At 33.3% G+C, this 142,727-nt stretch overlaps 10 protein-coding genes across 14 annotated transcripts; 7 read left to right on the top strand and 3 right to left on the bottom strand.

Moving 5' to 3' along the window:
* The first annotated feature begins 783 nt into the window (after positions 1–783).
* LOC107946241 (uncharacterized) lies at positions 784–4,617 on the top strand. Its single transcript, XM_016880479.2, has 8 exons — positions 784–1,126; positions 1,293–1,373; positions 1,838–1,888; positions 2,000–2,085; positions 2,883–3,000; positions 3,106–3,148; positions 3,461–3,514; positions 4,223–4,617. The coding sequence occupies exons 1-8, from the start codon at positions 1,097–1,099 to the stop codon at positions 4,393–4,395; spliced, it is 636 nt and encodes a 211-aa protein (XP_016735968.2). The 5' UTR covers positions 784–1,096; the 3' UTR covers positions 4,396–4,617.
* A 24,357-nt stretch (positions 4,618–28,974) lies between these two features.
* LOC107946240 (copper methylamine oxidase) lies at positions 28,975–34,729 on the top strand. Its single transcript, XM_016880477.2, has 12 exons — positions 28,975–29,482; positions 29,955–30,064; positions 30,266–30,571; positions 31,010–31,122; positions 31,228–31,558; positions 31,641–31,856; positions 31,967–32,203; positions 32,512–32,697; positions 32,926–33,066; positions 33,242–33,510; positions 33,811–33,892; positions 34,374–34,729. Exons 1-12 carry the CDS (start codon positions 29,221–29,223, stop codon positions 34,494–34,496), a joined length of 2,376 nt encoding a protein of 791 aa, XP_016735966.1. The 5' UTR covers positions 28,975–29,220; the 3' UTR covers positions 34,497–34,729.
* Positions 34,730–36,850: 2,121 nt separating this feature from the next.
* Positions 36,851–37,729, bottom strand: LOC107946239 (cyclin-dependent protein kinase inhibitor SMR6). The gene has a single exon (XM_016880476.2). It carries the CDS (start codon positions 37,388–37,390, stop codon positions 37,055–37,057), a length of 336 nt encoding a protein of 111 aa, XP_016735965.1. The 5' UTR covers positions 37,391–37,729; the 3' UTR covers positions 36,851–37,054.
* Positions 37,730–40,858: 3,129 nt separating this feature from the next.
* LOC107947572 (uncharacterized) lies at positions 40,859–41,434 on the top strand. Its single transcript, XM_016882187.2, has 2 exons — positions 40,859–41,010; positions 41,132–41,434. The coding sequence occupies exons 1-2, from the start codon at positions 40,914–40,916 to the stop codon at positions 41,380–41,382; spliced, it is 348 nt and encodes a 115-aa protein (XP_016737676.1). The 5' UTR covers positions 40,859–40,913; the 3' UTR covers positions 41,383–41,434.
* A 13,904-nt stretch (positions 41,435–55,338) lies between these two features.
* Positions 55,339–59,227, top strand: LOC107946238 (AP-1 complex subunit mu-2). The gene is made up of 11 exons (XM_016880475.2): positions 55,339–55,710; positions 55,927–56,073; positions 56,212–56,274; positions 56,399–56,575; positions 56,664–56,767; positions 57,730–57,837; positions 57,964–58,060; positions 58,179–58,276; positions 58,396–58,537; positions 58,618–58,740; positions 58,860–59,227. Exons 1-11 carry the CDS (start codon positions 55,582–55,584, stop codon positions 58,956–58,958), a joined length of 1,287 nt encoding a protein of 428 aa, XP_016735964.1. The 5' UTR covers positions 55,339–55,581; the 3' UTR covers positions 58,959–59,227.
* Positions 59,228–74,472: 15,245 nt separating this feature from the next.
* On the bottom strand, positions 74,473–87,778 carry LOC107946236 (alpha-glucan water dikinase, chloroplastic). The gene is made up of 33 exons (XM_041106925.1): positions 87,594–87,778; positions 86,997–87,305; positions 85,446–85,487; positions 85,195–85,304; positions 84,968–85,046; positions 84,792–84,883; positions 84,544–84,697; positions 83,797–84,018; positions 83,286–83,621; positions 83,084–83,191; positions 82,879–82,975; positions 82,640–82,782; positions 82,438–82,526; positions 81,200–81,334; positions 80,917–81,079; positions 80,750–80,839; positions 80,498–80,683; positions 80,154–80,216; positions 80,013–80,075; positions 79,863–79,922; positions 79,626–79,778; positions 79,382–79,465; positions 78,940–79,116; positions 78,711–78,817; positions 78,307–78,520; positions 78,129–78,232; positions 77,867–77,996; positions 77,561–77,686; positions 76,305–76,415; positions 75,730–76,002; positions 75,562–75,654; positions 75,239–75,354; positions 74,473–74,990 (listed from the first exon to the last, which is right to left on the bottom strand). The coding sequence occupies exons 2-33, from the start codon at positions 87,279–87,281 to the stop codon at positions 74,786–74,788; spliced, it is 4,410 nt and encodes a 1,469-aa protein (XP_040962859.1). The 5' UTR covers positions 87,282–87,305; positions 87,594–87,778; the 3' UTR covers positions 74,473–74,785.
* A 16,471-nt stretch (positions 87,779–104,249) lies between these two features.
* On the top strand, positions 104,250–106,280 carry LOC107946235 (high affinity nitrate transporter 2.5). Its single transcript, XM_016880473.2, has 2 exons — positions 104,250–105,608; positions 105,691–106,280. Exons 1-2 carry the CDS (start codon positions 104,464–104,466, stop codon positions 106,064–106,066), a joined length of 1,521 nt encoding a protein of 506 aa, XP_016735962.2. The 5' UTR covers positions 104,250–104,463; the 3' UTR covers positions 106,067–106,280.
* A 3,962-nt stretch (positions 106,281–110,242) lies between these two features.
* LOC107946234 (protein CHUP1, chloroplastic) lies at positions 110,243–112,585 on the bottom strand. The gene is made up of 2 exons (XM_016880472.2): positions 112,299–112,585; positions 110,243–110,846 (listed from the first exon to the last, which is right to left on the bottom strand). The coding sequence occupies exons 1-2, from the start codon at positions 112,437–112,439 to the stop codon at positions 110,628–110,630; spliced, it is 360 nt and encodes a 119-aa protein (XP_016735961.2). The 5' UTR covers positions 112,440–112,585; the 3' UTR covers positions 110,243–110,627.
* A 7,008-nt stretch (positions 112,586–119,593) lies between these two features.
* LOC107946233 (cysteine-rich receptor-like protein kinase 3) lies at positions 119,594–122,734 on the top strand. The gene is made up of 7 exons (XM_016880471.2): positions 119,594–120,538; positions 120,632–120,745; positions 120,848–120,987; positions 121,086–121,296; positions 121,388–121,622; positions 121,707–121,851; positions 121,964–122,734. The coding sequence occupies exons 1-7, from the start codon at positions 119,770–119,772 to the stop codon at positions 122,366–122,368; spliced, it is 2,019 nt and encodes a 672-aa protein (XP_016735960.2). The 5' UTR covers positions 119,594–119,769; the 3' UTR covers positions 122,369–122,734.
* Positions 122,735–125,939: 3,205 nt separating this feature from the next.
* LOC107946232 (cysteine-rich receptor-like protein kinase 2) lies at positions 125,940–130,406 on the top strand. Of its 5 annotated transcripts, none has more exons than XM_041106922.1 (9): positions 126,090–126,361; positions 126,460–126,548; positions 127,274–128,133; positions 128,239–128,352; positions 128,620–128,759; positions 128,850–129,060; positions 129,161–129,395; positions 129,478–129,628; positions 129,755–130,406. In XM_041106922.1, the coding sequence occupies exons 3-9, from the start codon at positions 127,371–127,373 to the stop codon at positions 130,094–130,096; spliced, it is 1,956 nt and encodes a 651-aa protein (XP_040962856.1). In that variant the 5' UTR covers positions 126,090–126,361; positions 126,460–126,548; positions 127,274–127,370; the 3' UTR covers positions 130,097–130,406. The 5 variants fall into 5 exon arrangements, with proteins under 5 accessions (XP_016735957.2, XP_040962856.1, XP_016735959.2 ...); XM_041106923.1 differs by lacking the exon at positions 126,460–126,548 and having other exon boundaries at positions 126,093–126,361; positions 127,274–127,357; positions 127,447–128,133; XM_016880470.2 differs by lacking the exon at positions 126,460–126,548.
* The last annotated feature ends 12,321 nt before the right edge of the window (positions 130,407–142,727 follow it).

The raw sequence follows: 142,727 nt of genomic DNA, 5'->3' as shown, positions 1-142,727 counted from the left end.
TAATCAAGATGATATAATTGTGTTGGATTAATTACATTTCTTTAAATTAGAATTATTAAACTTATGTTTATACTGCTACGAACAAATTCACGACAACTCAGTAATTTGCTAACTACTGCTCATACAAACTTATTAAATTAATCAATCTCTTGAACATTTTTCAATGTCAATCTAAGCGATTAATCAATCTTCACAAGCATATAAAAGATCAAGTGAGGTAACACACTACACCAAAACAGGCTTTTAGCGGCATTTTTAGTGGCGTTTGGATAAAAAACACCGCTAAAAATCAAGCATTAGCGGCGCTTTAAAAAAACGCCGCTAAAGATTGAGTATTAGCGGCGCTTTTTGGAAAACACTGCTAAAAATGAGCATTAGCGGCGTTTTTCAAAAGGCGCCGCAAAAAACCTAAGCCTTACGACACCTTTTTTGGTATTCGGGGATTTGTGGCGTTTTTTGTAAAGCGCCGCTAATGCTCAGGTATTTATCGGCGTTTTTTAAAATGCGCAGCTAATGCTCAGGGTTTTAGCGGCTTTTTAAAAAGCGCCACTAATGATTGGGTCTTTAGCGGCGTTTTTGAAAAAACGCCGCTAATGCTCAGAGTATTAGCGGCGTTTTTTAGAAAGCGCCGCTAATGCTCAGGGCAATTGTGGCATTTTTTGTTTCAAACGCCACAAATTTCTTCTGCAAAAAGGCGCCATTTTTTAATCATATTTTTTTATCCCACAATTTGAAATGAAAATCCCTCTTTTTTTTATCCCCCTTCTTTTTCCCAAAATCGATCCCCCTCACCCTAGAAATCTTTCTTCTTTTTTTCCCCATTTTATTTTTCCCAAACCATTTCTCCCCTCCCCCAATTCCCTTTATTTCGCCCCCCAATTTCCCCAAATCGGCAGCCCTCACCCTAGAAATCTCTTCTTCTTCTTCCTGATTTTTTATTTCCTCAAGTCACTGTATCGATGAAGTGCCCCAAAGGAAAATTTATTTGGGTTTTTATTTTTCGAGAACTTTCTTTGGTTTCTCCATTAAAAATTGTTCATCTTCTTTTCTTTTTTTTTACCCATTTCATTTGCATCGTCTCCGTTTGTCTGTCATCATGCACCTATTTTCCATCTTAGCTAATACGGTAAGCTTCTCTGAGAAAGCTTTCATTGGGTTCTGTAAACCAATATATTATGTTGATGCCTTCTGTAAGTTAACTTGAAGTTTGAAAGTTTTTATTCTTCATTGTGAAGGATGCCATTCTGTTACTTTTAGGGTAATACTTGATATTATACATTAATTTCTTTCAGGCTTTATATGCATCTGTGGATAAATACCTTCATGGTTTTTTTGGCCTTGCTAATGACCCTGCAGCAGAAGTGCGGAAATTGGTGAATAGTTTCTCCTTTTCTCTTGTATTCTTATTGTATTTATAATCCAACTTTTGCGTGGAATGATCTATTATAAATATTTCCTAATTTTCCTGTAATTTACTATTGAAGCCTATAAAAACTTGACATGAATTACTTGTCATTTCTGATTTTTTGATTTCAGTATTTATATTGAATACAGCCTTAGAATCAGACATGCTTTGTCATCTAGTCTTTGGTGTTAATGGTTCTTGTCTTTTTCTTCTATAATGAAACTGCTGAAATGTTGGACCGTGCAAATATATATATCATGTAACTGAATACTATGAAAAGGCTGTTTTCGACTCTTTTCATGATTTCATCTGTATAACATTTCCATATTTTTAATAAAGCTAGTGATGAATTGTAGAAAGCTCTCTCATTTTTTCCAAGTTTGTGCATTGTCAGATCAATGTTTCCTTTTCTTTTTCTTGCCACATGATCAGGTTTGTGCAGCATTTGTTCAGCTAATTGAAGTCCGTCCATCTGTTCTGGAGGTAGGTATTGCAGTATATTGTAACATCTTTAGTTCCATGTCATTCTCTTTTTAAGCCTGTTTACAAATCTGCATTTTGTTTTTTCTGATGTCACTTTCCATTATTTAACAGCCACATATGAAGAATGTAATTGAATATATGTTGCAAGTAAATAAGGACACTGATGATGAGGTGGCACTTGAAGCATGTGAATTTTGGTAACTTTCTTTGTTCAAGCCATTTTTAGTTTTTTCATGTCTCTGAAATTAGATCCTTCTTTTTCATTTTTATTTTCAGTTTTTTGCCTCTGCTTGTGTCACAATATATGGGTTGTTATCCGTACACCTTAATATGAATTTAAGCTAATATGGATAATAAAAATAAAAATAAAAAGAGAAAAAACAGAATTGAAAAGGACATGGTCGCTTGCTAGCTAGCTTGCTTTTCTAGTCCTTACTATATCTGTAGTGGCAGCTACAATTATGAACTCATCATGTGATACTTGGATAGGATGTGAAAGGTATCTTAATTTTTATGCCTTGGAGAAAACAACAAGGAGATTGATCATCTATTTTAAAATTACTGTTGATAATACAGCTATTTAAAATGCCCCCAAGAAGATTTCAACCTAACTCTTTTGATTTCACTTCTGTTATATGATTATTTACACTTATTTGTCAACCAATATCATAATTATATAGTGTTTTTTAGTCATATATAATTATAGAATATGAATTACACCTCCAACCATTTTAATATGAGTAAATTAGTTTTTATACATTAGATTAAAGAGTAAATCGAGGCTTTCTATTAAAAATTTCATCTAATTCTATTGTTAAAAATTGATGTGGATGACAAAATAATCAAATAGTTGCACGTAATGTGTCATATATATCTCATTTTAACATATATAAAATAATTTTTAACAAATAAAAATAAATAAAATTTTTAATAGAAAAAAGAACTTCTAATGCAGCTCTAATATATTAAGAAATTTGATTTTGGCTAAAAACAGGGATCAGTCATTCATGGAACAATTTGGATGTCGACTAAACAGACTCTCTTTTAAAGTTCCAAAGACAAAATGGCATTTTAGGGTTTCAACCTCTGACAATTCATATACATATATAAATGTATGTGTTATCTTCGAATGACTTGTTCCATCGCCTTATACTAAATGCTTTGATTAGACACATCAGTGCAAATATAAACATTTTTTTTGCTTCTCTTAATTCCAGGGTGCAGGGAATAGTTTTGGAACAAGACAACATAGACCCTATGGTATGTCCAGTAGTAATTTGTAGTTGTCCCCATCCCATTTATTTATTATTTTTCACATGCTTTATGCATTTGAAATTTTTATATTTAAAAAAATGGAATGAGAGAGTGCAAAAGGATAAGAAGCCGATAAATATGAAATGGATATTAATGTGCAATGAAAATCATGTCATTTTCTTTGTCCCCTCCACATGTTTGTTTAGTTTTTACTAAAAATATTAATATCCCGTTGCTTAAATTGTACAAACCAAAATGCTCTTTTAGAATGTCAGTACACTTCAAGTAAAGATAGCTTATTGGAAGAATTCTTTCCAGATATATGCCTAGCAATATGGACTACAACTCCGTGGACTGCTCCAGCCAATGCTGGTATGTCTTCTTTGACGTTTCCCTGCATTTGCCTATATCACTGTCATACTTGTCCTTTTCAGCTTGTTAGACATGCATCTTACAGAAGTGTCGCATCCTTTCTTTAAGTTGGAATGGTGGTCTGTATGAAAATTATGGCACTTTTGGCTTCTTTTTAAAACTTGAGTAGGCATCTTATTTTTTGGCCTTTTGGTAGTCTTTTGTCACCATTGAAAAGGTTTAAAGAGAGATTTTGGTACAAATATCCTATTAGGAAAATACGCTTGTAACCTATCTGATGTTTACAATAACTGATGTTTACAATAGTTTGGGACTTTTTTCACTTTTGATGTTGATGTGACTTCCTATTTGCATTTGGTACTAAGTAGAGCATGCTGGCATAATCTGTTCTATATGGATTGCAGCATCTTATGAAAGAAAAGCTATGCTGTTGTTGTCGTAATTGTAACATGTGTCATTGCTATTATTTTTTTGTATGGTAGAATTTGATTAGTGAATCTTTACTGCTATTACTCTTATTGATTATGTCCACTCTAAGGAGTATCTAAATAATTTTATGAAAAATTTGATGCCAATTTTTTTATCATTACAACAAGTGTTATGTTGAATTTGTTGTATTCTGCATGTAGTTAACTTTTCCTCTGTTGCATTTATTTTCTAAATATTGATTTCATTTCTTGAAAATACCTGTTTTAAACTTATGACCAGATGGACTTTGTAATGAATGTTATGAAGAGATGAGCAGCCATGTACCTACAAGGCGTTCCTATCTTCTTTTGCCCGCTACAATTGTACCACTGGAAACTGTTCTATCATTGAAGCTCAAGTTCATGCTGTTACTAGCTGGTGCAGTTCATGAAGGTTTCAGGAGGGCTCGATAGAGGATCAGATCCACCTGCATTCCTGCGTGCTGAGAAAGAGAGACTGGCAAAATTATCTATTCAGGAAAATGCTAAAGTATGTTCTGTAATCATACTTTCTAAAGGTTTAAGGACAGTGAAAGGTTGAAAATCCTAATTGTAATCACTTGATATATTTTACTTTGCGAGAGCCATGTGGGCACTCAAGTTATTCTCTCACAATATACTTCTCTCCCTTCCTAATATCCTAACCGATCTCTTATTTGTGTTATTAATTTATTATTTTAAATTCTAAAACTAAATTCATTAATTTTATATTTAGTTTTAAAGTTAAAATTTTCATAGAAAATTTAATTTAAATAATATTTTTATTTATCCTTCAAAGTATATTTAAAGTTCAAATTTAAAAAATAAAACATAATATAATATTTATATAAAAATAAATATTTAAATAAATTTTTTTAAATGTTATGTTTTTAGCGGCGTTTTTGCGAGAAGTGACGCTAAAGGCTTGTTTTATAGCGGCGTTTGTGGCAAAAAGCGTCGCTAAAGATCATGACCTTTAGCGGTGTTTGTGATAAAAAGCGCCGCTAAAGCTTGTGATCTTTAGCGGCGTTTTTGTAAAAGCGCCGCTAAAGGTCGTGATCTTTAGCGGCGCTTTTCACCTTTAGCGGCGCTTTTGCAAAAAACGCCGCTAAAGACCATGATCTTTAGCAGCGTTTTTTCACATAAACGCCGCTAAAGTTAGCGACGCTATCAAAAGCTGCGTTTTTTGCGACGCTAATGAAACTGCCGCAAATACTTTTAGCGGCGTTAAAAAACGCTGCTAAAGGCCTAAAAAACGCCGCTAAAAGCCTGTTTCGGTGTAGTGACAGAGTATTTCTACATTGAAACAGTTTAATCACAATAATCTTGCAAGTTATGCAAGGCATATGTATCGCCAAATACAATGCTAAATTAACTTCAGCTACCTTAGAAGAATAAACATGTACTGATTAAGTATTGTGTCGACTAATTAAAATTTCAATACGATTTATTAATTAATTCATTAGTTATCTAACAATTAATATTGCAAGAATAACTTAGGCATGTTTTTACTTAATCAAACATCTTACTGAGGCCTATAACAGCACAAAAACAATTTCAACAATTCAAGCAGGCAAAATATAATCAACCCAACACGGATTAAATTCAATCTAGATTGATTAAAATAACCATTTCAATAGCATAAATATTCAGAAAAATGTTTGTCAAAACAACAACGAAATTTGAAAAGATAGGGAACAAGAAGCAAATCTGGTGTTTCTCCATGGCTAGACTGATTTCTCCATTCTTCGTTCTTTGTTGTCCTCGGCTATCAAGGTGGCTTATGAACACTTTAATTGCTACTCAACAATGGTTGATGAGTACCTCTTCCCCAGGAGAAGAAATCGGCACTTGAACAAAAGGGAAAATGGGAAAGAAAAGTTGAGAGAAAGTGAGAGAGGAGAAGAGAGAATGAGAGTGTGAGGAATGAGTTGAATGATCAATAAGGGGTGGATTTTATAGCTGATTGTGGCTACTAAAAATAGCAAATTCCATCAGCCAAAGAGACCCCCCTTGGCTGGCCACACATATGGCAAACTTGAGAGATTCAACTTTGCTAAAAATAGCCTGGGGTAAATCCATAAAGCCATATTTTTTGGAGGGGTTTGAATTCAAGGTTGAAAGTTCTTCAAGGCCTTCTTTGCAAGCTTATTTAGTCAGCTAAAATACTGATTTGGGTCAGCATATAGACGGTTCTGGGCTGTAACATCCCGATTTTGGGCCTAGTCAGAACAGTGGTTTCGGGACCACAAATTCGATGAGGAAACATTTATTTTACTATATTTTTATGGCCTACAATTTCACAAATATGATTTCGTGAAAATTTCGTTCAAAAATTTCGACGTTTGGGCACTCAATTTAGTAAAAAGGACTAAATTGTAAAAATTGTAAAAGTTGAGTTCTACATGTTAGAGGTGTCCAATTGTTATGAAATTTTAAATTATAGGTCTTTATATGGTAATTATACCATTGGTTAAGTTATGGACAAAAATAGACATGAGATAAGTGAAATAGGATATTTTTAAGTTAGGGGCATTTTGGTAATTTGGTAATTAAAATGAATTAAAAGGGAAAAAGATGACAAATTGTGCTCATCTTCTTTATTTGGCCGAAATTAGCAAGGGGGAAGTCATATTTAGGGTTTTCAAGCTTCCAAGCTCCATAGTAAGTGATCCCAAGCCCCGTTTTTAATGTTCTTTACGTTTTTAAAGTCCCGGTAACTTGATTTAGCTTATTCTAGCAATAATTTAACCTAGGGTTTATATTTGTAAAAATACCCATAGGTGAAATGTGTTTATTTTTTATGTTTTATGGTAGAATATGAATCTTAAAATTATGTTAAACAACTTTTGCTAAGCGATTTTAAGTGAAAACGAGTAAAACAACATAATCGGTAAAAATACCTAATGTTCATAAGTGTTAGAGTGGGAATTTGATGTTGCCATAGAAGGAAGTGTTAGAGTGGGAATTTGATGTTGCCATAGAAGGGAAAACATTCAACATGTCATAAAATATAAGAATAAGGGATGAAGTTTAATTTCCGAGCTTTGGGAAAAAAGTGTAATTATGCAAAAGTATATGGGCAAAATTGTAATTTTTCCAAAGTTCGAGTCAAGGATTGTTTTGATGAATGTAAGTAAAATAAGATAAATTTGCTATTATAGATCAAGAAGAACGAAATCCGGAGTTAGACCGGGGAAAGAAAATGGTTGAAGTCTAAAGTGCTAGATTTTATCATATTTTGTACCGAGGTAAGTTTACGGGAAATAAATGCAATATTTCAATAATTATTATTAATGCTGTTATTTTTCAGTAATTATGTAATTACTTCATGAAATTATTTAATGTTGACTCAAGTATGAAATGATAGTGGATTAGTGATACAATCCCCGTTGAAACATTAGGAATGTATTGGATACAAATGTCATGGCATTTGGGTAAAGAGATCCCATGTAAGACCATATCTGGGATATGGTATTGGCAGTACAGAAAACATCCCATGTAAGACTATGTTTGGGACATAGCTTTGGCATGTATTATTAGACAAGAGACACGAGTATCCTTAGTATTCCAAGTGATTCAACGGGCTAATAAATAGACCATGTTACATGAAAGTTTAGATAAAAGCATAATAATAAATTCAGGCGAATTATAAGGATTGAGAATATCTAAGTTATCAGTTGAGAAAGAAATTTCAGCAAGGGAGGAGTAAGTTATAATCATGAGTTATTTAAGTAAGCAAGTAAGTAAACAAGTAAGAGAGTAAGTAAAGAAGCGAGTAAAGATTCTAATGTTTGATGAAATTTATGAGTATGATTATTTATGGTAAATGTTGTTATTTATTTACTTGTAAACTTACTAAGCTTTATGCTTACTTTCTTTATTTTCCTTATTTTTATAGTATCGCCAAGTCAGTTCGAGGATCACAAGGACGTCGGAGTTCGTCTCACACTATCTACAGACATCTCAGTATTATGTGATTTCGAAACGTGTAAAGCTATGGCATGTATAGAGACTTAGTCATTTTGAGTGTGTTTATATGATATGGCTAATGGTTAGCTATTGAAATGGCCAATTAAGAATATGTGTGGTGTTATGAATGCCTAGGTGATAGTTTATACCTAGAAAATATCAAAGAGGAAAAATTTGCAATGAAACAGTTTTGGGACAGCAGCAGTGACGTGACTTTAAAAAATCACCAAGGATAATGTAAAATGAATTAGAGAGTGAATGGTATATATAATTAAAGCTTATCAAGTCTATTTTCATAGAAAAATAACGGTGTGGGTAAAGGAATTTTATATTCTGAGATATTTGAATTTTGGTTAGACAGGGTCAGAATGGTTTTTGGAGTCCCTTGTTCTGATTTTAGAAAATCATTAAAAATTGTACAAAAAAAATTATGAGTTATAATTTATATTTATAGATTCCCTAGTGAGTCTATTTTCTACAGAAACAAGTGAGAACCCATATGAAAATCATACGATAAGAAAATAGATTTTTAGTGAATAAAGGTTAGAACCGTCGAGCAGTGAAACAGAGGAGGCTTTAATGAATAAACTATACTAATTTACCAATCCAAAAATTCTAAAAATTTTATGGTAAGATAATTTATGAGTCTAGTTTCAGGTAAAATTTACGTATCTAAATTTCAAGTTCCGTAACTCGAGTTATAATTAAATTAGTGACTGCTGCACAGGTGCACAACATTATGGTGAACAGTGAAATAAATTTTAAAAGAAAATTTTTATGCTCTGAACTGGTAAGTTAAATCAGGTAACGGCTCTTGCTCGACTCCGGCAATGGTCTCGGGTAAGGGGTGTTACATGGGCAGCCCAATTGGTGGCTGGTTCAGTTCACTAGATTCGATTCAACCAATGCGGTTCAACTGGACCCTTTTTTTTCATAATTAATTAATAATAATTTATTGAGCCCAAATTAAATTGGGAATAAATTAAAATTAATTATATAGTGAATTAACACACATTTTTGAACCATGTTAGGCTGGAAATAAAATTTTCTCGATGCTTCAAATTGCTTCTCGATTTTATTCTTCGAGCATTGTCTGCCGAGCCAATTTTTGCCCTTTGTGCGAATCTGTCGAAAATAGTCAAAATTAATCAAAATTAACTATAAAATTAATTAAAATTTATCATGTTCATATTTTTAACATAATTTAATTATTTTATAATATTTAATTATTTTTCAACAAAAATTTAACCGAAATAGCATGATTTTAAGTTAAAAAGGGAATGCAAAAACACATAAATTTTCGTGTTTCCAGTAAGTTGGGTTTCTATTTGTTCTTGGTTATCAAATCGTTTGTAAATCCATTAAATTTATGTTGATTACTTTGATTATAGGCTTTGGAGTGCTCGGGGACTGTTTTAGCATCAAACAAAACCAGATGTGTACCCGAAACGCAAAAAAATGGGTATTCAGCGAAAAGCCGAAATTGCTTGTTATTTGGGCAGTAGTAGTAGGCTAACTTTGAAAAATCGCCATAAATTATGGAAATCGAATTAGAGGATGAACAAAATATAGAATTAAAGCTTATTGAGTCTAGTTTCTCACAGAAGAATCGATGTAAGTAATGAAATTGTAAATCATGAGGTATAATAAATTTTATGAGACAAAGTCAGATTGAATTTGGGTTCCCCTGTTCTGAATTTGAAAATCATCAAAAATTGGATAAAAATAATTAGGGGTTAAAATTTACATGTTTAAATTATTAATGAGTATATTTTCAATAGAAACAAATGGAAACATCATCCAAATTTTGTATTAAGAGATAATTAATTTTTAGAAAAGAAGGGACGAAGCTGTTAGATAGCAGAACAGAGCTAAGTTTGAAAATTTTACTGTACTTATTGGCTGAACCAAAAATTTTGAAAATTTTATGGTAGAAAGGTATTTGAGTCTAGTTTCAAAGACATCAAGTAGATCTTAATTCAGAATTTTATAGCTCAAGATATAAATAATTTAGTAACAGTGACTCAAGTAGATAGCTTTGAAGGAACATATAAGTAAATAGTAAAAACATATATGAATAATTAACTAGCACGGGTTGCATTAAAAATGGATCACGTGGCCAAAGCCAATTTGGGCCGAGTGGGCCACATGGGCGTGTGAGCCCATTTTTCTAAAAAATTCTGTAAGGTTGTACGGGTCGCCCAAATCGACTCTGGACCTACTATAGGGTCGGTAAGCTTTACTTAGACCCTTATATGTGTGATCTATCTGTCTGATTTCTATACTGATCATGACTTATGATATCTGAATGTATGTACTATTAATTGCATAATGGCATGATATTGTGAATGTTGCATTGCATCGGGGTGGGTTGATGATATTTGGAGGAAGTGTTTGAAAGGCTATTAAGCTTGTTATCTGGCGGCTCAGCTGGAACCTTTTGATTATGTGCCGCATTTCAGTATAGCATGGTGTGTAGGGATGGGTGGGCTGATTTAATCCCCACATGGTGTGTAAGGTTGGACGAAGATGGTGTGTAGAGGCTGGTGGGTAGGATTCTGATTTACTGTATCTGCATTTTGTATCTGGTATGAGCCAAGGCTCTAATGTATTTTTGAGACTGTATCTGAATGGGCTAAGGCCCAAACTGAATCTGTGATGGGCATGGGCCCCAGACTGTATCTAACTGAATTCTGTTGATTATTTGTATGCATGTTTTCTGTGGAGATTACACACTGAGTTTGCGAAAACTCACACTTTATCTGTTTAATCTATACAAGTAATTCCCAAACTTGACGGGTCGGTGCAACAGAGGACTCGGCGGTGGCCACACGTAAATTTTAGACTATTTTCCATTATTGCCTAGAATTTATTACTTATTTGGGGTTTTTGATGTATCTTCTGGACTATGAACTAGTTGGCTTTAAATTTGGGACTTTATACTATTTTTTATGGATTTTTTTAAAAACTACAACTCCACAAAACACGATTTTTTCTAAAAAAAAACTAAGGTTTTTCGTAAATAGAAACGATCTTCCCTAAATTAATTGGTTACAAAAGCTTCCGCTAGGAGACAAATTTTAAAGCAAATCAACTAGATTTTTTTTCGAATTAAATAAAAGCTAACTTACTGTAATGGTTTTTAAACTCGACAATCTTTTCTTCAAATTCCTTTCCATGTGACACCGCCAGATTCGGCCATAACGTCTAAGCCGAGTTTGGGGTGTTACATTTGTTGTGCTGGAGGTCCTATGTTCAAATCCCTGTGGGAGCAAAGGTGGATTTTATTTTCCTATCTTCAAGTTTTTTTCTTGTTTTTGACATTTTTCCCCTTTTTGGTAAATCTTTGTTCCATTTTTCTTCTTCTTCAATTCTGTTCGTGAATCTATCATTTGATCGTGCCATTGGATTTGTCGGGTTCTCTAATCGGTTGGTAAGTAAAGTTTTGCTTCCCTTTAACTTTTGATTTGGGATTTTAGTGATCTCAATTTGTAGCCATTGATTAGTGGAACTTCGTGTTTAGGAGCAGATTGTGGAGTAGGGAATTGCACTTCAACGATTTAGTATGCGTTGAGGTGGTTTGTCGTCGACAGTAAGTCAGTTTCGTGTTGTTTCTTATCATCGAATTCGTTAATCAATCTACTAAATTGATGTTGGGTACTCTGATTTTAGGTTTCGAAAGGCTCGAGAGTGTTTTCGTATCAAAACCATACCAGGTGTGTTCCCTAAATGCAGAAAATCGAGTTTCAGTGAAAGCCCAAAGAGCATTCTGTCGACGCCACACCGGCGTGTACCTAGCCGTGTGGTTGGTCGTGTGCGAGACACGATCGCGTGTTTGACGAAGGTGTGACCATGCGCAAGACACGACCGTGTGATGGTGTGAATATGGCCGTGTAGATCACACAGGCTAGGCCATAGTGGGCGTGTGGGCCCACACTATCATGCCACACGGGCATGTGGGCCACACGAGCAAGGCCAATATGGGCATGTGGGCCTACACGGGCATATAGGCCTACACGGGCATGTGGGCCCATAACTCTAAAATTTTCCCTAGGGTCGCACAGTTCGTTCCGATTGATTGTGGGCCTACCATATGGACGGTAAGAGACAACCAAACCCTAAATTATGTGATATGATACTCTGATAGTCTGCCTTGTGTAGGATATCGATATGTACATCTGTTCTGTTAAGTATATATATGTTATCTATATGTGAGCATGTTATGCATGATGTTACTGTATTTGTTATTCTGTATCTATGACTGGGGTGGGTTTTGTATATGTGGAGGAAGTGATCTGTACAGCGAATTTTCGCCTATATTCTGGCAGCTTGACTGCATATTATTTGTTATGTGTCGTATTGACATTATATGGTGTATAGGGATGGGTGAGTGTTTTTAACCCCACATGGTGTGATGGGATGATCGGAGTTGGTATGTAGAGGATGGGGGTAAGATTCTATATATATGTTCGACATATTTGATTCTTTTATCTGTATTTGTAAAGGACTTAGGTCCGAATCTAAATTTGACTGTATTAGTGATTTTTATATGTATAGCATGTCTATTTTTGTTGGGTTACACACTGAGTTCACAAAAACTCACTTCTGTTTTTCTGTTCTGTACAGGTAATCCACAGACTTAGGCAGATCAGAGCAGCGGAGTCTCACGGTGACCACAATTTTTTGAACTATTTTTAATTAAAGGATTTTGTTTAATTAAGACTTATTTCTGGGAGTTTTGTAATTAAGGGACTTTTTGGACTGTTTGGATTTGGATTTTTTTATTTAACTCTTTAATTGCAGCGGTTGGCTAAAAATATGGTTTTTACTGAAAACAATGGTTTTCTGAAAATAAGAACGGGGTTTTCAAATATAACGATTTCTAAGACTTCCGCTATAAAATATGCTTTGGCAACTGAACTAATTAAGTAACGTTTTTAGTAATAGTTATAAACGAATTTGAGCTATGAAACTAGGATGATTTATTAAAATGACTGTTTTCAAAACCCTTCTTTGTAACATCTCCGAATTCAACCATAACGTCTATACCAGATTTGAAGTGTTACAGATGCACCAGCCACTATGACAAACCTTACGTTGAGTGCATGATATTGGGTGTCTATCATGCTCGAAACGAGCCTAGAGTGGGACAAATGAACTTGGCCTTAAGAGCAATTCGACGGGATAGAAGCAACCCTTAGCTGAATAGATGGATTTGAGAACTAATTTTTTGAATTTTAGATGAATTTGGACTTAAATCTTTTCGTTTTAAATTTTTACATGTTTTGTGAGGTATACAAGTTGCGCATGTAAAGTAGGGAGTTTAATTAATTTAGAAGAGATTAAAAATTAATGATTTTCAAGAGTAAAAAATGGAAAAGTTGAATAGATAGATAGGATGTTGAATATGGGGCTAGAGAGCAGCTTCACTTGTGAATATAATATGATATGTTAGTTTCTTTTTTGTCTTTCCCCAAATTATTAATGTGAGTTTCTTACTTTTCATTTTCTACATGCTAGATTTTTCAGTTGGCAATTTGCAATTCATGCCTGGTTATTGCTTTTAGACGTCACATCATTTTTAGAGCAAAAAAGCAGAATAACTTTAATATATTTATATGAAAGTTTTAGAAGATGAAAAACATTAACTTCAAATGTCAAAGAAAAATATAAACCTTAAGATATTAATTTCCAAAAATAAGAACAGTAACTATTTTAAATTTATAAAATACGAATAAGACATGATGAGTGAGTTCCAGCTATGTCGCATACTCACATGGCCACATCTTCCGCCGTGTAAAGCCATAATATATGACTAGATTACATCACACATTGCAGGAAAAAAATATTTAGGTTAATATATATTTTCCTCCCAAACTTTTCTAGGTTTCTCAATTTGTATTCTATCGTTTAGACGGGTAAATTGAACTAATATCATTAGTTTATGTTGATATAATTATAACAACTTATAAATATGTTATGCGATAAATATAAATAAAAAATATTTTCATTGCATATATATCATTTTCTATAAATTTATATGTTTATATTATATATATTAAAACAATAATAACCTAAAAAACTTATATTTTATAAAAAAGTAAAAATATATAAAATTGTTAAAGACACATCTAGTATGAATTTGTACAATCATTTGCCTAGATTCATTCTTGATGTAGAAAAATTTATATTTTTAAAGATTTTTTAATTTTTTTAATTTATGCTCGTCACGTGCCACCTCCAAATTGGCTATTAATGTTACATTAACACAAACTAATGTGTTAGTGCGGAGGTACCAACTTGAATGAAAAAATACTAGTTCATATACCAATTAGGTCCAAAAAATAAAATAGGTACTGAGTAGGTAAAAATGGATGAATTAAGTGGGCAAAATATATATTAACCTAAATATTTATGTAAAAATATATTAATTTTAAATTAATAATAACTTTCAAGAGGAAATTTATTTTTTTTCAAGAGAGTAACTTTTTTTTTAAAAATCATAGTTTGAGTTATTTATACTACTATATATAGAAGGTGTTGGAAAAAAATCTGGTTCGAAAACAGTTTTCTTGTATAGCGGAAAATCAAAATTTTGAAAATCGAGCCGATTTGTGATATTTATAGTAATAAACCTTAAATCAAATTTGCACCTGTGCTATTGGATAGACGGATCCTTTTCATTCTCAGCTTTCAACCGAACGACCTTCTCCGCTATTCTCGTACCACAAACTGCTTCGAGTGTGGGCTCAAATAATTCAAATCAAGCACAGAACTAGAAACAGTTTTCTTTGTTTAAGTGTGAAAACAAAAAAATCTCTCCTCAAGTAAAAACCGATAGAAATTGTTATTTCTAAAATTTGATTTAACAGTTGAGAATAAATTCTCTCTATTTTTGGACAGAATAACAATTCATTTTTGTTGTGTAAATAATCCTACCGGTGCCATCTATTTATAGGGAGAAGAGGTAGATTTTGAATTGTAGAAGTTTATTTCAACTAGAAAAACAAACTCCTGATCTATCTAATAGTATAGGGGGCGACCACCCTAGTTAAGAATACAAGATTTTGTCCTCCTCCTCACAAACATGAGGGACTTTTGGGTCTCGCCCATATCGGGTCCAATTAGAAGTACTTCTTAGGCTTTTAACCAAATAGTTTATAATTTGATCCAACCCGAAATTTGTTTTTCTATTTCTCAAAATAAACATCTCAATATATCCAATTAAATAGTCTTCTCAACCCAATTCTAATTTCATTAGAATCATGGTGACTTTACCGTAAAAGAATCTATGAGAAAATATACTTAATATTTATGCATTCAACGATTCATTATGACCAAATGATTTATTTTTATTTTCGAACTTCATTTAATTCGAAAAACATAAATTCATTTCCAAGTCATTTTCATTTTCATTTTTGAGAAAAACCACATTCATTTCCAAATGACTACATTTCTCCATTTTCATTTTGGAGAAAACCACAATCATTTCCAAATGTTTCTCATTTCTCCATTTTCACAATTTCTACTCATTTATGTTTATTTGATTCAACATGCAATTCATTTCTAGTTTCAACGAGCTAGTGGAGGGATCGATTGGAATATGTGATTAAGGCTCAAATGATTTATAATTAAGTTTCAGCTTTTCACCTATTAACTATAAACTCATTTAGTCAAAAGTCATTCCACTATTGTGTAACAACCCATTTTTCAATTGTGTGAAAAACGGCGATTTTGGAACCCCATTTCCAATGTTCAAGTTTGTAAATATTAAAATTTAATATCTACGAGGTTAGCATAAAGTTTAATTAAAGTTTGGTTCCTTAATTTTTTTCAAATTGATAGTTAATTATGGTATAAGGACTAAATTGTAAAAATTGTAAAATTTTATCGCTATGAATTTTTTTAAATAACTGGATGACTAATTGAGCAATTGGACCAATTTTTAATGTGCCAAATGGTGGTGGAAGCTATTTTTCATCCACTATGTTAATTGTAATTAAGGTTAGTTAATTAAAGTTAATTAGACTAATTTTGATTAATTAAAGTTTAATCTTAGTATATAAGAAAAAAAAGAAAAGAAAACTATGAAAATTTTACTTCATCTTCTTCAACCTTGCCGTGAGTAAGAAAAGAAAACCTAGGAAGAACTTTCTAAGCATTCGGTCTTCAAATCCAAGGTAATTTCAAGTCATTTTATTGTAATTTTTATGTTTTTGAGGTCATGGGAGCTTGAGTTAGCTAGCTTATGTACTAATTTGAAAAAATGTTAAAGTTTTTAAAAGTTTTCGTTGGTGATTTCTTGATGAAATTGGTGTTTTATAGTTTAAGCTTAGATGTGAAAAAGGACTAGATTGTAAAGTGTAATTGCTAGTTTTTGAACATAAGGACTAAAGTGTATAAATTTTGAAATTGATGTAAAATTTATAAAATTATAGATAATATAGGCTCCTAAAAGAATGTAACTGAGATCAATTTTGAAATCAAAGCTCAAATTTGAAAGATATTGTAAATTCGATTTTAGGGACTAATTTGAATAAAACACAAAACTTAGGGAGCATTCAAAAAATAAAATTGAACTAACTCATGCATACAATAAAATGATATAAGATTGTAACACCCCTAACCCGTATCTGTCACCGAAACAGGGTTATAGAGCACTACCGGGGTTTACGGATCATTCAGACAGAAATTTCAAACGTTTCGTTACATATCAATATTCATAATAAAACCAATCAAAATCATATATATTGTCCCTTAAACGAGTCCTCAATACCCGAAATACATACTAGAAACAAGTCGGGACTAAATCAGAAACTCAAAATTTTTTTTAGAAATATTTAAAACTTTCAACACTGCAGGGGTTACACGGTCGTGTGGCCAGGCCGTGTGACTCATACGGTCAGGAGACACGCCCATGTCTCAGGCCATGTGGACATTTGAAATAGGGACACATGGCCATGTCCCAGCCCGTGTTCATGCTCGTGTAACTCTCTGACTTGAGTCACACGGCCAAGTCACACGCTTGTGTGCCAGGCCGTGTGAATATACTGACTTGCACTCTTTAAAAGATACAAGGGTCACACGGCCGTATCACACACGGTTGAGACACACTCCCGTGTCTCTGCCCATGTGGATGGAAATAGGCCAATTTAAAAGCCATATATCTCACCCAATTTGGTGTCAACCTACAATCAACATTATGCATATCAACAAGCCATAGTTAGGCATCCAAAACAAGCCAAAATAAGTGGCTAATCTCAACAAATTACATATAGGCCAACATTAAACAAAATTCTTATACATGCCATTATAACCAAAATTAGAACATCTGAAAGTACCGATGGAACTAATGGATAGTGTAATATAACTCTTACAAGCTTCCAACTCAATCGAGCTTCCAATAATTTGAAAAGTAAAGGAAAACAACTACGTAAGCAATGAATGCTTAGTAAGCTCGTATAAACTTTAATCATATCAATTCATTTGAAATATGAAATTTATACATATCAAGAATAATCCAATATTGATGCCACAATACTCATGAAGTTATAATCAACAACTCACAAGGTGATTAAATCTACAGTATCACTTATACATATTATTCCTAGCATAGTAGGATTTTAAACAACTTTAACTCTTCCAAATTTCTTTATTTTCATTTGCATTCCTTTACTTTCCACACTCATTTCATATGCATAACACACCAGTCATAAGCATATCATTCAACCATAGCTACAAGCTAGTGCATTTAAACATAGCCTTTTTCGAATTAATCACATGATAAATCATTTCATAAGAAATTGCATAACTTAAACCTTATCACTCTTTCATGAGCACTAGTGTATTTTCATTTGAGTACTTACCCTTTTAATGCATCATATAAATAAACATATTACCATTTAACCAATAGCTTGGCACTTGCCTAAGCATCAAACAACAACACTTGTTAGCATACTTGAACATATTTCATATAAATTCAACATTGATAAACTTATTTTCTCAACATGTCACACTTGAGTTTATTACTCGTCTTAACTTACATAGTTTCCTTGTATCAACATATCAAAGATAATTTACATATGTACATATCATGATACATATCATTCTCTTACCGTTTCTTCATAAACATATATCATCCATTTCATTATATCAATATATCATGTACCATCATTTCCATGTATTTCATATATATATATTTGTGTTAGTTCGTATCGAACACACATCATCTCGTAATAGAACATTGCCCGTTAAACCATTTGGAATATCATTGGATAACTTTCAAATTCATTAAATAAATTACTTTACCAAGAATTTCCCAAATTGAAGAACGACTTACAGATAAGAGTACATCGTTAACAGAAGTTCATAAGAGCTGGTCCTCCTGAACACGCCAACAGAAGCTCGTGAGAGCTGAACAAAAACTCATAAGAATTGAATAGAAGCTCGTAAGAGCTTAACAGAAGCTCGAAAGAGCTAAACAGAAAGTAAAACACGAGAGTTCGCAACAAATGCTGAAACCCTGTTTACTTGGCTAATTTTCCGATATCTTCCTTCAATAGCGTCATATGCCAAATAATGAATGTACTCAAATCCCATGTTCAATCCAAATTGAGTATTAAATTCGATAATATTTTTCTAACAATAATTCAATTCCAACAATAAACATATATCTATTACTAATCACCAATTAAAATTCACTTTAATCAAAATTATATAGAATACAGTTCATACGAACTTACCTGGTTAAATTACAGAAATACTAAGATTCATGGGCATTTTGGTAATTTTTCATTTTCCTCGATTTTTCACCCAATCTTGATCTAAATTAATAATTTCATTCAATATATTAATTTAGAAAATAAAACAATTCATTTCTTGTAATTTGGCCATTTTTTACATTTTTACAAAATTTCCCCTAGAGTTTTACTTTTATTCAATTTAGTCCCTAAACCCAAAACATGCAAATTAACCATTTTTAATACAAATACAAGCTATATAAATATTCATGGGATTCAATACAGCCCATTTTTGTAATAATTTCACAACAAACCCTTGTATTTTTATTATTTCAATAATTTAATCCTAAAATCAATATTTAACAAAATCACTTTATAAAATCATCATACAACATAATAAAAGCTCTAAATCCATGTTATTCATCAAAAACATCTAATATTTATCAATAGTAACTTCCAAAATTTTTAATAAAATAAAAAACTAAGGTAAGGTTTAGTTGGACCTAATTGTAACAAACTCAAAAACATAAAAATTACAAGAAACAAGTAAGAATTGAACTCATATGAAGAAAATATGCAAAACCAGCTCAAGGAGCTCTCCTAGGGTCTGTTTGAACCGAAAATGGGAGAAGAAATGCCTAGAAACTTTCTAATTTCACATTTATTTTATTTTAATTTCAATTTAATTACAATTTTGCCATTGATGGCTTTATTTTATTATTTTTTCTTTCATATGCCACCTCCACTCTTCATTTAGGAATAATTGCTATTTAGGTCCTTCTTTATTTATTACTCATGCCATTTAATCACTTAATTATTATAATTAGCAAGTTTTGCACCTTTTTCAATTTAGTTCTTTTTAATTAATTAACTATCAAAACGTTAAATTTTTTTAACAAAACTTTAATACAACTTTAATGAAACTTCGTAAATATTTATAAAAATATTTAAGGCTCGGTTTATAGAAACAATGTCTCGATACTTCATTTTCTAAAACCACTTGACTTAATAAATTATTATAAAACACAAATTATAAATTCAAAATTTTTTTAAAATCCATATTTGACTCGTAAATATTAAATAATAAAATTTACGAGCTTACTTACAGAATTTGGTGGTCTCAAACCATTATTCTGACACCACTAAAAATCAGGCTATTTCAAATATATTTAGAATTGATAAATTAAATTAAATTATTGTATAGATTAACAATTGAATCAAACTGAGGATAATCGAGAAAAAGGCAAAATTGTGGATTAGTCCTTAAAGAATATGATTACTTGTTGTTTTGTCAAGTAAGATCTGGACTAAATTGTAAATAAATGTATATGAACTTATATATTGAAATTGCCCTGATGAAATTAGTAAAGGTATTGTACACATGGATACAAATTAATTACTAATGATTTGTGTGATCTAACATTTGTTGCAAACTCGAAGATACATGTGACACGAGTTTAGCTCGGATGAGTGGCCTGATGTCTTTTTAAAGGTTTAGCCCGGACGAGTAACCTGACACGATTATGTATTTAGCTCGATCAATACAGATGATATGAAATGAGGAATCAAGATGACACGAAATCTATTTAATGTTCAAATGAAGAATTATTAAATGACTTGAATAAAAAAGCTTTGGTATGCATATATGATCACTTTATTCATGATTGAAATAAGGTTGAGTTAGTTACTTAAAATGATATGAAATGGTTTGTTATGTATATTTGACATATTACATGGTTGATTATGTACTAAAACTTACCAAAATGTTGTGATTTGCTATGTTAGGCAAACATTTCCAAGTTAATTAGTTTGATATGTTTAATTATAATTTGAGGTAAGTTTCTTATTTTAATTACCTATGAACTTACTAAGCATTCAATATGCTTACTCCATTGCCTCCATTTTTCCTTGTAGATTGCTAACTTGCGAAATGTGTCTAGCGGATTGACAAGAAGCTCACACTATCCCGTTATTAATTCAATGGTCTTCCGTTCTAAAGTCCGGTTATGTGGCATGTATATAGGTGTTATGCTTTTGTTAACTTGAGAATGGTAGCTTTGATTTGAACCTTAGCTAATGTTTGATTTTGGAAAGGCTAATGTTGATGTATATATGTATGTTTCGGTAATGTGATAAGCTATATATATGAAACTTGAATGAAAAATTTGAATGTGAAATGGTATGGTAAAATGATGATATTGAATGGTTAAAGGTATGCTTGAATAGGTTGAATTTGTATAATTTAAATTGATGTGAATTGGTGCCAAGTTGAGGTATATTGGGTTGATTGAATTGAAATGGACAAATGGATTGTTTTAGAATGAATTTGTGATGTTTTGGTACAAGTAAAGTTGTGCCTTATGCACAAAATGAACAAAATGGGGTGAAAGCTTGGAATAGGTACCAAATGGCTCAAATTTTGCCAAAAATAGAGTCCTCATCCCGACGACCATATTTCTTCGTTGTAACGTCGGTCGATAGTCTATGAGATTGTGATGTCGAGTGGCTTGACGTCTCGACATCATGACGTGACAAACTGGTTGGCAACGTCATGATGTCGATCCTAAGGTTTTGAATATTTGCAATTTGGTCATTTTCGTGTTTGGGTCAACAAAAGAGTTTCATAAGTTCGGTTTAAACTCAGTATTGGTTATGAATCATAATATGAATGTGTTTATGACATGATTTTATGTTTGTATGGTTTATTTGTTGGGAAATGTGTCTATATTATAGTAAACATGTAACTATTTTCTATGTATTTGAACGATGAATAAATAAAGTTAAATTCACATTTTACTGTTATATCTTTTTGTGTTTTTGTCTTTCATGCTTTGCATACATAAAAAAAATTGTGACAAGCAAATATTAGTTCATTGATTGTCTAAGTTTAAATTGATGATAAGTGGCACTATAATAACGTTTACATTGCGAGAAAGACAACTTACTTCAGTAGATAGTCTAAATGAGTCTGTAATCCCGTAAAAGAATCAAAGTGAGCATTTGATTCAAATACTTAGAAGGATTATTATGTCGTCTAAAATTCCAATTGAGGAGATGGTTAGTCTTGGCTATCGAAATAGTTGACTCCAAGGGTAAAGATATAGGTGGACTCATTGGAAGAATGATACATTGGAGTGGACCCAAGATGAATTAATTCTGAATCCGTTTGTAAATTAATTCACTTATGACGTTCATGGTGCGGTTTACCTAAATCTTGAGTTAGTCATTGACCATGCGTATGTAACTCATGTGCTTTGATATAAGTGGAGGCTTATACTCTAAAAATGATTGAGCCCATAGCTAGTATAGTTGGGTACATGACTTGTGTATGGCATGATTTTACTAGCAACAATGGAATTTATAGCTCGGTTAAAGATTTAACGACATCTTCTCATTGACATTGTATAGATTGATAAATTTGGAACATGACCATGAGTTGCTTGTTCTCGAACAAGTAATTTATCACAATCATTTGTTGACAATGATCATATAAATCATTAAGAAGACACAATGGTGATAATACGATAAAATAGAATTCTATTGAGTGAACAGATTTAACTTAAAGGAATCAAGGATATCATCTGAGGGTAACACACGCATGACGAGGTCATTAGACAAAGTTGTTGGATGAATTGCTTTCGTAAAGAGTATACAATAAGGAGTTTTCAATCATGGTACTTCTTGTGTACTGACTCCATGATTAAGTAAATTGCGAATTATTAGAACAATACTTCTAAACATAATTGCAATTACTAGAGTCTAATTATATATGTTCGATTGGTCCCTCTGCTAGCTCAACAAAAACTCGATCGAATTACATTTGAATCAAAAAGAAATTCTACGACTTTGGAATAATTTAATTAAGTCGATTTATTCGATGTGGAATTAAATTAAGCGGTCGTGAGAATTGTTTAACTAGAGAATTTGATTAAAGAATTTTATTGAAAAATTAAAATGGAAAATCTTAGTAATTTTTAAGAAAATGAATTTTGATAAAGTAAAATTAAATTAATCAAATTAATTAGAATTAATATGATATTTTTGAAAATTAATTTTCAAGTCAAATAATTAGCCCAATGGGTAATTAAACTTAAAAATTAGACTTCAAATCGAAAATTGGGCCCGAGAACCTAAAATCAAGACCGAGACCCAAAAACTGGTCGAATCGGACCTGAAATGTGAAATCAAGTCGACGGTCCCATCGATGGTTGGATTGGATTGGTTGGCCGTCACTGGTCCGTATTGAATCGATAATAGCTGAACCAGCTCAAGGTGCTGTGAGGGTGTCGCACCTGCACCACCGGGCACTATGGTGTCAGCGGTTGCAATGACGCCATTCTGGTGGCCGGCGAGTGGTCCTTCGACGTTTGAGCAGTGGAGGAATTAGACTCATACTAGAACTCTACCGGATAATTTGATTTTAAATTAACTATTCTAAAAATAATATTATTTTAATAGATTTAATATTAAATTTAATTTAATACTTATCTTAATAATATTTTATTAATTTACTATTAAAGTGATTAGCTTAATATTAAATTAATTTTAATAATTATTTTGTAGATAAATATTCTATTAATTTAATATTAAAGTGATTAAGTTTAATCATAATGGAACTCTTTAAACTTTCCCTATATAAAGAGAGCCTTAGGTTATTATTTTTCACATGAATTCTAAAAGAAAGTTGTAGAGAGAAAATTCTTTGAAGAAATTATTTCAAAAGAATTTTAGAGATATTTTTCTTATATATAAATTGACCCAAAAGTTTAAAGAAATTGTGAAATTACCCCACTAGTAATTTTGTGAATTTTTTTATTCAAAACGAGCCCACACTCGGCAGACGTGAACTTGAGGATAGCGGAGAAGACTAATCGGTCGAAGCATTCATCCTACACGAATCGAAAAGGTACAATTTTGATTAAGTGTTTATTACTTTAAATATCACAACTAAGTTCTTGTTTTGGAATTTTTTTTTTTAAAATTTAGTTTTTCTCTTAAACTTATTTTTCGCTGCATTTTCCAAACATGTTTTTCCAACATTACTTACTGGATTATTAATAGTAGTTACTACAGAAATGGATGTGACAAGCCGAAGCTCAGTGTGGTTGAACCACCAATATCAATCTGGCAAATAAACTATCAATTTGGTTTGCAAATAATTCACCAATAACAATTTTGCAATCAAGCTACCAATGGTTTGTGGATAATTCGCCAATAAGTTGCAGATAAACTGTCAATAATCCACAGAACTCCTCTGTCACCCAATCAATCCCCAAACCCATGCAAATGCAATATGGCATATCAATCATGTAAAATATCATGCTATTCGGTAATAGTAAAAATATCAATGGCATGTTTATCATGCTTTCAGTTTAACAATTTCAGTGGCATGCTTATCATGGTTCTGGTTTAACAATCTCAATGGCATGCTTAATCATGCATTCATTAACAGTAACATGTCATACAAATCAGAAAACACATTAATAGTAATTATAGTTGGCACTCACTCTATCATTTAATATCAGTTAAGCATTTGGCCACTACCCCTTTTTAGTACTTACCTTAATCAGCAACTTTTAATCCACTCATGATCGTTCGGCCACGCACAAATCAGCATGTATATTGGTTTATCATGCACATAACATTATTAAATATAGTCAATTAAACACCCAAAGGTTAGACCCACACCTGATTGCACTAAATCGAACTCTATCACTTTTCCGCAACTTTTATGCTTGAGATCCAATTAGCTATAACTTAGATCTGTACCCAACAAGGTTTAATCATTAAAAATCATCCTCCTAACACTCATATAGGGTTCAACCAAAGCAGCAATTTTAACCAAAATTTCAGATATGAAGTCGTAACTTAACACTTACCCTATTTGGCTTCTAACGGAGTTGCGAATAGTTCATCAAAGTTATTGTTGATCTAAGGGGTTTGGATCTCGATTTAGAACCAATCAAATATAAATAGAATTAAATAGGTGAGACCTAACTATCACAAAATAAGAAAAATAAGAAAATATCTTAGATCTAATTACCTAAAAAGTTACTTACACTTTCCGTTATGGATCTGTAGTTAACATAGAAAAGATGAGTACTCACCAACGAGTGCTAAAAAGAGATTTGACCTAAGGCTTATAACGAGATTTCAACAACAATAAAATGTGACAAGGGAAAGGAAAAGAAGAAGGAACAATGGACGACAGCGACAAGAATGGTGGTTGCTCACCACGGCGATGATAGAGGAAGAAAAAGAAGAGAGTAGAGATGACAACAATGAGGTTCAAAAGTGGATAGTGGAAAAATTGGCAACCAAATGGCCAAGGAGATGGTGGCAATAATGGAGAGTAGAATATTGGGTGGCACAAAGGAGGAAGAAGAGAAAGGAGCTAGAGAGGGGGACGACAACAGGGGAAAAGAAGAGAGAAAATAAACTCAACATAAATTAGTTTAATCTTTTTCAAAAAAAAATATGATAGCCTTTAGATAATTCAAATTAAAATTTTTGAATATTCAAGCTAATCATATTTCCTAGTGTTTGAGTCAGATTGAAATCAGACAACTTACTAAGGGTGGACGGCACAGGCTTAAAAGAAAAAGAATTTGCAAGCGAGGGGAATTAAGCTTAAATGTCAATGTCAACTTCACTAACTCTTAACCATTAAACCAATTACTCATTCTTATTATAATTTTACAATTTTTATCAATTAGAAATTTGGGATGTGACAAAATGTGTTCAACATATGTTAATTTTATCTCTTTTATTTAAAAATTATATAAAAGTATGAAAAGACAAAAAAAATCATCAAAATAATAATAGTAATAATTTAATAGAAAGGATAAATTAGTCTTTTCTCAATTGAGTTCTTATTCAGTTAACTCGTGACACCAACTCAATCATGAGTATAAATAAAAGTATAGATAATCATATAAATTTTATTAATTTATTACTTTTTACCTTTTAAAAAAAACAGAAATATTGAGATAAATATAAAATTATTAATTATTTAAAATATTTAATAGACATATTTCAGTTTGAAATATGTTAATAATAATAACAGTAGTGGGTAAATTAGTATTATTAACCTATCTCTATTTGAAATATTAATGTTAACAGATTTCTAATAGAAAAAAATTTAATCATTTATAGATAATAACAAAAAATATGTTAATATTTCAAAGCATTTATTATTAAATATTTATATAATATTCCTCTCTCTCTATATTTATTATTGAAATATTAATATAAAAATTCTATAAAACATTATGTACAGCATTTAAAATTTAAATTTTGTTATGAAAATAATAATATTGTAATATTAAATAATAATTTTATTAGAAAAATAAATAGTATTCATTACATAAATGATTTATTATATATTATAAAATACAAATATTTCTTTAATAACAATAAAAAATAGTTTTTTTTAAGAGGTTTGATTTTTATTAGTATGTATATTTGACATATTTTTATCACTAATTCTAGCAAAATAGGAACATGATTACAGTGAATGATGTGGATTTTTGGCGGGTGCAATATATATGCCACATGGAAACCAGAATTTGGAGGAAATTTGTGGAATTGATGCTTAGATGACATTTGACGGAGGCATGAGGGTGATGTGGGGCAAGAAATTGGGAAGCACATGCACATGAGGACTTGTGGATCAAGTCCATAATTTTGAGATAAGTAGTTATTTTGTATTTTATCATTTTATTGAATGATCTATTAAGTAATTTTTACATTTTTATTTTTTAATATCTTATCCTTTATTAACTTTAATATTATAGAGAGGAAGTTAGGGTGAAACTCCTTCCTATAACGGTGGAGGTTAGCATTTTTCCAGATGAGGCGATTCAACAAAATGTTTTTCCTTATTTAATAATATTTCAACAGTTAAATTCCATATTTATAGGCAAAGGTTACATTAGAATTGTAGTTCTTTGGTTAGTATGTAGGGCAATAAACAATTAATTAGGATAATTATATCTATAATTATCCTAATAATTTCAGTCAAACTGTGGTATGGGAATGAATAATGTAATTGAGTTTGTTAACTAGAGTCAGGTCTTTTTAATTCATAAAATTGATTGTGAATTAAGGTTATTTAAGCAATTATTTACAAAGATTTGCAGTTTTAATTCATTCTTTCATCACAATAATTAACTTAAAAATACCAACAATCAATGTTTTGGTTTATTTCAAATTGCGGCTTTGGTTTCTTTTATTTATGTTTATTTTTATAAATTTCAGAATAATTAAACCCTTTCTTATTTATTTTCTAGTCTATGTGAGATTCAACCCTACCTCTTTTATCTTCAAGTGTATTCAATTGTAAGACCCATGAAATTAATCCAGGACTGTTAACTTCTTCTAACAATCAAGTATGAAATCTAGAAATAATGAGTAACTAACCACTCATCCATTTTAAATTTTATTTTAATATTATAGTTAGAGGTGTTCATCTCCGCAATTATTTATTTAAGCTTTTAGAAATTTAAAATTTTAAATTAGTAAAGATAAAATTGTACTTTGACCTCTTAAAAATAATAAAAATTTGATTTAATTCTTTAAAATTTATAAAGATATAGGCTATTAAAAACTAAAATTTAATTTTGGCACCCCTAAAATTTTTCTAACTTCGCCCCTGTTCATGGATGGGGCCATGCCGGGTTTGGGATAAGTTTAACTATGATATTAATACACTTTATGCTTACTCAAGCTTGATCTAGTCCGAAATATGAACTTAAAATTTTACTCAAACTCGCTTATATTTGTAAATAGCTAAACCAAATCCATTTTAAAGCCCGCCCATATTATTTTTAAAAATTTTATTGAAAAAATATTTATATTATTTTTAATTTAATATATTTTTTTATATTTTTCATTTATTACAATTTTATATATAGATAATTAACCATTTTTAATGCTTACATTATAATATTGTATATTATTATAGATATAATTTTCATGTTTTATAAATTACTTAATATATACAAAAATATAATATTATATATTATAAATATAGAAAATGGGTTCGGCTCGAGCATTGAATGTTGAGCCTGAGCTCGACCCATATTTTAAATGAGCCTAATCTTTTTGTTCAAGCCCATTTTTTGGACTTAATGTTTTTGTCCAAATCTTCCCAAAATTTGGACAGATAACCCGATGCTTGAACAAGCATAATTATAGTTTAAACTATTTAATTTAAAAATAATTATAAAATTATTAAAAGAGATATATACCTTTATAATAAAATTTATTTTTAAATATTATATTTTTTAACCTTTTTACCAATTGAATTGGTGTCTAGCTAATTGTGATATCAATTTAGTTAAAATTTTTATAAATACTAGAAATTCTATAACATGTGTATGCATGTCGAAACCATATATTTAGAACAAAGATATGTGTTTAAAAATAACATATAATAAATAATGAAATATACGGTTTGAAACTAATTAATAGTAATAACATGTGAAACATATACGATATTAAAATTAAAAAAAAAAGATTCAATTGTGAGTAAAAAAATCAAACATATAAATACATTAGATTAAAAATACAAAATGAATACAATTGTTCATCATGGTATTGTCATCAATCTTAAGATGATGTTGATTTAATTTGCGACACCAAGTAAATCAACAACATTATTAATATATACAATTGACGGATATGCATAATAAAAGTAAAATATGTAAAAAAAAATCAAATAAAGTTTTGATTGAGTGGTGAATTTAAGGTTTTATTGATGTAATTGGTGTGAGTTCAAATTCCATCATATTAGTATTTTTTTTATCATTTTTTTAAATTAAAAAACTAAACTATCCCTAAATAATGTAACTTATTTTAATAAATTTTCTAGGTGAACTAGTGCTCGATTAACTCGTGACACCAACTCAATTAAAAATTTAAATAATAGTATTAGCAAAATATTATGTTTTTCTACTAAAATAAGATAAACCCAAATTGATATGGATTGAATTCGTTTTTGACAAAATAAATTTTTCTATTTTGTTCCCTAAGCCCCACAACCTCAACTTTTAAAACTAATTGCAATTAAATAAATTATTAGAAATTTTGAAATTAATTCACTTCAAATTTTTTTATTGGAATCAACATAGTTAGGAAAGAAAGTAAAAAGAAATGTTTTCCCGGAAAAACGAAATTTTTTACCTGGTAAATAAAAGTTTTGAGTTTATACTATTTTAGTATTTAATAAAAAAGCAAGTGTATTTGGTTTTTTCCGCATACTGCCGTATAAAGTCAAATATCCAACCGGACCACTCAACTAAGTCACCTTTTCTTTGTTTTCGTCTTTCACTGAAAAACCAATAAACTTTCTTCCTGCTTTTGTCTATAAAAGCAAAGCCATCCTTCATTTCTAATTTGGGTACTCTCTGGAAGCCTTTTGAAGTGAAAGGTTAGAAGTTCAGAATCCAAAACAGTAAACACAGAGATTTAGTATTTGCTGTATGTCAGTAGAATACTACAGTGATAAGTACTACGGTGGATACGGTGAGGTTGCTAACCCCTCGCAATGGCCTCAACTCAGGAAAAGGCGACGCATTGTGGCATTCCCAAAACCAACGACGACATCAAAAACAACAACAAGGCCCCTCCTCCTCCTCCTCCTCCTCCTTCTTCATCTACTAAGGTGTTGCAGAACTGGAGTGTTGCTCTCGTTTCTGGGTCTAATCCGTCTGAGGATACCATTGCCAAGAGAGCTTCCATGGCAACCCTGATCCGCCCTGTTGAACCCATCTCGGATCCTCCTGCTACCAATACCACTACCAGCAAAGGTTTAAGTTAACTTCACTTTGTCTTCATCATTTGTTAGATAATCCTACTTTGTTCGTTTCTTATTGAATGCTATACTTCTAGATTGTTCCTGTCCTCTTTTTATTTTTTTTCCTGGTTGTTTTGAGTTTGCAAAATATTGGGAAGCTATGTTTTTCAATCGAGTAAAAAAAGGAAAAAGGCTTCTTCTTTTTGGGTCCCAAAAAGAATGTTATGGTCCGAAAGATGTTTTTCCCCCTTCTTCCATTTCACAACAATTTCTAATTTCTTTGCTATTAAGCAAGATGTTTAGTTATGCCTGCTGATGTCAGATCGTTATGCTATGCAAATGAAGACTTCTTTTGACTTGGGTTCATTTATTTATTTATTTATTTTTATATGATATCAGTTTCAAAATGTTTGCCTGTCAATTCTTTTGGCTGGCATTATTCTGAATATATGCTTTTTGTACAAATTGGTGATTTTGTTGCATAGGAATTTCAATCATGCCAAGGGCTCAAACCAGCCATCCTTTGGATCCATTATCTGCTGCTGAAATCTCGGTTGCAGTGGCAACTGTAAGAGCAGCTGGAAAAACCCCTGAGGTAAAAAGAAAGTTAATCTATGTTTAACTTGTATTGCTGCTTCTGTTCTGATGTTATCGTTTTAGGAGCTATCTTAATCATATGAATGAACTGATATGTATATTTTCCTAGTTTAACTTGCTTCAATTCTGATGTTATCATTTCAGTAGCTATTTTTTGTTTCCGTATGAATGAAATGATATGGGTATTTTCTTTATTTAGGTGAGAGATAGCATGCGCTTTATTGAGGTGGCCTTGGTGGAACCAGAGAAGCACGTTGTTGCATTGGCAGATGCTTATTTTTTCCCTCCTTTCCAGCCTTCATTGCTTCCCAGGACAAAGGGTGGACCTGTGATTCCTAGTAAACTTCCTCCGCGCCAAGCAAGACTTGTTGTTTACAATAAAAGGTCCAATGAGACGAGTATATGGATAGTTGAATTATCAGAAGTTCATGCTGCAACTCGAGGAGGCCACCACAGGGGCAAAGTCATTTCGTCTAAAGTTGTTCCGGATGTGCAACCTCCCATGGTAAATATATGCTTTCTCTTTTAACAATATGGAAATATGGAAGTATTTGTATAGGTATAGTTTGGATTGGCTGTCAGTTAAAATTCAGTGTTGAAATGACTTTCATTGATTCAATTGAAATTTATATAGTGGTTCTTGTCAAGATCTGTTTAACCCCTGTATTGGAATACTGAGATTATGAGTTGTTGACAATATCATATTGACAGAAAGCCTGTAGGTGCATTCTACGGTTGCACCGCTGTCCACAAATTGCTATTAGAACACTTCTAATAGGTGACTTTATTGGTTATTTATGTGGGTTGGAATAGATATTGTTTGATTAATATCTGTTAATCTGTGTTGTGTTTGTCTTCTATCATCATCTTTTGCACCCAGCATATATGATAAATTTGTAATTCAGAATGGTTGTCCGTCAATATTATTTTTTTCAACCTATAGGATGCTATGGAATATGCTGAATGTGAGGCTGTTGTTAAGGACTTTCCTCCTTTTCGAGAGGCAATGAAAAAGAGGGGCATTGAGGATATGGATCTTGTGATGGTTGATCCCTGGTAAGTGATCATCTTTAGATTCCTATATTTGGGTGTTCTATAAAATCATTTCTCCAATGCTGGTATTCACCCTTTCATATTTTGGTGCCTTGCCTTTTTCTATAGGTGTGTGGGGTATCATAGCGATGCTGATGCTCCTACTCGAAGACTTGCTAAACCCCTTATCTTCTGCAGAACTGAGAGTGACTGCCCCATAGAAAATGGTTATGCTCGTCCAGTTGAGGGAATACATGTCCTTGTTGACATGCAAAATATGGTGGTGATTGAATTTGAAGACCGTAAACTTGTTCCTCTTCCACCAGCTGATCCTTTAAGAAATTACACTGCTGGTGAAACACGAGGAGGTGTTGATCGAAGTGATGTGAAACCACTACAAATCATTCAACCAGAAGGTCCCAGTTTTCGTGTCAGTGGGAATTTTGTTGAATGGCAAAAGGTGCTTGGTAGTGAAACTATATTTATAACTTTTTATCAGTTCAAGATGTACTAATATATTTTATTTGCAATTCTGGTTTCAGTGGAATTTCCGAATTGGTTTCACTCCTAGGGAGGGTCTCGTAATATATTCTGTTGCTTATGTTGATGGTAGTCGTGGTCGGAGGCCTATAGCCCATAGATTAAGTTTCGTTGAAATGGTAGTTCCTTACGGAGATCCAAATGAGCCACATTATAGGAAGAATGCATTTGATGCAGGAGAAGATGGGCTGGGTAAAAATGCACATTCTCTTAAGAAGGTTTTTCTCTTCTTTTATGTTTTTGCTTTTTCATGTTGAGTTTCGTTTAGATCTTCCATTTCATTAATGTAAGTTGAAATGACCCCTTATTTGCATCATATGTTTTGTAGGGTTGCGATTGTTTGGGATATATCAAGTACTTTGATGCTCATTTTACAAATTTCACTGGAGGTGTTGAAACAATTGAGAATTGTGTTTGTTTGCATGAAGAGGATCATGGGATCTTATGGAAGCATCAGGACTGGAGAACAGGTTTAGCAGAAGTCCGACGGTCGAGAAGGCTAACAGTATCTTTTATATGCACTGTAGCTAACTATGAGTATGGGTTTTTCTGGCATTTCTATCAGGCAAGTTGGTGTCTCTCAGGATTTTCTTTGCAAACTTTTTGCATAAATTGGCTATTAAACATGACTTTGTTTCGACTTCTGGGAAACTAATTCCTCCTCGTAACTAGTTGAAGTCTTTTTCTATTCAAAGTTTAAACATTTGAGTTGTCTTTGGAATTAGGGATGCTTATGCTTTTATACACTAAATAATACATAACATTGTCTCATTGTTATCTAATGGTGCCATCTTCCTCGGTTTTTAATGTTGAATTTCCCCTTGTTTTGAAAGTTGTGTTACTTAAAATTTGAATTATGGATGCCTGTTATAGGATGGTAAAATTGAAGCTGAGGTTAAACTCACTGGAATTCTCAGCTTAGGAGCATTGCAGCCCGGTGAAACACGAAAATATGGCACGACCATTGCTCCTGGATTGTATGCCCCTGTTCATCAACACTTTTTCGTGGCTCGCATGGACATGGCAGTTGATTGTAAACCCGGTGAAGCGTTTAATCAAGTAAGTTGTGGCATTATTTATTTATAATCCTTTGGCTCCTATATTACATTGACATTTGCTGTCTATAATGCATCCTATGATATCTACTACTTTGCTGTAAAATTTTCATGACAGTTTTGGCTTGTAGCATTGAATGTCGCGTCATTGCTGTTTTCTCTTCTAGTAAGAATGTGAGGTGTTATTCAACCTAAACTCGTACAGAACTAAAACATCTATATATTCTTACAGGTGGTTGAGGTGAATCTTAAAGTTGAAGAACCAGGGAAGAATAATGTCCATAACAATGCATTCTATGCTGAAGAGGAACTACTCAAATCTGAACTACAAGCAATGCGTGATTGTGATCCATTGTCTGCACGCCACTGGATTGTAAGTAATTTGCTTTTGTATATGCATGATAATAGAATTTTTGGAATTTTATGTCAATCTCATTGAGGTTTTTAATAATTTTTTTGGCAATCTATCTTCTATTTTGGAAATGCCTCATCTTCTGCATTGTTCAAGCAATTGATCCCTCCACAATATTTGCTATTTTCGAATATAGGTTAGAAACACAAGAAATGTCAACAGGACTGGGCAGCTGACAGGCTTCAAACTGGTACCTGGTTCAAATTGTTTGCCACTGGCTGGCTCTGAGGCAAAATTTCTGAGAAGGGCCACTTTCTTGAAACATAATCTTTGGGTCACACCATATTCACGTGAAGAAATGCATCCTGGAGGGGAGTTTCCCAATCAAAATCCACGTGTCGGGGAGGGATTAGCTACTTGGGTTAAGCAGAATCGATCTTTGGAAGAAGCTGATATAGTTCTGTGGTTAGTTTCTGACATGTGTCACTTAGGAATTATATGTCATGTTTGGTTGTTAGTGTAATAACATGAGAAAGAAACTTATTTAATACATGTGTTAAAATAGTTAAGACATAAAACTAAATCATAATTAGTACAAATTTAAACTTTATATGCATCCACAGGCATCTTGATATGTATCATCTATGTTTGCTCTTGGTACATAACTTCCAAGTCTGTTATTTTCATTTACAAAACAGGGTAGTTTAGAATGAATCAGTCTTTATGAACTTATGGTATTTGGGCTATGTTGACAATTATGTGCAGGTATGTCTTTGGTGTGACACACGTTCCTCGGCTGGAAGACTGGCCTGTCATGCCAGTGGAACGCATTGGTTTCATGCTCATGGTACTGGACATTCCTTGCTTCACTTGACTGATTCTTCATAACTTAAAATATTAACATTTGCTTTTCCTTTTCTGATAAGCTAAACCCCATGCATGAAAATGAACAGCCTCATGCTAGTATTTGTGATATTGAGTTACGTACCTTTGCTTCTTAGCAGCTCATAATATGGGATCATGCATTTGATCCCAGTTCACTTCTATTTAGAAATTAGAACCCTTAGTGTGTGTAGGTGGTTAGGGTCTGTCTCTTAAGGGTGAGTTTGGATAGGTGGTGCGTTTATTTGCGGTTAGTGTAAAAGCAGCGGTGGTGGTGAGATTAGATACTGTAGCGTGAGACAAAAAGCAGGCTAAACGCACCGCATCCAATCGCCCATCCAAACCCACCCACAATGTATTGCTACGATGCATGCGATGCGGCCTTGTCTATTGCATCGAAAAAAGAATTTCACTGCTTGGTTTACCCTTTGCTATTTGTAATGCAGCCACATGGTTTCTTTAATTGCTCACCAGCGGTTGATGTTCCTCCTAGCGCAACTGATCTGGAGCTCAAGGACACTGACATTGCAACAAAGCCTATCCAAAACGGGATAATTGCTAAGCTTTGAATTGATCTTCAATTCGGATTTTAGCAAAGATTATGCTTTGCAGTTTGCAGTTTGCAGTGTGCAATATATACATCAAATATTAAATAGTTGAGCCATTGGCCTCAGAGCTCAAACTATTAGTTACTAAATTATTTGTATTTGCATGGGACAAGCCTTTGAATCAGTGTCATCTCTTTTACTGTTACAGAATCACAATGTATTTTGAGGTTCTGAATTACAGAGTTCTTGCCTTATTATGTTGGTCTTCATGAAGATCATCACTCTATTTCTTTCTGAAGAAATATTTATGTGCTTATGAACTATATATCCATATCTATATTTATGTACTTTGGTTGTAAGCATATGGCTTTTGTGAGTGAAAGCAAATGTCATACAAATTAATTTAAAAATAAGGAATCCAGATAATATACGTCCACTGTGACAATGGGTTTGTGAAACTTGGTGAGCCATAGTTTATAAAGGGTTAGTACATTGATATTGAAAAATTTAAATGACACTGAAAAACTTAATTTTTATTTTATTTTATTATTACAACTTAGAAGGATATGTGTCATAAATCAATTAAACATGGAAGCATGCTATAAAACTCAAATTCCGACATCCAGTGAGAAATGCAAAACAACATGATTCTCATTGTTTAATACAATAAATTTATAGTGATTATGGGTACGAATCTTTCAAGTATCCAAATGTATTTAAGTTTTGATTTAAGTAAAGTTGATATTCAAATATACGATACAAATTTTATCTTATTTATACCATAACAACTTTGAATTTTTATTTGCCTAATTGATTCTTGTTTAATTTTATACTATTTATTTAAAAATTGATTTATCAAATTTGGATATTAACTAATTTAGATATCTGTTGAACATTATTTTTAAAATTAAATGTATATTCTAATAATAACCGGGTAATAAAAAATTCGGATTTTGAATTAATTAAATAAATTTTTTATACAATATTACGAGTGAGAATAGGATAACACGGTTTGAATTTGTGCCAACCGGATGTCTACATAAACTTTATCTACTACTCTATGCAAGTTAAAACAATTTAAACAAAATTAGATTTGATTATTTAAAAGTTGTTGTACCAATATTATATTTATGACTTTTATGTGCTACATGTTACATCTATAGCAACTCATTTGTTTAAACTTCATATAGAGATTCTGCAATAATTGAAGCAAAAACTACTTTAGAATAAGTAAAAGAAAAAAAAATCATGATGTAATGTGGTTTTGGAAATAACAAAAGTATCAAAGTAAATTGATCCATATTCTATCACCATATTCTTGCATGATTAGGCCCATTGCTCCCTTGTCCCCTTCAATGATACAAGTGGAAAGGCAGTCTCAACAAGACAGAATTTAAATTAAAAAAAAAATGCTAACAGGCAGAGGCAATGACGAAGTAGCCACCATGGGCGGACGACATTGCTGAATGAATAAAGAATAATATTATTATAAATATACAAGGTGTCGAGTCTGGACTCTCCATGTGGTGTCCAATAATGCCAGTAAGTAGGCGGGGAGGTTGGTTTAGTGAAGAATCTAATCCAAAATGGATTGATTGGCAGCCTTTATTAGACGTGTTGAGACATGATTGCTTCAATCTCATAGCTCTAATCCCGAGAATGCTTTGTTTTTAAGTGTACAAAATCAAACTCCAGATTACGTGAACTCCCTTCTCCACTTTTTTGAACTACGGATTTGGATGGATGCTAGCTGCTCCACAGTCTTCACTTATAAACAATTGGATTTTCCCACTTATTTTTAATTTTATAAATGAGTCTAAATTTTGTCATTTACTTTTTTAAATTTATAAGTACAATTTAAAGATATATCAATCCTATTTATAGAGTTAAAAATGTTGGCAATTAGGAGTTGTCGCAGAAGGATTAATTTTAGAAATGTAAATGCAAGTGAGAATATGGTCAATTATTGGAGGGGTTGGGTTGGAAGTGGAAAGAACAAGGGAAAAAGGAAGTGGGTGATTGGGCAAAGCGTTTTATAGGGAAATGCATGTGGCTGGTGTGAAATGTGAAGCATCCATGCAGCATCTTCCTTACCCTTGGAAAAGGATTACTTACCTTTACTTTGGGTTTAACAACTTTTCGTATAAGATATAAAGTAACCTTAGTTAGATGTTGACTTGAATGTACCACTTCCACGCATGAACATGAATAGTTCTACCTACTGTTGCTTCCAAAATACAAAAGCCCACATTACTTGTCTGAATTTGGATGCTTTAGAATTTCTCGATTAAAGTTCCAGTTCTAGTGGTATTTAGAGTCAATACAGAAGCCAGAAAGAATACTACTCTATATAGAAACCTAAAAAGGAAAGTAAAGAAGCTAAAGATTTCCATCAATGTTATTAATTTATAAAGTCCCATGTACATAAACTTCTAACGATCATCACTATAAAACACCCTAAAACAGATGGAATTAAAGAGAAAAAGGAAAACTAAAAGAGTAAGAAAAGTTGATAAGCAGATGCAAGAGGTGGGGAGGCAATTAAAGCTCCTACAAACTTGGGGTTGATGAATTAGTCGTTAACTAGAGCTTTCCCTTTCGACATGGCATATAAAGGCACTCTCCAAATCGGGAGGAGTGAAGAACTCTCTAACACTTCTTCCATAGCTACACTTCAAAGAAGGCTTTGGCTTCCTAGGAGCAGGCGGACAAGTCAAAGAGGTTTGAATTTTGGCATCTTCACCCGTTGGAGTGGTGGAACATGAGTCGTCACCTTGTTCATCATTATTTGTCTTCAATGGACCACTTGTGTATATAGGCTTCAATGGAGCTCGTATAGAAATCACAGCTAAAACCCATTTTTGGCCTTGTGAATCTAGACCCTCATCCGCTTTTGGCTTCCCTGAAACCCCCATTTCCTTGGATCGAACTGAATTTACCCACAGCTTCCAACTACAATTATAGCTAGCCAGGAAAGAATAAGGGAATAAAGAAGGAGAGAAAAAGGAAAGATGGAATTCTTTTCTTTTCCTTTTGTGGAGAGAATCAAAAGGAAAGCAGAAGGAAAGCGGTGGGAATGGAAAGGGAATAGAGAGGTTTTGGTTAGCAAGAAAGCAAGAAAGAAGGTGAAGGGCGATGAGAGAAGAGAAAAAATGTTTGCAGTCAAATGCAAAGGGCTTTAAATAAATTCAAAGAAAGAGATGTAACCATGAATGTTGTGTTTATAGTTATACCAATCAAAACTTCAAAAAGAGAACCCGAGGAAACTCGTGACATAAGCCTTGAAAATTATATCTAATTTAAACAAAAGCCCAAAAGGCCGAAAACAACTACTTGGATTTTGGCGCCAAATTGTGTGCCACAGACATGACATCTGATCTCGTATTTTCATTGTATTTAACTCTGCTATTTTTTAAATTATAATTATATTTAATTTTTTTACACAATTCAATTTCAAACTTATACATCCATACACACACCCATTTAAACAATCTTAGATACGAATATAGGAACACCCTTAACCAATTCGTCAAATTATATTTAAAATTTTATAATATTATGACACATTTTAATTATTATTTTTATATAATTATTGAGGAAGTCGATTTTTTTAGAAACCTTCAAATTGTTATCCATCGGAAGTTTATATAAACTCCTCAATAGATCGGTATTGCTTTGTAGGGGATTTTATCTTTTGATTCTATTGAGAGTTTGAAAGTGTCTACTTCAAGTGATAACATAGTTGTCCACAAGTGTCATATATGTTTTAGAGCACGTGCTCAAACCTTACCAAATACAAATACTCATATTTCTTTGGTAGGTGATCGTATGCCATACATTGTCTGATCTGACAAGACACTTCTACTTTGCTGAACTCACCATCTTTTCAGATAAACTCAAGCACTTACCATTGTCAAAATTGAGAGACAACTCTAAAAATTTCTTCCGAAAAAAAAAATCTCTCAACAATAATATAATTATATTGCGTCAAAATTATTTAATTTATACCATCGCGAATGTTTTTTTTTTCCATAAAATTTTAATTTTTCCTTTTACATTAGATGAATGTGTTCGATAACTTTGCCCATTGTAGTTTGTAATATTTCATTTTTTTAATAATAAAAACCTAATCCTCTTAATTGGATATAAAGGGGAAAAAAGCCTAATTCTTTAGAGGCTTTCTCAAAAGAAGGCTTTTTCTTTGCCTTTCATTAGCTGGAAGATAAAGCCTCATCCAAAGAAAGGAAAAGATTCAAACAAAAATGTTTTAAGTAAAGCTTAGTTATGAAGGTTTAGATTACAATTAAATCATTTGAATTTATTAGCAAAGTAGGCTTTTAAAATTTTGAATTTTGCTAAAATTTCTTTTAAGGATAGTTTATTATTGTAATTGAATTCGAATTCTTTCGTAAAATATGAATTTAAAAAAAAAATTTCACCCCGAAGATAATAAAATTATTTAAAAAGATTTGACAATACATTCACATTTGTTTGGATAATAATGGTAAAAGTATTACAGAAGTTTTTGTATTAGTAGTCGAATTGTATTTTGCCCCATTTATTAAAAAAATGAGCAAATTAATTATTATACGTTGGATCAAAGAGCAAGCAGGTCATTTTGTTACAAAATTTATTCACTTCTTATATTAAAAATTGGTCTTTGTATGTCAAAATGAGGCATGCATGGCACTCCATGAAACGAATAATTGTACGGTTATTCTGTCAGTCACGCTAGTTTTTAGTAGTAGAAATGGAAGAAATTTTTAACAGAAATGACTAATTTGCTCTTTGATCTAACCAACAGGGATTACTTTGCCTATTTTTTGAGTAAAGGGGGTAAAATGCAATATGACTCATAATACAAGGACCTCAAAGGTACTTTTATTGATACTAGTACTAAAAATTTTCTTTACTAAAAATAAAAGAGTAATATATAAAATTTTATGACTCAATTGGTTGATTTTTTAATGCATTAACAAGTATTAAGATGTAATGATATGTGTTAAGGGGAGGTCAGACTCTCTCTTGGGAGAAGTCTAACGATGGAGGTATTGTCTCAGGGGCGTTTATGCTTGGTTTTATCCCTGACTTCTATCTCCCAACTTCGCGGAGAGCTCTTGTCAGGTTCACGGAGTGGGAGTGCCTCGCCCACCAAGGAAAGGTGAGCTTAAGTGGTACCATTCTTATCGACTAATGTCATATAAAGGCATGAGTTTGAATCCCACCAAGGCTAAATGCTCACATTTCCTTGGTGGGCGAGGCGCTCCCCTCCCGTGGACCCACTGAAGACTTTCTGCGAAGTTAGGAGACAAAATTCGGGGATAAAAATGAGCACAAACTCCCTGAACACATACTTCCATCGTTGAGGCGTCTGCCGACACCTAACAAATAACACTTTGAAAATTTTTCCCAATAAAGAGTTTGACCTCTCCTCAATAATCCTTAAATATCATTGTTAATATTTTTTAAGCCTTTAACATGCCTTGATTTTGGATTCAGTAACATTCTCTCACCTAAAAATTTCTCCTTGAATAGTAGAAAATTTTCAAGAAATCTTTTATATGATACTGAGATGGGTGACAAGGCCTGAACCTGTGTCAAGTAGGTGTTTGACAAAAAAATTAATCACCGTCCCATACAAATCATGAAAAAATTCTAAAACTTAAATCATATAATTTTTTTTATCATTATCTTACTCTAGATGAGAAGAACAAAATGATTATGGATAATGTTTTTAAGTTGTTATTGTTTATATAGAGGCATTGGGCCGATGGAATAGATTGATAGTGTAGCCAACCCCCCTCCCCAGTAAATATTAATTGAAAGGTCGGCACAATGGTGAAGAACCAATAGCTTTCAGTTGGCCTTTCAATCAACTCATGTTGTGTTTTAGTTTTCAATGCAAAAAGCAATGCATCATCTTATTGATTTCTTATAAACCTGATCCGAATGAAATTCAAATCAACCTCTTAGTTACTGAAAAAATAAAGATTTCAAGTTTTTTTATATAGACAGCCGTAGAGGTTTGAGGTTTCAGACATAATTTGATGCAAAATGCAGACTGTCTGTCTCTGTCTTTACTAACCCATAGAATTTCAATTGGATCACCTGCAAGTTGCCAAAATTTTCCAAATAATTAAAACATAATCATAAATTAAATTGTGGTATTTTCAATCACTTTGTAATTTAGTACATTTAAAAAAAAAATGAATACTATTGCAATCAATATCAATGATGAATATTTAAAACCCAAAATATAAATAACTCCAAAGTCAGCGTTCGCAAAATTCGCAGCTAAAGAGAAGAAACTTGTTGTACATTCGCTTCTTTAAATAATCCAGCTAGGAGCTTGGCATAAATGTCAACTCATGGTATAGCAGCAACTTGTTCAAAAACCAGGCGATTCGTGCATGACAGTGGCAATTCAACTACGTTGCTATGGTGAGATTGATGTATGTCCTTGTAGGAATTTTCTTCCTGTTAATGCTTCACATCAGCATCCCTTCCATGTCGTCATCAGCAGAAAATTTTCCAGGTACGTATTGTTTCTAATTTCTAAAGAAATGCTAGTAGCAGTATTGTATTTGAGATGCAAAGCACACCGTTTTACAACTGCCTCTTACCGGAATTTTTTCTTTATTTCTTGGAAATCGAAGGCTCACAATCTGTGAACAACACATGGATATCATCAATACGGGATTCCAGTTGGGAGCAGGGCAGGTTAATGAGGAAGTTACTTTTGAGCAGAAAATTTGAGAAGGCGATGGTTATAGCGAGGAGAGGAAATTTACTTCGAAACCGAAGCCTAAGAGGCACCAGAGTATCAAAGCCACCCTCACCTTCCCGAAGCTCATCAAGGATTTTCGCACACCGTGAAAATATTCACCGACACTACATTACCATATAATTAAAAAGCCATGATATGAATGTACCATAGACTTTTCCACTTCCATTAAATCCAAAGCAAGCAGATTGTCAAGGGATAATAATGGTTGTACCCAAATATATAATTATAAGTAATTACATTCAAATTTAATTTAAAGTTGCTTTCCAGAACTATTTTTCTGGTTGATTGAATTCAACCATATGCAATGTTTTAATGTTGAAAACAAATTAATTTGCCGATTGTATAAGATTATAGGTTACAATTTTTTTAACATACAACTTGTCCTCTTTTGGGTATATTTAAAAGAATTGTCAATTTAAAGCATAAGATACCAACTTAAAGTAATTTGAAAAATCAAAGTTTTGGAGGAGAAAACTTTACAAAGTCAATCATAAGGAGATATACGACAAAGCATGATAGAAAATGGAAAAAACAAATAACAAACATAAACATGCTAAAAGGACTAAAAAGCATAAACATACTAAAATATCCATCCAAGTAGCGAAGTTAAAAAATCCACCAATGGTATAATGCAAGAAACACCTACATCTAAAAGTCAACCAAACATTAAAAGCAAATCCAACCCAACAAGAACATCCCAAGTACCAAAATAAAAATCACTCGACTGATGGTGGCATCGATATCGAGCCATAAGATGTGCCATGCTCTCCTCCAAAGCTGTAATACGAGGCACCACATCACCATCGCAAAAAGTGTGAACTGTCGCTGTAAGTGTATCAACCTTGCTGGACATGACGGGGTCGAGGTATGTGGTGAAAGTGGTGATGGCAAGGCTGGTACTGCCTCCTCATTACCTCATTGTTGCATGTGTCCTCCTTGTTTCTCCTCTCTTCATTTTTAACTCGATTAATTGAAATTTGATGAATATAATTAACTTAAGATTAATAACTAGATTATAACTTAGTAACCTGTGATCATTTACTAGTTTGAGTGACGACAAATTAATTATGCTAGGGATATTATAGCTCTGGTCCTAAAGATCTAGTTATTGGAATTACTGAACCTTGATTGAGAACTATCAAGGTTTAATCTGGAAGTTTTACACCCAACTCAGATTAAGAGGGAGTTCATGGTAGTGAGGGTTTAAATCTTAAAAATTACCTATAAAATATTCACCAATTTAGATATTGCTAAGAACCTAAAAGATGTATCTCAACTTAGGTTACCAAGTTTGAGATTATTCAAGTTATTATATCAAGAATATTTATTAGACATAAGTTATTAATTTCCATTATTGAAAAAATTTACCAATTATTATTGTTAGTTAATTTAGAATATTTCTCTCAAACACTAAATACTTGTTAGCTAATTAGTTGGTTAATTTTTCAGGTTAAATATTTAATTTAATTAGGTAATTTGCTAGTGATAGTTATTTTCTTTAATTTAATTATTTTATTATTAATGGTTCAATTCTTCCTTTGAGTTAGATCCTCAAAGTACTCCCATGCAGATTTATTTCATTTTAATTCTTACTTGGCAACATGCACTTGCAAGATGTTGCAATATTTTAGCGAGTTTATAATTTTATTGATTTTTTTTACCACCGCATCAATTTTATGTGCAAAAGAATCATCTTCATGCCGTGTCATCCACCACTTAGAGTTTAACTTGAGGCTTGTCATTTAATAATGGTTAGAATCATGTGACTCAAATTTGTATTAAAGAAAATATAGTAATAAAATTAGGGGATTTGTGTAGGGTTTAAGGCCGATGTTTTTCAACCTTCAAATAGATGTAGTCGAAATTTTTCTTGTAACATTCAGTTTCCAACATTGGTGAATTTCTCCTCCTCTGCCTGTGTTTTTTTCCGAAAAAGTTTCCACGTAAAATCTGTGTATTTTATTTTTCCTTTTCTTTTTGCTTTGCGATCATTCTATATTACCATTATCGACGTTAGTTTTAACAATAATCAACCATGAAAGGCCAACATATAGGGAAACTACCATATCACAGTCATCCAAACGTGCTTCAAGCAACTCTTTGGTTACTAGTTCTTCTAAATGCAAGAGAAGTCCTTACAAAGGTCTACAAACCCAAGATCGTACAACCTTGCCTCTTCAAGATCATTTATATAAAGCTTGCCTCTTTATGCTTAGTTTTAGAAAACTCACCTCTGCTCTTATATGGCTAAACTTTTCAAGTTTTCTCCTATAAAGGTCACATTATTAGGCCCACTCTTCCAAGCTCACCTCATAAGGCTTTCAAGCTTGCTTCTTCAAGCTCACTTTTACAAGGTTTACCTCATCAGGTTCGCTTCACTAAACTTGCCTCTTCAAGCTTATTCTCTTATGCAAGCAACGATATAACCACTCCCATGCCATAAACAATCATCCACCAATAAGTATTGTCTCGAGGAAGGTCATTTATAATCTCTTCCTTGACCAATGGAAATTGTTATACATGTTGGATCTAATGCCCTTAGTGTAGTATATTCGTTTGTACACTTATAATTTTTTTGAACAGATTGGTTTATAAAATTATTCATGAATTATATTAATATCTTTTGTATATTTTCCTCAATCATTTTTGCATACAAAGCAAAATAAAAGCGAACATTGGCTCACTAGTTGTCTAATGTTTAACTAATACTAAGCGGTATTACGTGGTTGGATAATAATACGGAAAGACAACTTATATTAGTAGACAAACCTAAATATGTACTTAATCTAATCGAAAATAGGCAAACTGATTGAAAGACTAATATGTCGTCTATCAAGTCCAATTGGGGAGATGTTTTGTATTGGGTATCGGAGCGGATGAGTTTTAGAAGATACAAATATAGATGTGACTAACTAAACAGATAGTAAATTGGACAAGACTCAAGTAGAATAGATCCTAAATCTGTTTATAAATTTATTCACTTGTAACATTCATAGTCTGAGTGGGTGATAGACTATGTACGCGTGACTTGTATATTTTGATATAAGTATAAGCTCGAGTTCAAATAGATAAGGAATCAAAAGCTGGTGCGTTGGGTATATGACTTTTGTAGTATGTAGTATCATTCACAATAGTAGAATTCATAGCCTAAAACATAGGTAAACGATATCTTCTCATTGGCATTACATTATAGATGAAAAGTAAACGTGGCCACGAGTCGTTTGTCTTTGTGATGAATGACTTAATTACTATTTGATAGTAATTGAGTTTTCATGAAGGAAGATGTAATGGTTACTATGAGGATCATATTGGGAGAGTGAATTTATCCCAAAGAGATTAAGGATATCCTATGAGGGTAACACACTTATGACAAGGTCATTGGACGGGCACTGGTCGAGTTGTTTTCGTAATGGTATGTCATTAAGGAGATCTCAATCACAATATTATAGTGGAATGACTTCGTGACTAAATGAATTTATAATTAATAGACTAAAATTTGGAACTAAATTATAAACCATTTGAGCCCTAATTACATATGTTAAATCGGTTCCTCCGCTAATTTGTTGAAACCGAAAATGAACTGCATGCTAAATCAAATTAACAGAAATGGATAGAAATGGTAAAGTTAGAGAAATGTGACACATTTGAACATGGATATGATTTTCTCACCAAATATGAAAATAGCCTGAGAATTAATTTATGGTTTTTTGAATTATTAATTAATTAATTAATTGAAGTTCAAAAATAAAATTAAAATAATTGATCATAGTGAATCCATTAAATGTAGAAAAATTAAATATATTTTCTCATAAATTCTTTTATGATAAAGTTGTCATAATTTTAACGGAACTAGAATTGGGTTGAGACACTTATTTAATTGGAAAATTAATTTATTTAAATTTATTTAACAAATAATGTCTATTTTAATAAATAGAAAAATATGTACTGGGTTGGATTAAATTATAAAATGTTGAGTTAAAAATTTAGGAAATACATATAATTGAACTCAATACAGAATAAGCCTGAATCCCCATCATAATACATATAAGGGGAAGCACACCCTATTGGCCACCCCTCTCTCCCAGTTCATATAGGAAGTTTTTTTTATTAAATAAACTTCTACTAATTCAAAAAGGGTTTCACTTCTTCTCTTAATAAATATGTGGCACCGGTGGGGCTAAAAAGATAATAAGTTTTACATAACTTTGAGATATTGTTATTCTACTAAAAAATAGTGAGAATTTATTTCTAAGTATAAATTCTATGTTTTACACAACTTTGAGATATTGTTATTCTACTAAAAAATAGTGAGAATTTATTTCTAAGTATAAATTCTATTTGTCAGAATTACAATTCTTCCGATTTTTATTAAAGAGAGATTTTTTGCTTTCCCACTGAAACTAAAATAAATAATTTATAGTTTTATATTTTATTCGAATTCGTTTGAGCCCACATTCAAAGCAATTTGTAGTACGAGAACAACAAAGAAGACTGTTCGATTGAAAGCCGAGAACGATAAGGATCCGTCTAACTGAAAACACATGTGCAATTTCAGGTAATGTTTATTGATATAAATATCACAAACTGACTCAACTTTCAAAATTTTAATTTTTCGTTGTGCAAGAAAACCGTTTTCGAACTGAATTTTTTCCAACAATTAGTATCAGAGCCAAGTTGTTCTATGTTTATAGTATAATCCGATACCAAAATTTTCTCTCTTATTCATATGTGATTAATTTTGATAAGATGTAACATTCTTGTAATTATCAACATGTTTAGAGATATGTATGTAAATGAATGTATGCTATTATTTTATTATATATGATAAAGTAATTTTGTCAAAGTTGTGATTCTTAGAAAATGAATGTAATTATTTTTAACTTTCGGGTATGTATAATTAGATCGTGGATTATCATCTCCACGTATGATTTATTTTATTATTTTAGAATAAATTATGTGAGCCAGAAACAAACATAGGACTTATGTAACCTATAATTTTTTACAAAACCTAGAGAACCGAGACGCATCCAGGCTAATTAAGATGAAACAAAATTGACCCAAACAAACTGGTAAAAGTTTGACGGTGATGATCAATGGTAAGGGCCGGTGGTGACTAGAGATGGTGGTCGGTGACGGTAGAAAAATGATGATGACGTGAATCGGTACTACAACGAAAGTTTGTGGTGATAAAATAGAAAATTGAAAGTATGTTTTGAGGTGAATTTTGTAATATTTTTCTAGGATGAAATCATGAAAACTTTGGTTGATTAGGTTCATTTAAATTTTATGCTTTTATATGTGATAGCATGATGATATTTATTTGATTGCGAATGTATATTCATGCATATATGATAAGCATGCCATATAGTTTAGGAAAAGAATGCCACATATACTTGTCATGCATATATTGATCATTCATGATTGAAACCAGGCATTAAAAACCTTGCATATTTTTAAAAGATTGAGTGGGAGAAGGTCCCTAAACAAGACTTACGACCTCCATCGATGGTCTTTTGTGATGGCATGACAATTAAACTACCTCACGGTAGGATTGCCATGTGGACCTCACTGAGGAGATTTCTTGAAAGTAAAAAGAATTATATTGTAATAGTATGATAGTTGGTCAGCCCTGTTGTAGGTATTACCATACGATATAACAAGAAGTTTTTCTTCAAAGAGGGCAACTAGTCACAGCATGTCACTTGGTGAGATTATCCCACAATAACTCATTTGTGGTACATGATGCAATAAGTGTTAAGTTGATGGTTATACAATTAAGATCTTCTAGTTAAGTAACTTCTCACGAAGCTCTACTTATGTTAGAATGATGACCAAATGTTAAATGATTATTAGTTCGTGTGAATGCCTAAGGAATTAGGTTCATGTATTAATTCGATAGAAATCCATGTTCTTACTAGTTGAACAAGATTACCCTAGAGTGACTTGATTCAATGGGTATAGGAACTATCGTTGCAATGAGTTACAAATGTTTTCAATGTTTAATGTAAGACGCATGCATCATTTTAATGCATATCTTAATACAAAGATACTAATAAATGAATATTTTATTTTCAGTTCGAAAATTACACCTACTCCCTTATTAAATATATTCACTGAAAACAAATTGAATGAAAATAACTATAAGGAATGGAAAAGGAACTTCATAATTATCTTGAGCTGTGAGAAACTAAAAATAGTCTTTGATAATAAATGTCCTCCAACCACTTAAGCTGAGGCTAGAAAATGCTGGGAGGATTATGATGAGATAGCTCGTTGCTATATGTTGGCAAACGTGACCAGTATCCTTTGTAAACAACCTGAAAGTTGTAAGACTGCCAAAGTGATTCTAGAAAAACTAAAAGACATGCTCAAAGGCCAAGCTACCTTGGCTTAACAGTCGACTATTACTAGTTTTTTGAATGCCCAACAAAAGCCCAACACTTGGATCAAAGAGCATATGATTACTATTATGAGATACTTTGCTAAGGCTGCGAATAATGAGTCCAATCTAGACCAAAACACACAAATTGAGATGGTGTTCAAAAGCATATCCAAAGATTTTGTAGGCTTTTAGGCCGTATATAATCTTGGGAAAAAGAATCTAATGCTTACACAACTCGTGAATGAATTACAATCCTATGAGTTGATGTTGAATGGCGATCAGACAGTTCGAAAACTAGAAGCAAACATAGTTATTGCATCTTCCTTTAAAGGGAAGGGAAAACACACTAAAAAAAAAGGCTAAGTTCTTTGAGACACATAAAGTGGAAAGGAAGAGAACCAATAAGCCTAAAGACTTATCTAAGTCTAAGTGTTTCTTCTACAGTAAAAAAATGGCACTTCAAGGCCAAATGTAAATAGTGGAAGGACTACCTGACCACTAAAGGAAAATGTATGAAACTCTTTAGGGTAGAAGGTTGCTTAGTGGAAGATTTAATAGACCACTGGATCATTGATTTTGGAGCCACTAATCATGTATGTAACACCCTTAAAACCATCACCGTCATCGAATTAGGATTACGAAGTATTACGACACATATCAAAACAATTAACATCATTAAACCATTCATTTAATAATTTAAATAACAACATTCGAATTTACATTTTATTCATAGCATAATCATATTTACGAGCTTTAAATCGAGCTTACGAGCCCTAAAAATAGTTTAGGAACAATCAGAGACTAATTTGAATTAAAAAAAATATGGAAAAACTTAAAAATTTTAGAAACAGGGGTCACACGGTCGTGTGCTCAGGTCGTATGTCAGAGCCTAGACTATGTGGCTCAGAAACATAGACGTGTGGTCAAATCGTGTACAGTTCGAAATATGGGTCACATGGTCATGTCTCAGCCTGTGTGCCTGCATGTGTGAGCATTCGAAATAAGGTCACACGACCGTGTCGCAAATTGTGTGCTAGACCGTGTGTGTATTTAAAATAAGGTCACATGGCCCTATAAGTCTCTAAAACTGTGTAAACATTCCTGCACTTAAAAATCAAAATGATACACTGTCGTATGGTGTGACTGTGTGTGGCACACAGCTGTATGACAGCCTGTGTCTCAGGCAGTGTGCACCTGAAATAGCTTTCAAAACAAGGTAAAACAACACCAATTCCTTAGGTACCAAGCCAAAACCAAATTGACCATAAACATGTTTTCAAAACACATATAATCAAGCCTAAAACATACCAAAACATCCCAACCTAAGTGCCTAACCAATATGCCCTCATTGGCACCACATATAAACAATATTTATCAACTAATTTAATTCATTCATTCAAATAATCTAACTATCAATAAACATACCAAATTTGTTACAAAATTTTCATCCACAAATACCATTAAACATACCTTAAATATACATTACCAAGATGTTAAACATGCTATATATATATGTACTAATTTTGCACAAAAGTATATTTACAACCAAAGTACTAAAACATGGCTAAACATTTGCAAAATGAGCATCTTATATACATGCCACAATTAACCACATTTCAAGACTTCAAAAACTACTGATGATAGATGAAAATAGGTGTGAGCTCCGCTGATCCGATCAACACACTTCACGTATTCAAAATCTACAGAAAATAATAACATAAATAAGAATAAGATATACTTAGTAGGTTCATACGTTTCAATTTACTAACTTACCATACACATTTAATTGCTACTTGCATATAACCATTAAGTAAAAACCTTATCACAACATGAATCAACATCGTAAAAGACTTCAATATACAAGTCCAGAAAATAGATAGAACTTGTATGAGCTAACCTGGTACAGAGATATATGTGTCAGGTTACCTGTCTGGGTTAAACCAATGACAACAAAAAAAGAAATATAGCTTGACCAGGGCTATGTATACATGTAAGGTTACTAGTCCAGGCTAAACCTTTAAAATGACAACAGATTACCAGTTCAGGCTAAATCTATGTCTATGTATAACCGAGTCTGCAACAAATACTGGAGCTCGGTCCAGAACAAGAATCTTTCAGAAACCTTGTATATGATGTTTTTACTCATTCCATTGGAAATATTTCAGAAATCCAATTTATTACTATAAGTTAAATTTTCCAATTTGACAATATATATATGTATAATTAACACCATTTAATATCAAATTGTAAATTCAGAAAGTAGTATGAACTTACTTGTCAAATGATTCAGCTATTAGAGACTATTCGGTAGTTTTCTTTTTTCTTCATACGTCCTCTACTCTTTGAGTTTCTTGATCTAAAGTATAATTTAGTTTAATTAAGTCACTTCAAACCAAATAAGCAATCACTTTATGCATTTAAGTCCTTTTATTCACATTTACAAATTTACCCCTAAACTTTACTCTTTATACAATTTAGTCCCTAAACCCGAAACTATCAAATCAAACACAATTAAGCTTAAATCAAGCTAGCTGATTTTTCTATAACCCTTGAACAACCCCTATATTTCTCTATTTCACATTATTTTCATGATATTTTACAACTTTAACATTTAAATCCTTAAACATCAAAATCACTAAAAATCACTTTACAAAAATAGTCCTATTTAACAACCAAACATAATAATCTATCATCAAACTTAAAAAAAAACACTTCAAAATAATCAATGGCATAATCTAAAACATTTAATAGTTATACAAGTTAATCCTCGGGTTAGCTAAACCTAGTTGTAACGATCTCAAAAACATAAAAATTACTAAAAACGAATACAAAATACATTCCATGCAATGAAAATAACTTTGGTTGAAACCCCTTGCTTCTAAAAAATGGTGAATTCGTTTTTCCAAGAAAAAATGAAGAAGAAAGATGATGATAATTTTGTCATCTTTTGTTTTAATTTACTAAATTATCTAATTACAAAATTAACCTTTAAAAACAATCAATATTTCACTAAAAACCAACCCACAACCGTTCACTATCTAAAGATACAGCCTATTTACCATTTAAGTCCACACAAATAAAGTTCTAAAGCTATTGAACCCATTTTACTAATAACAATTAACTTTTTCAACTTTTACGATTTAATCTTTTTTTACTTAATTAACTATCTAAACATAAAAGATTCTTAATCAAATTTTAATACGACATTACAGAAACTCTGTAACTATTAAATAAATAATAAAACACTGACTTACTAATCGGAATTGTGGTCCCGAAATTACAGTTTCTGACACCACTGAAAAACGAGATGTTACAATGTATGTGTTTTTCTACAGGGGTTCGTAAAGACAAAAGATCTTGGAGATAAGAGTCTATCATTGCGGACTAGAAATGAAACAACTGTGGTAGTTAAAGCAGTGGGAGATGTGTATCTTTATTTTGATAATTTTAGGAAGATTATTTTGAAAGACGTTTTCTATGTACCAAGTTTCAAAACAAACTTGATTCTTGTTGCATGTTTATATAAAAACGCCTTGTTCGTGACTTTCAAAAATAATATTAAAATATTTAGAAATCGTAAACTTATCTGTAATGAATGGATTCCAAATAATCTCTATTTTATCAAACCAAATATGTATAAATTGCTTGAAACTGAAATTTCAAATAAAAGACTTAAAACTTCTCATTCTAATGAGTCGTGCCTTTGGCATTAGAGACTTGGTCATATTAACCAAGAAATAATCACTGGACTTGTGAAAGATGACACTTTGAGTTCACTTAAAGAAGTTGATATTCTACAATGTGAATCTTGCTTGAAAGGTAAGATGACTAAGCAATCTTTTAATGCAAAAGGAACAAGGGCAATGAAACCATTAGAACTTGTACATACTGACGTGTATGGGCCCATAAACGTCAGTGTAAGAGGTGGTTACGAGTATTATGTAACCTTTATGGATGATTATTTTAGATATGAGCATGTGTACCTAATGCACTACAAGAGTGAAACCTTTGATAAATTTAAAGAGTTTTGTGCGAGAGTGGAGAAACAACTAGGTTTACCTATAAAGGCACTTCAGTCTGATCGAGGTGAGAAATATTTATCAGATAAGTTCTTAGAGATTTTATAGAGAATAAGATTCTATCCTAGTTAACCGCGTTAGACAATTCACAACAGAATGGCGTGGTAGTGAGAAGAAATCGAACGTTGTTAGACATGATTCGTTTAATGTTAAGTTATTCAAAGTTACCAATTTCATTTTAAGGATATGTATTGCAAATGACTTGTTATATTCTGAATGATGTACCAACTAAGGCAACATCTAAAACTCTATACAAATTGTGGCATGGCAGAAAGTCAAATCTAAATCATTTAAAGATTTGGGGATGCTCGATCTATGTATTGGATAAATTTGTGAGGAAGTTGGATTCACAAACGAAATTACGCATGTTTGTAGGATATCCAAAAGGAACAAATGGTAGTTTATTTTATAACTCGAAAGAGCAAACAATGGTAATGTCAACTCATGCTACTTTCCTTGAGGAAAGTTACATGAATGAATTCATAACTCATAGTAAAGAAGTGCTCGAGGAACTTTAAGGAAATACACAAAGCCTTATAGAAACGGTTCCAGAACAAACTTCTAATAGTAGACCTGTAAACAATCAGTAACATAGGGTACTTCGTCACAGTGGAAGGGTCTCTCATAGGCCTAAGTTCTTCCAATCTGACGGAAGTGTTTTAAACACTGAGTCTGTCAAACAGGAAGATGATAATCCATTCACATATGATAAAGCTATGCATAGTGTTGATTACAAGCTCTAAGAAATAACTATGAAAGTTGAGATAGATTTTATGGATTCCAACTTAGTGTGGGAACTTGTAAACTAACCACAAGAGATCAAACCCATAGGGTGTAAGTGGATCTACAAGAAGGAAAGAAGTGCAAATGAAAAAGTGAAAACTTATAAGGTCAGACTTGTAGCAAAAATGTTATACTCAGAAAAGAAGGTGTTGATTATGAAGAAACCTTCTCTCCAGTTACCATGCTTCAGTCAATCAACATATTGTTATCCATTGCGACGTCTCTCGACTATGAGATCTGGAAAATGCATGCCAAGAAAACATTCTTGAATGATTATCTTGAAGAGTGCATCTATATAATGCAACCCACTAGGTATATAGTGTTGGAAAAAATCTGGTTCAAATATAGTTTTATTACACAGTGAAAAATAAAAATTTTAAAAATTAGGTCGGTTTGTGATATTTATAGTAATAAATCATTTACCAAAATCGTAAATGTGTTTTCGGTTAGATGGACCCTTATTTTTCCTGGCTTTCAACCGAACGACCTTCTTCACTATTCTCATAGCACGAACTGCTTTGAGTGTGGGCTCAAACGATTCAAATCAAACACAAAACCAAAAATAGTTTTATTTTACTTTTAGTGTGAAAGCAAAATCTCTCTCAATAGAAACCGGTAGAATTGTTATTACAGAAAATAGAATTTATATTTAGAGAATAAAACTCTCACTACTTTCAGGCAGAATAACAATATCTCAAAGTTCTATCTTTAGCCCTACTGGTGCCATCTATTTATAGGGAGAAAAAGTGAACTTTTTGTTGAATTGTAGAAGTCTATTTTAAATAGAAAAAAATGAACTCTTAGTCTAAATAGAAGTATAGGGGGCGAAAATCTTAGTTGATTATACTAGGGTTTGTCGTCCCTCTCTGTAATGACCTAAAAGTCAAATAAACGGAAATAGATAGAAATGATAAAGTTAGAGAATTGAGTCATATTTAAAAATGAATGTGGTTTTCTAACCAAATATGAAAATGACCTGAAAATTAATTTATGGTTTTTTGAATTATTAATTAATTAATTAATTAATTGAAGTTTGAAAATAAAATTAAATTAATTGGTCATAGTGAATCCATTGAATATAGAAAAATTAAATATATGTTCTCATAAATTCTTTTAAGGTAAAGTTGTTATAATTTCAATAGAATTAGAATTAGGTTGAGAAAATTATTTAATTAGAAAATTAAATTATTTAAATTAATTTAATAAATAATGTCTATTTTGTGAAATAGAAAAACATGTATTGGGTTTGATTAAATTATAAAGTGTAGGGTTAAAAGTTTAAAAAATACATATAATTGGACCCGATACAGGATAAACCCAAATTCCCATCATAATTCATATGAAGGGAAGTACACCCTATTAGCCCTTCTCTCTCCTAGTTCAACTAGGAATTTGTTTTTCTATTAAATAGACTTCTATTAATTAAAAAAGGGTTTTACTTTTTCTCCGTATTAATAGTGAGAATTTATTTCTAAGTATAAATTCTATTTTCAAGAATAACAATTCTACTGGTTTCTATCAAAGAGAGATTTTTGCTTTCTCACTGAAAGTAAAGTAAATAATTTCTAGTTCTGTATTTGACTCGAATTCGTTCGAGCCTACACTCGAAGTAATTTGTGGTACGAGAGTAGTGGAGAAGACCATTCGGTAGAAAGTCGAGAACGACAAAAATTCGTGTAATTGAAAACACATGTACAATTTCAAGTAAAATTTATTATTATAAATATCACAAACCAATTCAATTTTTAAAATTTTAAATTTTCAAAATCGAAAATATTCAAACAATACATAAATAATTACCTCACCCAAGAGACCCTCGCCAACTCAATCACCTCGATTTCAACAAAAGACTTACTTAGCCAAGGATCACCATTTTCAGGAACCACCACTAAATTTGATCGAGATTCGATGAAACCTTTCCCATCACAGCTGTTGCATCCCAACACACCATAAAAAAGCCTTACCATCAATTACATATAACAAAACTAATCTCATCTTAGTGAAGTTTAGTCACACCTCATTACATCTTGGTAAAGCATGACATGATGTTTCCATTAAGCCTATATAATAAAGAAACTACTTGCCCTGATTAGAAGCCAATGATCAACTCCATTAAAACCACCATTTATATAAGGCCCCGCCATCACCAAGAAAGGGGAAGTCTTTTTCTTCCTACTTATGCGATCAATGTATTTTTGGAGACACACTATATCTAATCATCAAACTCAAACTTTGTATCAATAAATATCATACAACTTGTTTCGTGTTTTGAATTAATCCTATATCTAAATAGAGTATAATATATTGTTTTTAATTATTGTAATCTTTTATGTAAAATAAAAAAAAGTATAACGCGTAATCTATATAAATAAAACATAAAATTAAAAAAATAATTAAATACATATAAATAGTATGAAATTAAATTAATTTTATTTCTACTAATATAATAAATTTAAAATTTAACAAATATTAAGTGTACCGATCTTAAAAAAAGAAGAAGTGAATTTGAATTTTAAAAACAATATTGTTAAAATGAACAACTACATACTCTAACATGAATAGTAAGATTGGCCTGAAAAATACTTCAAAAAATATATAATAGACTTAAAAGACTATAATTTTAGGATTTCAAAATTCCTTTTATTTCTTATTAAGATATTATTAAAAAAATAAATTATTAATTAAGAGTTTTTCAGGTTTTCCCCTTTAGGAAAGTAAGAGCTTGGACTCTAATTGAAGTTGAGATAGGTAAAACACAGGGAAAAAAGAAAATTGTGGCGCGTGAGATTTCACCAAGTAAAAAAGAATGCAAAAGTGGCGCCGTTTTGGAAAATCTAAGTGTAATTATTTGGGGGAAGGAGGCAGGCAATTGCAAACCAAGTCACCGTTGTCCCATTTTCCCAAATGATACAGCTTCAACGAGCTCCCCCAACTTTACACTTCCTTCATTTTGATCTTTCCTCTCGCATCCATCCCTTCTTCTGATTCAATCAGATCTTGAACAAATCCCTGAAATTCACCCATCTCGACTGCATCATATTAATCAATCAATAGAAAAACCGAAAGAACAAAGAAATGGCGGGGGCGGCATCGGCACTATTCCTTCTAGATATAAAGGGCCGCGTTCTGGTGTGGCGTGACTACCGTGGCGATGTCTCCGCTGCACAAGCTGAACGTTTTTTTACCAAACTCATCGAAAAAGAGGTTCCTCTTTTCTTTATATATATATTTTCTCGGAATTTTGATTTAAGTTTTGTTTTCCGGTTTAGGATAAATCATATTATTCTGTTAATTGATTTAATCATTCTCTATAAATTTTTTTTTGAATTTGCCTATTGCACTTCGAATCAGCTTTCAATTTTAACTGAGGCTGAAATGGTTAGCTCATTGTTGAATTTCTTCTTCGGATTTGGCTTTCAGGGAGATCCGCAGTCGCAAGATCCAGTGGTATACGATAATGGAGTAACTTACATGTTTGTACAGCACAGCAACGTCTACTTGATGACTGCAACGAGGCAGAATTGCAATGCTGCCAGTCTTCTTTTCTTCCTGCACCGTGTAGTTGATGTAAGCGAATTTGGTAATTGCAGTTTCATGCTTTTTTGTGATCAAAATTTTCAACTGAACTGAGTTGTTTACCTTTGCTATTTTTCTTGATGGTCTATGATCCTTGATTCTTTTTATCGATCTGAATTATTATTCCAGGTTTTCAAGCATTATTTTGAGGAGTTAGAAGAGGAATCGCTTAGGGATAACTTTGTTGTAGTGGTATGTTGAAATCAAACTCTTTTTCCTTTTGGTTAAATAGTTCTACCACTGGCTGTTGGATGGTATTGGTTTGTAATTTATGCTAAAATAGTTTATAATTGGCTATTTGTTATGCCTTCGGCAGTACGAGTTACTTGACGAGATTATGGATTTTGGCTACCCTCAATACACAGAAGCAAAAATACTTAGTGAATTTATTAAGACTGATGCATATAGGATGGAAGTAACGCAGAGGCCTCCAATGGCTGTTACAAACGCGGTCTCTTGGCGTAGTGAAGGAATAAACTACAAGAAGAATGAAGTAGGCGACTCTTTTCTATGGTTATTCTTTTGAGTCGTTTATCGTTGTCTCCAAACACTAGATTATGAGGATTTATTCTTCATTTCAGGTTTTTTTGGATGTGGTTGAAAGTGTGAACATCCTTGTCAACAGCAATGGACAAATAATTAGGTCGGATGTTGTTGGGGCATTGAAGATGAGAACTTATTTGAGGTGTGCTTTCTGATATTTTGAAAATTTATGGTTTGTCTTACGGAATATACTTTATCTCAAATCTTGATTCTCTTACGGAATATACTTTATCTCAAATCTTGATTCTATCTTTTACTCAATAATGTACATGAATTTTTGTGAGCAGATTAATTGCATGTCTGATAAAGTGACAATTCTAAATAATGTATCTCGTGTAATATTACTCGTATTGCTACAACTATTGAATTTAGAGTGACTATGTAGCAATACTTTGTAATCTGCAAAGTTGAAAATAATAGGTTGGTGTATGTAAATTTCATAGGTGGTTAAGGGGAGTGGGGCAGAAGGGAGGTGAGGTGATGTTGATTAATTTAGTAGAGGATTGATATGATTTGACCTGGTTCCAAATGTATAGCTTCCTACAATCTGGATAATGCCTCCAATCCCACATTTAGAAATTGTGAAGATCCACTATGGTATATGTAGAGACTTAAATCAATAACTACGAGGTGTGTTTTGTGGGACAAAACTGTGAGATCTTTGGGTCAAAGCTCACAGTACCTCACTAGTTCAGTGCCTGCCTTGCAAGGTATTGTCGTCATCTTTGACCTGAAGGATGCAGCTCACGAGTGTGGGTTAAGCCTCTTTATACATACATTATAATAGGTATCATAATTCCTCAATGTGGGTTTGTAGGTGTTACAAATTTAGAAGTGAGAACTGGTGTCTTTTCCATCTCTCTTTTGTATCCTTGTTGACAAAACCATTCATTTGAACTTTCTGTTTGATTGTCATTCATGTGTGTTATAATTGAAGCTCTGAAATATTCTCTGTTGTAGGCAACACAAAACTTCTTGCACACCGTTATGGTCCAAACAATTGATTTTTGTCTTGAGTTTTATGGTATAAAAAATGTCTTTTCATGTTGGGAGTTCTTTTTTGAGCTATCTATTTATTTTATTTGGTTTCAATTTGTGTTTCAGTGGTATGCCTGAGTGTAAGCTTGGTCTAAATGATAGAGTATTGCTTGAAGCACAAGGCCGAGTGACAAAGGGAAAGGCAATTGATTTGGAGGATATAAAGTTTCATCAGTATGTAGCTTAACATTCTTTTCTAGTTGAACACTTGCTCTGATTGTACTCTTTTTACCTTTGGGTGCAACAGCTACAGAATCTAACGTTGCAAATTTCTCGCCTATCAATAATGCTTTGGTCTAGGTGTGTACGTCTGGCCCGATTTGAAAATGACAGGACTATATCCTTTATACCTCCTGATGGGTCCTTTGATCTCATGACATATAGACTTAGTACTCAGGTGGACCTTCGGCATCTGAGTTCTCATTCTGCATTCTCTCTTTCTTTCTGCCAACCTGTTATATCTTGACAGAAAATGATGATGAGTATTTATGCTACTTTTTTTTTTGTTTAATTAGGTAAAGCCTCTCATCTGGGTAGAAGCTCAAGTTGAGAAACATTCAAGAAGCCGTGTTGAGATTATGGTGAAGGCTAGAAGTCAGTACAAGGAGCGTAGGTATTGGGTTTTGTTCCTATTCCTATATTCTGGTCTATCTAATTTGAAGGATCTGTAGGTGAGCTTATGTTAGATTAGCGATCACTAAGCACTGACAAAGACATAATGTTTCTTTACAGTACTGCTACAAATGTTGAGATTGCGGTGCCTGTGCCTACTGATGCTTCCAGTCCAAATATTCGGACATCAATGGGATCTGCAGCTTATGCACCTGAAAATGATGCATTAATGTGGAAAATAAGATCTTTTCCTGGTGGAAAGGTAACATCTACCTATTGCAGACTTATTAAAAGCTCTCTGTCTAGCCATGGTACTTATAATTTTGAAATTCATAACATTAGGAGTATATGTTGAGGGCCGAGTTTACTCTTCCTAGCATAACAGATGAAGAGGCAACTCCAGAGAGAAAAGCTCCTATTCGTGTAAAGTTTGAGATTCCGTATTTTACCGTTTCTGGGATACAGGTATTCCCTTCAGATTTTTTTTTAAATTCTTAATGTTCTTTCAATCTGCTTTAATGGAATTTCAGGGGTTGTGTTTCTATTGGTAAACTTTCTGACTCACACGTATTGGGGTTTCGTAGGTTCGATATCTGAAGATCATTGAGAAAAGTGGCTACCAGGCTCTTCCATGGGTACGATATATCACAATGGCAGGCGAGTATGAACTAAGACTTATTTAATGCCAATTCCTTTAATATTGAGAGATCCAGTTCACCTCATTTTTCGAGAGTTAGAATGGACATAAGGATACAAGGAAAGCGGTTGATAAACAAAAGCCCTTGTGAAGAGCATGAAAGAGTGGTTCCTCCTAAAAAAAAAAAAGCACTTTTCTGCTTCGTATTTATAATGTATGCGTTATAATTGTTTTATCTAAATTAGGTGTGAGAGTTTATAATCACCAACATTTTTCCCTTATCAAACTACAAATCGAATACTGTGAATTCTTTTCTTTTCTTCTTTCTTTTTTTCTTTTTTCATTTTAATTTGTCAATGATTTATTGTTTGAATGTATTGAGGGAGGGCAGTGGGGAATTCTTTCCTGCCGTTTTGGCCGTTTCATGCTTCTTCTGCCTATTACAACTTAACATTTGGGTTACCAAAATACGACGTTTACTTCGTGGGGACTTCAAATATGCAGCGTCGAGATATTCGCACGCTATTCGAATTTGATTGTTCGGTTGAATTGATACAATTGAAAATTGGTAACTTGTGTGGTGTAGCATATGATATATATATATATATATATATAAATAATCAGTGAACCAATAAAATTTGATTCAGTTGACAAAAATAGGCGAAAATCATATTAAAGCAATAAAATTTTGGGGTTTTTTTTTGTTAATTTGATTTTTAATTATCTTTTTCGAGTAATAAAATTTGAATGTTTAATCTCTTAATCATATTTTTAAGTAAAAAATATACTTTTTTGTTGATAAGTACTCGATTAACTATATGTGATATTTAATAGTTTCTATTATTATTATTATTATTATTATTATCATCGTGGTCGTCGTCATTATTCAGTTTGACTTTGGGATTTTTTTTTTGGGGGTTAAGAAAAGGAACATAACATGACTGCAAAAGTTTAGTAATTGTATGATACATCATATCTCCCCTAGCATTAGCAGCTAAGAAGGGTAAAAGGGAATAAGGGGGAGAGTCACAGACAAAATAAATCATCTGGTAGGATAACGTCTCGGGGAGATGAAGACCGGAAATTACTCTCTAGTCGGGCAAGGAGCATAAGCACATTGGTTCCTTTCTTGAAAGATATGTTTGAGACTCCAAGAAGTTATAATGGCAAGGAGCATCTTGCAATCATCAAGAAGTGAAGATGATATTGGATTAGAAGAGTTAACATTAGATATAAAGTGGATAATAGTAGTGGCATCAACTTCAACATCAAGATGCCTAATGTTATGATCTAATGCTAATTTAAGATAATCTTTAAATGTGCATAACTTCGCTTCAACACTAGTCGCTATAGGTATGTTTCAAAAAGATCTTATTAGCCAATTTCCATTATGATCCTTGATTAAAAAACTTGCACTCGCAATTCCCGGATTCCCTAGTGATGACCTTCAGCATTGAGTTTAAACAGATAGACTAAGGGACTGTAATGAAAGATGAAAGATTTCTACACTTGACTGAAGCTACTATAGCAAAAAATTGAGTAGCACCTTCAATCGCTCTTTTAGTCAAACCCTTCATTTGTCGGTGGCCACCAAAAATAGAGGAGTTGCGTTGAAGCTAGATTTCCCAAAGCACATAAGTGAAAATTATTTTCCATAGGATCTTATGATTTGAACACCAAGCTTTGGAATTGAGGTTGAGCAGTAACCATTCTTCCCAATTACTAAACTATGTAAACAGGAAGCTACCATTCCCAGTTAGAGAGGCCCAATGTCATGATTCCACTTTGTATAGTCATGATAGGGTAAGATGCTATGGGGCCACCCATGTATAAAGCCATGGCAAAGGGTAGAGGAACCTTGAGAGGGTAGTCCTTTTGTATTTAGGAATGTGTCATCATTTCAACCATCTTTATGTTTTCTAGTAGCATTTCTATAAAAACATTTTAGCATCTCTATAGGGGGTGGACAGTCAGTAGTTGTTGGGCTAAGCCATTGGTTAAGGTATGTGCTAGGTCACCATCGAGGGTGACTCTTATGACTCATTGATGGTGTGGGTAAGTGAGTCTTTCTATAACCCGTTTTAATGTTTTCTATATAATAAACCCATTTTTCCCTCCTGGGGGAACATGAGGTATACCGGTGGCATTCGCTATGCCCAGCGAGAACGGATTGTGCCTCAATACTATCTTGTGGCTTGCTTGTCTTTAACAAACTATCAAGATTGTTGGCTGACTTGAGTGGAAATGTCCATCAAAGTGCCTCACAGGCTTCCAACTGAGTGAACAAAGTTGAGTCCGTGACACGTGGTGTCAGAGCTAGCAAAATTGTGTCATTGTGAACTAAAACATTGTGACGACATGAGGTAGTAAGTTAGAGGACCCCCATATAAATAGCTCGGATGATCGCCAAAGAATTGAGGAATTAGAGGCCGTAGTGGCCACATTGAATGCCTACATGGTCATGAGTGATCGAGCGTGTAACAACTTGATAGTTAGGGGTGTCGAAAAGTGTATTCTCGAGACTCCGTTCCCGTAAATAGAACTCGTAAATATTTATTAAAAATATTTACGAAGCTAGTTGTGTAGTTAATCAGGTTTTGGTTAAGTGAATTTGCATGAATTAAGAGTAATTAGGTATAAACACTAAATTGCATATAGGGTAAAAGTTGAATTATAGATTAAAGAAAAATTAAATGGACTAAAGAAGCAATTATGCCATTGTTTTAGTGAGGCGGCATAAGATGTGAAATTTTATTATTATATATATTATAATAACTAAATTTAAAAAATATATTGTAATATGTTTACTTAATATTTAAGTATATATATTATATAATAAAACAAATGAGTAAGTAAATGAAATAAAAAAAGAGAGAGAAAGTAAAACGAAATAGAAAGGAAAGAAAAAGAGAAAGAAGAAAGAAACAGACACGAAAGCTTAGGAGTTTCAAAATTCCAAGTTCAATTGCTAACATTATACCAAAATTCTCAACTAAAAAGGGGAAAGATAAAGTCGACATCGAATAGCTCGGAATTTCTGGTTTGTATTTCTATAATCTGAATCTAGTTGTTAATTGTTGTATTTTAAATTAATGTATATGGTAAGTGGTTAAGGTGAGTATATGGCACTTTGATTATTGAATTGATTTAAAGTTGATTGAATTGATATATATATGTGCAAATATGATATTGGATAATTGTTGTATTTGGAAAGTGAATTGGAACCTTATTAACTGTATCGGGTTGAGTCGGATATAGATGGCATGCCATAGGATTAGATGAGTTCAGGGACTTCTTTGACTTAAAGTCAATAAGACACTGGGTGTCAATTCATCATTTTGGTTTTATTCGACGAGGCATTGGGTGCCAATTTACTTCGGTTTAACCGATGAGACACTGGGTGTTAATTTACTACTTTGAATTATCTGATGAGGCACTAGGTGCCAAACTGGTGTGTTGGTTGGATCTGTGTATCCGTCCGAGTCCGGGTTGTGTTAATAGGGGTAAATAAATAATAAAGTTCTATAATTGATATTGAAATGGCATGGTATGAGAAATGGAAGTGATATATTGAATTGAAAATAAAATGTGAAATATGTTGGCAATACATGGAATATATGAGTTATATACTCATGAATTGAGTATGGTATGAAATGATGTATTCATGAATTGAGTATTGCATGACTAATGCTATTGTATGAATAAATATGGTTTGATATGTGAATAACCATTTATATAGTAATTGTGTGAATTGGGATATTGTTTAATAAATGAAAAATGATAGTCATGATACTAGACATTAATATGTTCTTATAATTCAATTGTGCATATTATATTATCTTGTCTTTAGATATTCAGATTATAGAAATACCACTGAGTTTTACTCAGCGTACGGTTTTGTTTTCCGTGCGCAGATTAGGTACAGTGATTTTGAAGAGTTGTAATTGAGGTTGTAAGTATCCATCTCATCACATCTCCAAGTGCCAAGAAGGTATGTTTCAAAATTTTGAATAGAATGGCATGTACTTAGGAAGATCAAGTGTGTTCCAAGTAGTAGGGTCTAAAATATAAGTTATGAAAACTTTATTTTTTTTAATGTTCAAATATATTAGTGATTAGCCAAAATCACTTTGGCACCAAATGTAATATCCCTATATCAGGTTCCTTGGGTCGAACTGGGTATAAAGGTGTTACAGAGCGTGAGAGATCAAGGTAGCCCAGGGAGAGCTATTCGATACAATGAACACCTTTGGTGATGAAGCGAATGATGCTTTGAACGCAATCAAAAAGGGATTTGAGGAAGCAATCGAAAATCTTGGAAATAAGATGGGATGCTATTGGGGCCATTAAAAAAGGGTCTGAGGAACTCAAGGCCAAAGGAATTTGATTCAGATGGCTTTTATTCAGGTAGGTTCCAGCTCTATGGATAGAGGAAAGAGGCTCAAGGTGCCAGGACCAAGTTGTTATGGGGGGTGGAATACCAAGAAACTTGAAAACTTTTTGTTTGATATGGAACAATAGTTCAATATCATGCTTATTGACTTAGAGGAAGACAAGATAGTAATGGTTGCGATGTATTTAATGAGTGATGGTGTCATAATCCCACCTTATACGGTTATGGTAGGGTTGGATGCCAAAGGGCTACTCATGTATAGGTCCATGGCAAAGGGTAGAGAAAATTTAGGAGGGTAGCCCTTTTCTATTTAGGAAAGTGTCCTCGTTAAAAAATCTTTATGTTTCTTGGTAATATTTCTATAACAATATTTTACAATCTTTGTAGAGGGTGGACAATCAACAATTCTTAGGCTAAGCCACTAATTAAGGTATGTGCTAGGTCACCATCGAGGGTTGCCCTTACAGCCCATTGATGGTGTGGGTAAGTGAGTACTTTTGTAACTCGTTGCAATGCTTTCTATATACTAAACTCATTTTTCCCTTTGAGAGATCATGAGATATATTGAGGCATTTCCTATGCCCCGCGAGATTTAATTGTAGCTCGACATTAACTTGTGGCTTATTTGTCTTTAACAGGCTATCAAGATTGTTGACTGCCTGAAGTAGAAGTGTCCATCCAAGCGCCTCGCGGGGTTGCAACCGAGTGAACAAAGTTGATCCCTGACTCCCAACAAACTTTCATGGTGTTACAGTGGATGAATATATTGTCAATTGTTTCTTGCTTGATGTTGTAGAAAGGGCAAGTACTTGTTGTGCTTATCCCTCGATTGGTTAACATAACTCATGCAGGGAGAATTTCGGAACCACATTTCCATAAGAAACTATGGATATTTGATTGAATTTTGGCTTTCCAAATAGACTCTTGGAGCGGATTATTAGCACATGATTGTTGGGGAAAGTTACCGAAATAGAGATTGTATACACTCCCAAAAGTGAATAAACCCGTTTTCAAAGCACCCCAAACTAATTAATCTGGACTGAGCCTTTCAGAAATAGGTGTGATAAGAAAAATATTAACGACTTAAGAAGGGAGAAAAATGAGTTACTTAGGATTCTAAAATAGTGTGTTTTTGTCAGAAGGTCCAAAGATTCTAGACGGACAGAACTGTGCATGTTTGTAGGATATCCAAAAGGAAAAAATAGTGGTTTGTTTTATAACCCGAAAGAGCAAACTGTGATAGTGTCAACTTATGCTACTTTCCTTTAGGAAATTTCCATGAATGACTTCAAACCTCGAAGTAAAAAGTACTCGAGGAACTTTCAGGAAATACACAGCCTTGTGGAAATGATTCTAGAACCAACTCCTAATGGTAGACCTACAAATTATCAACAATATAGGGTGTTTCATCCTAGTGGGAGGATCTCTCGTAGGCCTAAGTTCTTCCAATTCGGTGGAAGTGTTTTAGACATCGAGTTTGCCAAATAAATAATGTTAGGGACAACAAACCCTAGTATAATTAACTAGGCTTGTTGCCCTCTAATCCTAGTTAGACTAAGATTTAGTTTTTTTATTGAAATAGACTTCTACAATTCAACAAAGGTTTCACTTCTCCCTATAAATAGATGGCATTGGTAGGGCTAAATACAAAACTTTAACATATAGTTATTCTGGCCGAAATAGTGAGAATTTATTTTCTAAGTATAAATTCTATTTTTCGGAATAATAATTCTATCGGTTTATATTAAAGAGATAATTTTGCTTTCCCATTGAAAGTAAATGAAATTTTTTTGGTTCTATGTTTGATTTGAATTCATTCGAGCCGACACTCATAGTAATTTGTGGTATGGGAATAGCAGAGAAAACCGTTCAATTGAAAGTCTAAAATGATAAGGATCCGTCTAGTTGAAAACACATATACGATTTCAGTAAAGGATTTATTTCTATAAATATCACAAACCGGCTTAATTTTTAAAATTCTAATTTTCCGCTGTGCAAGAAAATTATTTTCGAACCAAATTTTTTCCAAAAGCCTTTTCTTTCTTATTATTAGATAATGTCATTCCTGCAAGTTCCTTGGCCATAATGGACCTCGTACGCACCCTTCTAGTTTGGGTAGTGCCAGAGGCAATGGGTATTCTTCCAATGTTTTGTACTTCATCGCTATCTGAAATAGACAATGTTTTCTCAAGTAATACCGCAATGGCTTCTTCTTCTGTTTTCTTTTCAACCCCTTCTTCTACTAAAGTTTCTCTGATATTGGTGGTGAAAGCATGAACCTTGATAAGATTGGATGAGGCTGAAGAAAGATCAATGGTTGGATAAGGAACAAAGGTAGGATTGGTTTCAAGATTAGATACTTGGGATGTTAGGGCCTAGATTAAGGCTTCAATTTAAGGACCTGGTTTGGTAAGGGGGTTGGAGAATATGTCTTGGAAGACACAACAATAGGTTCATCAGTAGGGTTTGGGTTTGAGAGACATTGGTGATAGCGGTATTAAAAGTTTTTGGTTCCTCCATAACATTTGATTTACCAAGGACATCAATAGAATTGATGGAAGGGATTTCATGATGGTTTTGAGTGGGCTCAATCTTAACAAGGTTTCAGGGAGTAGACACTCCCTAAACTATCTTAATAGTAGCTTGAGTTTGGTTACTTAATCACTATCATCGGATTATTATTGAACTTTCTGCTAACTTTTAAAATTTTTAGTGATGGTCATCTTTGTGCGAGCCATTGAGGAGAAACAATGAAAACTTTGAATCGATTATTAGGGCTTGAAACAATGAACAACTTCAGCCATAAGTAAGCTAGAATATCTATGGAGAACTTGTAAAAGATCAAAGTAAATAATCAAATATGACAAGATGACTATTTAAAGAAGGAAAGATAGTTGTTACTGCCCCATTATTGCACATTTATCCTGAGATATTAGAGAGAGAAAATCTTTCAAATTTTCCTACCATAATTGCAATTGAAGAAAAAAATACTAAATTATTCCCTAAAAATTAGCTAAAAATTGGGAATAAAATCTTCAAAATGGCATCTAATATAATCATTTGGTTGCCTCTCTTAACTATAGTTGCTTTATGCGAGAATACACAAACTAAGCTTCTTAAGCTCTCAAACTTGTTGGCATCTAATGCTTTAGTGAACAAATCAACTTTGTGTAGACAAATATCTCAACCCAATCAAACCATTCTCCATAAATTCCCCAATAAGGTGGTGCATTATATTGATGTGTTTGGTTCTAGAGTGTTGTACAAGGTTTTTTGATATGTTTATGGCACTTGTGTTGTCACTAGGGGTGAGCAAAACTCGATTCAACTTGAAAAAATCGAAAAAAAATTTGAATTTCGAGCTAAACGAATCGAGTTATTCGAATCAATTCGAATTTTTTTTTTCGAATTTCGAGTTCGAATCGAGTTGAGTTTTCGAATTCGAATAACTCGAATAATTTGAATAATTCGAATATCAAACTATAATATTTTACATTTTTACCCCCAACTCCCAAACCTTTTTACTTTTCCTTCAAAACTTTTACTCCTTCCCACTTTCCCCCAAAAACTTTTATTCCCCTCCCCTCCCAACCCACCAATCTACCCAAAATTCATTTCCCACCAAAATTTTACTCTCCCATTTATTTTTTCTCAAAATTTTACTCCCAAAAACCCTCAAAACCTTTTATTTTCCCCAAAAACTTTTACTCCCTCCCACTTTTCCCTTAAAACTTTTATTCCCTTCCCATCCCACCTCTCATCTATCCCAAACCCTCCCCCCTCCAATTTTTTTTTAATATTTTCTCTCCAAAATTTTACTCCCCCCTATTTACTTTCCCTCAAACTTTTATTCCCCAAAACTTTATATTTTTCCCCTAAACTTTTACTTCTCACCCTTTACTCTCAAATAAAAAATCAAAATTATCCAAAAAAAATCACTAAACATAAATAGTAATAATTTTATTTATATCTACTATTTATATTATTAAATTAAATTTCACATTTTATATTATTTATATTATTGAATTGTTTAGTCATATTGAATATTTATATTAAAATTGAATTATTAATTATGCCATAAAATATTCGTGTTAAAATTTTATATTGGTATCAATTTCACATTTTATTTTTAAAATAACTTTTATTAAAAAATTATATTTTTACATTTAATATATTTTTTAATTCTAAAATAAATAGTGACAAGAATCTGAAGATAATTGAAACAACTAATCAAGCAAAGAAGCTAACCAATATATAAAAAATTAATAAATAAATTATGAAGTGATGAAAGTTAATAAAAAATTTGATTAATGTGGACAAATTTTATTACGATGGGTGACAATGGTTACAAGCACCCAAAATTATTTTTTAAAATTTAACTCGAACAAATATATGCGATTCGATTCGATTCGAATTCCATCTTACTCGACTCGATTCGAGAAAACTTCAAATAAAGTTAGGATGATAAAATGATATTCGAAAACTCGATTAACTCGAAAATTTTCGATTCGATTCAATTCGATTCGATTGAATGCTCACCCCCAGTTGTCACAATATGCTGTGCAAATTGACAATGCAATCCCAAAGTCCTTTAGCATTTGCCTCATCCATAACAATTGGGAACAACAACTACCTGTTGCAATGTATTCTACTTCTACTATAAGCAATGAAATAGACCATTACTTCTTATTGTACCATTAAACTAGATTATTTCCCAAGTAAAAATATCATCCACAGGTGCTTTTTCGATCATCCATATTCACAACCCAGTCAACATCACTATATCCAATTAAACACATAGAGCTATCTTCAGTAAATCAAATGTTAAGATCAATAGTGCCATGGACATACCTAATGATCCGTTTGGCTATCTTAACATATGATTTTCATGGATTAGTTTGATATCTTGCACATACACCAACACTAAGGCACAAATCATGATGGCTTGTAGTGAGATGCAAAAGGCTTCCAATCATGCTTTTATAAGTGGTTTGGGGGAGTCTGCCCTTTAGCATTTGTACATAGTTTCTCATTAACAAACATACGTGTCTTGGTTGGATTTGATTGATCAATACCAAAATCTTTCACAAGATTTCTGATATATTTCTCTTATGATAAAAATGCACCATATTCCAATTATTTGATTTGAAATCCAACGAAGAAGGATAGTTCCCTTACCATGCTCATTTCAAACTCATTTTACATCAACTTCACATATGAATCCTTGACAGCAACTGAAGTAGAACCAAATATTATGTCATCAACATATATTTGTGCCATGATTGTAGTCCCTCTACTCTTTATGGACAATACCTTGTCCATAGAACCTCTTTCAAATCCTTGACCAATCAAATAATAAGATAACCTCTCATACTATGCTTAACTCATACAATACTTTTCTCAATTTATAAACATACTCTAGACGAGATAGATCTTCGAATCCCTTAGGCTGAGTAACATACACCTCATTTAGAAATTCATTCAATAAAGCACTCTTAACATCCATTTGAAATAGCTTAAGTCTAGCAATAAGAGTAAAGATTTCTTCAAAATCATTGCCCTCCACTTAAGTGTAATCCTGAGCAACAAGTCAGGTTTTGTTCCTTATGATGTTACTTTGCTCACATGTCTTGTTTTTGAAGATCCATTTGGTGCCAATTATGTTGCAACTAGATGGCCTAGGTGCTAACTCCCATGTTTCATTCTTCTCAAACTATTGCAACTTCTCTTGCATGGTCTAAATTCAATCAACAATCTTAAGGACCTCTTCAACTCATTTTGGCTCAATTTGAGAAGTGTAGTAAGCCAAACGAAACATGCTCTATAGTTTAGTCTAGGTCTACCCCTTATTTTGATCCCATCATGAACATCACCAATTATGTCAATAGATAAGTGATTCTTCCTAACTCTTGCTAAAGGTTAAAGTGGTCCATCATTATTAGACTGATCACTGACTAGATCAGTAACTTGAACATCTTGACTTTCTACTTCTAACTTTTCTTTAGACTTAGCAATGTTAAGGAGAGAGGGCACTCCCTCTGCCTCTTGTTTTGATCCTATCATGATTATCACCAAGTATATCAGTAGGTGAGTTATTCTTTCAAACTCTTACTAAAGTTTGAAGTGGCCCATCATCATTATACTAATCATTGACTAGATCAATAACTTGAACATCTTGACTTTCTGCTTCTAATTTTTCTTTAAACTTAGCAGTGCCAAGGGGAGTGAGCTCTCCTTCAGGCACTGAATTAGGAGTTTTGCCTCCATCAGCATCACTGTGAATTTCATGAACTCTAGCATCATTAACCACCACATTGATTAACTCCATGATCTTTCTAAATACGTTTATTGAACACCCTATAAGCTTTGTTATTAATGGCATAACTAAGGAAAATACCCTCATCAAATTTTAAATAAAATTTACCTTTGTGGTCACTGTCTTTTAGGATGAAATATGTACTCCCAAAAACATGGAAACACTTCATAGTAGGCTTCTTTCCCTTCCACGGCTCATATAAGGTCACGCAAGTCTTTGGTCTAATCATCACTCTATTAATCACATAAATATCAATGTTTATTGCCTTAGCCCAAAAATAATGTGCAATAATTTTGTTGTTGAGCATAACTCAATTTCTTGCACAATCATGTTCTTACGCTCCACTACACCATTTTTTTACGATGTCTTTAGTATAGACAATTCATGGCCAATTCTTTGTTTATCATAGAACTTAGCAAAACCATCATTTTTAAATTCACGTCCATGATCACTGTGTATTCTCCTTATCATACTAATGATCTTTCCATGTTCATACATAAGCCCCCTATACAGTTTTTTTAAAATTATCAAATATATAAAACTTTTCTCTAAGAAACCTTACTCATATACCTGGAGTAGTCATCAACACACACAAGGACATATTTCTTTCTTATAAGGCTTTCTATTTGCATAGGATCAAACAAATCAATGTGCAAGATCTCAAGTAGAGCTTTGTTCTGAACATGTGTAATCTTTCTATACTTCTCTCAATGTTATTTACCTTTCATACAGCTACTAGACACCTTAGGAATGGTTCTTGTAAGTTTAAGAACACTTCGAACTGCCTTATATCTCACCAGTCTTTCAAGCTTTCAAAGCAGATATGGCCAAGCTTCTCATGCCATAGCTCCAATTTTAAAGTTGTAGCACTATTGCAATGGATAAACAACATCATCTTGTAGCAATTATCAAATGTATGACCACCCTCTATGATCACTTCATCAGAATCATTAGTCACAATACACTTGTTTTTAGTGAAATTCACAAGCATACCTTGGTCATATAATTGACTGGTGCTTACAAGATTGGCTTTGAGATCATCTATGGGCAACATATTCTTCAATATGGGCGTGCTAGGAACATTCAAGGTACCTCTATAATAACATTCTAGAATAACGTATTTTTATGTATTAATTATGTATTTATTCTGAGTATGATCTTGCTAATTTGAGCTATTTATGATCTTTTATCTCATAGGGACTAAATTTGAGGCAAAAGCAAAATTAAGGGCCAAAAGCATGAATTTAGAGATAAAATTGGCCAATGTGCGACACAAGGAAAAGTTGGTGCCAAAAGTGCAAGCATGGAGGACATAAGGGTTGAAATGCAAAAAGAAGAGATTTTATTCTATTAAACTCTATTTTAATTATATTAGGATAATTAATATTGAGATAATTATTAAGGATTATTTTTAGGATTTTATTTTACCTTTATTTATCTTCAATTAAACGTATTTATCTTTTAGGAATTTAAGTAGGATTAGAATATCTCCCCTAGCACTATAAATAGGGGGTGAAGTGACTCAAGAGGCCATCTTATATTTTTCTGTAAACACTCTCTCCCCAAAAGTTTAGGCTTTTATTCTTCTCATATTTCTTTTTAATAAAATCTTTATTTTTATTTATTTATTTTCTTTTCTACCACAACCATGAGCCACTAAACTCATCTAGCCGAAGGTTGTCGATATTCTCCAAAAAGGGTTCTTGAGGCTTAGAATCTGTACTTAGCCTTATCAACGAGTATTCATCGTTTCTTCGCACTACAGGGCTGACGCTTCCGTCCATGTCCCTTAAGAAGTAAGCTTTTCAACATATGCAAAGGCGGCCACTTTGTATGTTTTGGGAAGGTTGCACAGTCGGTTCGTTAGCTTACTGCGTCAGAGGTTGGCGAGCCCAAGAGACAAAATGGCGTGGGATTCGCCATTGAGAAACGTTGATCTAGCATAAGACGATCCCACAGAAGCGATTGTTGGCTAGAGTCAAGTTCCACCACATTGTAAGTCTAAATCATTGGAGCTGGTGGTCGTAGGCGTTCCCTTCCACTATAACTGGCTTATTCAGTTTGGGAAGGATCATCTAAAAGCCGAGGATTAAACCCAAGGCGGAACGAGACAACTGGAGGCTGGAATCTCCCATAAGAATTTCTTTTCTCTCAATTCTATTTTTAATTTATCAAATTTTTGATTCAATATTCTTAATTCTGTTTTTATTTTATTCTTCGTTTCCAGATCCAAACCTTTAATTCTGTTATTTTTTATTTTTTTCAGGAACGCAGGTTGTCTTGGGCAAGACTCTGCCTGGGATTCCACGGAACAAGATATTGTGCAAATCCAGTCCCTGAGGATTTGACCCTACTTCCCTTTTACTATTCTTTTTCATTATTTATTAGGGATAGGATATTTTTGGTGCTTTCAACGACCACATCACTCTAGCAAGTATCTGGCATCTATTCCCATCACCAAAGGCCACTCTTCTAACAGGAAAATCTCTAAACTCAATGAGGTATGTTTTGTTACTTATTATGTGTTGTAAACAAGCACTATAAAAATATAAGTTTTCATCAATAGTGGACTTTAAGGAACAATGATCAACTAGGAAATGTTTAGCTTCTTTCTTCATCCATACTCGTTTTTACACTTTTCCAACTACAATGCCACGGGAAGTGGGCACTACCTTAGGCACTGAAAAATCATGGTTTATATGACCAAGAACACCAAAATAGTGACAAATCACCTTATGAGAATGAAAATTCTTCTAAGACGGCTTGACTAACACCAACTTAGAGCTTTCACCAACTTCCTTTAAATTGGTTTCTTTACCAAAGACTATGGGACTTTCTATTACAATTTTACCTTTATCAATAAAGCCTAAGCTTCTCTTGCCTTGATCTCTCCTCCTAACTGCCAAAATCTCATCAAGTTTGTCTTACTGGTAGTGAACTTCTCGAGCATAAGCTTTGTTTTAGCAAGCTCTTTCTTGACCATCACAATGTTGTCTAATTCCTCTATAAGGAAAGCTTCTTTAGTAGTTACTTGTTTAATCAATATTCCATTTTCATCCTTCAATTGTTTGTTTTCTTATGATGACTAAGTGTTGATATCACATACCGTTCTCCATTTGCCTAACATCACTTTATAAGTTTTTAATAAATTCTTATCTGTCCCAACATTAGAATCTTTATCAAAATCCTCTTCACAAATAGTCCTGGCAGCGAAAGTAATAAAGTTTTGATGATCTTCTTTTGAATCAAATCCACTAGAAGAGTCTTCATCACTCCAAGTTACATAAAGTGACTTTATTCTTTTTCTAGACTGTTAACACACTCGGATTGGATATGAATAGATCCTTAGAACTAATAGCACTGCACACCCTTCTATTTATCCTTCTCATATTCTCCTTTAACCATAACCCCCTTTGACTTGTTTTTGGGAAATTGACATTGACTTCGAACTTCTTGAATTTCCTTGCCTGTTTCTTAAAAGCCTTATTAAAATTCTGAGTGAGTAAAGTTATATGCTCATGAAAATCTTCTATAGTAGCATTATAAGGAGTTGGCGCTTCCTCATTTACCTAAAGAGTAATGTTTTTGTCTCATTTTCCTTAGTTGCGTTTAGCCTCATGTAAATTCATCTCAAAGGTCTATAAAAAATAATAAGTTCATCAATGGCCAATCTCTTAAGATTCTTGGCCTCTTCAATTATTGTAACCTTAATTAAAAATCTCTCAGAGAGAGACCTTAACAACTTTATAACTATTTAGAATTAGAATATTCTTCACCGAAAGTAAAAACCTGATTTGATAAGTCACACAAGAGTTGTTTACACATTTCAGTTTCCCTATGTCTGCGAAGCCTAACTCAATAAGAAATATTCACTAACTTCAACACTCGCAACAAGTGATCCTGATCTATTACACATCCATGATAGTTTTCTTCACCTTTACACCTTGAAAAATAATACTTTCACCACTAAGTTCGCTCATGTGAATTCAACAAGTAGAACTACAACAAGTTTTTACTATTAATATGCATTCATCTAATAAAGTTTCTCACAAGAAAAAAATAAGTACTTAATTCTCTTTATACAATAACCTATACAAATCTCTTAATTATATAAAATATTTTAAAACATAAAATTTATATCAAATCCTTGAACGAACCATATTATAAGATGAATACACTATAATAATAATGAACAAGATAAACGTAGATTCTTGACAATTATACTCTGAATCATAGAACTATAATGAAATATATGATCAACCAACATTTATCGAATTTGAAAAAGAGTTAGAGAAAATGGCTCGATCCTCTTATTTTGATTTCTCGGACTGAGAGATCCATGAATTGGGATCCTAATGCATATAGATACAAATGGTCCAATGGGAGCAAGAATTTCCATGAGCATTTGGAACATTTCGTTTCTAAACATAAGAGCCGTTTTCAAGTAGTGTTTGATCGATTACATATTAATCAATATTCGATTGATTGGTCTGAGGCTATTGACAAAAAAGATTTGTCTAAACAATCAGCGTTGCAATTCAATCTAATAAACCTTGGCTAAATATACTATTTAAAGCAATCTCCAAAATATGTTTCCTCAAATCATATGATTTTATTAATTGATGAAATATATCAATTAAGTTAAAGAGTTTCACACTCCATTGACACTCAATTTCTATTTTTATATTTTTCAACATTTTTCTTAGAAATTTAGATCCCATTTTGGGAGGGGGGGATACACCCCAAATTGCAGCACCACATAAAAATTAACCCAAAATTTCCAAAACCATCACGGCGAATGAAAATAAATTAAAAATAAAATTAAACAAAAGTATTGAAACAATTATAAAATAAAAAAATATCTTTATTATTTCACTTGAAAAATAATCAATGGTATATGATAATACTACCATGGGACAGGGAGCATAGTATTTACTAGAAATTACAAAATAATAATAATAAAAGCACTGAACCGGCCACCCTGTAAGATGGCATCTGATACTACATACCAACTTTTTACTTTTGTGGTTTTAAATAACCCCTCTTTATTCTTTTCCTAATTTTGTTTTCATTGTTTTTTGTTTTCCTGCTTCCTTTGCTCTCTTTTCCCCTTCACTTTACAAAGGCTTGCCATAAAGAATAAATAATATAGAACAAAAAGGGATCACATCTGGGGTCTTGTCTGGACAACATACACCTTACCATCCCTAATCACACCTTCAATATCTTGCGGGGATCTATAAAGTTCCTCTATAGCCTTTCCTGCCCCTGCAATGCTAGACAGGATAGATTGTTGGAACTTGCCATCTTTTAGCAACGGGTCACATGAGTAATCAACCACTACTTTCTCTTCTTCATCCATGGGCACACTGCAAATAAAATCATTTGTCAGGAATGTTGAAAATTGGGAATGAATGAATGTTTTCAAGTACATAGCTTCCAATCTATATCTCCCAAGAACATAACGTTCAGATATTGATCACCATTAACTGAAAAAGGTTAGCAGAATCTCAACCCCTCCTTTCGGGGCACTAGTCTCACAAAATGAAAAACCGAAACAAACAAGAATAAATATGTACATCACTGTCTTTGTGCAGAGAGTTCGGAAAGAGATTACCTGTCATAAAGTCCAGCACCCGCGTAACCTTCTAGATCTTCACCATTTGAATCAGAGCGGAAGATAATGGAACGCCTTATGAAGAGAGCAATTGGTTTGCTCGGGTATCCCAATACCTGAAACGTTCTAGAAATTGTTAATGGATATGATAGCAGCATTGTGATCAAATATAGTTTTATTTCAATAATATAATAAAAAGGCCATTGTAGTGAATAGTGATAGCTTTCTTCGTCTGCTTGCATTACATTATTAATTCCATATTTTTCAAGCTATGGTATCAAATTTACCTAAAATATCCAGTTAAATCTGCAGACATGTTTTACCTGAGGAGAGCTGAGATTGTTTTTCTTGCAAATAAAACTCAAAGCACGACCTGGATAAGCTCCAACCAGAGTTTCTCCAAGTCCCTTCACCACCTACGTCATGGTACCAATAATTCCATTTTATTTCCCCAACGAGCATCAAAGAACATGATAACTGGTGGTACATACCTCAGCATAGATCTCTGATGAGTCCCCTGAAGAAGGATTAGTAGTATGGATAACAAATGCATAATCAGCATTGATTATTTCCTGAACCAGGACAGCCATGCATAGGTACTCGTGGTCTAGTTTGGCTTTCCTGGTGCTGAAATATGCTCTCTTATTCCATTTTGAGGCCCAGACCTTCTTTATAGCAGTCCATGCTTGCTCCCACCTCTGTTCACCTTCATCTCCGGGCCAAGGCATTCCAGAACTCAGCATCTTGGTCTTCAGCTCTTTCACCTGAAGGATATAAGAAATTGAAATAAATCTGACTAGTTCCCTCCCAAAGAAATCTCTGATTCAGGACTATCAGCTTCTATCAAGAAAAGAAAGCACGGAAATCTTTCAAAAAAAGGGAAAGAAAAATCTGATTTTCATGGAGATATAGGTAATAGGGGGAGAAGGGAGATTTCTCTTGGTCAAACAGAGAACTCAACAGAATACTGTCACAAGCTATTGTGACTGCTTCTAATGATGCTACCAAGTAGGAAATGAAGGCTTAGCTGAAGAAACATCGTAAGCTCAACAGGTAAAATGCATACCAATTCGGGTGGTGCTGCCAGCTGTAGAACCGTCTGACGAATCTCCCCAAGTGCATCAAAGTCTCCTTCTCCCAACTTTTTCTTCAAAATTTGCAACTTCTCAACAACCCTCTGAGAAATAAAGAGGAAAGAATGGGATATAACCTGTCCGATAAGAGGACTATTTTGACAAGAAGAGGAGCTACATACATAATGACACAAGAGAACTATCTTGACAAGTAGAGGATCTGAATGTGTATTGACACAAGAGAACATATTTTGCATCAGCAATTTGATTATTATTATTCTGGAATAATCTTTTTTTCCAATCCTTTGCAACTTGAGATGTACTGACTTAAAGAGCACTTGGATGTACTGACCTAAAGGCACTAAGTGCTCTAAGAATTTTCACATCCCAATCTGAAGCCAGAGTAGTTATATCAAATCCCATATCTGCCCTACCAGAGGTTTTTTTTTCCCCTAATAATTTTAAAGACAAGTGTTAAGTATCCAGCCTCATACCAGTTAGCAATAGGTGCAGGGCCAAATCCACATAATACTCCCCACCAAATGTAGCTCACAGGGCCTACACGTAGACAACCTTGCTAGGGGTCATCAACCTCACATGGGGTTATGCAAGATCGACAACATGACTAAATTTGGGCCCTAATACCATATTAAGCATCCACTCTAAAACCAATTGGCAATGCATAGAAGCTATGCTACTTAGACTCGGGTCAGTGTTAGGTACGGGTATGTATCCAACAGGGGTGTTTAGGCTTGTCTAAGGCTTTCCATGCATTTAGAGGATCCTTAGAGGTTATATTCCCATATCTATATGTTAGATACGACTACTTCAAAAAAAATGAAGAGGCTGAGAAAAGGGGCTCAACTTTAATATAAGAATAGAAGAAATCCAATATTTAACAAGTATGGAATAACACCGGTTAACGACGAAGAAAAGAGGATTTGTAGTTTCTTTTCTTTTATTCCTTTTCATTTCATTTTTCCTTTTTTTTTGGGGGGGGGGGTTGTTGGTTGCTCGTAATTAGATTAACTTGAATATCAATTGTTTACTTGCGAGATTTGTTTCAGAATATGACATCTGGTCACACAACAATATAAATCCAAGAGCTTGAACCTTATTGATGCAAGCTCAAAGCTGCTGAACAAAATGGTAAACTTGAACCCCTGAATCAGGTCATTGAAAACTAACTGCATCTACAGAAGCATTAATAAAGCGGGGAGACAATATCCAAGTTCAGAATGAGAACAACCTGGTTTAGTTTATCTGCAAGAACCTTCTCAAATACTCCAAATGGAAGGGCAACTGATGTGGGAATCCCAACCCAAGATGGTACTTTTCCTTTTAGATATGAGATATTGCGTGATTTAGCACCGACCTAGAGGAGCAAAAATGTCCCCATGCATAAATTAGACATACACCATTACAAACATAATTCAGAGCTATATCATGCAAGGAACTTTGAAAAGTCCAATATTCAATTTCATTGCAACTCTGTAGGTTAAAAAGCAAAAATAAAAGTTTGGATATAGAGTGAATAAGATTTTGCAAGTCTAACCATTTCAGGTGTAAATTCCTCTGCTGATATGGCATATTTACCACCAAACTGCTTTCTAACCAAAGTAATAGATGATGGACCATCTCCCTTCAAGTTACTTGAATCAGCTAGGTCACCCTCCTTCACCTCACTAAGTTAATGCATGAAAAAGAGAACAAAATTCAAATTACCTTTGCTTATGTGAAAACAAGAAACTTGTTTAGTCGTGCGTCATGATATTTGATGGATTAGACATATTCATGATCAAGATAGATAACACTACCTATAAACTACATCTGCAGATGAAGGTTTTAGGCGTAATAATTTCCCTTTGTTTGCTTGGAGGTCAGCCAGAATTTTAGGATCAAAGCATGTAGCAAAGCAAACCTGCAGTTGGTAATAGCCCAAATTTTTTACTTAGTTATCAGCTATGGAAAAGTATCAATGAACCAGGTAATCACCTTGCAATTTCTTGCTCGGACAGAAACATGTGATAAAACATCAGGCATGTCAGGTGTCAATACAGCAACTGTGCCATCTGGAATTTCTTCTTCTCCTTTTACACTTTTTGCCACTAAAATAGTAGGCCGGTCATAAGATTTATTCTGTACAGCAAGCAGCTCTTCTACAACATCAACATACCCAACAACTTCAACTGGACTGATAACCTGCCAACTGTCCCATGACATGACAACTTGCATTAGAAAATCCCAGCTGTAGATAGTGGCAGGCTCATATTTCTTTAATCCTATGCCAAAATCTGCTTAAATGAATCAAGCCTAGGTATAATTGCATAAAATATTGTTGCACTGCCAGTATTTTCTAATAACTGAGCCAGTTAGCAGTCCAATGATTACATGCCTACCTGCCAAGATGAGCAGTCTCCCTAAGAACAGGATCAAGTCGATTAATAAGCGAAGATAAAGTTGCAGCTGATCCAGCACGGATAACTTCTTCTGTAAATATGTTGATCTGGAAAAAATTCAAAGACTCCACTTTATCTTCCAACTTTGGTTAATAAGATTATCGTCAACTAACAGCGGAAAATTTAAAGCAATCAATTAATGTTGAGATTTAAAGAGGTAATAACATACAGCCCATGGATCTACTTCAAGCAATGATCCAAGATATTCTGCTGATGGTTGCAAGATACGCTGGTACCACTCAGCCTTACTAGACAGTCCAAGGCGAGTTCTATCCAGTACTGACTTTGCATACAGTGCCCAGTGAGCACTTTGACTTTTGCACATGCTTATGGCATGATGCCATCCCTACAAGAGTAATGAAGTAGCAGTTAGCATCCATGATAGAGAATTTGTATGATGACAAGCCATAATTGAAGTGTTTCCATGGAGCTCTACAAACTTTCTCTTTTGCTAAGTACAACAAGACGGGCCACCCATTCACATTAATATGCTAGCACTCAATTCTCAATATTAGCGACTAGAGGAAGGACGATTGACTTAGTAATCGATATCATTAATCAAAATTTCCCCAAGAAATATAAACTTAACACTGTATGACGAGGTATTTTACCTTCAAACAATAGATCAGATCCTCATTGTCATCAGATGAAAGTGCAAGGTTTTCTAGGACGAGAGTGATGAAGTACATGATTTTCTGCAAGAAGCACAAGAACCTAATCAAGCTTTCATATACAAGAATATATATAACAAAGATCCCCACAACATCATGTAATAGAGGTACATATCAGTAAGAGCATTGCACAGAAATACTAAATGTTTGATACAGAAAATATGGTGAAGACAACAGGATTTACTTCTGGTCCAACATTGTTCAGCTCCTCATAAGCTCTTTCAGTAGCTGTCCTAACGGTAGAGTCAAGGGCAATGTCTAAAAACAATAGATCCTTCAGACGATCACTAGACTTCAACAACAATGGCCGAAGCTCTTGACGAGCCTCAAGTAGACCCTGTGAAAAAGGGGTTGAAAGACGATATGTCAGAGAAAATAAACAGGTAGAATTATTCCAGGTCTCCAATCAAATGCTACAAACCTCAATCAAGGCTTCTACGTTTCTGTCTTCAACATGTTGAAGTATAAACCGAAGCAATTCCTGTTATAAGTGTAACTCTAATTTATGGTCACCTTTTTTGGGTGGAAAACCTCACATTTGAAAGAAATCTGAAGATAAAATTAAACTTACTGGAAATCCAGAGGGCAAGTCAGCTAAAGGGTTTATTTGCACCCCAACCATGAAACCTTCACCCTGCAAACAAGGAAAGCATTTGTCAAATGCTGACAATAATACACTGTCCAGACAATTTTACCTTCTTTCTGATATTACCTCTGCTTGGTAGCCCATGCAATTAGAAATAGCAGACTCAAGATCTGCACCAGAATGAACAGCCTATGTGTACATCACAATTAGAAAGAAATTATTAATATAGTGCAACATCCTATATATGGCAAATGAAAAAAGAATTGAAGAAAATTAATCCAGTATGAGAGAGCAGATAAACATAAACTTACGCCTAAAACAAGACAACAGGAATCTCTATGATAATGAGATTAAAGTACTTAGGACCAATGTATGAAGGATGCCTATCATATATCCTCCTTCACCATAACGTTGATGAAAAATCAAGAACATTATAATGAAGAAAACTATCAAGGTTTAAGAAGACAGACCTTCAAGGTTCTCATATAATGGCCAAGATCACGCAATAGACCATCCTTCTGATCTCTCCTAAAACTTGGGTCAGAATGGATAGCACAATCATAACTTAAGAGGCGTTCCTTAGTTATTCCATTCTCAGCTAGAGTCTTCCAGTAGATGCTAATGTCAAAGTCACTTTTAATATAGTCGATCAGTGCCTGCAAGCATATTTTCTTTTAGCTGGAGCCCTCTTGGTGAATTTTCACTGAACACACATCTCATACCTGACAGATTACAACGTCATCTGGACTAGTATTATTATGCAACTTCTGGTGCCATTCCTCCATCATCCCTCCCTTGCAGTCATTGTTCCTCTGAAATAGATAGATAAAACCCCATGTAAATATAATGTTAAATTGAAAAAAAAAAAAACCTGCTCTTCAAGATTGACCTGGATGACCAAAATTTCATCCCTAATTCTTTGTCCCACATCCCCTTCACCTCCACGACCAACAGTAGACATAATCATGCGCAAAAGCTCGCGATGCTGTGGATGAGTAGTGTATGTATTCTGGAGCAAGTCAGTGAGTCTATCCTGTGCCTTACTTATCTCCCTGCAGAACGATATACAATAACAACTACATTTGCATTAATATAATTGTCATGCATGATAGCAAAAAATTTGTACACAAAAGTTCCACTCATAATCTCAAGTCAATTAATCTCCTCTGTACCGTGGTTTCACATTGTATTTTTTATTCCAGATGAGCTGCCTCGTAGCCATAAACCTCATCCACACTAAGATCCCAGCCAGGCCCAATTCACCAGTATCTTTGGCTTGATCCATTAAATCTGATGCAATATTAAACCTATAAAGGGAGATAGCAAGACTTATTCCTTGAAGAACAATGGACAACTGAACATAATTAAACAGAACACAGAACTCAGAAAATTTATATGTGAAAAATATGAGTCATCAATGGAAATTCAAAGATGACAGACTAATATGCTGGAGTGAAATTTCAACCAAATATGAACCCTTTTTTTTCCTAAAGGAAGTATGACCCCATTAAAAAACACATGAAGGAGCTAAAATGATGCACACCACCTATATATTGCTTAGACTCGAGTAAGAATGTCAAACGCTAGTATATTGGAAAAGAGAACAAGGATGCATAGATCCTTCATGCAATTATAGATAATAATTCCATGAAAATTAATCATATTATCAAATATAATATTTATTTACCATATATAATATAATTGTATAAAATATAAATAAAAATTTGTATTTTCATTTTTATAAAAATTTATTTTAAAATGTTTTATTTATCAAATCTATATTACTATTTAAACAGCTGATTGAGTTGGTGTCACAAATTAATCTAACATTATCTCAATTGGAAAATGACGAAAAAATCATTATTTTTACAAAATAAGTTAAATCGTTAAGGGAAAAGAAAACTGTATTCACCAGCAACTAGAGCAATTCAATTATTACATTTGAAGAATCTGGATAAGCTTGGCAACTAATTTGGATAGATTTAGAATTTTTAATCAAAGTGAAGGTAAGGGAAAAGATAAAAGTGAATATCTACTTCTCTCACAGGTTACATCTAGGATTTTGTTCAGGCCCTACTTGTTCACAAAAGTAGGGTGCGTTCTAAAGGAAACAAACAATCGGTACTCAAAAGGATGACATAAAATGGTTTTTATTTGAACTCAAGTAACTAGCTTTATCTGTAAGACTGTAACATGCCCGTAATGTGACAGATTATCTGCCTTTTCTAGGAGAGGAGTGAAAACTCTGAATGAGAAGGAATCCTATAGCCATTTCATTGTAAACTTCCAGAAGCTGAGAGCAAACTATCTTAGTATTGCAAACTACAATAACTAAATTCCTGATAACAGTGCAATATCATAAATGAGCAGTAAAACCAAAATGAAATCTACATCCCAGAAGGTCGCTGACCTGTGCATAAAAGACTTTTGTGCCTCACTCTCCATTTCAGCTATTCTATCCAACAAAACCTTTGAAGTACCTTTGCCATCACCAGCATCCTTATATTTTCAAGAAAAGGCCAGTTAATCATACAGGAATACACTGATTAAAAATAACATATGCAGAACATGGACAAAAAATTTCCTGGTTGATATCATGAACAAGAAACAACCTTTTGATCTTGCTTGAATCTCTGGCTGAAGTCCACATAGAAGTTGGAGCCATTATGTTTTATCCACTTCTCTCCAGACAGAAGAACAAATGGCATCCCTTTAAAATTACCGTCCTCAATCTCCAACTCAATGCATTGAACCTAAAGATGATTTCAGGATATGAAAACAGGAAAAGTTTTTTATAATACTTCATTCACAAGGAAAATATGATAAAATTGAAATCTACTTAGTGAACCTGTTTGGGAAGGATCATCAAAAGAGCATGTTGAAAATGTTGATTCAGCAGCTCCACCTAAAGAAACTGAACCTGGAGGGAGAACAGTGCGAGGTGGTGGCTGAAAAATGTTTGCGTAAACTAGTCTCAGATTTATATGAAAGAAAAAGTGAAAAAATTCCAAAGTCCAAAGTCTTCCTGAGGAGCATAATAGTTTAAGGGATCTTACCAGCCACTCTCCAGCCTTTTCAGATAGAGCCCAGTGAAGGGTAAGCAGTTCTTCAAAATCACTAGCTATGTGAATCTTTATCTTATCAGCAGATTTGGTGACAAGCACCTGGAATATTCGGAAGAAGTCAAAACTTTAAAATATTTTCCATGTAAGCATCCCTAAAGAATGAAGGCAGTCAGAGAAACACTAGTTATCTTACCAAAACCTCCATCTCACCAAATTTGTAAATTTTCTTGTTCATAACAGGGCTGCTATCCAGATCAATTTTCTTAGCAAAGCTTTCAACTGCTGTCAATGGTTTTGGTTCAACTGTTATACTTCCTTCTACAGATTTCACTGAATGCTTATTAAGAAGCACCATCAGGTCCCTCTGCTTGCGCTGAGTTCGTTGAGCACTAAAATATCTTTTGTTCTGCGGTGGCTTTGAAACCTTTGTCTCTATCTCTCCTTTAGTAATCTTCTTTCGAATTACATCAAGAGATGCACCTTTTTCTAGTTCGAATTGCAACTCTTTCTTTGCTTCATCAAATTCCCTCTGATTATTGAGACGTTGTTTTAGCCAGAATTTAGAACACGCAATGACTGAGACCTCCTAACTAACCTTTTAAAAGTAAATGGGCAATCACCTAGTCCAATTTGCTTTAATATAAAAAGGCTTTAAAAGAAAGAAGGACTCAAAATATCCAGTTAGAAAGAGATTAGAAAATTACAAGCTGCTGCTCTGGGGAATAATTTGGCTTCCCTGCTTTCTCCCATCGGATATAGGATTGTATTTGGACAAGATCATCAGGTATCGTGTTTGTTTTTTCATGAATAGCTGAATCCTTAAATTCTTGTCCACCTTTTTTTGTTAGCTTTTTCCGAATGTCATCCACAGAAGTACCTGTGGCTATTTCCTCCAACAGCTCAGCACGAGCTGCTTCATATTCTTCCTATGAGAAGCGGAAGTTATTTGAGACAAGTGAAGAAATTGAAAAAATCCAGAAAAAAAAAATACTATTTCCTATATGTTCAGAGATTTAAAGGAAGAAAGAAAGCTTTAATTCATGACATGATTGTTTGTGTGTGCATTTATAGATGGCAATCCTGCATTTCTCTGAAGATTGCTCCACTGATTGAAAAGCCTAAAATGAAATAACAACAAGAACCCTTCATACTTATTAAATTCTAACTAAGGTATTGCAGCCAAAACAGTTTGTTATCCAAAACTGGGGCATGCCTAAAAATTTTATCAGATGTTGCACAATAAATTGCTCCACTCCACAAAAATACTGTTTAAAGCACATCAGTGGAGCTTCTTATGCGGTATATAATGAAAAATTAATAGTAAGTATTAATCAATTCAACGAAATAAGGAAACAACAAAAAAGGACCAGAAGAAGAAGAAATGGAAATGTAGGACTTAGCTTTAACAATATGAACAAATAAACTATATAATTATTAAACTTATTACTTGCCTTCTCTTTCTCTCGGGTGTACATCTGTTTACCCTTTCGCTCCCACCTCAAATATGCTTGAATCTGAACAAGATCTTCAGGTAATGAAATATTTGAAATCAATGTCTCCTTCCGAGGTAACTTTACATGAAAGTTCTGACCATTATTTTTTATCCTACAAATGGAAATAGAGAAGAAAAAGAGTGAAATCATTTTAAGTAGCCTTCTAAATGGCATGAACATAATAAAAAGAAACAACAGATACTTGCCATGTATTTCGGGCTTCATCAAATATGATAAACTCTATAGCTTGGATGCTAGGATCATCAATTTCTAACTTTAAATAGGAACTGGAGCCAGACTACAGAAAAGCAATTTGTAGACAAAATAAATTAGGATTAGTCAAAAGCGAACTTTTGTGATTGTCTCATTTATTGGCTCTTACCTCCACAAATGGAGTTCGTAAGGCCCTATTCTTGTAATTTTTGGTCCCTTTCGGTTGACGTGAAGGAAGTACCCAGTTTCTGTCGAAGAAAAAGAGGGGGAGGGGGGGGGCAAGAAAAGAAGCATGGAACAGAGCTTTCTCAAACCGTGATAATGAAAATGAAACACAATATAAACACATGAAATCCATAACCAATGTAGACTCCTAACTGGTACAAGTGAACTTACTCGTTTCCATCGCATATCACACCCCAGTGCAAGAGTAACGAGTCGCTACTGTAAATGATTCTAAAATTTACTTGTGTAATAGACCCTGAAGTAGGAGTACTAGCATCAACCTGCTCAATTGAAAAAGGGTGAATCTTGTGCAACTATAAGACATGAAGTAGCTAAAAATACCAAGCTAAGGTCAGGTGAACTAGTGGTTTATACGGAGTATATGGGGTATCTAAAATTATTTATAACCAAGCAATAAGTACCTGCAATTCAATATTCCCATCAACATTGAATCTTGCAAGGTGCTGCTGCATCGAAGTAAGAATGCATCAAAATTTTTAGATAAATAAAATAACAAATTTGTTTGCCAATGAATTTACTAGCACGTGCAAATTTCTGAAAATGGAAAGTGCTTCAGATATAATTTGTTTTCTTTCGAACAACAAATAAGGAAAAAAAATGCTTCTTTATGCATCTCCACTCAAGAAAGGAACAAATACATTTTAAAAAAAAAGATATTTCAAGAAATCAAGGAGCAAGATTTAGACTCCTAAGAATCATACTTAACAAGCCCAAATGCTGAAATGTAAGTTGTAATAAGTAGGTCCTGGATTTCAAGACCTAGAGAATTACCAAGGGAAAGAATCCCTCGTCTTCAAACTTGAAAAAAGAAAAAAACAAAGTGAACTAAGTTTGGCAGAAGGTTTAAAACTAGCCTTACCTTCAAATTTGAAAAATCTAAGTGAACTAAGTTTGATAGAAGTATTAATAAAACTAGCATAGCATGCACTGAGAACAACTGCCTCAATGGAGAAACAAAACGCAAACTGCAATACAGTACATTAGTTAGCAAAGCTACACTTTGTTTTATGCCAAAAAAACACAAAAAAATATTGATCTTATAAATAAAGCTCAAAAAGTTTAAAATAACTGAGAAAATTCATCCTAAGGATAATTTTTATGTGAAGTCTTTTGTTGCCAGACTATGCCCACTATGGGATAATGTCTGCTTCAATGGTGACCTTCTCTGTCTAATGAATGGGAATTCTGCTGAAATTGTTCGCCCTGCACCCACTCCATGTATATGCTTCAATGGGAATAAAGCACACAAGGGTGCAGATAAAGTGCATTACATTGTCCGTCTTAGGGATCGGGGACTCCATGACTTTGGCACTAGACGTTCCCAAAATAGGTACTATCAGGTCAGCTGAATTCAATAATAGGGGAAGGTGTTCCTTGCTTATATAGCCACATTCCAACTCTTCGCTAGATGATACGTGCTAATTTTCCCCCTCAACACCACTGTCTCTGATGTTTTGGATCTGTACCAACCCTTGACAAAAACACAGTCTACACCTTTGTCTAGGGAGCTAGTGTTGAGGTGGGAAACCATCCCACATTGACTAGGTAAGCATTGTACTGTGGCTATATAGACAGGGATCACCTTTCCCTTTTATTGACCTATTGAGTTGCCTTTTCTCAAAAAGACAACCATTAAAATGATCTTCACCTCTACCTCCATTATAGAGAGGCTAGAGAAATTGGTAAACAAGTCTGGAAGAAGAGCAAGGTCAAATTTATAGGAAGAGCAAGAGAGCTAAAGTTATAATGTACAGCTCTAAACAATATTTACCACCCATGTTTGTCAGCATGATTTCAAATTAAAGACAAGAAAGTTACAGGTAATGCGATAATCTCGCGCGCGCGCGTGTATATATAGTGTTATTTAATTATATAGAGATCCATTCTTTAACAAAGTAACTACCATGATTGCCAAAGAAGAAAAAAGCAACAAGAGTAGAAATGTTTTTTGCCTCAGAAGCCAGATCAGCAGCTAATACGGCTTGAGGGATGAACGTAAAGGCCCGTTGGCTCCCCATGGCTATTTTCTGCTTCCTCTTACTTATCAATCTGTTGCCATAGAACTTTGTAGATATCCAAGACCTGCGCTGCTGGGCAAACGAATTACTCAGGGAAGCATTGGCACAAAAGGAAATGTTAGGGACGCCAGAAGAATTTTTGAGTTTGCTTTGATGCTTTAAAACCGTAGGACGGAGGAAGTGCTGCTGTATCAAAATCTGGCCAACGCTATTACTCATCTTCCTGGTTAAGACTTGGTATTCCTGATGAATTGGATTCCAAACGTTAAGTGAAAAAGTTCAACAAGCATTTTTTTTCCAGAATGATCTAAACTCAAAAATACTAGAATAACATTGTTAATCGCATTATTTCCAAATTCATGACCGGAGCAAAAATGAAAGTGACGATCCAAGAAAACAAAACAATTCACCATTATACTTAGTAATGATAATTCTTCGATAATTTCCCAAAAGAAAAAAGAATCGAATCAAATTTATGAAATGCAAGTAATAATATTAAACTAGTAGGGAATGAATTTAGAAAGAAATTACCTTGAAAGAGTTGAAGATCTGGATGAGAAAATTGCAGTGAATATACGATTAGATTCTGAATAAAAAAAAAAGACTTGTTCTTTCCTTTTCTTTTCTTGCGATTAGCAAATGGATTAATATAAGTTTCAATTGAGGCTTTAGCGCCAGCGAGTGGAATGTGGGAACTGTCGAAATTAGGCTCCCGTCATTTGTGTAAGGCGATTTATCATCATGGGAACACACATTGCAGGTTTCCCCAAGGACACGTACCAAAAAGTTCGGAATTGGGAATCGTCATTTGTCACGTTCCAAAATCGGATTCACGTGGGGTTTGTGAAAGGTGGCGACTTATATGATATCTTTAACTCTTTGGGCTTCTAAAACGTCAAATTCTGTTATTGCTCCTTGTATTATGTATGATTGTAGATTTAGTCTCTCTCTCTATACTTTTAAGTTGGTCCATTCTAATCTCTACATACACATATCAATTAAGCGCTAAGTATGGATTCAAATTATTATAAAACTAACGAACTAAGAATTAGAATAACTACGAATTGAAACAATTCAAAATACGAAACTAACTAAGCGAACTAAAACTCATTCATGACAACTCATGGTGGATTTAATTATGCACGGTTGGTCTCGAACCTGAGTACTTAAGACCTCTCCTTTACCAACTCTCAATGCCTCGTGGAATTGATCAATTTTAGTCCTTATACTATTTGCACTTCAAATTTTCAATATTGATCCATACAATGGCAATTAAAGCACTTTTGGTTTCCTATACTATGCATGAAATTGTACATTTAATCCATTCTCTCTAATTTGATCATTTTTAATCCTTATACTTTTGCAAATGTTGAAATTTCAATCTTAAGACAAATGATAACACTATTAAATTCATAATTGTTTTTCTATGTATAAATCTGTGAAAATAACAAGCTAATATGACATTATATATGTGTTAATGTTTTCACCACATAATATTTTAGAAATAGAACTTAATAAATTTAGCAATTATCATTTGATTAGGACTGAAACTTAAAAAGTTAAAAAGTATAATTTAGATATAAAGGAGAGGAATCACGTGGGGTCCGCGACTGCCGACTTGGGATATTCTAACTCTTTGGTCCTCTAAACGTCTTTATCTTGGGACGGAATTTATGATAATTGCACTTTTTTTCTTTTTCATTTTATTATTTAGGATCTTTTAAGGTTAAAATAACAAAGTAATGATAATCACTAGAATCGGTTTCTCTCATGAAAAACGTATACATTTTTTTACGCCACTTTGATTTTTAGATCACTTTTTCAATACAAAAATATCACTCCATTAATTCAATTAGGTTCACTATATGACCCGTTTATTTTAATGAATAATATAATACTTATGTAGATAAGTGATTAGAGTTTTCAACATAGATCCGGGCATGCTTCACTATTTCCACCATTGTTATAGTTGGAAAGATAACTGCAAGCTATTGACATTAAAGCCCAAATTAGCCTGGAAGAAGCCCAAAGATGTGGCGCTCTAAGTAATTGTTTTGACTCATAAAGTCATTTCATCTTTTTCCACGTATTAGGTGAATCTTAACCTACCCAAATATATTTAGAGTCAGACAGAGGATGGTTTAATAGAATTTGATGGCAAAGTTAGTGAAATTTTCCATGCCATAGCTGATGCCAATAATAGTGTCGGTGAGACTTATTGTCACAATTGTTGAAAGGGTTTGTTGAGGTACACATACTACTAGTTTCCCGTTGAACTATAATAGATTAAAATTTTCAAAAAAAAAACGCATAAAAATAAAAATCAAGAAAATAAGAAGCATTCATTTTATAAATTATAACAATAAAAATTAGATGATTAAATTAACTTTAATCCTATTAGAATAATTTTTAATCCATTCAACACTTTTTTAAAATGGACAAATAGATTATTAAAATAAGAAACAGATAATGAGAGACCGTTTCCAACCATAACTAGAGAACTTTCTTTGTATTTAGAATGGGCACAGAAATTATTAAAATCCAAAGTAGATTATTGGAAGCCCCATAATCAAAATACCAAGAGGAATTCTTGGCAGTGCTATTCGGGGCTATCTTAGCATAAACTGGTTAAAACGATGAAAATAGCACTTTAAAGTAGCCTGTTAAACCTTTTGACAAATTTGACATACATTGGCGAACCCTTCGAACGGAAAAACATTACCTCTAGCATATGATTGTTTTTTCTAACCATAACTTCGTTGTTGTTAAGGTCCTCGGTGTTGATTTTGCTATTTTCCAGGCCTTCTAGGCTAGAAAGACCCTAAAAACTGTGTTGTGTTTTCCTACTTGCTAGCCATATTGGACAATATAACTTTTTTTTTCTTTTTGGAGTAACATACCAAGAAGTACATTAATTAAAACAAACTCAAAACATTAATAGAAGCATGAAAAGCATCATATCCCTCTCCCAAACCATGCAAGATATAATTAACTAAATCATCTTTGGAAATTGGATTGAGTGTAGCAGCAAGAACCGGTTTTTTCTTTTTTTACATATTTCATCATTGAAAGGTAACCTTCAACCATTGTTTCGAATTGCCAAGGTAGCTGCATAACACGTGCTCGGAACTACGATACAAAAATACGTTCAAGTATGTACTAAGTTTCCCAGATTTATTCACTGACCACATACTTGATGTAGAGAAGAACCAACTTGTCCTTACTTCATATCACACACTCTGGATTTGCTGTAGGAGGAGGAAAGAAATTGTTAGTCGAGCTTGGCGTTCGTGGTTTAGACAACCATAAATTGAGAAGGAGCTATATTCATTCCTCCAACGATGAAACATCCCAATTAAATGTGTTTTTGTCTTCCATAAATAACAACTTCTTCCTATTAAGTTGGATCCATAAAGAGGCACTACACCAAAACAGGCTTTTAGCGGCGTCTTTAACGGCATTTGTTATTGAAACGCCGCTAAAGATCGATCATTAGCGGCATTTTATGGAAAACGCCGCTGAAAATAAGAATTAGCAGCGTTTTATAGAAAGCACCGCAAAAAACCTAAGCCGAACGACGTCGTTTACCGAGCTTTCGGGGATTTAGCGGCGTTTTTAATAAAGCGCCGCTAATGTTCAGGCCTTTAGCGACGTTTTTGAGAAAGCGCCGCAAAAAATCTAATCCCAACGACGCCGTTTTCTGAGCTTTCGAGTCATTAGTGGCGTTTTTGAAAAAGCGCCGCAAGAAAACCAAAGCACAACGACACCATTTCAGAGCTTTTCGGGGATTTAGCGGCGTTTCTAAAGAAGCGCCGCTAATGCAAGGATTTAGCGGCGTTTTTGGAATAGCGCCGCAAAAAAAAACTAAGCCCAACGGCACCGTTTTTTGTGCTTTCAGGATTTAGCGGCGTTTTTTTAAAAGCGCCGCTAATGCTCAGCGCTTTAGCGGCGTTTTTAAAAAAGCACCACAAGAAAACCTAAGCCCAATGACACTGTTTCTTAGCCTTTCGGGGATTTAGCGGCGTTTTAGGTGTAGCGCCGCAAAAAAAACTAAGCCCAACGGTGCCATTTTCTGTGCTTTCGGGGATTTAGCGGTGTTTTTAGGAAAGCGCCGCTAATGCTTAGGGATTTAAAATAATTTAAAATATTTCTTAAAAATGGAAAAATTAAAAAACTATTATTTAAAATATTTTTAAAGTTTTTTGGATACATTACTAATTTTTTTAGTTTATATATTAAATAATTTCTTATATAATCGTAAAAGAGGTAATATTAATTTTAAAATATTGAATTAATTATCATTATAGTATATGGTTTAGAGTTTAAGGAGTAGGTCGGGTATGGATTTAGGATTTGGGATTTAATGTTTAAGGGTTAGGGTTATGCTTTAGGGGTTAGGAGGATTTAGGGGTTAAGGGTTAGGGGTTTAGGGTTTCAACGGTAAGGTTAGAGTTTAAGTTTAGATTAATTAGTTTTATTAATTTTTATATCAAATATGTTCTTATATATTTCTAAAATAGATAATAATAAATTTAATATATTTAAATTATGAGTATATAGTTTATATTATTTAAGAGATATATAATAGATAGATGATCACTTTATGCATGTAGATTGATACATGTATCAAATACTTTTAAATATTACTTAAAATTTTAATATTTATTTACGTAAAATTTAAATAGTAAAATTATATAATAAAATTTTTAGGGGTTATGCTTTAGGGGTTAGGGTTTATGCTTTAAGGGTTAAGGAGGATTTAGGGGTTATGGGTTAGGGATTTGGGATTTAGGGGTTATTAATTTTCATATTAAATACTTTTAAATATTACTTAAAATTTTAATAATTATTTATGTAAAATTTAAATAGTAAAATTATATAATAAAATTTTTAGGGGTTATGCTTTAGGGGTTAGAGAGATTTAGAGGTTAGGGTTTATGCTTTAAGGGTTAAGGTGGATTTAGGGGTTATGGGTTAGGGATTTGGGATTTAGGGGTTATTAATTTTTATATTAAATACTTTTAAATATTACTTAAAATTTTAATAATTATTTATGTAAAATTTAAATTAAATATACAAGAGATAAATAAATAAATAATAAAATTTATTCAAATTTTAGCAAATATTTATTGCATTTTTATTTGTGGCGTTTTTCGAAAAACGTCGTAAATTATCTTTAAACTGGAAAACGGCGTCGTTTCAGTTAATCATTTGTGGCATTTTTTATGAAAACGCCAGAAAATTTACTTATATTTTAATAAAACGGCACCGTCTCTTTCTGTACTTGAAATTTTAGTGGCGTTTTTTACTAAAACGCCGCAAATATGGATACAATAGTCGCAAATACTTATAAATAAAGTGAATATTTAGTGGCGTTTCTATGAAAAATGCCGCAAATAATATTTGAAAAATTGAATAAAACGGAGCCGTTTCATTGACGAGTTTAGTTGGCCCTCAAAATTTGTAAGATTTGTGGCGTTTTCTTTAAGCGCCGCTTAATGAAATGAATTGTACGCTGAACTGCGTAAAGGCTTCAATGATTTCTGCTGAAGGGTATATGTTATTTAAACATTAATATACACTAAATTATTATTTTTTACGTATAATTTTTTAGAGTACATTATAAATATTACATACTTGTACATTAATATAAATATTCAGTGGTTGACCTGACACTTGCTTTTGTGACACCAAATTCAAAAAAATTACAAATACTTTTTTGTTTTTTACTTCTTATTATGTTATTAGGGTTCTAAGTGACACAAATGCTTAGTTTATTAACTCATTGTGGCATATATGTTATGATGAAACAAATTAATTGTGTTATTTACATTCGTTTATTAACTTAAAAATAGAGCATAAATTTAAAATTGTAATACATTATTTGAATAATATCAATAATTTATAAATTCGAATGTTGATAAAATTTAAATTATACACTCTTTAAGATTTATAAACTTTATTAAATTTTAACAATTAAAAATAATGTATTAAATCTATATCATATTTTTAAATAATATTATTGAAATAATATTAATAATGTCATAACAATGTATTGCTTAAAAATAATGTCATATGAATGTATCAAATTCATAAATCTATTAAAAATTTGAAAACTTATAAACTTATTAATATATATTTAAAAAGTGAATAATTAGTTGCGTTTTCCTGAAAAAATGCCACAAAATCTAAATATTAGTGACGTTTTGTCAATAAACGCTACAGATAATATAATAAAAATTGAACGAAACAACGCCGTTTTATTGACGAATTAAATATTAGTGGCGTTTTTTCTCAAAACGCCGTACAAGTTGTAAAATTAGTGGCGTTTCCTTGTAAGCGCCGTAAAAGTTGGAATAGAAAACGGGGTCGTTTTAAACATATATCAATTTTGGACTAAATCCCCGTTCCCAGCACCAAATCCCCTATCTGTCGAAATCCCTAATTCTTTTTTCTATCTGCGATTTCTTACATGCGATTCTTCAATTGAAAAGCTTCAGTGTTCCGTTGTTCGGTTTCTTGCAAACTTATAAGGATTATTTAGCTTCATTGTTTCGATTTCTTGCTAACTTACATAACCCACACAGAGAAGACGGAGAAGGTGGCCAGACATTCGGATTCTGTCGTCGGGGGAATCAGTATTTAAGGTTCGATTTCCCAATTCTGCGCATTTAAACATTGGGTTTTCTTGTCTTTGTTAATTTTTTTGTTTGTTATTTGTTGATGACCCTGAAATGTCTTGAAATCGTCTTCTCTGTGTATAGGGCTTTCGATCGTTTCATTTTTCTTCATCGTCGCGAAGGTACTGTAAAGCTTTCACTTCTTTTATACTGGGAATGCTTTCATTGGTTTCGAGTAAATGTTATGTTGTTGGTGACGACGGTTTGGAGTAAATGTTATGCTTTCATTTCTTTTCTGTTGGTGTCGATGAAATCATGTGCTTGCTTTTTTTAGATGAAATTTTGATGTGTAATTTAGGTTTTATTTTATTAATTGATAAAAAAAAATTGTTACAAGTTTATGATGATTACATTTCCAGGTAATGAATTTGATTTTAATGGATTTTTATGAGACTATGTTTCTCAATATTTTAATGACAGATTCCTTCAATTTAGGTTTTGAGGTTCGTAAGAGTAGTATAAAATCTCAAAAAAGAAATTCAAAAAATCATTCAAGAAATCAAAAAAGAAATCATGAATTTAGGTTTTGGATTTTAATTGGTTTTTGCAGCTAAGATGGTACCTTCTATTGGTTTTTGCTGCTAAGATGGTACCTTCTATTGATTTCTGCTGCTAAATGGCTAAGAGCTCATCCATACCATTGACTTTCTCATCATAATCTGGTTTGCACATTATGCATAATCTGGTTTTCCATATCATTTAAGCATATGAGTGTCTTTAAATCACTATTTTTAATTTAAGAATGTGAGTTAAAATATAATGTTGGGTTCTACTTTCATTTTCTGGTTTTTATCTTAAATTATAATGTTCTAACTATGACTCGTAATTGGATGTAAACTTATTCATAATCACATTTAGACTTTGCTTAAATCACAAATTGTACCTCATGTGTTCGGTTTTCTTTGTTGAAAATCAATTCTTTTACTTGGTAACAGTTCTTGTAGCTTAGAAAGGAATATGAACACAAAATTTTCCCTTTCTCTAGCATGTTTTTTCTGCAGCAGCTTCGTGCAAAAAACACAATTATATAATTAATTGAAAAGAACTATGAGTTTTTGAATAACATAGGACTATGAGTTTTGATTTTTTATTTCACATATGAAAAGAACTAATGTTATTAAAATTTAGTAATTTTTATGTAAAATTTGAAGGTTTTTATTTCACCAAAAGATTGCTATAAATAATTAATTTATTAAAGAGCATACCTTATAATTAATTTTTGTTATCATGTTATCATAAAAGACAAAATAAAATATAAAAAATATGTTTTCTATTAAAATTGACTATTAAAATAAAATGTTATTAGAGGATTATCATATCGTATGTTAAACTCATTTTTATATTGGCTATTGTGACCTAAGAGAACATGTGAGATGCTAGATTGAAGCAAATATATTAGGCATTGAAATATTCTTAATAATAATATTAATATTATATTAAATTTATTATTAAATATTATTAATAATTATATTAGTAATGTTATTAAATTATATATTATTTTATTAAATTGTATTTAACAATAATTATGTTAAAATATAATTAAATTATTTATTTTTATTTTTATTTTTATTTTTATTAAAATATAGTTAACAATAATCTTATTAAAATTTAATAACAATAACCTGACACTTGTACATTACAAAACTTACATAACCTACATAACTTACATAATACAAAACTTACATAACTTACATAACTTACATAATACAAAACTCACATAACTTAAATATCTTACACAACTTACATAACCTACATAATACATTTAACTTACAACTTACATAACATACATTACTTTGATAACTTACATAACTTACATAATACACAACTTACATAGCTTACTTAATACATAACTTACATAACTTATACACGTACATAACTTACATAATTTACTTAATACATAAATTATATCATATGATATACTCACATAACTCATTTATACTTACCATTGAACAACTTACCCTTGTAATTTCTGGTGAAAATCAGACTTCAAGAAATAAGAAATGGACCGGTCTTGGATGAATTTGTCAAGGGTAAGCGACAGTTATCGAAATGGAGTACAAACTTTTCTAAATTTTGCATTTCAATATGCAAGCTAAGAGAACATGATTCTTTGCCCGTGTAAGAAATGTGTCAACATAAACTGACATTATCGTGAAGTTGTATACGAGCATCTAATTGTTGATGGGTTTGTTTGGGGTTATAAACAATGGTTTTTTCATGGAGAATGTCCGCCTAGTACTTCCTCTTCAAAGATGGATGTATCTTATGATAGTACTGCTTACCATCAGTCTGTTAGAGGGGATGACATGGAAGGGATGTTGCGGGAAGCATTTAATATTCACAGTCATGGTTTACAGTCGTTCCCAGCCGACTTTGTGGCATCTGATGATTGTAATCTCGGTGGAAATGCTTTTACCGAACCCGGAAGAAGTGTACATCATGAAGAGCCGAATGGAGAAGCTGCAAAGTTCTACGCGCTACTTAATGACATGAACGAAGAACTGTATGAGGGATCAAAATTCTCAAAATTGTCTTTTTGTATTCGTCTTTTTCAGTTAAAATGTTTGGGAGGGTGTACCGGGAACTCTTTGACATTGCTGTTAGAGTTTTTGAGAGAAATGTTTCCGTTTGCAAAAATCCCTCAATCATGCAAAGATATGAAGAAAATGATAAAATATTTAGGTCTTGGGTACACCAAAATTCATAGTTGCCCGAATGACTGCATGTTGTATTGGGGCGATCGGAGAAACCAACAGTGCTGTCATATATGCGGCCAATCACGTTGGATAAATAGAAACACAGAAGATGGGAACGACGATGAAAATGTTGCACAACCAAGACAGAATCCGGTCAAGATTTTGCGGTATTTTCTATTGATACCAAGGCTTCAAAGGCTTTTCATGTCGTCGAAGACAGTGGAGTCTATGATGTGACACTATGATAGACGAACCGATGATGGGAAGATGAGGCATCCAACAGATTCTTTAGCTTGGAAATCATTTAACAATAAATTTCCAAGCTTTGCAAGCGATCCTAGGAGTGTGAGGCTTGGGCTAGCATCTAATGGATTTAATCTTTTCAAGATTATGAGCACTGCGTACAGTACTTGGCCAGTAGTGCTTGTTCCTTACAATCTGCCTCCGTATATTTGCATGAAGCAATCTTCCCTTATGTTATCTATGATTATCCCTGGAGAGAAAGGGCTTGGGAATGATATCGACATTTATTTACAGCCACTTATTGAAGAGTTAAAATAATTATGGGCTGGTGTCGAGACATACGATGTGCTGAGAAAGGAGAACTTTAATTTACGTGCAGCTTTGATGTGGACCATTAGTGACTTCCCGCTTATGCCAATTTATCCGGTTGGAGTACCAAGGGTCGTTATGCGTGTCCTTGTTGTGCTGCACAAACATGTTCGCAATGGTTGTACAATGGGAAGAAGTTCTCTTACATGGGGCATCGTCGGTGGTTACCGGAAAATCATAGATTTAGATTTTAGAGTTCTGTATTTGACGGTACTGAAGAGTTCAGAGAAGCTCCTTCGCAGACCAGTGGCTCTGAAATCTTGTTCATGTTGGAAGATATGAATTTCATTTATGGGAAGATGAACCAACCACCAAGCACGCAAAGAAATAGAAGATTAAATGATGAAGCTGATGATGACTCTGATGAAGAGGATGATCCTAATGAGGTGGAGTTGTGGAAAAAAAGAAGTATTTTTTTTAGTTGTCTTATTGGGAGCATCACCTTTTACGACACAATCTTGATGTTATGCACATTGAGAAAAATGTCTGCGAGAACATTGTGGGTACAATTTTGAATGTCGGCAGAAAATCAAAAGACAATCTTCAGAGTCGACTTGATTTAGTCCAAATGGGAATTCGGCCTGATCTTCATCCCAATCCACTTTCGAATGGGAAATATCAGTTGCCGCATTCTATTTTCTCAATGTCCAAGACGGAGAAAGAACTGTTTTGCATGATGTTGAAGGATATAAAGGTTCTAGATGCGTATGCATCAAATATATATCGATGTGTTAGTGTTAAAGATCGAAGATTATATTCGCTAAAATCATATGACTATCACATCTTGATGCAAGATTTACTGCCAGTTGCTCTACGATGTTGTATGTCGAAGAAGGTGACGTCTTGTATAATTGAACTATCCAATATAATGAAAGCCATTTGTGGCAAAGTGTTGGATGTTCAAGAACTTCAGAAGGTACAGGATCGGGCCGCTTTGCCTTTATGCAACATGGAGAAAATCATCCCACCTTCTTTCTTCACCATTATGGTTCACTTGATAATCCATCTCCCGCACGAAGCAATTCTTGGCGGACCCGTTTTCTATCGATGGATGTATCCCATAGAAAGGTGTTAATTAAAATTTTTAAAATTTTCCTTCATTCACCTCTATGCCTTTAGTTACAACTTTTGATAATGTTGTATATTGTGTTTAGGTTCCTATCCAAATTAAAGTCTTACTGCCGCAACAAGCGATATCCAGAAGGATCGATTGCTGAAGGCTACTTGGCAGAGGAATGTATGACCTTCTGCTCAAGATATTTGGAAGATGTTGAAACAAGGTTGAACAGACCAAATAGGAATGCTGGACTCACGGACCATAACTTAGCCGATACTTATCTATTCCAAAGTTTTGGAGAACCAATCGGTAAAGTTAAAATTGCAGAATTAGATCATTTATCGTGGGTACAAGCACATCGATATGTTCTGTTTCACCACGAATCATTGGAACCTTTACGAAAGTAAGTTCTATAAATTTGATAAATATTTATCAAACTAAAAATTGTTTATCTTCTAACAAAGTAAACATTTTTTAACATAGCGAGTACAAACAAATATTGAGATGTCGTTCGCGCTCCCGAAGAACACAAAATCAAGATATCAATAAGTTGTTTACAGAATCTTTTTATGAATGGTTAAGCCAAACGGTATGCAGTTGGAGCTTCCGCTTACAAATAATAATGTTTTCTCATAACATTTTTAATTACTCAGTTTACTTTCCATTCAATAGGTTTGGAGTGGGAAGAACGTAAACGACGAAGTTAAATGGCTCTCCCAAGGTCCAAATCGAGTGGTTAAAAGATATAGTACGTTCCTCATCAACGGATTCAGATTTCATACAAAATATCGCGAGAGGTTGAGGAGAACGCAAAATTGTGGAATAGTTGTTAATTCTGTAATTACAAGTTATGCTAGTGCTAGGGACAATAATCCTGTCGAGGGAAATGTGGAATATTTCGGACATCTTACTGACATAATTGAGTTGGATTACTACGGCAAATGGAAATTGTCTTATTTCGAGGTGATTGGGCCAATGTTAATACAGCTTGTGGAATTAAGTAAGATCAATTTGGTTTTACAATGCTGAACTTTGACCGATTGATTCACACAGGACAACAACTGATAGATGAGCCGTATGTACTCTCATCTCAAGTTAAACAAGTTTTTTACTCAAAAGATCCAACTGATGAGGGTTGGTACGTTGTACTCCGTAACATCCCTAGAGACTTGTTTGACATGGGCAGTGGAAGTAGAGATAACATCGACGACAGATCAGAAACTTTGCCCTTTCCAGAACAAAACTTAAACGATAATATCCCTAGTACTAGTGCACAATTTCAATGGGTTCGTCAGGATACGGATGAAGATATTTACGAATAATGATGTAGTAAGATTTTACGATTGTTTAATTATATGTAATATCATAATTTAAATCTTGGTCTTATTATATATTTTAACTATTTCATATGTGCTGTTATTGTTGTAATTAGTTATTAAGTTTTCAACTATTTTATGTGTATTGTAGATAAAATGCCTAGAAGAAAAATTCTAAGGGGAAGCATTGTTCAAAATGATCCAAACTCGACAGAAACAAATAGTACTGAACAACAGACAGCAATTGGATCTTCGAATGTTCCGATTACACCCAAGGATCCTACAGAAGTTCAAAGTAATTTTACATTTAATTTACATGCGTGTTGACTTATAATTGATTTATTTTTCAAATTCTTATATTATAATATACCATTTGTAACTGAAAATGGTGGGACGCGCAGAGGTCGAGGACGTACGCTGCTTAGAGAGTTATACGAGTTAGATCCAGTCGAGCGTGTCAAAGTTGGACGAAACAGTTTTGGTCAGCCTGTTGGATCAGAAGCTCGACTTTTAGTAGGATACATGAGCGTTTTAGCACGAAATGCGAATATGTTGCCTATCAACTACGAGTCATGGAATCAAATGTCCGATAGCAACAAAAACCAAGCCCTCGATAATATTAAGGTAACAAAATGTTAATGTCATCTATAATGCTTGGGAAATAGTTTCATTTATATTTACTTTATTAACTTGTGTTTTTTGTAGGCGAGGGTTGCTTTAGAGGTCTCGGGTGCTTATGTAAAGAAGGCATTGGGAAAAAGATGGAGAGACAATAAAAGTACTTTGAAGAAAAATTATTATTAGACAAAAACAACCTTCGATGAGAAATTGCAAAATGTCCCGCCGGGTATGTTGAGGTACTAATGGGAAGATGCAGTTAGATTTTGCATTCGAAGAAAGACGAGGTATGACGTACTTCCAAACTATTGTAATTATTTTGGTTTATAGTATTTACTATTTACGTACTAAAAATTTCATAACGTAGGATCGTGAACAAGTTGGAAAAAGCAGCAGGCAGAAACAAAAATTCACTCACACAGCCGGGTCGAGAAGTTTTGCATGTATAGCTGAGGCGGAGGTATTTTTAATTTTTAATATTGTCAAATATGTATAACTTTCCATTAAATAATATTTTTACTACTATATTGTAGGAACTGTCGTCCGGTCAAAAAGTTGGACGCCTTCAACTTTTTGAAATTACACATAGGAAGAAAGATGGATCTCCCAGGACTCCTGAAGCTGGTGAAATAATGGTACATTTACTTAATACGATTTGACTTGTTTTAGTTATTTATAGTGTTTATTTTCTAATGGTTTAATTCATTGCTTGTAATACGACTATTGTTATGTTGCATATGTTTTTTAATATATATTGCGTTCCTAACTATGTGATTTATTTATTAGGAAAAACTAAAGGATAAAAAGGCGGAGTACGAAGCGATTGCTTCTAGTGATAGTTCTGTTCATCTTGAAGACATTGATAACTGGATTATTACTGAAGTTTTGGGTCCTGAAAGGTATGGTCGGATTCGATTTCAAGGATCTTTTGTTAGCCCAACCCAATATTTTGGATCCAGCTCGCAGTAATACATGGCTTCGGGGAGTCAGGCTCAAGCTGAAGTTTAGAGGTTAAAAGACCAAATGGCTCAGATGCAAGCGACCACAGTTGAGGTTCAAAGGAAATATGAAGAACTCCAGCTACAACTTAAAGCAGAGGCGGCAGCGAGGGAAGCAGTGACTGCAGCGAGGGAAGCAAAAGCTGCAGCGAGAGAAGCAAAGCAGAGCAAAAAGTACGATGAACTCCAGCAGCAGCTTCAGACTATGATGAAGATGTTTCAGTCGCAACTTCCACCGTCATAGTGTATTGCATAAATATTTTTATTATTTTAACATTTAACATTTTTGCAAAAATAATATGAATTCACTTTTATTTATTGATATTAATATTATTTTATTCGCTTGATTTGAAATATTATATAAATTTATTGCTTTTGGCTAGTTTAGATCTGGTTGCTCTTGATTTGTTGCTACAGGAGGGCTAAAAAATGAAAAATTTAATATAAAAATCCCCAAAATAATGGCGTTTTTGTATAAAAGTGCCGACGCTTAGAAAAAAACGCCGTTAAAGACCATGTTCTTTAGAGGCGCTTAAACAAAAACGCCGCTAAAAACCATGTTCTTTAGCGGCGGCGTTTTTGTTTGTAAACGCTGCAAACGTTTGCGACGTTTTCGTTAACGGCCTTTTTTGCGTTGAAAAGCGCCGCTAAAGGCCTAAAAAAACCCCGCTAAAGACCTGTTTTGGTGTAGTGAGGAAGAAAAAAGGCTGAATTTTGACTGATGGCTACTCCTCGTGCAGCATATAAAAGGCTAATAGAGTAAATATGGCTCTACACCAGTAACATCTATTACTGGTAGAATTAAAGTAGGTTTTTAGAATTGTATTGGTGTTTAAACTAATTAAATTACGAATTCTTTGTTCAACTAGTTTATCTTGAATAAATTTTTAAAAAAAATTATAACTATTAAAAATAGAAAAACCGGTTTAATCTCATATTCAATTGATTTTTAATTCGATCCAATCAATCCATACCGACTCGTGGCAGTTTAACCCATTATTTCCAATCTAACCAATCTAATTCTCAAAATAATGACTATAAAAAACGGAAACAAACAAATTCAAACTAGATACGGTATTGATTTAGCTATTTAAAATAACTGAAACTAAACATCTCACTCATTCAAAAATTCTCAGATATCTTCACCACTAAATCAAATTCCAATTTGTGGATGGCGACAGCCAATAGCCAACATGTTATCAAATTGTCATTGACTGCTACAGCTGACTTTTGGGTTCCAGCAACAACTTAGGATTACCCACGTGGCAGTAGCCAAATGGGGAATTCATGATAGCAAATGGTTTTATATATTTTTAATTGGATTTGAATATTCTCTGAATCATACAAATGATTCTATACTACCCGTTGAATATTCCACCTCAGTAAACTAATAAAAAAAATAATGCTAAAATAATCATTTGGCCGAAACCCAGTTCATACACAAAGGAGTATCCTTGCATTTTTGTCAAAGGTGAAGTTTGATTATAGAACACGGCACCCCGCATCCATACAAACAAAATTAAAATGCCTTTTTCATAATTGTTATTAAAATATAAAGAGAGATGATTTAATCCACTGTTATTGGTTTTTAAAATTCCACTAACACTAAAAACTAATCTAGTTAACTGCAGGGGGTATTTAATAATTAAGGCAACCAACTATCAACCGATAGAATTGAAGCCGCACTGATTTGATTTGTAGCCAAAGGTCTTGAAAATTTGTAAAACGTGGTCTATCATTTTAAGTCATGTTGTATGCTATGTTCACTTTCTTCACGCCATGATTGTGCCTCCCCTTTTCTTCTTCCTCCAATTTAGGACTCAGAAAAAAAAGACGAGGCCACACTGGACTTTTTATAGCAATAAACAAAAAGTCTTAACGAAGAATCTCCGACCAAGTCAATCAACGCCCTTTAAGTTCCAAACTGTGGGCCCCCACTTCCATCACCGCCTAAGTCAAATGATTTTTTACATTAAATTTTATTTTAAGGTAAATTACAGTATTGGTCACTCAATTCTGGATTATTTTCTTTTTCTATCACTCAATTATAAAAATTATAAAATGATGATTCAATTTTTTTGAATTTATCCTTTTTGGTCACTAACAGTTAAATCTTTGACGGGTATCCAACGTGGCCATTTAATCAAAGGTTCCACATAAGAAACGCTGCATTTTGGTTTCATTTTTTTCTTGTTCTAATGTTTTCAAAATAGAATTTAATTGAAATAAAAATTTAAACCTAACTAAAAGTGTATTGACACAAATGAAGCATCTGTTCATTTTTTTTCTTTTGTTCCATATAGGGTTTTTTACTGGAAAATCTGACTTGTGGTGCAACTAGCAATGGATCGCAGAGGGCCTTCTATTCAACACGGTAAGAAGTTTTTTTATTTGCATTGTTCCAAAAATTGTATTTTGTTTTTTTTAAATTTTGGGGAATGTGTTAGGGTTTTGGTTTTCCTCCCTTCCTCTTCTTTGTTTTCTTGCTTAAAATCTTCATTGGTTCATTTTAGGGTTTGATGAAGAAGAAGAAAACTATTTCAAATGTTTTAGGGTGAAAATGGGATTTGGAGGTTGTATATATAAAAGGTTTTTATAAAATATTGTTATAGTACAAAGACATGGAAATTTTATGTTTCTTACGTGGAATCTAGCTGGCAATTAACATTTGATTTAACAACCACGTTAGATCTTTTGTTAAGGATTTAACCGCCAGTGAGAAAAAAAATTCAAAAAGTTGAGTGATGGTTTCATAATTTTTTGTAGTTGGGTGACAAAAAAGAAATTAATCCATAATTGGGTGACCATGACTGTAGTTTGCCAAAAACCTTAACTTTTACTCTTTTATTGTAGTACACACAATTATCATCACTCTGGTTTTCATGCCATCAGCCGCTAGACTTGAAATGCATTTCATGCCAACCTCTCCCTTTCACTGCATTCAAGTCCAATTTCTTTTTCAAGGTTAAGTAATGGTTAAAGAATGAGACTCGGCGCAAGGCCGTTGTACTGATGATCTTTAAGGTTGCCTTTTCACCCTCGGGAAGCAATTCCTCGCAGTAAACAATCCTCCAAGTCACAGTTTCTACAACCCCCAATACGTACATCTCTGAAATTTCCAATATGTTGTTTTTAATGCATAAATATCAAAATATTATTCCCACACATATGATGAAATCCGAAAACAACAACATTATGCTATAAGAAATTAACACCATTACAAGTATAGTACCGGACTCGGCACTATATAAGTAGTAGTACACTTTCTGTCAAAAATGAGCAAAGGCCAAAACTTAATTCACCTGCATAAGGATACACTACTCTCTCTCTCTCTCTCTCTCTCTCTCTCTCTCCCTCTCTCTCTCTCTCTCTCTCTTTTGTTCTAAAACATAATTCAACTCTATCCAGGGCCAACCATTAAGAGATGGAAATATCCAGTACTATTACTGAAACTGAGCCTCAGAAGTTTGCTCTTCCAGTGGATTCCGAACATAAGGCGACTGAGTTTCATTTGTTCTCGGCGGCTGCACCGCACATGCGAGCGTTTCACCTCTCCTGGATCTCATTCTTTTCCTGTTTTGTATCCACTTTTGCTGCTCCACCCCTCCTCCCTATCATACGTGACAACTTAAACCTCACAGCAACTGACATTGGCAATGCAGGGGTTGCATCTGTCTCTGGTGCAGTCTTTGCCCGGATTGCCATGGGAACTGCTTGTGACTTATTCGGACCACGTCTTGCATCAGCATCCCTCATCCTCCTCACTGCGCCTGCTGTTTACTTCACCTCCATCGCCTCCTCGCCCATTTCCTTCCTTCTCGTCCGTTTTTTCACAGGCTTCTCCCTTGCCACTTTTGTGTCGGCACAATTCTGGATGAGCTCCATGTTTTCAGGTCCGGTAGTCGGTACCGCTAACGGTGTAGCAGCCGGCTGGGGCAACCTCGGAGGCGGAGCCACACAGCTTATCATGCCCCTTGTTTTTTCTCTTATCCGTGACATTGGTGCGGTCAAATTCACAGCTTGGCGAATTGCTTTCTTCATTCCTGCTCTGTTCCAGACATTATCAGCTTTTGCCATTCTGATCTTTGGCCAGGATTTGCCAGATGGGAATTACCAAAGGCTGCAAAATTCAGGGAATAAACAGAAAGATAAATTCTCTCGCGTGTTCTACCATGGGATCACAAATTACAGAGGATGGATCTTGGCCTTGACTTATGGATATTGTTTCGGGGTGGAGTTGACAGTGGACAACATCATTGCCGAGTACTTTTACGACCGGTTCAATCTGAAACTCCATACAGCAGGAATTATTGCGGCAAGCTTTGGGTTAGCAAATCTAGTTTCACGACCTGCAGGAGGTGTGCTGTCTGATATGATGGCGAAGAGGTTTGGAATGAGGGGTAGGCTTTGGGCCTTATGGGCGGTGCAGACCTTGGGAGGGGTATTCTGCATCATTCTGGGGCAGGTTGGATCATTGACCGCATCTATCGTAGTCATGATTGTTTTCTCAGTCTTTGTTCAAGCGGCATGTGGTCTTACATTTGGAGTGGTTCCCTTTGTTTCCCGAAGGTAAGGTTTCCACAGTTTGCCTAGTACACTATAATTTCCATTTGTTTGGTGGTAATGATAGCATGGATTACATTTGCCTCAGGTCATTGGGTGTCATATCTGGGATGACAGGAGGAGGTGGAAATGTGGGTGCAGTGCTGACTCAATTAATTTTCTTCAAAGGCTCCAAATATTCTAAAGAAACTGGAATAACTCTGATGGGTATCATGATCGTATGCTGCACCCTCCCAATATTTCTCATATATTTCCCACAATGGGGTGGGATGTTTTGTGGTCCATCTTTGGAAAAGATTGCCACAGAAGAAGACTATTACTTGTCTGAATGGAGTTCAAAAGAGCAAGGCAAAGGTCTACATCAGGCAAGCTTGAAGTTTGCTGATAACAGCAGAAGTGAAAGAGGAAGAAGGGTGCACTCTCAAACTTTGTCCTCTAATGCTACTCCATCGGCAAATGTTTAGCCACTCCCACAAGTTTTCCCAATATATTTTTATTTTAGAAGTACTTTTGTCTATATTTCTTATCATGAGCCGCTTAAGTGTCGCAAGTATAGACATTTCCGTAGTTATTCATGTCATATTGGCCTCAATTAGGGGAAAGGCTTATAGTTTGAGATTCCAACCTCAAACCTACTCAATACTGTGTTCTAATAAAATCCCATAGTATCTGTATGTACCAGTTGTCTTCTTCTTTTCACTTCCTTTTTTGTCCTTTTGCTTTGGGAACATGAGTTTGAAGTTTTATATCTGAATTTCGTTTAGTATATTATTTGTCAACAACATTTGTATGTATAAAAATTTCAATTTCACGTCCACACGAATTAAACTTCACAAATATAGTTGAAATAATGATTCATTATTGAGGAGAAAAGTGTAAGAATATTCATGCAACCCCAAGGAAACAACAACAGATAATTCTTCCTAACGGTTTAACTTAAAGGCCTTCCGTAATTTCTACATCTTATTCCTTATTGGCAACCTTGCCATGTTAGATAATAATATTATACCATTTAGAAAATTTAATAAGCTTCAAATTATAACCATAGTTGTGCTTTAAAGATATAATTTTTGTATCTAAAATCATTCTATAAAGACATCATTTTTATATTAATATTTTTAGAGGCATGACAAATGTTAAACAACATTTTTTGAAGCCTTTGAGTTTGGAAAAAGCATTTTTCCAATCAAATAAGGGTTTGATAATGTTAAAAACTATAAAGGATTGAGTTCAAATCTTATTATTTGTATTTATGTTCCTATTTTTCTATATAAAAGAAATGAAATGAGAAAAATATAATTAAAATAATATAATTTACTTTGTAAAAGTTAGGGTATAAATCCTATTATAAGTTGGTTCTTGGTTAACTCATGACACTAAACTTAGTAAATGGTTTAATATTAGTAGAGATACCCAACTAAGTTGATGTCCAGATGACTTATGACACCAATGGTTTAATATTAGTGGAGACTTATATGGAGTATACAATAATTTCCCTATTGAAATTCATTTCAAATATATAAAATTATATATTTTAATTTATAATGATTATTTAATATTTTAAATATAGTTTATATAATAACTTAAATTTTAGAAAAAAATTATATTAATTACTTAAAAAGTATATAAATTTATATTAAAATATTATTAATGAGTTATAATAAGTTATTTTATTATATTTTATTAAAACATCATAATATTAACGAATTTAAATATATAATTTTATTTATAATATCATATCTAAAATAATATTTTTTTTCACCGCATTTTATTAAAGTTTTAAGTAAAGTGTTTCGCATACCTCAAAACCCTTTCATTTTTCTAATAATTAAGACTTCAATGAAATTTCAACTTAAAGCTGAAATGATGGATGCTTTTAAGATGGAGGTTGAACCAAAAATTATTTTATGATTACAATTTGAAAGTGTCGTTCAGTTTTTGGTTAGCCAAACTTTATTGCAAATTAAAAGTTTTGTTCATGTTATTGGAGATGTAGTTTACTAATTCATAATTTTAGAAAATTCCACTAAAATGAATACAAAATTTTGGCTAATTTTAAATACAATATCAATAGATTGAATTTTATTTATTTTAAGAATAGGGTGGCAAGATGAATTTAAAAAAGGGTTAATCCATTAATTTATATATTTGTATTTAGTTAGTATCTAATATTTTTTTTTATTTAATTGGTACCTGAACTTGAATTACATCATCTAAGTTGGTAAGTGCGTACTAACACTGTTAGTTTATCTAATGTGACACTGATAGTCAATCTAAAGATGACATGCGATGGCCTCTCAGTATACCATGAAAAACATAAATTAAAAAAATACCTTTATATATATATATATAAATTAATAAACAAATATATATTTTTCTTTGATGTATTTTTAGTAATTTAATATATTTTATTTCTTTTATAAAATATTATGTTATTCTTGTTTTGAAAAATATATAAAATATAAAAATCCTATAATATTTTGAAAAATATATTATATACATTTATCAAAAATTAAAAATTAAAAATTTATATAAAAGAACTAAAAATTTATAGATTTATAAAAGAATTAAAATGTAGTCTAGAAAAAATCTGGACACTAATTTGTCTAAGTTTATTATTGATGTAAAAACAAAATAATCGTATAAATAACATGATATTTTATTAAAAAAATATATGTGTATTAGAGTTTTGTAAATTAGAAGCTAAAATCTTATTAGTTGAAATGGTTTTAGTATAGCTTGAAGAACAGAAGTTATGAATAGAGAAAAATGTTACCCTGGGCTGGGGAGATCAAAAGCCCATTGGAAAATTTTCCCAAGATGTACAGATTCAACGAGTCCAAGGGGAGGAAGACAGACAAGATCTGGTAGATGCTGCTCCTGCTATTTTGATTAATTGTGTATTTGGAATAAATAGAGTTGATTTAAGCATTTTAAAATAATTTAATCTATCTTAATTAATCATCCTTTAACTGCTATATGCCATAAAATATGAATTTGGAATCTTTGGAGTTAATTGGGTAATTTAGGTGTTTTAAAATAATTTAATTAAAATTTTAAATTTTAGCATTATATTAATAAAATAAAAATATTCCATAAGCTATTATTTAGTAACATTATTATTTTTAATTGTATTTTTCTAATTTTTTTACTGTACATATATATTCATTTTTTTAAAAATTACACAATTTTGCCGATTGAGTCTTAACTCAATTGGTATCGGCATTATTGTCAGTGCAGGAGGACATGGGTTCAAATGCGTTGAAGCACATTATCCTCCTATTTAAGGGTTAAGAAATGTTATGAGTAGTTCTACGGTTGTATAAAATAATAGATATAATAAAAACCTATAGGGAGATTAATGTTAAAAAAGTTACACAATTTTAAATAAATTTAATACTATCATTAGGTATATTTGCATACTATAATTGAATATGCCATTGCCTATAGGGTTTTTATAATTGAATTTATTATTTAAAAATTATCTTTATTTTCCTTTTTATTATTTAATTGCAGGTAAAAAAAATAAGAAATTTTTATAAAATTTAAATTTTATTTTGTTTATCATAACAACATAAACTACTTAAAATGGAAAACAAAAACATATATAAATTGAAAGATACATTATACAAATATTTATTTTTGATAGAATGGTAGGTATGATTTTTGTAATATAAGTATATTTTTGGCAACATTTAATAAAGTAAATTCATACAATCAAAGAAACAACAAATTGTTAAACTTTATTATTATTATTATTATTATTATTATTATTATTTCATTTTAAGTTAATTTTAAATATTATGAAATATTAACAAATTAATATAAATGGTAACTTAATTAAGTTTTTGCAAATGGAAATCTTTTAACTATGTAAATCATATAACTCCTTTATATAGTAATTTATTAAAAAGTTTTAAATTGTAAAATATGTATCTCTCTCACAAAATCTCTTTGATCACCCATTTTTCAAAATTTTAAAATTTGAAAACTTAAGTATTAAGTATAAAGTGAGCTACATTATTTAGCTTATGATTTTTATATTTAAGAATAAAAATATATTTATATATATAATTATTAAAAGGACAAACTAAAAAAATAGTCACTTTTGTTTGCCTTAAATTACATTTTAGTCACTTATGTTTGAAATGTTATGTTTTAAGGTCAGTTCTTCATTGCTTTTGAGAAGTGCTGTGGAAAAGTGCTTTTGAAAAATTTGAGTGTTTGGTATTGCTGTTAAAAAGTACTTTTGAAGAATAAAATATCCATTTTAGACATGATATTATAAAGTAACAAATATGTATTTATAATGTTCAAATTAGTTAATATTATGATATTTTAGCAAAAATATAAAAAATAATTTATTATAACTTATTGTTAATATTTTAATATATAATATTAATTTAAATATTTCTAAGTAATTAATATTAATTATTTATTAAATTTAATTAGAATATATAAACTATATTTAAATATAATAATTAAATATTTGTAATTAGATATTGACGCAATTGTATTATTATAAAAATTATTTTTTATTTTTAATTAATACTTTTAACACATTTGTATTATTTTATTTTAAAATGTATTTGAATATATAACTCATATTAGATATTAACATAACATAGAAAATATAAATCTAACAAATTAAAATATTACATATATTTGGATTAAAGTTTTAAAAAGGGATAATATTTATATATCAAATATTAAGTAACTCGCCTTACTTTTGTAAGATTTGGCATTTCCATAGTTTCAGTAAGTTCCTTTGAAGGAAAAATTGAAGTAGAAAACCTGCGTATGATGCCAGTTCTGTCCGCAGGACTTCCAGTGGAGGACTTGTTTGGTGATGAAACAACACTAGAACCGTCATCCATGCTTCTCCAACATGTGCTAGAATTCTTGCTAATGCTTCTCTGGCTACTTGAAGAGCTATCAATGGTGCTACTATCTATCTCTTCACTATCAGTCAATGTGGTATATGACCAAGTGCTGCTCGTGTCGGGGTATTGTGTAATTATCTTGCTAGTTTTCTGGTCTGAAGCCTTCTGAACTTCCTTTTTCCGATGTCTTTCTTGATGATGTTTGATATTCTTTGATTTCAGCCCTCAAGCAAACATTAAGCCAACGTGGGTACACTGGTTCCTCAACCATGTCAAATCTACTCTTCTGCAGTATGTTAACTTCGTTTGCAAGGTCCCCATTGGCCTGCCTCAGTTCACTAATCTTGCCAATAGTCTTATTCTGTAACAGCACCATTTAAGAAGCAAACCTTTCAGATTCAATCAATAATGTGTTCTGGTAGGTGCATCACAATTCAGTGTGAACTCAATATAGAATCATAATACAGGCATATATATGTACTCATGTATGAACATAAAACAGGTAAGCCCTTTTTTTCATATATTTGGAGGTTCATACTTGTGCTCATGTTTGAATATGTACTAGAGACAATATTTCGGAACCGAAAAGAGTCTATATACACCCTAGTGCTAAGTGTAAACAATTTTATTATCCCAATTCGGGATTTTAGAGCCACATGAGAACAAGCCGATTAGCAGTCACTTGCGCAAACACTGAAACTTGCAGATAGCAAGAAAAAGAAATCCAAAATTAAATTAACCAGTGTCATGTCAGAAAGTGCAGATAGTTTAGCATGAGCAGCATTTAACTTGACAAAAATTTCCCTCTTTTCAAGCTCAAGTTCTTTGTTTCTCCTCCTCTTTTTAATAACTTTTAATTCAATATTTTTAATATCTTCAAGCTTGTTCTTAACCAAAGCATCTCCAGTAGAGGTCTCAATGGCTGTAAATCCGGATAATTGCTCTTCAAGCAAAATTATCTGCCCCTTTATCTGGCTACCATTGCCATTTTTCCTCTGCAATTCCTCTATCAACTGCTTTGCCATGTCTAGCTACTTCACTTCCATGTTACCCTGCCTTATAATTTCTTGAAGATCCTTTATCTCAGCTTTAAGTGCAGCAATTATGAAATTGAGCTTGCCAATTTCTGCAGTTTTGCCAGTTAAATCCTTCTGCAAATAAGCAATGCATGACAACTTCTCTTTTAGACTATGCAACTCAAGCAGTTTCCTTTCAAGGGTTAATCTCCTGCTCTCCAACTCATTAATGGGATTCTGTGAATGCTCTATTTGTGTGAATGCTCTCCAACTTATCAAATTCCAATAAACTTTAGATACTAAAGCAGATATTTCAACTGCATCTTACTTTAGTTCAAGGGGCCCAACATGAACTCTAAGATCATTGTACTAGTCAGTTTTACTACCTATTCGAACCTGTTTATTCTAAAAATTTAACTCAAAGAATAGATGCATTAAGCCTCTAGCAAATAAAGAAACATAAGTAATTAACTAATAAATATCCCAATTACCGACCAAAATCCCATTCCTTAGAACCTCCCCTAAACCCTTTTTGACCTAAAGAATCTGGCCAATGCTATCTTCTTAAAGATCCAGCACTTCAAAGTTCTATCCAATCTTCAAGCAATGCCTTGAACATAAGTTCAAAACTGGCCTCAGCATACTGCATATCTCATAAGAACACACCCCCAACAAAAAAAATATATCCAACCTAATCCTCAGGAAAGATACCCTAAATCAATCCCAGACGAAAATCAATCCCAGACAAACAAAAATATACAGAAGAAGAGAAGAAGAGAAGAAAAAGATAAACTCACCGGCAGAGGGCAGAGGAACAAAGAATCAGCAGAGGGCAGAACAAACCAGCAGAGGGCAGAGATGAGGGCAAAGAACCAGCGTAGCAGAGAGCAGAGAAACAAAGAACCAGCAGAGAGCAGAGAGCAAAGAAGGGCGTTCATGTAGCTAAAAAAGTAAAAAAACCAGCCCAAAAGCACTTTTTGGCTGAAAAGCTAAAAAATTTTACTTCTTGGTCTGCCCAAAAGCACTTCTAATAAGCTGAGAATTTGCTACTAAATGAAGGCTGTTATTCATTGCTTTCCAAAGAAAAATACTTTTCCAGGTAAAAGCCTATCTCTTAAACGATGGAGAACATTAGTCAGTTGCGTTATCGTTTTGTTACGAAGTGGTCACTCTACCGCTAAGATCCGTTACCTCCCTAACAGCAGTCCTACATGGTAGTCCAAATAGATTTTAAATGTCAACTTGGATGTCCTACGTAACAATCCAAATTAAATTTATTTAATTAAAAACTTATTTTCATCCCAATAACTAGATATCCAAGTTGACATTTAAAATCCATTTAGACTGTCACGTAGGATTGTCGTTAAGGAGGTAATAGAGTTTAACGGTAGAGTAACCACTTCGTAATAAAACGATAACATAAGTGACTAAAATATAACATTTCTAACATGAGTGACCAAAATGTAATATGAGTCAAACAAAAGTGACTATTTTTTAAGTTTACCCTTATTAAAAATCACCTGTGAGGTTATATTCCTAATTTTAAAAATATTATTAAATTGATATGGCCAACAGAAAAGTTTGAAAGACGTGTGAAACCACTCTATTTTTTCATTGCTTGAAAATTGAATAAAAGAAATTCAAATTTCTATGTAGATATTGCTTTTATTATTATTATTAGAAATCTCTACAGTTTTAGAATCTATTACGTTTGGTTGATTGTAATGGAATAGGGCTATAATTAAATAGAGGTGTAATGGAATAGAGTTGTTAGGGTATGCAATGGGTAAAACTAATTTAACTGACTGGTTAACCGAATTAATTCGATTGGAGTCGGTTAATAATTTTTTGAAAGTTTGATTAATGATTAATGCAATTTGAAGTCGGTTAATTAGCCGAAATTAATAAATAATATTATAATATATAAATATTAGCCCACTGCCCATCCAGACCCAGGCCCCAACCACCGGCCCACCCCCAACACTTCTAAGTCCTACCCAATATAAATCCTATCTAATATATATAAACTCAACCTAACTCAATCTTAAAAACTAAAAATAATTTAATAATTTAATAAATAAAAATAAAAATCCTAAAACTAAAACTAAAACTCACACACAGAAATGAGAAATCCCTAACCTTCAAAATTCAAAATCCCTAATTTGAAATCTCCCAAAATCTTTACTGCGCCGTGAACCGTCTGGTGTCCATCATCGTTCGACATTTATCCGCCATCGGCCATCGCAGTGACACACGTTCACTCACCACCGTCGACACTCACTTCAGATTTTTAAGATGTGTTTTGTTAAAGATCTTTTCTTCAAGGCATTGTTACTATGACTCAAGTGGTGAAAAATCCAGCCACATCTTTAACTAAACTAAGAAATGGGTAAAATATGTTCCAATAGTAAAGGGTGCATGCTAATGTAAGGAAAAAGAAAACCAATAATAGTATGAGAGAAATGAAATTGAAGAGTTGAGATTCACTATAATTTCCCTTGTGCCCGCAACTTCATTTGGTTTCTCAAAAACTGTTCAATGCAATACTGTTTAGCATGAACTTTCTATGGCAAATGTTGGATTATGAAACTGGGTATTGCTTATTTCTCTTTCGCTTAATATATGCAATTTTGATTACATATATAAAGAAGAACCAAAGATGATAATCTGCAACATCTTGGGCATCATAGTTTAAGGAATTGAACTTGTTTAAGTTAGATACGGATCCTTGTTCAAGATTAGTAGTAGAAGGCCAAAGGTTTCGGTTTGGTCTTTCTTAAATCAGTTACGATAATAATAAGGTATAATTAATTTGGTTTATAAAATTAATCTTGAAGTTTTATAATGTAAAAAAAAAATTAAAGTATTAAAGAAAATATATTTAAAAGATTAGAAAGAGCGATGATCTAATGAATCAAAAGCAGTAGTATGGTCATGCTTTTGTTATTAGAGATCCCACTCCAAACTAATACAAAGCTTACCATTTTATCAAATGGAAGAAATACTTGTATCCCAAGTGAAATGAAGTTGCAGTTTGGACCCTTTTTGTCTTCTTTTGTTAATTATTATGATATCAAAATGCAGGGGCTCCTGGTTTAAGTTTAAACAGTGGTTGATATTGTTTTTCTTTCTAGATATCTAAAATTTTGAAAAGTTGAGAAAATTAATTAATGACCAAATAGCACAATGTTAAATATTTTTAGGTTAAATTATTCAAATGTTGCATTAATTATGCTCGTGATTTTGTCTTGGTCATTCAACTTTGCATTTATTTTAATATTATAAATGTTTTTTAATTTATTATGTAATTCGGTTATTTTTTAATGTGTTTTATACTTGATTTAACCAAAAATAAAATAAAATATATAAATTTCGAAATTTAATTAATCGAAAAAGTTTAGTTCGATTATTTTTTTTAAATTTCGGTTAATTTGGTTAACAATTAAGGGTTTAAAATGGTCGGTTAATTTGGTTAATGTTATTTCGGGTCGGTTAACCGATTGAACACTCCTAAAAGCTGTCATGGAATAGAGTTGTAATCAATAATTCAATTGTTTGGTTGAATGGAATAGAATAGAGCTGTAATAACATAAGGAAAAAGACTTAAATGTTGAATGGAATGGAATAGAGCTGTAATAGCATTCTTGTGTTTAAGTAGATGATTATTGTTATTATTATTAAATTTTAATAAGGTTATTATTAAATATATTTTAATAAAAATAAAAATAAATAATTTAATCATATTTTAACATAATTATTATTAAATACTATTTAATAAAATAAAATATAATTATTATTAAGATATGAATTAAAAAATCATAATATATAATATTATAAAAAATATATATAATCTACTTTATTATTTTTAAACTGCAATGCATATTTAATGTGTTAAAATATCATTAGCGAAACAAATAATTTAATTATCTTCTAAAATAAAAAAAAATATTAGAAGTACTAAATAGCTTGAGAATTATATTTTACATCCAAACATAATGTTCATATATTAACAAAAAGTTACATGATGTCATTAGCTTATATATCATAATCTATATGTTAAATTTTACAACATAAAAAAGTTACAACATTATAATGACATTCTATCATGTCATTATACCATACAAATATTACAGATACAAAAAGTTAACAAAACATCACCTACACAACCATAATTTTTAATGGTCAGAAAGAAATCTTCTCACCCATTTCAATCGCGCAGAAGAAGGTAGACTAAAGAAAACGAGCATTTGCGTTGGATGGTCTAGAATTTTGCTCAACAGGCAGTAGCGCACGTCCTCAATTAATCCTTTTACTTCACATAAGGTTAGATATAATTTTAGAGCACTTCTTGAATGACCATTTTTTACTTTTGTTGAATTAGCACTTCAGAGGCAATGCTCTTACTTATTTCAAGTCCAATGGTCCGTATGTTTTCCGTCAAAAACGTGGCAGCATCAATAAATGAAGCAGAAATTTGTTCACTTGCATCAGAATTTCTTTTTTCTTCTTTGAAAATGTGGAATCATCTTGGTTTCTAGATGATTGTGGTTGTGTAGTTGAGAGATCCATCTCATCCAAAGAAACATCAGCTTCACATTCATGGAAATCACTTCTTTCTTCATGAGTATTTGCAGTAGTTACATCATTAGAATCTATTTCTTCAATAATATTAACGGGTGTTTGAGTATCTTTCCCAGTGGTTCGATCTTTTGCATAGATGACAGTAAGTTGGTCATAATAAGGGAAACTGCAACATCTGAATTGACTGGCTTCTTTGTGACTCTATAAAGCTAGTTGAATGGAGTTCTATTCTTTTCTCTAGGGTTATGGCAAGATATGAAAAAAATAAAGGAAGATGATGATAGAATTCATCTTTGTTTTAGTTTAATTAAAACTTATTTAAGTAATTACAACTTTGCCTTTTTTAATTTCACTTGATATTTTAGCTAAAATAAAGCCAAAACCATCCACTCACCTCTATAATGGTGTAATTACCATTTAAGTACCTTCCTTTACTTATCAATTATCATCTTGAACCTTTGATTAATGAAACTCAACTTTTACAATTCAGTCCTTAATACTTAATTAACTATCAAAACGATAAAATTTCTTAACCAAACTTTAATACGACACTAATGACCTTATAAATATTATCTAATTAATATTTACGAATTGACACATCGGAGTTGTGGTCCTAAAACCACTATTTTTGACACTATTGAAAAACGGGCTGTTACAAAAGAAGCAAGGGAGGTTAGGACTGAGAGTGGCTATCGAGCTGAGTGAGAGCTTTTTTGAGGTGAGAAAATGGAAGGGTAAAATGGAATTCTTTAGCCACGAATCAACTATTCAGTAGAGATGAAACGGAATAGGAATGCCCCTATTCCTTGCATAAACTCGTAATGCAATAGACCCGTAATAGGCATTCTACTGAACCAAACAATGATTTGTGGTGGGCTCACGTAATTGAGTTGTAATGGCTATGCCATTACATTCAACCAAACATGATATTAGTGGTCTTTTAGCTAGTGGTATTATTATTTTGGAAACCTCTATAGCTTTACAATATATTAGTGGTCTTTTAGTGAATGGTGAGGTCACTCTCACAATTTTAGTATTGGATTGGTTATTTTCACATGTGTCTCAATAGAGACTGATTCTCCACATACAGTTTAGTTGAAGGTGAAATTGTACGTATGAGGAATAGTTCACCTAGTATGGTAATTAGTATTCGTACCGTTCAGATCAGGATGCACGACGAGACAATTAGGACACTGCCAAATGTCAAGCATGTGCCTAACTTAAAGAAAAATCTCATCTCCTTGGGAAATTTAGACTCGGACAATTGTAGAATTAACATCGAGTCCAGCGACATTAAGGTATCTCGTGGGGCTCTCGTTTCGATGAAAGGTAAAAATATTGACAATCTTTATGTTCTAGAATAATAAACGGTGACCGGTGAAATAGGACGCCCCTCGTTTGTTAAGAAGTCAAAGTCGACTCATTTGATGTAGGGACAACTTGGTCATTGGAGGGAAAAATGTATGATTGTTTCGTATAATAGAGATTCTCTTTTGGATGTAAGTTTTGAAAAGATAGGGCATTGTATTTGTGGAAATCAAAGACTAGAAGTCTTCCAACTTCTAAGCACAACTTCAAATCAGTTAATATCCTGCATAGTTTAAGATAGGCCGGTGGTGGGCTTTGGCAAAGAAGGCGTTGTGGAAATACGAGTCAAGGTGGAGATTTGTGGAGTATGCTTTGTATTTTTGGCCGAAACAGAGTTGACAACCTGACGAGGAAGAGGCATCATCTCGACGACGCAACCACTGACATCCCGACGAGAAGAGACGTCTTGTCCTGACGACGCGATGAAAGGTGTCTTGACGAGGTAGCAGCCACATCACAATGAGGCAACGTGTTATGCAATTTTCTAGGTTTTCTTCTTCCAATCACATTCAAATTATTTGACCTACGAATTTAGCGTATAAATAGACCTTTTTTCACCCTAGAAAGGTAACCAGTACACATTTAGGTATAAGCTTTTACAAACTTTCAGAGAAATTTGTGTTTACGTTTTGAGGGTTCTTATTTCAAGTTTCAGGATTTAATTTTATCTCCATCTTTGTACTCTTCGTTTTTGTCGTTATAGTGAAATTATCTTAACCCGTGGTTTTTTATCCTCTTTGGAGGGGTTTTTCACGTAAAATATTTGTATTCAATCTTTTCAATTTTTTTTGATATTTTACTTGTTCGTTGCTTAATCGGGTTTAACCCTAACAATATACTTATATTTAAACACATATAATTAAAGCTTGATAAATTTATATGTAAATTTGTGGTTTTGATAAATCCAAAAACTCATAACCCCCTAAACTAAATAAATTTGTGATTTTAATAAGCTTCATTCATGATCCTGCTAATAGCATTATCAATAAAGAACCCGATTTTTTCTATGAAACCTAACTTTATCTTTACCTAATTTGTTTGTAATAAAAGAAGTAATTTTTTGGGGTTTTGATTTTTCTAACTTGAATTTTAGGATTTTTTTTGTAATATTTTCAATTTTTAGACACATATATTTTTATAATTTATAATTTCTTTTATATTTTAAAAATTATATATTTTTTTATATATTTTCTTTTAATTTTTTAAATATTTTTATAAAAAATAGATTATGACATCATTAGTGTCATGCGCCACAACCTAAGAGTGCCATGTGTCCTATATTTAACACCGTTTACAAAAAAATACCAAAAACCTTAACGGAATGAAAATTCGTGTGTCAACTTGGGACAAAAAAAATCATAAGTACCAAATTGGGGAAAAGGTGTCAAGTTTGGGGGGGGCTAAATGCATATTTGAGCCTTATAATTATAATTAAATATAAACATATATAGTTATATAAATAATATTATATTTTGTACTTTTTCATAATATATAATTTATATTTAATTATACATGTTTAAGAATCAAATAGATAGAATGTATAAGTATCGAAGACTAAATATGTTATTATACCGGTTAGAGAAAGGCCAAATCATCAATTCAGTTAGCCATTTAGTGGAAAGTGACCAAAATAGAAATACACTAATTATGGGGTGACTAATTTTATAAATTACCCTAAATAATATGAGATGTGAAATGAAATGTGTAAAGTCTAAATTGATGTGTAGAAATATGTAAAAGTTATAGATATTTGGTACAGATAAAAGAATTTGATTCGAAGTTTGAAAAGGAGGGAGTAACTAACAATTAATTATGCTAAAAAATTAGCAATATGAAAGGAAAAACAAGGTTTAGATCCCTTCTGATATGGTTTCACTTCAAAATATTAGTCACCAATAGAGTAAAGAATAATATAGTTGAACAGTTATTTTGGTGAGCTAACATCATTTTGGATGCACGACACCGATGGCACCGTCTGGAGTGGATCAAGACAAAAAATCTAAATGTCCAAGTCAATCAATATCATAACGTCATGGACAATTTTGTCCCAAGACTCACCCTGCTAAAAGTTTCCTCATTTTCATATCCGAAAATCTGAAACAAACACAGAGAGGTGGTCCCTTACCTTTTGTCTATTCTTCTCACTTTCTTCCACTGTAGACGCCTCACGCGTTTTCCCCTTCCTATTTCCCACAGTTGTGCCACGATGCTTTTGTAGTTGTACGCCGTCAGCTTTCTTCAACAATTGGCCTTCCTCTCTAACCCTTCTTTGTTTTTCTTTACTCTTTCCCCTTCTCTCAATCGCTCTTTCATCTACGAATGAATCAGCTTATTTTCTTCTTCTTCTTCTTCTTCTTTTTGTTTGGAAAACTTTGTCTCTGTGATCCAAGAGCTACTGAGGCTGCTTTGGTATGCACCAACACAACCGCTTCAATAACAGCGCGCGAATCCTTCGTGGCGAACTTCTTGGCGGTGATGGACAGCTTTACGCCGCTCATCGTTCGCCAGAGGTACGCCGCCGTTGTCAAAGGAAGCGGTGACACCAAAGTGTACGGCTTTGGCGAGTGCATGAAAGACCTTGATCAAGGAGACTGTAACATCTGCTTTGCTCAGAGCAAAGCGCAGATCATGAGATGTCTCCCGTTTCAGATAGGCACACGTGGAGGCAGGCTTTTCTACGATGGTTGTTATTTAAGGTACGATGATTATAACTTCTTTGACGAAAGTTTGAGTGAAACAGACCGAACTGTTTGTGCTACAAAGGATGTTGGCTTGAGTAACGAGACAGATTTTAGAGCAAATGTAATGCAGTTGGTAAGAAACTTGACCCTGGAAGCTCCAAAGAATGATGGATTCTTCGTAGGGTCTATGGGTAAAGGGAATAATGTGTCGGTTTATGGATTGGCTCAGTGCTGGGAATTGGTGAATGCGAGTGCTTGTGAAGATTGCTTGGTCAATGCGGTTTCTAGGATTAGTTCATGTCTTCCCAAGGAAGAAGGGAGGGTGCTGAATGCTGGTTGCTACTTGAGGTACTCAACCAATAAGTTTTATTACAATTCAACTGCTCCACCAGTTGGTGGGAATCGAGGTAGGTTCAAGTTTTTGTTTATGTTTCTTCCCCCTTTTCTTTAGCTTTAAATATTTTCATTGACACAATATATAATGTTACAATGTTCCTCAGCAAGAAGAAAATTAGCTATTATCCTGGCAACGACATTCTCCACTGTGGCTCTAGTACTGATCATTGCAACAGCGATTTTCTTTGTGAATAAGAAGCTTGTGAAGAAAAGACAAGGTATGGATCAATCCTTGTCATTAAAGATCTTGAAATGTCTCTATTTTTTTTTGGTTACCTTAATTGTGCAATATGAAATTCATTGGTTTTCCTTGGGCGTAGAGAGTAAGCAACTAGGAGCTTTATCACCCCTCCTGAACAAGTCCAAGTTGAATCTCTCATACGAATCTCTGGAAAAAGCTACGAATTACTTTAGCGACACCAACAAGCTGGGACAAGGAGGATCCGGTTCCGTTTATAAAGTATGTTGTTGTTACATGACGTTTTTCTTCTCTTAGCAGATGAGATAACCAAAGGTTATTCAAGGAACTAACAAGTTTTAAATTGCTCTGTCAAACAGGGAACTTTACCCAATGGAAAGGTTGTTGCTATAAAGAGACTCTTCTTTAATACAAGGCAATGGGTGGACCAATTTTTCAATGAAGTCAATTTAATCAGTGGCATAAATCACAAAAATCTCGTAAAGCTATTGGGATGCAGCTTTACAGGCCCGGAAAGCCTTCTTGTTTACGAATTTGTGTCAAACCAGAGCCTCCATGATTATCTCTTCGGTTGTTATTTACTAACCTCTTACTTAGCTAGAGTTGATTTAATATCTCTATGTAGGATCCTCTTGTTTACGAATCCATGAATTGGGTACAGTTAGAAAAGATGTTGAGCCACTAAGATGGGAGGAGCGATACAAGATCGTATTGGGTACCGCTGAGGGCTTGGCCTATCTGCACGAGGAATCCAAATTGAGGATCATACATAGAGACATAAAACCCGGCAATATTTTGCTTGATGAAGACCTCACCCCGAAAATTGCTGATTTTGGCCTTGTTAGACTTTTTCCGGAAGATAAGACTCACATCAGCACCGCCATCGCTGGCACTTTGTAAGTTGATGAATATTTGAAACGTTGCACATTACCGTAATTTGCATATTAGTAACCATGAATTCAATTACTTGGCATCTCTAGAGGTTACATGGCTCCAGAATACGCTGTTCGTGGCATGTTGACTCAAAAGGCTGACGTTTATAGTTTCGGTGTTCTCGTTATTGAAATTACTTGCGGGAAGAGGAACAAGTGCTTTTCTCCGGATATGGTCTGCATCCTACACATGGTAATTCATTTTGCAGAGCTTATCAACTACGCTATGCTTTTGTGATATTTTTTTGTCTCTAATTCTGAGGTCTTAAACTCATGCAAGATATATATATTTTTTGAATTGGAAGGTATGGAATCAATATGAAGCAGATAAGCTCGGGGAAGTTGTTGATCCAGTTATAGAGCATAATTTTCGAGAAGAGGCGTGTAGATTGCTTCAAATTGGCCTACTCTGTGTACAAGCCTCAACAGAATTGCGACCATCAATGTCAACAATTGTGCAAATGCTTACTGATGATACTTGCGAAATTCCTTGTCCGACGCAGCCTCCTTTCTTGAGTCCTAGTAGCTCGGGGTTTAGCCTAAACATTACGACTTCCACTAGTAATTATGAGACCGAATCTTACATCCAGTCTTCGGGGCGTAACACAATGCAAAGTAGGATGGTGCCTAGATGGACCGCTTTTATAGAAAATGCTTCGGACAAGTTGCACGAAGATGGGCTTCTCTGTGTTTCTGGTATCACTGGGTGATGAAGTAGTTCATATGACATTCTGCACTATTTGGAGGAGGCATAAATTGATGTGGATATCATCGGATACAAATGATTTAAACTAATAACGTCTAATACCGTTTCTAACACCGATTAATGCTTCATTCTTCCCATGAACTTACTTATAGACCAGTTTGATACTTGTAATTATACAAAATTAGAAATGCTGTATGTAAATACTAAAATGATTGGCCAAGGGAGATCTTAATTACGTAAGCTAAGGAAGTTAGGTTTAAGTACATTTAACATAATGTTACGCTATTTCTTTGTTCTTTTTTAAATTTCACAACTTGACCAATTATAATTGTAGAATTCAATCAATATAAAAAATCTGAGTCTTTTAACTCATGCGAGCCCGCCTATTTGCCAGCACTACTTGTTCTAGAGTAACCTTTTTCCCCCCTCTTTCTACACGTAAAGGTGAACATCAAAGTGATGTCAAAGAAGGCAAGCACGAAAGTGGTGGAAGCATTGTCAACATGCAACACACTATTTAATATTTTAAAATGACAAGTTAACCTTAAAGTAAAAAAAAAAAGTCATCATTATTTTTCCAAAAATCAAATAAAAATAAGATAAAATAAATAAATAATCTGAAAAGTGAAGTGGGTAAGCAAAATGGGATACAAAATTCCCAAATCTTAGATAACGGCTAGCAAAGAATCAAAAAATCAAAGAGGATGGTGTAGAAGAAGATGTGATTAGCGGGGAGCGGAAGGTTAAGTAGAGTTTTCACTTAATTGGGGAGTCTTAACTTTGATGGTAATTGGGAATCAACAAGTCTAATAGTTCAACTTATACTATTAAACAGAGGTTTATTTAAACTGCTTCAAACAAGTATTAAACCGGAAAAACCCGCTTGAACCGGTATTTCTTTACCTTTTGCTTTTGGATTGACTCCTCTTTGCATGTTTGTGGAGAGTAGAGAACAACACGTACAACTTTTGATGAATAAAATGAAACACTTTCTCTCGACTTCAAAATTTTGAAAGGAGACAACGAAACCCATAGTGAAAATAAATTTGACGTTGGTTAAATTTTATTTTTGTATTAATTCATTTAGAAAACTAAATATAATTAAAAATTTGACTGTCGATATACCTCTTTTCTATTAACAATAAAGTTATAATGTATGAGTCAATGATGAACCTTGTAAGATAATTAATGCATCATTTAAATTTAGGTTGGATTCAAAGTCTATCCATCATTTAATAATAACATCAACCATTCAAACACCTCAAACAATCATTTACCAAATTGTAAAGAGATTCATATTAAGTTGCATTATGTGGTCAGACAACTTATATTAGTAGGTAATATAAATGGTCCATAATCTAATTAGAATTGAGCAAATTGATTTAAAGCCTATTATGCTATTTACAAGTCCAATTAGGAAGATATCTTGTCTTAGGTATCATAGCAGATGACTCTCCAAAGATAAATACATAAATGAGATTGTTTGGATTCACAATACATTAGGCAAGACCCAAGTAGAATAAATTCTAGATTCGTTTAAGGATTCATTCACATGTGACATTCATAAAGTGTCTTACCTCAATCCGGAGTGAGTGATAGACTATGTGTGCGTAACTCATATATTTTGATGCATTGAAAGCTTGAGATTAATTGATAATAAAATCGAAAACTAGTACTATGGGTATATGACTTTTGATTGAGGGATTATTTGCTATATCAAATCATTGAAAAATTAAAGTTAAGTCATGCCGATCACACTCACCATACCAAATTGTTGATATAAAGAGAATGGTGTAAGAGAAGATGACGATTAACATAGTGGTTAGAAGTTGTGCGAAGAACCAACGTAACACCCCTTACTCACATCAATGAACAATGCAGATGAATGAACAAAATCTTCACATCTATAAAATTTCTTTTTAATAATATTCATCATGTAAATGATTTAAATAAATCTTCAAAGCTTTTGGACACATTACAAAATCTTATTGTAGCATTTCTTAAATGTTTTGAGAACTGTAAGCATATAAAACAAGGTTTCGGATACAAAACCAAATCATTTTTGCACTTTAAATCTTTATACAATCATTTTCGAGTTCTTAAAACCATTTTAAAACAATTTTCAAGGTTTCTTTTACTTAGAATTTGTCTAGAGTTTCTTGGAGACTTGAAAATAGTTTTGTAGGTGTAGGTGAACATGTATCAGTACATGGTCTTGATACATATATCGATACTTAAAAAGATTAGGTACTGACATATTCCAAGATGCAAAAAAACCTAAAAATTAGTTCAAAAACACCACTTAAAAGATTGAGTACCGACATATTCCAAGATGCAAAGAACCCAAAACTTACTACTAAGTTCCAATTCATTTCAAAACCTTATGCGCAAATTCATCTTAAACACCAAAGTTTATTTTGAATATATTAAAAATATAACACCACAAAACTTACAAGCCTAATAAATTATATATGTCACTTTAAACTATTCTAATACTGCCAATCAAACCTTGTACGGGAATTCTCTCAATACATGATAGTTTCTCAGAATATTTCTTTCACTTACGTGTTTTAAACAATTAACCCATCAAGATCACAAGGCTTAATAAGTACATCAATTTTTTTCTACTTTACCTTATATTGTATATCTTAGTGTCAAGTTATTGACTTGGGACTTTCACAACCTAATCTTATATTGATCTTAAATATTACAAAATCTTTTAGAAATCTAATGCTATATTTGGTTGCCGGTATACTAATATAAAAAAAATTATTAGGATTTGGGAGCTGATAGCCCGAATGACTGATATAGGACCTGGACTTCTAACCCCGAAGAAGAATGTTCACCTACAAACACAGTCAATTGAGAACCTCGCAAGAATGCAAGATGTTTGCAAAAGATAGTTCGCGTAAGCCTTGCAGAGACAAGGTCGCAAGAGGGAGCTTGCATAAACCTCGCGGGGATGAGGTCGCGAGCCATGTCTGCGAAGAGGACCCCCCACCCTCGTGAGTGGCAGGTATGAGGTTCGCTTGGAGAGTCAAAAAGAACCACGTGCTCTACAGGCAAACGTCCAATAAGCCAAAGGAGGCCTAGAGATTGTCTGCACTAGGGACAGAGAATGTCAGTGCCCTCGGCTCAAAGGCCAAGGTAAAATAGTGGGCTCTATTGTGAGCTGTAATAGTAGCAGTAGAAATTATGTATAGATACCCATTGTGTTTCGCTTAACAAAATATAAGCAAATATTACTCAAGAAAATTCAACATTTATTTTAAAATAACTAAAACATAAAATAAATAATAATTAGTACATTAAAAATATGAATAAAATTCTTATAAAAAATAAGAAGGTTTCAAAATATTTTTTTTCTTATTTTACCCCCCAAAAAAAAAGAGTGAGGGATTGTAAATATTTTAGAAGTAAATAATAACCGAAACATATGTAAAAAAAAAAAAAAAACTCTAACCAAACATAGTATAATTGTTTATTATATTCTTTTCCAGGAAATGGATTGATACCAAATTAATGATGCATTGGTAGCTATCGTGCAACCTCGAAATGCATTCCGAAAATGGGCAGAGGCGAATGAATCTACTCGTTCACGAATTTTCATTTCTTTATGAAAACCCATCTGAATTTTGTTTGAGAAGAAGTTTTAGATGAGTGAGCAGTGTGAGTTAATTTACACAAAATTCACTATTACATGTTACGTGACAAGAAATAGGGGCAGGGGAATTTCTTCGTATAAAAGAAGAAAAAAAAATTCAACTCTCTTACCGCGGTTTTCTTCCCTTTTCCTGTTCTCTATTTTACTTACCTGGCTTTTGTCTTGTTTCTTAAAAGGTTGGCGTCCCACTTCCCACCGCTTCACTAACGCGCAGGAAATCAGCTTCTTGCTTTGAATTTTAAACCCTAAGCTAATCCTCAATTCCACTTCTGCATTCCAATTGTTGCTCTTCTTTTCTACGGGTCAAGTTGTCTGCTGTTCATTGCAGTTAAGGTAAGTTGGTTTTCTGTTTCTGGTATTTGTGGATCTGTTGTTGTTTTCTGGGTCTTAAATCAAAGTGTTTATGTGATCTGACATATCTTGAGTTGCAGACATAATTAATGATTTGGTCGAAGAACAAAACAGACAATTCTACATTCGTTTGGGATTTATTGTCAGTTTGAGCTTTGAACAACCGACCGTATGCCTTCTGTTTTTGTTGATTAATGCTTTGATGGCTCAGTTAAGCCTGCAACTGCAAACGATCTTCTTTTGCAGCTTCTCTTTTATTTTTACCATCCAAATTTTGATTGTTATTTATCAAGATATGAAAGGTTTCCAGTCATTTCTCACCATCTGTTTTCTTTAAAGAAACTAATATTCATACATGGATGAAATAAATTAAAAAAACTAATGACCTGTTTTACTTTAAAAGAGGAACAAAACTTTTTATATGAATTTTGTTTTAATATTGGAAAATGATATTAAATGCCGTGACATTTATAATAACGTGTTCTACTATCAACGTGGGTGGTACCGACATTACTAGACAGTTGTCTTAATTTTGATAATTAGATTGGGATTAAATATTATGAATTAGGTTACATCCACTCCTGTTATTGTTCAAAGGTAATAAAATATTTACACCAAGTTGGGTCAATTTGCATGACACACAAGTGCCGAGTAGCTTGTCTCTGTTTCGAGATGACCCAATATGAACACGAGACCTTGCCATATTATTTAATTACTTATTCAATTCAATCTAGTTTTCCAGGTGGGCCATTTTCTCTCGCCTTTTGTGCTCAGTTCTTTGACAAAAATGCCAAGGACAATTAATTTTACAACAATTTTTCAATTTCTTTGGTATTTCTCAATTTGTATTTATCTTTTTCTTTGGTATTTCCATTATTTGCATTTTCTTTCCAGGTTCATTGATAAATTCACTGTTGATGGAACTTGACCAATGTCTTGAGCCTTGTAGTAGATGATTTAGCTTCTCCAACCTTCAAAGTAACCGTAAACAATGGATAAACCAGTTCAGGTAGTCCGTTCTGGATATATTTTCTTGGTTCTTATGGGGTTTCTGGCATTACTTGAAGGAGTGAAAGGAGATCCAAGAGCCAAAACAGTGAATATTTCATGTGGCCACCAACTTGAGCACAACGGGACCATCTATGTTTCTAACTTTGTTGCTACAATGGAGAATATCAGTGAACAGATGCGTGATTCGGGCTTTGGAACAGCCGTTACAGGTTCTGGGCTTGATACGAACTATGGTCTTGCTCAGTGTTATGGGGATCTATCGTCGCTTGACTGCGTATTGTGCTATGCCGAGGCACGAACGGTTCTTCCTCAATGCTATCCGTTCAACGGGGGTCGCATTTTTCTCGACGGATGCTTCATGAGAGCCGAGAATTATAGCTTCTTTGAGGAGCACACAGGACCAGACGACAGGGCAGTGTGCGGGAATACTAGCCGCAAAAGGTTGAATTTTCAAGAATCAGCACGGCAGGCAGTGACGCATGCAGTTGCTGCTGCATTGGAAAATGAAGGGTATGCTAAGGCTCAGGTGGCAGTTTTGGGAAAAAATGAGTCAGCTTATGTTTTGGCTAATTGCTGGAGGACATTAAACAATACTTCTTGTAAAACATGTCTAGAGAATGCATCAGCATCAGTACTAGGGTGCTTGCCTTGGTCCGAGGGACGCGCACTCAACACTGGCTGCTTCATCAGGTACTCTGACACCGATTTCCTCAATAAAGAACCCGGAAATGGAATATCAAGAGGTAATTATCACATCTCACTCTTTCAAGTCTTAGTTAAGTAATGCATTAATCTTTTTTTTCATTTATTTATAGCTGACTGTGAAACTCGGATTGGTGAACTTACAGGAACCGTTATAATCATAGTAGTTTCTATCGTCAGTTCCCTGGTTGTTTTAGCGATTGGAGTTGCTATTGGAGTCTATATCTGGAAGTACAGATACATACAAAAGAAAAGACGAGGTAAAATGTTTATTTACAAGATTTCCTATCAAATTCCCATGCACAATAAATAAATAAATAAACAACCACGCTGGGACACCTGCACTAAACATTCTGCTCTGAATCTAGGTAACATTAGCCGGTCAAGGTTATATGAATTATTCAATTACATGGTTTTGTGGTTAAGCAAGTTTGGGGTTAATAATATATATGGTACTGATTCCAAAATTGTGTTACCTGGTTTTCCTCGTCTTCCTTTTGGTTAAAACGGGTTGCCTTCATTTTCAGGTTCAAATGATGCAGAAAAATTTGTGAAACTCCTTCATGATAGCAACTTAAACTTCAAGTACTCTACACTCGATCGTGCTACGGGATCTTTCAATGATGGCAACAAGCTTGGGCAAGGAGGATTCGGGACGGTTTATAAGGCACTTATTCTATTCCTCTGAACTCCTTTGCTCGTCTTTGGCATTCTTCCTTTGTTTTATGGTCTGATATTTCGTTTTGTGTCTCTGTAGGGAGTTCTACCTGATGGAAGAGAGATTGCTGTCAAAAGGTTGTTCTTTAACAATCGACATAGGGCAGCCGATTTCTACAATGAAGTCAAACTTATAAGCAGTGTGGAGCATAAAAACCTGGTAAGGTTGTTGGGATGCAGTTGTTCGGGACCTGAAAGTCTTCTCGTCTATGAATTCCTCCCAAACAAGAGCTTGGATCGTTTCATCTTTGGTAAATACCGATATTTTACATATATAGATGACACCGAGCTTAAAATGATATTTAAATATGTTCAGTAACAGAATTCCTTTTCCTTCCAAAAACATAACAGATCCCATCAGAGGCAAATTACTCGATTGGGAGAAGAGATACGTAGTTATTATTGGAACTGTAGAAGGTTTAGTTTATCTTCATGAGAACTCCGAGACCAAAATTATTCACAGAGATATAAAAGCTAGCAATATCTTGTTGGATTCGAAGCTGCGAGCTAAAATTGCCGACTTCGGGTTGGCAAGGTCTTTCCAGGAAGATCAGAGTCACATCAGCACTGCCATTGCCGGAACCCTGTAAGGATCACATTCCTCCTGTCCGTTCCAGGCATGATTCACTATAGATTGGCTAATAGTTCTATATTTTCAAAATTTACAGAGGATATATGGCTCCGGAGTACCTAGCCCATGGCCAGTTAACCGAGAAAGCAGATGTCTATAGTTTCGGGGTGCTTTTACTCGAAATAGTTACAGGGAAGCAAAACAACAAGAGCAAAGCAACAGAATATTCAGACAGCATAGTAACAGTTGTAAGCTTCAGTTCCTTGTTCTAAATCTGCCACTGTTTTCCTACTTGAACCACCACATAACTAGCTGACTTTGATGTGAGAACAAAGGATTTCTTATATGTGTTTTGATTGCGTGTGATGGAGCAGACTTGGAGACACTTTCAGTTAGGGACTGTGGAGGAGATTTATGACCCAAATCTAATGTTACACAATGACAACCATGGCAGCAACTTTAGGAATGAAATTTTCAGAGTGGTACAAATTGGACTTCTTTGCACCCAAGAGATCCCATCACTAAGGCCATCAATGTCGAAGGTACTACACTTGCTAACAAAGAAAGATGAAGACCTCTCTGCACCTACTAATCCACCTTTTTTGGATGAAAAGATGGAATTCAATGAGACAAGTGACAACGAATGCTATCCCCTCAACCGAGCTGATAATGATTCAATTGCCACTGTCACCCACAGTTCCTTCTACGGAAGATGATCTTTAGAACATGGTTGGACGATCCGACACCACTCGCAATTTTTTTAAGGCGAATGCTTCAAAATAACGTATATATTGGGGGGTTGAGATAAAAGAGCATACGACTCTAATGTACAAAACTATTACCGTACTATGAATTTTTTGTGTCCATTTATAGTTCATCAGATCATCTATTATTGATACGGTAAACATATAGAAAATAATGATTCAGTTATACGGAAAATTCCATTCCCTATCCCAAAGCATAAGGTCTAGATTTAGAAAATGTCATTGCATTTATTTTTTATCTTATAAGTTTTATATTTTTTTATATACTTTGTTAATACGGTCTATATTTTTTTATCAGTATTTAGCTAATTCTTTTTAGATTTATCAAGATTAATATAATTTATATAATTTTATATTATGATTTATGCTAATTAATATAGATATATGTATACAAACGTTTTAGATTCTAATAAGGTTGCTTGTGATTTTGAATTGATTTTTGTTTCAGGGAACTCAAGTTCAGGAACCTAGGCTTGTATGTATTGAAACTTTTGTTGACAGTAGCCAAAAAGCTATAGTAGGAGGTTAATATATCGACACATTGCCATTGAAATTGCTCCATTGCACTATTTTATGCTATTTTGGCCTTTCAGAGCACATTTTTGGTCTCTGTAGCTTTCGCAGGTGCTAAACAAATATTTTCTTAGTTCGAGGCATTCAAGATTTAACAACTCGGTTCAGATGATTTATGTACTCTTTTTATTATAATCTATTAATGGCATGTACCTAGATAAATTGACAGGTTTATAAGTTATTTTAATTATGTGGTATGGTATGTTATGGTTTGATCCTTTTGAAGAATCCTGAAGTTGAATTTTGGAATTTGATTATGATGGATATATGCATGCTTCCATATGTTTAATCCCTTGCTCATTTATTTTAAGGCAAGATGTAATGAATGCTATGTTTTTCGAATATTTTGAATGTGTATTGATGTGTTGAATAGATTTATTATGAATTGGTAAAGTGTTGGTTTTGATTAGGCTTATTAGTTTATAAATGATTATGTTTTGGTTAACAGTTACAGAGCATCTGGATGAGAGGTAAACTGTCTTAATAGTTGAGTCACCAAAACGCCATTCAGATGGATGATAGCTAATTGGATGGGGAGCAAACTGTTCTAGGAGTTTGAGCTATATCAGAACGTCATTCGGATGACGGACAGTAGCCATCTAGATGGGAGAGTAGATTGTTTTCGGATGCCTTGCCAGAATGCCATCTGAATAGCACTAGGGTGTTTTATGTTAAATAATAATGAGTTGAATTATGTTTTATGGATAGTTAACTTTGATGGAATGAACAGTCTGAGTTGCTTTGGTAATGTAATGCGACATATTGTATTCAAATTCAGTGACTAGATCAGGTGTAGAGTGTTATAAAATGCCTGAAGAGGCAATTATTTTACTGATTGAAAGTGCCTCATCGGATGGTTGAATAGGTGAACCATATACAATTGTAAATGGTCTAACTCCAACCCATGCCCTTAAGTATATCGGGCATTTGTGGGTGCGCATGCTACCCATTTGCGTAGCATTCTTAACAATAAGTGCCTATATCAAATAAGGCGCAGGTTCAAATTTAATTTAGTGTAAATATGATATTTTCTTGGTGGGTGATCATATATAACATGCATGGTTCACCTTCTTAGGCACCTGATGAAACATTTCTACTTTGTGAATTCGTAGTTACTTTAAGCACTCGATCTCTCATCAAAGTTGAGAGACAAATTTTCATTGAAAATAATACCAACTTGTTGAGAGATCTATCAACTTAGATGACATTTTACCAACTTCTCTTGATGAAGTACATCAACAAATCAAACCCCGAGCAAAATCAGTTGTGTCTAAAACTTTTTTTTTCATAGTAAAATTTAAGTGAAAAGAGGCTACCTCAATTTAAAACAATCGAATTCGAATATATTTCTCTTCTAATTTGCCTTAGCTTTTACGTCACCAATTTTATGGTAAGAAGCAAGAGATTACAATGACAAGTGGCAACTACAGTATTGGTGAATCATCTAAGCATAAAATCACAAATACGTGGATTGAAAGAAAAACAGCCGAAGATAGAATAGAGTTTTGCACGTTTTGTTCATGAAGATGTTAAGTTTTCATTGGTAAGGAAGATGCAGGGGACCCAGATTTTGATTTTGGATTGAAATTAATTGGACAGGATTCCCATGATCCATACGAAGTGGGTGACGACAATGATGATAACCCCAAAACCAAATTCAATACTAATAATCCTGAATTCAATCCAATGATGCTAAACTAAACTGAATACTCTTTTGTTTCATGTCCTTCTCATTCCAACTTAACACAGATACAATCTTTTTAAAGAAGGATTATAGGAGTTTTCTAGATTTTGAGTTCAGGGTTATGTTAACCCAAAAATTTATTTATTTTTATTCATTTGTGGTTCAAATGCCAATTATTGTTTGAAAATCAGTTGGATTGTTTTAATTTTCGGTCTCCTATTATCATGTTGTATTGTATTTATTACTATTATAAGTATAATAATAAATAAGTTTCACTCATAAATTAGTCCAAATGGTTCAACCACCTGGTCCACTCTGGTTCTGAAAACACTAGTTTTGATCAGTAAAAGAATTTTTTCGATCTCATCAAGTTGAGGAAGAAAGCGATAAAATTCAAAAATAAAATTAATTGCCAACATCTTGACCTGGGGTGGGAGAATTTTGGAGCATTGGTGGCATTACTGATAACATGTTAATTTGCATGACATTTTGTGTTTAATTCGGTTTATTTCTGAATTGATCCCTGCTAAATTAGTGCTTTTATGTTTTAATCTTGTCAAAAATGCAATTAGGGGTGTTCATTCGGTTAACCGACCGGTTAACCGACCCGAAATTACTATAACCGAATTAATCGACCTTCCAAAAATTTTAACCGTTAACCGAACCGATTTTTTTTTAAAAAAATTAACCGAACCGAAATTTTTCGGTTAATAAGGTCGGTTAACCGAATTAACCGAAAATTATGTATTTTTATTTTTGGTTAAAAATTACCTGAATTACCCGAATTAACCGAATTAACCGAATTAACCGAATTACCGAAAAATACCGAATTTTTTTTATTTTTTATTTTTAAAATTTAAAAAAATTATAAATTATTAAAGTAAATTGGGTTTTAAACTTTAGTACATTGGGTTGTCTTTTAGTTTTAGTTTTATTGGATTGGGTAATTGAGTAAACTTTAGTTTTAGTTTTATTGGGTTGGGTAATTGAGTTTGGGCTGGGTTGGATAATTTTATTTATTAATTTTTTCGGTTAACCGACCGGTTTCGAACCGAATTAACCATTAACCGAAAAATCATAAAAAAATTAACCGACCCCCGACCGAAAAAATTCGGTTAACCGACCGATTAACCGAATTCGGTCGGTTAACCGAATTTTTTCGGTTTTACCCAAATTATGCACACCCCTAGATGCAATTGGGACGCTAAGAGACAAAAACTAGCAGAAAAGGACCAAATTGAAACACAGCCAATGAAATGAGACCGAATAAAAATGTGGAGAAAGCCAAGAACTTATCAAATTTTTTGACTTTGTAAAAGCCAAAAATAAAAAAAAAATCTTATTTTATTATTTATTATTTATTTATTTAATTTTATGTTGAAGTAATTAAAGCCAAAATTAGTAAAGACCATATAAATAGTACTTTAATGTTCTTAGGAAAGACACATTCTAATTTTACATTTTAATTTCAAATTGGAATTAAAGAGCCATTATTCTTTTTCTTCCAAATTTGGGCGTGAGTAGCTAGCATTATGTTACCTCCATTCTTATTTCTTTATTCTTTCAAATTTTGTTTAATTGCCTTCCAAGTTCTTTCGCTTCTCAACTTCTTCCATTATCATCAAATCACCTTTCAAAACCTATGAAGCATGATTAAATTCATGTTTCACTAAATTCTATCTTAGCTTTAGGCCGGTGTTCTTTCTAGTCGGGAATCGTGAGATACGTATCCATACAAAAAATCTTTTTAATAGACATTCACATTTTTCTTCAGTATCGGGATTAACAACTCATCCCTTAAAGTTAACTCGATTTCAAGTCAAAAAGTGCATGTTGGGTTGGAGTTGTGTTTGTTGATAGTTGGAGGAACGAGTCGACCGTGCTGTATTCGAATCTCCGAGAACAAATCAAGGAAGAAGTGATCGGGTTTAAACGACCCACGCAGTTGAGGTCATTAATTCGAGTTGGGTTCTTCAGAGCGCAAGGCCGTCGGAATCTTGAATCGGGAACACGTGTATCTCGATTAGATAATCTGTAAGGGTTGGTTTGTAAGGTGTACCAAGACTCGCTTCGAGAGGAAGTATTGGTGGTTAGGACGTTCTTGACTACTATAACTAGCTTATTGTTTGGAGGAGAAAATTAATTTTCAAGGATCGATTCAAAAATCTAGAATCCACCGAGTATAGAGCTAAGGCTTATTATCTTTGATTACCAAATCTGAGTTTAATTTCCAATTTAATTTCTAATTTATTTAATTATTTATTTATGCTATTTCAATTATTTAGTTTCTAAACATTTCAAAACTTCCTTGATTTATTTGTTTATTTTTCAGCAGGTCCATTTGGAGTCGTGGGCACGACTTTTGCCACAACTTTCGACATGGCAAACATTCTGTTCACAAGTTAGACACAGAAGTTGATTATAGCATCCAATCCCTGTGGACTCAACCCTACTACCACTCTTTACTACTATTTAAAGTTACTTTTGTAGGAATTATTTTTTTTGTGGTTTTGATGCCCATCAAATTTTGGCACTGTTGTCGGGGATAGGAGATATTTTTTCTAATTTTTGTTTGTTTACCTTATGACCAGATCAGAACCGGGAACTCTAGAGTTTGAACCAGAAATTGAGAAATTGGCTGACAACTGTGGAAAGAAGTCATTTGATGTGGTAAACGACCAAATCCAGGATTCAAAACCATATCTTACACCGAGGAAATTTTCTCGTTAGATGAACCAAACGAGATGGTCAATCAGATGATACACCAACTCGTAGCAGCACCGGATGAACAACAACCCTTATGTATAACCTATCCGGCGGGAGGTACCCCGTTCGAGTTAAAGTCGGGTTTTGTAATAGCCCGATTTAGGCTTAGTCGGAACAGTGGTTTCGGGACCACAAATCCGACGAAAAAAAAATGTAATGGCTTGAATTTTCAGAGGTGTCGGAACGGTGATTCGAGATCACTAAATTCGACAAATGGGTAGAAAATATTATTAATTTAGTAAGTATAAGTTAAATATGAAGTTAGGAAAATTTTTGAAATAGTGAATAGTGCACTAGAAATAAATATTAAAATAATTAGAATCGAAATGAGGTATCAAGACCTCGGGGATTTTAAACTGAGCCATAAATATTTTTATAAATATTTATGGAGTGTTAAAAAGTTAGTATTAAAGTTTCGTTAAGAAATTTTAAAGTTCCGATAATTAATTGAACTAAAAGGACTAAATTGTAACAAATTTAAAATTTTGGGAAATGATTAAATAGCTTAAATGATAAAAGGAAGAGGGCTTAAAAGGCAAATAGACCCAAGGTCTATTTGGGCTGGACGGCAGAGGCATGAAATCAGCAAGAAAGTAAGGAGAATTAAGGGCAAAATTGGAAAATTGCAAAATTTGCTTAATAAAGTTAGGACCCAAGTGGAATTATCTAGATTTCTCTTCATTTTTCTGAATTCTCATCAGCTAAAACACCATGGAAGGGCTTCTTCAAGCGGGTTCTTCATATTTTTATTACAAGTAAGTTCAATTCTTGACTATTTCTTGAAATTTTTGTATTTTTATGACTTTTACAACTAGGCCCACTTGTTAAATCCATTAGTTTTTGATTTTATGAAAGAAGTTGAAAGTTGATATGAATATGTGCTGGAAGTATATGATGATTTAGCATGAAATTAGAGCTTTAAATTGTTCATATGCTGATTTATTGAAAGAATTGAATAGAAAGTGAATGTTTGGGACCTAATAGTAAAAGAGTTTGAAGATAGAGTTATATGTGGAAATTCTGAATTTCAATAGTTGTGTAACAACTTATAATGTCTAGTAAAGTACTAATTGAGAAAATTAGATTAATTGAGGGGTTAATTGAGAAAGGACCGAATTGTATAAACTGTGAAATTTGGGGCAAAATGAAAATCAACATTTTGCACTAAAGCAGTTTTGGACAGCAGCAGTAGTGTAACTTTGAAAAATCACCAAAAATTGTAGAGATTGAATTAGAGGATGAATAAAATATGAAACTAAAGCTTATTGAGTCTAGTTTCTTATAAAAGAAATGATGTGAGCAATGGAATTGTAAATCATGAGATATAATAGATTTTGTGAGACAAGGTCAGAATGAATTCGGGTTCCCCTGTTCTGACTTTGGAAAATCATTAAAAACTGTACAAAAATGATTATGAGTTATAGTTTATATGGTTAGAATCCTTAATGAGTCTATTTTTAGAATAAACAAGCTAAAACATCATCCGAATTCTGTACAATGAGATAATTAATTTTTAGTGAAGAGTGGTCAGAACTGTCAGACAGCGAAACAGGGGAAACTTTAAAGAATAAACTGTACTATTTGGCTGAACCAAAAATTATGAAAATTTTATGGTATGAAGATATGTGAGTCTAGTTTCAGGGAAAATTAACGGATCTTAATTTGGAGCTCTTTAGCTCCGGATAAAAATAATTTAGTGACTCTGACTCGGATAAACAGCTTTGAATATACATGTTAGTGAATATTGAAATTATGGTTAATGTTGTTTAAGTGTGTTATACACATTAAGGATGTGGAATGGAGAGGAGGAGGAGGAAAATTGGGAAATATATGAATGATTCGTGTATAAATGGTGATATGTTTGATTATAACTCATAAACGATGAAATATGAATGATGCTTATTTTTGTGCATTATTGGTCATGGTTTAAGCTCATGTGTGAAAATAAAGTTTCATAGTATGTGTGTATGGTATATTCAGTATATGATTTGGCATGAAATAATACCATGAATGGTTTATGAATTAACACATGTTGGTAAGCCTGATATATGAATAAATGATCAAATTGAGCGGAACGCCGGATTTGAGTACTTCTGATCAAGTGACAAAGTGATAAGTGGTAGCTTTAGCTACACTTATCTGATCAAGTGACAAGTGGAAAGTGATAAGTAATAGCTTCGGCTATACTTATCTGATCAAGTGACAAAGTGATAAGTGATAGCTTCGGCTACACTTATCTGATCAAGTGACAAGTGAAAAGTGATAAGTGATAGCTTCGGCTATACTTATCTGATCAAGAGACAAAGTGATAAGTGATAGCTTTAGCTACACTTATCTGATCAAGAGACAAAGTGATAAGTGGCTACACTTATCTGATCAAGAAACAAAGTGATAAGTGGCTACACTTATCTGATCAAGAAACAAAGTGATAGGTGGCTACACTTATCTGATCAGGGACAAGTGATAAGTGATCATACGTAAGACCATAGTTATACTATGGCAAAGTGAAAGTGAAGTACTCAATTTCCGTGACCGTTCCCTAATTTGATTAAGGATGGTAAGTGACAAATGGGCCCAAAAGAATTAAAGTAAATGGATAAGTGGTAGTGTATTTATATCAGGACGATGTTGTTATTCAAACTAAAGTGATATTTTCATTGCTAAATTGAGAATTTCATAAATGTGTTATTGAATGGTATAATCAATAAACATTGAGTTAAATGGTAAATACGTATTAGTTTTGAATTTGATGTCATTGAATTGTACGTGAATTAAATGGAAATTTCTAGTGATATGATTTAAATTATGAGCATGAGAAATTGCGAATTGAATGAAATGGAAATGAAGCATTAAATTGCATGAGTATGTATCAGGTCTCGCAGGCCCTAATTATTATGATTATAATATTTTGAGGATATATTGTGAAAAGTTATAGAAACATGTTAATTATTTTGAAAGTTTTAATTTTGATGAAATTTTATAACTCGGTTAAATACGTTTACAAGTGTATGTGTTTTGGTAATGCCTCGTACCCTATTCCGGTGTTGGATACGGGTAAGGGGTGTTACAGGTTTGATCCATTTACTACCCACTTTTCATGGATTACAAAACAAAAATCCGCACACCCACTTGAAAGAGTTCCATATGGTGTGCACAAGCATGAAGCCTCAGGGAGTAACCGAAGACCAAATCAAACTTCGTGCTTTCCTTTCTCATTAGTCGACTCTGCTAGAGAGTGGCTATTTTATTTACCCTCGAGATCTGTCAACACATGGTCTGACATGTATCATTTGTTCCTTGACAAGTTCTTCCCTGCAGCTCGAACGACTAAACTAAGGAGAGGCATCGTAGGAATCCGTTAGAAGGAGACTGAATCACTCTACGGTTACTAGGAGCGATACAAAAAGTTGTATACAAGTTGCCCATAACATGGACTAACTGAACAATCACTCTTACAGTATTTTGATGAGGGTTTGCTCCCGATAGAAATGAAAATGATAGATGCTGCAAGTGGAAGGACACTTATTAATATGACGCCTCAAAGAGCGAGAGAGTTGATTTCAACCATGGCTGCCAATTCTCAACAATTCTAACCGGCCACAGAACCCACGAGATAGGTTCATAGGCTAGGTTCTCTATCTCTAGAAGATATAATTGGTAAGCTAACTAACATTGTTCAAACTTTGCTTACAGATAAAATGGGCCTAGAATGGTTTTACAGAATTTGCGCTAAGCCAAACCATCCGACAGACTTATGTTCGATTTTACATGAGGATTCGACAGAACAAGCAAATGTTGCTGGGACATTTCCAAGACCGCCCCAAAGGTGAAATGACCCCTATTCGAACTAGTAAAATGTGAGGTACAAAGATCACCTGAATCTAAGTTATGGGTCGAATACTCGGTTCAATCAACTATACCAACAAAAACCGCCTCCGAATCAACAATTACTGCCCCAAAGTCATCTTTGAAAGCAATAGTGGAAAAGCTAGCCAATAGTACTGAGAAATTTCAACAAAAAATAGACATGCATTTGCAGGAGTTGGATAAGCAAGTGAGCAAGCTCGCGCTCACGGTTAGCCGCTTAGAGTCCCAATGTAAGCTGCCATCCCAAACTGAGCCAAACCCTCCACACAATGCAAGTGCTATGACATTGAGGAGTGGGAAGGTTTTGGAGCCCGTACCTAGCACGAGTCGTGCCCAAGACACTAGTCAAGATAATGAGAAACTTGATACAGAGGCTCCGGTAGAGTCAACACCATAAAAATCATTTGTAGTGCCTTATTCGTTTCTTGGAAAACTTGTCCAGTGTAAGAAAGAGCAAGAAAGAGGGATATCCTCGACACCTTTCAGAAGGTAGAAATCAACATACCTCTTCTCGATGCAATTAAATAGATTCCACGATAGGTAAAATTCTTAAAAGAATTATGCACGAGTAAGAGGAAGCTCCTAGACAATGAAAAGTTGAGTGTCAGAGAAAATGTCTTCGCCGTTCTGCAAAAGAAATTACCACCCAAATGTAAGGACCAAGGTATGTTTTTCGTGTCTTGTAAAATAAGTAGTGTCGGTATTAAAAAAATAATGTGTGACATAGGCGCATCAAATAATGTTATGCCTTTGTGAATTTACAAACTACTTAACGCGGGTCTTTCGAAGGAAACATGTGTAATTATTCAGCTTGCAGATAGATCTGTGGTGCATCTGGATGGAGTGTTGGAGGACGTTCTTGTCAAGGTAAACGAACTAATATTTCATGCAGACTTCTACATTATAAACATGGAGGATGACAATTCGGCCAATTCGTCTAACATACTTCTCGGGAGGCCATTCTTGAGTACCAGACAAACAAAAGATTGGCGTACGAAGTGGGATACTCATGATGGAGTGCGATGGGGAAGTGGTGAAATTCAATGTTTATGAGGCCATGAACCGCCCTAGCATGATTTCTAATGTTTCTAATATTGATATAATTTAACTGAATTACATTTAGAATATCATGACGAGGATGAATTACAAACTGTTCTTTGCAGAAGTCTAGATTTGATGCCATAGAGGAACTAGAGGAGTGGATAACCTTAGAAGAGTCTGTTCGCGAAACAGTGGCTTATATGGAGGCGTCACAATTACGGAAAAATTTAGCTAAATTTTTTAAATTATCTCCTTCACAAACTAAATTTTTACCATATGTTTTATAGGCTCTAGAGTTGGAACTCAAACCACTTTCGGACCATTTGAAGTATGTTTTTCTCGATAAAAGAAATACCTTACCGGTAATAATCTCGAGTAAACTCTTGAAGGTAAAAGAAGAAGAAAACTTCGTACGAGTTCTTAGAGATTATAAAAAGGTAATTGGATGGATGATAGCCGACATTAAGGGGTTGAGTCCCTCGACTTGCATGCACAAAATTCAAGTTGTAGATAATGCAATTCCCAAAAGAGAGGCTCAAAAGCGTCTCAATCCACCCATGATGGAAGTGGTAAGGAGAGAGGCTCAATGCTGAGATGATCTATCCTATTTCTGACAGTAATTGGGTCAGCCCAATCTATATAATATCGAAAAAAATTGACGTGAACGTAATTGAGAATTCGGTAGGTAAGATGGTTCCCACTCGGTCCAAAATGAGTGGAGATTCTGCATCGATTACATGAAGTTGAATTTCTTAACTCAGAAATATCATTTTCCACTTCCTTTTATTGTCCAGATGTTAGAACGTTTTGCTGAGAAGTCTCATTATTGTTGTCTTGACAGTTACTCAAGGTTTTTCCAGATTCCAATTGCACTAAAATATTAAGAGAATGCGACGTTTACGTGTCCATTTGGAATGTTCGCTTATATGCCGTTCAGACTTTGCAATGCACCAGCCATGTTTCAGAGGTGTACGGTAAGTATATTTTCTGACTATGTCGAGAAAATAATTGAGGTGTTCATGGATGACTTTATTGTGTATGGTGAGTCTTTTGAGATGTGTTTGTCAAATCTTGCAAAAATTTTAGAAAGATGCTTAGAATTTAATCTTGTTCTCAATTATGATAAATGTCATTTTATGGTAGATCAAGGATTAGTTCTAAGTCATATCATTTCTGCTGAGAGAATTTCTGTCGATAAAGCAAAAATTGACATCATTAACTCACTGTCATACCCCACAACTGTGAATGAGATTCGTTCTTTCCTTGGTCATCCAGGTTTCTACAGGCGGTTCATTAAAGACTTTTTAAAATTTACGCAACTGCTTTATAATTTCTTACATAAGGACAAGGAGTTTAAGTTTGACCAATCATGCAAGGATGCATTCAACACGCTCAAATATAAGCTCATTTTGGCACCCATCGTTCAACCACTAAATTGGAATTATCCTTTCAAAATGATGTGCGACACAAGTGACCATAACGTAGGAGCAGTCCTTGGGCAAAGAATTGAGAAAGAACCACACGTTATCTCCTATGCATCTAAGACTTTGGATGCTACCCAAAGTAATTACTCGACTATTGAAAAGGAGTTTCTAGCTATAGTCTTTGCTTTGGAAAATTTTCGTTTTATTAGAGACTAATAATGTTGTTTTCTCTGATCATGCAACTATTAAATATCTGACCGGGAAAAGGAAGCAAAATCGAGGCTTATAAGGTGGATATTACCTCCATTGAAATAAAGGATAAAAAAAGATGTGAAAATTTGGTAATTGACCATTTGAGCCGTATACCTCCGTCGAAGGATGTCACACCACTTAAAGATAATTTTTCGGATGAAAGCTTGCTTGCTACTTAGACAGTTTTCCCTTGGTACGCAGACATAGTAAATTACCTTGCTATAGGTATAGTCTCTTCTAACTTATCGCGATCTGAAAAAGATAAGATCAAACGTGAATCGCGATACTATATTTAGGACGACCCCTACCTTTGGAAATATTGTTCTGATCAAGTAATTCGACGATACGTTGCAGAAAATGAGGTAAAATTGATTCTATCTTTTTGTCATTCTTATGCATGTGATGGACATTTTGGCCCTGAACGAACTGTGCATAAAGTACTTGAATGTGGACTATATTGGCCACATATTTTTTGAAATGCATATTTGTTCTGTAAAACGTGCGAAAAGTGTCAAAGGGTAGGAAACCTGAGCCGAAAAAATAAAATGCCTCTAACCCTTGTACATGTTTATGAAATATTTGATTGATGGGGTATTAATTTTATGAGACCTTTTGTCTCATCATACGGTAACGTTTATATTTTACTTGTTGTTGACTATGTGTCAAAGTGTGTGGAAGCAAAAGCCACTCGTCATGCTAATGCCAAAACGGTAGTCGATTTTCTAAAAAGTTATATTTTTTTCCATATTTGGCACACCGCGAGCATTGATCAGTGATCGAGGAATGCATTTTTGTAATAAGGTAATCGACACACTTTTGAAAAAATACGGGGTAGTGCAACGAGTCACTACTACTTATCATCCTCAATCAAACGATCAAGCGGAAGTGTCGAATCCATAAATCAAGTTAATTTTGGAGAAGATCGTTAAGTCAGATAGAAAAGATTACAATTTACGACTAAATGATACACTGTGGG

The sequence above is a fragment of the Gossypium hirsutum genome, chromosome D12 (assembly GCF_007990345.1).
Source record: "Gossypium hirsutum isolate 1008001.06 chromosome D12, Gossypium_hirsutum_v2.1, whole genome shotgun sequence".
NCBI lineage: Eukaryota > Viridiplantae > Streptophyta > Magnoliopsida > Malvales > Malvaceae > Gossypium > Gossypium hirsutum.
The sequence above is the reverse complement of the archived record's forward strand: the minus strand, read 5'-3'. Positions and strand labels throughout refer to the sequence as shown.

Coding starts and splice junctions, on each gene's coding strand:
- LOC107946241 (XM_016880479.2), top strand. CDS start 1,097: ATGCACCTATTTTCCATCTTAGCTAATACG. Junction 1,374..1,837: donor CAGCAGAAGTGCGGAAATTG/GTGAATAGTTTC, acceptor CCACATGATCAG/GTTTGTGCAGCATTTGTTCA. Junction 2,086..2,882: donor CTTGAAGCATGTGAATTTTG/GTAACTTTCTTT, acceptor GGCTAAAAACAG/GGATCAGTCATTCATGGAAC.
- LOC107946240 (XM_016880477.2), top strand. CDS start 29,221: ATGGCCTCAACTCAGGAAAAGGCGACGCATTGTGGCATTCCCAAAACC. Junction 31,857..31,966: donor ATGCACATTCTCTTAAGAAG/GTTTTTCTCTTC, acceptor TATGTTTTGTAG/GGTTGCGATTGTTTGGGATA. Junction 33,067..33,241: donor TGTCTGCACGCCACTGGATT/GTAAGTAATTTG, acceptor TTTCGAATATAG/GTTAGAAACACAAGAAATGT.
- LOC107946239 (XM_016880476.2), bottom strand. CDS start 37,390: ATGGGGGTTTCAGGGAAGCCAAAAGCGGATGAGGGTCTAGATTCACAA.
- LOC107947572 (XM_016882187.2), top strand. CDS start 40,914: ATGGTGAGATTGATGTATGTCCTTGTAGGAATTTTCTTCCTGTTAATG. Junction 41,011..41,131: donor ATCAGCAGAAAATTTTCCAG/GTACGTATTGTT, acceptor TGGAAATCGAAG/GCTCACAATCTGTGAACAAC.
- LOC107946238 (XM_016880475.2), top strand. CDS start 55,582: ATGGCGGGGGCGGCATCGGCACTATTCCTTCTAGATATAAAGGGCCGC. Junction 56,768..57,729: donor AAGATGAGAACTTATTTGAG/GTGTGCTTTCTG, acceptor TTTGTGTTTCAG/TGGTATGCCTGAGTGTAAGC. Junction 58,538..58,617: donor GATCTTTTCCTGGTGGAAAG/GTAACATCTACC, acceptor TCATAACATTAG/GAGTATATGTTGAGGGCCGA.
- LOC107946236 (XM_041106925.1), bottom strand. CDS start 87,281: ATGAGTAATAGCGTTGGCCAGATTTTGATACAGCAGCACTTCCTCCGT. Junction 81,335..82,437: donor CAAAAGTCTTTTATGCACAG/GTCAGCGACCTT, acceptor CTCCCTTTATAG/GTTTAATATTGCATCAGATT. Junction 80,840..80,916: donor ATGAAATTTTGGTCATCCAG/GTCAATCTTGAA, acceptor TATCTATTTCAG/AGGAACAATGACTGCAAGGG.
- LOC107946235 (XM_016880473.2), top strand. CDS start 104,464: ATGGAAATATCCAGTACTATTACTGAAACTGAGCCTCAGAAGTTTGCT. Junction 105,609..105,690: donor GTTCCCTTTGTTTCCCGAAG/GTAAGGTTTCCA, acceptor CATTTGCCTCAG/GTCATTGGGTGTCATATCTG.
- LOC107946234 (XM_016880472.2), bottom strand. CDS start 112,439: ATGAACGCCCTTCTTTGCTCTCTGCTCTCTGCTGGTTCTTTGTTTCTC. Junction 110,847..112,298: donor TGTTCCTCTGCCCTCTGCCG/GTGAGTTTATCT, acceptor GTGCTGTTACAG/AATAAGACTATTGGCAAGAT.
- LOC107946233 (XM_016880471.2), top strand. CDS start 119,770: ATGAATCAGCTTATTTTCTTCTTCTTCTTCTTCTTCTTTTTGTTTGGA. Junction 120,988..121,085: donor GATCCGGTTCCGTTTATAAA/GTATGTTGTTGT, acceptor TCTGTCAAACAG/GGAACTTTACCCAATGGAAA. Junction 121,623..121,706: donor ACCGCCATCGCTGGCACTTT/GTAAGTTGATGA, acceptor TGGCATCTCTAG/AGGTTACATGGCTCCAGAAT.
- LOC107946232 (XM_016880468.2), top strand. CDS start 127,371: ATGGATAAACCAGTTCAGGTAGTCCGTTCTGGATATATTTTCTTGGTT. Junction 128,760..128,849: donor GATTCGGGACGGTTTATAAG/GCACTTATTCTA, acceptor GTGTCTCTGTAG/GGAGTTCTACCTGATGGAAG. Junction 129,396..129,477: donor ACTGCCATTGCCGGAACCCT/GTAAGGATCACA, acceptor CAAAATTTACAG/AGGATATATGGCTCCGGAGT.